The 143,324-nt window shown below is 49.0% G+C and overlaps 1 protein-coding gene across 1 annotated transcript; it reads left to right on the top strand.

Annotated features, from left to right (window-relative positions):
* Positions 1 to 39,461: 39,461 nt before the first annotated feature.
* Positions 39,462 to 116,987, top strand: IGFN1 (immunoglobulin like and fibronectin type III domain containing 1). Its single transcript, XM_078849851.1, has 28 exons — positions 39,462 to 39,697; positions 39,890 to 40,046; positions 41,183 to 41,222; positions 44,097 to 44,219; positions 49,232 to 49,371; positions 49,920 to 50,019; positions 51,754 to 51,801; positions 52,753 to 52,798; positions 53,339 to 53,513; positions 54,098 to 54,211; positions 57,244 to 57,415; positions 58,450 to 58,722; positions 65,840 to 65,964; positions 68,795 to 68,936; positions 70,325 to 70,621; positions 72,773 to 73,072; positions 74,780 to 74,953; positions 75,887 to 76,015; positions 76,500 to 76,802; positions 80,321 to 80,409; positions 81,494 to 81,689; positions 82,405 to 82,704; positions 83,658 to 83,984; positions 97,284 to 97,909; positions 108,123 to 108,727; positions 109,747 to 109,900; positions 111,708 to 111,828; positions 115,691 to 116,987. Exons 1-28 carry the CDS (start codon positions 39,462 to 39,464, stop codon positions 115,948 to 115,950), a joined length of 5,772 nt encoding a protein of 1,923 aa, XP_078705977.1. The 3' UTR covers positions 115,951 to 116,987.
* The last annotated feature ends 26,337 nt before the right edge of the window (positions 116,988 to 143,324 follow it).

Below are 143,324 nucleotides of genomic sequence, written 5' to 3'. Positions count from 1 at the left end.
GTCAGGGTGGAGCTCATCCTGACTCTGCTTACATCTCTAAGGGTATGTCTACACTACGGAATAAGGTTGAATTTATAGAAGTCGGTTTTTTAGAAATCGGTTTTATATATTCGAGTGTGTGTGTCCCCACAGAAAATGCTCTAAGTGCATTAAGTGCATTAACTCGGCGGAGCACTTCCACAGTACCGAGGCTAGAGTCGACTTCCGGAGTGTTGCACTGTGGGTGGCTATCCCACAGTTCCCGCAGTCTCCGCTGCCCATTGGAATTCTGGGTTGAGATCCCAATGCCTGATGGGGCTAAAACATTGTCGCGGGTGGTTCTGGGTACATATCGTCAGGCCCCCGTTCCCTCCCTCCCTCTGTGAAAGCAAGGGCAGACAATCATTTCGCGCCTTTTTTCCTGAGTTACCTGTGCAGACGCCATATCACGGCAAGCATGGAGCCCGCTCAGGTAACCGTCACCCTATGTCTCCTGGGTGCTGGCAGACGCGGTACGGCATTGCTACATAGTAGCAGCAACCCCTTGCCTTGTGGCAGCAGATGGTACAGTACGACTGGTAGCCGTCATCGTCATGTCTGAGGTGCTCCTGGTCGCCTCTGTGAGGTCGATCAGGAGCGCCTGGGCAGACATGGGCGCAGGGACTAAATTTGGAGTGACTTGACCAGGTCATTCTCTTTAGTCCTGCAGTCAGTCCTATTGAACCGTCTTATGGTGAGCGGGCAGGCGATACGGACTGCTAGCAGTCGTACTGTACCATCTTCTGCCGAGCAGCCATGAGATGTGGATGGTATGCAGTCCTTCTGCACCGTCTGCTGCCAGCCAAAGATGTAAAAGATAGATGGAGTGGATCAAAACAAGAAATAGACCAGATTTGTTTTGTACTCATTTGCTTCCCTCCCTCCCCTGTCTAGGGGACTCATTCTTCTAGATCACACTGCAGTCACTCACAGAGAAGGTGCAGCGAGGTAAATCTAGCCATGTATCAATCAGAGGCCAGGCTAACCTTCTTGTTCCAATAAGGACAATAACTTAGGTGCACCATTTCTTATTGGAACCCTCCGTGAAGTCCTGCCTGAAATACTCCTTGATGTAAAGCCACCCCCTTTGTTGATTTTAGCTCCCTGAAGCCAACCCTGTAAGCTGTGTCCTCAGTCGCCCCTCCCGGCGTCAGAGCAACGGCAAACAATCGGGCATCTGAGAGTGCTGTCCAGAGCAGTCACAATGGAGCGCTCTGATGGGGCTAAAACATTGTCGCGGGTGGTTCTGGGTACGTATCGTCAGGCCCCCGTTCCCTCCCTCCCTCCGTGAAAGCAAGGGCAGACAATCATTTCGCGCCTTTTTTCCTGAGTTACCTGTGCAGACGCCATACCACGGCAAGCATGGAGCCCGCTCAGGTAACCGTCACCCTATGTCTCCTGGGTGCTGGCAGACGTGGTACGGTTTTGCTGCACAGTAGCAGCAACCCATTGCCTTCTGGCAGCAGACGGTGCAATACGACTGGTAGTCGTCCTTGTCGTGTCCGAGGTGCTCCTGGCCACGTCGCCTGGGCGCAGGGACTAAATTTGGAGTGACTTGACCAGGTCATTCTCTTTAGTCCTGCAGTCAGTCCTATTGAACCGTCTTATGGTGAGCGGGCAGGCGATACGGACTGCTAGCAGTCGTACTGTACCATCTTCTGCCAGGCAGGCAAGAGATGAGGATTGCTAGTAGTCGTATTGTACCATCTTCTGCCAGGCAGGCAAGAGATGAGGATGGCTAGCAGTCGTACTGTACCATCTTCTGCCGAGCAGCCATGAGATGTGGATGGCATGCAGTCCTTCTGCACCGTCTGCTGCCAGCCAAAGATGTAAAAGATAGATGGAGTGGGTCAAAACAAGAAATAGACCAGATTTGTTTTGTACTCATTTGCCTCCTCCCCTGTCTAGGGGACTCATTCCTCTAGGTCACACTGCAGTCACTCACAGAGAAGGTGCAGCGAGGTAAATCTAGCCATGTACCAATCAGAGGCCAGGCTAACCTCCTTGTTCCAATAAGAACGATAACTTAGGTGCACCATTTCTTATTGGAACCCTCCATGAAGTCCTGCCTGAAATACTCCTTGATGTACAGACACCCCCTTTGTTGATTTTAGCTCCCTGAAGCCAACCCTGTAAGCCGTGTCGTCAGTTGCCCCTCCCTCCGTCAGAGCAACGGCAGACAATTGTTCCGCGCCTTTTTTCTGTGCGGACGCCATACCAAGGCAAGCATGGAGGCCGCTCAGCTCACTTTGGCAATTATGAGCACATTAAACACCACATGCATTATCCAGCAGTATATGCAGCACCAGAACCTGGCAAAGCGATACCGGGCGAGGAGGCGACGTCAGCGCGGTCACGTGAGTGATCAGGACATGGACACAGATTTCTCTGAAAGCATGGGCCCTGCCAATGCATGCATCATGGTGCTAATGGGGCAGGTTCATGCTGTGGAACGCCGATTCTGGGCTCGGGAAACAAGCACAGACTGGTGGGACCGCATAGTGTTGCAGGTCTGGGACGATTCCCAGTGGCTGCGAAACTTTCGCATGCGTAAGGGCACTTTCATGGAACTTTGTGACTTGCTTTCCCCTGCCCTGAGGCGCATGAATACCAAGATGAGAGCAGCCCTCACAGTTGAGAAGCGAGTAGCGATAGCCCTGTGGAAGCTTGCAACGCCAGACAGCTACCGGTCAGTTGGGAATCAATTTGGAGTGGGCAAATCTACTGTGGAGGCTGCTGTGATGCAAGTAGCCCACGCAATCAAAGATCTGCTGATATCAAGGATAGTGACCCTGGGAAATGTGCAGGTCATAGTGGATGGCTTTGCTGCAATGGGATTCCCTAACTGTGGTGGGGCTATAGACGGAACCCATATCCCTATCTTGGCACCGGAGCACCAAGCCGCCGAGTACATAAACCACAAGGGGTACTTTTCAATAGTGCTGCAAGCTCTGGTGGATCACAAGGGACGTTTCACCAACATCAACGTGGGATGGCCGGGAAAGGTGCATGATGCTCGCATCTTCAGGAACTCTGGTCTGTTTCAAAAGCTGCAGGAAGGGACTTTATTCCCAGACCAGAAAATAACTGTTGGGGATGTTGAAATGCCTATATGTATCCTTGGGGACCCAGCCTACCCCTTAATGCCATGGCTCATGAAGCCGTACGCAGGCACCCTGGACAGTAGTCAGGAGCTGTTCAACTACAGGCTGAGCAAGTGCAGAATGGTGGTAGAATGTGCATTTGGACGTTTAAAGGCGCGCTGGCGCAGTTTACTGACTCGCTTAGACCTCAGCGAAACCAATATTCCCACTGTTATTACTGCTTGCTGTGTGCTCCACAATATCTGTGAGAGTAAGGGGGAGACGTTTATGGCGGGGTGGGAGGTTGAGGCAAATTGCCTGGCTGCTGGTTACGCGCAGCCAGACACCAGGGCGGTTAGAAGAGCACAGGAGGGCGCGGTATGCATCAGAGAAGCTTTGAAAACCAGTTTCATGACTGGCCAGGCTACGGTGTGAAAGTTCTGTTTGTTTCTCCTTGATGAAACCTCCCGCCCCTTGGTTCACTCTACTTCCCTGTAAGCTAACCACCCGCCCCTCCTCCCTTCAATCACCGCTTGCAGAGGCAATAAAGTCATTGTTGCTTCACATTCATGCATTCTTTATTCATTCATCACACAAATAGGGGGATGACTACCAAGGTAGCCCAGGAGGGGTGGTGGAGGAGGGAAGGAAAATGCCACACAGCACTTTAAGCACAGCACTTTAAAAGTTTACAACTTTAAAATTTATTGAATGACAGCCTTCTTTTTTTTGGGCAATCCTCTGTGGTGGAGTGGCTGGTTGGCCGGAGGCCCCCCCACCGCGTTCTTGGGCGTCTGGGTGTGGAGGCTACGGAACTTGGGGAGGAGGGCGGTTGGTTACAGAGGGGCAGCAGTGGCAGTCTGTGCTCCAGCTGCCTTTGCTGCAGCTCAACCATACACTGGAGCATACTGGTTTGGTCCTGCAGCAGCCTCAGCATTGAATCCTGCCTCCTCTCATCACGCTGCCGCCACATTTGAGCTTCAGCCCTGTCTTCAGCCCGCCACTTACTCTCTTCAGCCCGCCACTTACTCTCTTCAGCCCGCCACCTCTCCTCCCGGTCATTTTGTGCTTTCCTGCACTCTGACATTATTTGCCTCCACGCATTCGTCTGTGCTCTGTCAGTGTGGGAGGACAGCATGAGCTCGGAGAACATTTCATCGCGAGTGCGTTTTTTTTTCTTTCTAAGCTTCACTAGCCTCTGGGAAGGAGAAGATCCTGTGATCATTGAAACACATGCAGCTGGTGGAGAAAAAAAAAGGGACAGCGGTATTTAAAAAGACACATTTTATAAAACAGTGGCTACACTCTTTCAGGGTAAACCTTGCTGTTAACATTACATACATAGCACATGTGCTTTCATTACAAGGTCGCATTTTGCCTCCTCCCACCGCGTGACTACCCCCTCAACCTTCCCCCCTCCCTGTGGCTAACAGCGGGGAACATTTCTGTTTAGCCACAGGCAAACAGCCCAGCAGGAATGGGCTCCTCTGAGTGTCCCCTGAAGAAAAGCACTCTATTTCAACCAGGTGATCATGCATTATATCTCACTCTCCTGAGGATAACACAGAGAGATAAAGAACGGATGTTGTTTGAATGCCAGCAAACATACACTGCAATGCTTTGTTCTACAATGATTCCCGAGTATGTGTTACTGGCCTGGAGTGGTAAAGTGTCCTACCATGAAGGACGCAATAAGGCTGCCCTCCCCAGAAACCTTTTGCAAAGGCTTTAGGACTACATCTAGGAGAACCGCAAATGCCAGGGCAAAGTAATCCTTTCACATGCTTGCTTTTAAACCATGTATAGTATTTTAAAAGGTACACTCACCAGAGGTCCCTTCTCCGCCTGCTGGGTCTAGGAGGCAGCCTTGGGTGGGTTCGGGGGGTACTGGCTCCAGGTCTAGGGTGAGAAACAGTTCCTGGCTGTCGGGAAAACCGGTTTCTCCGCTTGCTTGCTGTGAGCTATCTACAACCTCCTCCTCATCATCATCTTCTTCGTCCCCAAAACCTGCTTCCGTATTGCCTCCATCTCCATTGAAGGAGTCAAACAACACGGCTGGGGTAGTGGTGGCTGAACCCCCTAAAATGGCATGCAGCTCATCAGAGAAGCGGCATGTTTGGGGCTCTGACCCAGAGCGTCTGTTCGCCACTCTGGTTTTCTGGTAGGCTTGCCTCAGCTCCTTCAGTTTCACGCGGCACTGCTTCGGGTCCCTGTTATGGCCTCTGTCCTTCATGCCCGGGGAGATTTTCACAAAGGTTTTGGCATTTCGAAAACTGGAACGGAGTTCTGATAGTACGGATTCCTCTCCCCAAACAGCGATCAGATCCCGTACCTCCCGTTCGGTCCATGCTGGAGCTCTTTTGCGATTCTGGGACTCCATCATGGTCACCTGTGCTGATGAGCTCTGCATGGTCACCTGCAGCTTGCCACGCTGGCCAAACAGGAAATGAGATTCAAAAGTTCGTGGTTCTTTTCCTGTCTACCTGGCCAGTGCATCTGAGTTGAGAGTGCTGTCCAGAGCGGTCATAATGGAGCACTCTGGGATAGCTCCCGGAGGCCAATACCATCGAATTGTGTCCACAGTACCCCAAATTCGAGCCGGCAACGTCGATTTAAGCGCTAATCCACTTGTCAGGGGTGGAGTAAGGAAATCGATTTTAAGAGCCCTTTAAGTCAAAATAAAGGGCTTCATTGTGTGGACGGGTGCAGGTTTACTTCGATTTAACGCTGCTAAATTCAACCTAAAGTCCTAGTGTAGACCAGGGCTAAGGAAAGAGATTCCACCACCTCCCTAGGTAACGCATTCCAGTGCTTCACCACCCTCCTAGTGAAAAAGCGTTTCCTAATATCCAACCTAAACCTCTCCCACTGCAACTTGAGACCATTGCTCCTTGTTCTGTCATCAGCTACCACTGAGAAGGTGTGCTTCAAAGATCCACCCCCAAAACCACTTATATTTATATCATGATTTTCCCATTTAAAAATAATTTATATGGTATCTAAGAGCAACCCACCAATGCCTTAACTTGTTGTTCGGTACCTTTCTACATTCCAGACCAGTTGGGTGTAGAAGTATATCCCAGCCTGTGCTAGGAAACACCATTCATGTATCTGGGCTTTAACAGGCTTCCTGTTTTCTAAGCCAAAGCTGACTTCAGGTTTACAAAATGTTGTGGGATACTCGACATGGGTGAACAGAATTGTGAAAAGAGCCTAATACATTCCGTTAATACAACTTCCCAATCCTTCTATCTATAATGTATATTATATTAATACCATGTGCATTATACCTACCTAATGTGATGTATACTATGTCTACCATACATGTGTTGGCTAACACTGTAACCTTAATTCAGCCTCCTTGTGCATATGCCTTTTGATACCGTCTTTAATTATATGGGCTTTTCTATGGTGCTTATCACTACAGTACTTCAGTGTGGCACAAATATTAATGAATTTCTCTTCACAACACCCCTCTGAGATATAGAGAGGTTATTAGTCCCATTTTTCAGACGGGGAACAGTGGTATAGGGAGATTAAAGCCAAAATTGTCAAGTGTCCAACTGGAGCTGCACTCAGCCAAATATTTGGGGTTGCTTAGCATTTTTATAGCACATGATATGTTCAGAGTTGCAGCTCTAATTGACTTCAGTTGCAGTTGTGAGCACCCAACCCTTCTACAAATCAGACCCCAGGGGGCATATTTATAAAGACATTTAGATGCCTAAAGACCTTTAATAATCTTTCCCCAGGGTCTCATGTTGGGCATCCAGAAAATGAGGAACACGGTTAGTGACCACCTTTGAAAAGTCTGACTATATGATTTCTCTGGCAGGGATAGAATCTGATTCTCCAGGCCAGCATTCTACTAGGTCAACCATACACCCATCCTTTCTCTCCTTGCAGTTCCGTGCCTCGTTCACTACACATCTCCCAGCTTCTGCAATGAATGAGGCAGGGATCTTATGGACAAAAGCCTCCTTCACTACAGAAACCTGATTCATTCCCAAACCATGGACCATCTGTGCACTGAATGAGGCACGGGTCCTTTGAAGTATGTGATCATTAGAGAGACAAAGTGGGTGAGGTAATATTCTGTATTGGACCAACTTCTGTTGGTGAGAGTGACAAGCTTTCAAGCTTACACTGTGATGTCTTGGGACCAACACGGCTTCAACAACACTGCATACAGTATGTAATCATGTACTTAAAGACTATCTCATAATGCATATGTACAAGGGGGCCCAATTAAGATTGCACAGGCAACCTTAATTCTGGCATTTCCTACCTTCTTCATGCTTGACTTTGTAACCTTAATGTTCTTTTGATGTAGTTTTTATCAATGTAATTTCCTGAGTATAAGCCCCCCCCCAAAAAAACCCAGAAATTCAATCAAGTGGCATCATATTGACACCCACAGGGGTCTTCAGCAGGGTTGGAACCTTTAGATCCACCACACAGCCCTCTCCCACTTGCACGAACTGGGTAACAGCAGAAGTAGGTTGCTTTTGGACCATACGAGTATCATAGGCATGGGACACACGCTTTGCCAGTGGATTTCACAGCTATTTGCCGACAGCAGAGGAATGGTGAGACCCAAGTCTCCTGACTTTAATTCCAGATTCTGGGGGTGGGTGTATGTAGTGGTTACAGACCCTTTTACCCCTGTTCCTCCAGCCTGTCCTCCTCTGCTGTCATCTCTGCTCCTGTCCTCCTCTGCCTCTGACTCCATTTGCCTGTCACCTGTCCCACACTGCTCCTGTCTCTCCCTTCCTCCCCCACCTCATCCGCTGTCCTCTTCTCCTGTTTCCCACTCCTACACACACGACTCCTAGACCTCTTAGTCTAACCTTGTCCTCTCCTCTGCTGCTCATCCCTCTGCATTCCAGTTGTGCTGTTCCTCCTCCACACTGCCTAGGCTCTAGCAGGGCTGGGGAAGTATTCAGGGCATAGGAGAAACTATCTCCTTGGCAAGTGGGATGAGCAGTTGCAGGGAAAATTCTGCTCAGCTCAGGGTGGAGCATGCTCAGTGCTGAAGGAAACTTCAAAGAATTTAGCTGCCAAACTCTGTCTCTACTGAGCATGTGCAAACTGAGATTTTCATAGATGTATTAGTTGGTCAAATTTGGGCAGATTTTCAAGAGATCAGCAGAAGGCACATCCCTGATACCAGGGTCAATTGCCTGTGAAATGTCAAGTCCCTGCTCCAAAGCACAAAGGCTTTAGAACAGTGGTTGGCAGCCTGCGGGCCACATGCAGCTCATCAGGGTAATCTGATTGCGAGCTCAAAGACATTTTGCTAACATTGACCATCCACAGGCATGGCCCCCTGCAGTTCCCAGTAGCCGGGGTTTGCCATTCCCAGCCATTCTTGTTTTTGGAAATGGCTGAACTGTTTCTCTGAAGTTTTCCAGACCAAAAAATCATAGCCTGACGCAGACATCTGGCATAGAAAATTTCAGCCTGAACAGTTTAAATTTGGCACTTATAAGACTCTGAAAATACGGTCCAATAATGGAAAGTACTGGGCCACCTTAACTTTCGACATTGCAACCAACTCTGCCTGGTGTAGCATGTCTTCCCCACAGTGCTCTGCGAACTTGTTAACTTGCAGATTTTATAGCTATGTATTGCTATATGGATATGGAGAACAGCAGCATCATGGCAAATCCCAAAGGAATATAGCCTCCTTGTAGATCGAGCTCTGCCTGGACGGATCTTTAACTAGGTCCAGTTGGATATTCAGTTTATGACCATCACTGGTGATCTTATCATGCCACCGACGCTTTTAGGCAACCTTGTGATCGCTGGCCAGATAGCAACATTTCTTGGAAAACAACTTTCTAATTCATTGATCTTCCATCTTACTGTCATGTCCATACCAAGAAAGCTGCTGGATATAGAGACACCTATATGCAAAATTAGTAACAATACACTACTGAGGCTGAGAACTTACACAGCTAAAATTCAGGAAATACAGAGTTAAGGATGCAGTCTCAGCCTTAACTTTGGTCCCTTGTGCTTACACTTTAAAATGCACTTTCTGTTTAGTTCATTATAAATGACTTGCCAGTCAGCACCATAGGGGATATAGTGTAATCTATAACTTCTTATGCAATATAATATGTTTTATAGACATTGAGTTTGATTTCCATTTAAACTACAGCCCCGCCACACCATTCTGGGGGTATAAATGTAACTTACTCACACTTTCAGGCCCCTGTATACTTCCAGAATGGTGCAAAGGGGCCCTCGTGTAGTTGCAAATCAGGATCAAGAAGTTATAAAATGATGGTACATGTATTCTTCAGACTTGGCTTGATTTTTCAGATTTGCTGAAATCTACAAAATAAGTCAGATTTGAAGGAAATACTCTTGGTAGTTTAAAAACTATGAATGTGTAGAGTTCGCCTGTTGAAACTTGTATTTGTTTATTTTAAGGATGGCTCTGTGTCAGAGCAGCTGAGGGGCCGTGATATGCTTTAGATTCAAGTCATTCTCACTTGTAGGTGCTGAACGTTTCAGAGGGTGACCTAAAGGGCAGGGAGCATGAGGTATTGGATAAAGGGCAAGGCTGGGAATCGGAGAGCGGAGCTCGGTCGTTGTCTCAATGCCTGACATGTCGAGCAATCACAGCTGTGTTTTCCCAAGCAGCCACTGACTTTAAGGGGCTCAGCTTGAGATGAGAGGCAGCCACAATCAGATGTTGGTCCTGATGCTTAGACTGAATTACCGAATTCGCTGCCTCCCCAAGTTCCCCCTCCACTAAGCCTCCAGCTGCCTGTAGCCCAAGTTCTATTGCATTACTCTGCAGTCAGACCTGCTCTTCTGGCTCCTTGCTTCAGCCTCTGAATTTACTAGTCTGCTCTTCTGGATCTGAGGCCCTGCTTTCCAGATTCCCTTCTGGCCTTTGGTAGCTTGTGCAACCACCTGCCTGCCGCTTTCCATTCCCTAGATTGGACTCTCTGCTCCACTTAGGCCTACTGAGCTGCCTCTGTGAGCTCCTGTCTGGGCCTACTCCTGGCTTTCACATCACTTGCAATGCCGAGTTGCTATTTCCTACCCCAGCTTTTTCTCAGGAACACCACCTGCTCCCCCATCTCTACGGCTGAGAGCCCTTCCCTGCATGTGCTACTGCCTGCAGCCCCAGCCTTGTCAGATACTCATGAAAGTGAAGACAGAGGGGATTGCTCATGTGTCTGGTGGTATGTCCTTACACAAGTAGGGCTGGACCACAGGGCTGAACCTATGTAGGGTCCAGGAGGCATCTGCCCAGGTGGCCTCCCATGGGCCAGGTGACTGATGTGGTCTGGTACTCTGACCAAGTCCTGCCCCCACCCACCAGGATCATTTTGGCAGGGGATCTTAGAGTGATGAGGCCACAGAGTCACTACATTTTATTTAATTGCTTATGTAACAGGATCCCAGGGTGCAGCCTGGGACTGTGGGACCACTGTGCCCCCTGAACTCTCTCCAGCCTGGGCTGTCTCTCACAGGTCTTGCTAGTGACCAGCAGCAACCCCTCCAGGTGCTGTTATCACTCAGCACCACCACATGTGGAGACCAGCTGGATTGCATGAATGGTCCCAGAGCCACTCATGAATCACACAGAGAAAGGCACCAGAGCCAAATCCCCCCAGTTCCCAGCCTTGTACCTCAGGAATATACTGTCTAGCACTGCTCAAGATGAGCAATGCAGATTTATTAATTGGTTCAGTTCACCACTTCATCAATGGAAAGTGAACATACACCAGCCTTTGCAAACCTGAGCACATTTGCCACATGCTTCAGGCAAACTCACTGGTAAAGATAAACAGTAAAAGAAGTTTATTTTAAGTGATATTAAGTGATAGGCAAAAAGTCAGAGTTAGTTACCAAAAGAAAGTAAAATATAACCATGCAGTCTAAACTCTCAACCCTATTAGACTGGGCAACACCTAGATTAAGCAGTGTGGTGGAAAATTAACCACGCGTTGTGTTTGGATCAGAACAAAGCATGAGGTCCATTTATTCAAGCATGCGCATACAGGGAGAGTCAGCTGAAGCTGCTCTGAGTAAACAGAAAATATAGGGGTTTATATAGCTGAAAACCACAATTTGTTAAGCACATTTCCTTTAACAGCATTTTCCCTTATTTGACATATAGTGCAAGCTTTAACAGCAGCTTTCCTTATTTGGAATATAGCAAAACAAGTTTTCCTGTTATTGACAGGTTGTTCTTTGCGGTTAACGGGTCTTTCCTAATTTCTAGCTGTTAGGGTTACATTTCTTAAGCTGTGCTGTTGCAATTGCCTTACAATGGAATTTTCCTGACTCTCTTCTCATGCTCTATATACACACTTAGCTTGACCAAAGTTTTAGGCCTACTTGGGAAGTTTAGGCCTCCTTAGGTCCAGTGGATTTTTCCTCCACAGCAGTTTTTCTCACCCCACTGGATATTGCAGTCCATGGTATACAGATCTCACACTTGAAATCTGGGCCAGTCCCCTCAGTTGGAGTTTTCAGAGTATCCTTGTTGCTTGTAGCATAGGAGGGTGAAGCAGAAAGGCCCTGCATGTGTCCACTGTGTCTGTTTTATACCCTCAGTTCATGTGTTTGGAAACACAAGTCCAGGCACGTCTGGTGGTCATTGCTGAGTCTCCAAGCAAGGTTGAGGAATTCCCCTGGTGGGGCCTCATGCAGGTGAGTCATTGCATTGTAGCTCCCTTGCTGGATAATGGCTGTGGATGGGCTGTTTGACACCCTGCCCAGGCATTAGTTACTTTCCTTGCCGTTGCCTCTGGGGAACTAATGTCTGGCTGATTCCCCAACTTACAGTATGTTTTAGTGACAACCATACAACACAATTCTCATAACTTCATATGAATTAATGATATACATATACGGATAGTGAAATAACTCAGCAAAACATAACCTTTCCCCTGATACCTTACAAGGCATGCTTTATATGCAAGGTCACAATCATATACAAATGAGGAATATGCGGGTTACAGGGTGCTCCCCCAAGGTACAGAACGTCACAGTTTATTTCACCACAGAAATGCAGCCACATCTGGGGTAGAACACAGCAGCTGTGTCTCGGGCACTGCACCACAGATTAGGACAGGAAGTGAAGGCTGTGGACCCTGGCAGAGGTAAATGGAGTGGCATTGCCTCAGTCCTTTCCTCTCAGAGCGATCCCAGGGAATGGGGTTGGGCAATTAGTCTTCTGTTTGCTTGCGTAGGGTACTGCAGGGTTCTACTCTTACCCCTACCTGCTCAGTGCGTATCTGAAGGGAGAGAGTGGAATGGTCTGGGCTGAACTTCCATCACCATGTGGAAAACACTCAGCCCTACAGCTCTGTTCCATCTGCCTCAGATGGTGTGGCTTCATGGCTCTCCTGCCGTCTAACCACAATAAAGTCATGGATCAGAGCTGTGGCCTCTTGCAGGTTGTCGGAGACAGGTGATGGGGCAGACAATACCAGCATCTTTGACTTGGGGGTCTGTCCATCTCTTGTTGATAACGTTAATACTCAAAGGGCCCTTTGGGATCCTTGGCTGCTCCTGGGTCCCCAGGTCACAGCAGTGGTTAATATTTTTATTTGCAATTACAGACTCCACCTCAGGAATCCTGCTTTCTTTTACTTCCAGACTGGATTAATCTGACAGGCTTTCCTTGGGGCTACCCCAGAACAGCGCTTGGGAGCTTTGTCTGGTGCAGAATTCAGCTGATTGTTTCATGAGCAAGCGCTTCGTATGAGGAACATATTTTCCTAGTGCCCTGTGGTCTGCTTTGGCTTCCAGTTTGTTGCTAGGACACTTAGATCCATGGAGCCCTGTATTGATAGGGTCCTGGCTTCCTTAGACACAACTTCTCTCTTCATGCTCCAGCCTAGCACTTGAGATCAGCTGAGATAGCTACGTTGACAGCCCCTGGATCTATATGACTGCATGCTGGGGACAGAGCAATGTTAGCGGAGGGCCTTTGACCCTGGCATTCACTTCCCCCATTCGGTCGGTTGGCCTTCATGTCATGTGGCAAGACCGCTGAATTCTGGCCTGGTTCAGGGAGGTTTCTGTTCTCAGTGATAGCTGATGACAGAACAAGGAGTAATGGTCTCAAGTTACAGTGGGGGAGGTTTAGGTTGGATATTAGGAAAAACTTTTTCACTAGGAGGGTGGTGAAACACTGGAATGGGTTATCTAGGGAGGTGGTGGAATCTCCTTCCTTAGATATTTTTAAGGACAGGCGTGACAAAGCCCTGTCTGGGATGATGTAGTTGGGGATCGGTCCTGCTTTGAGCAGGGGTTTGGATTAGATGACCTCCTGAGGTCCCTTCCAACCCTGATATTCTATGATTCTATGATTCTTTGTAAGTTATATTGTCTCATGTTAGCAATGGTCAAGTTGTCCTGTTTTTGTACGTGCACGTTGAGAGATAGGAAAGAGGCCAAAGCTCACCTGCAAAGAGGGACGGTAGATGTTGGTCTTTTTGTTAAATGGCATGCATGTGCTTCGAGCTGTAGAGGAGCACTCCCATTCTTATACTAAGATAAGCACAGAGAGAGCGGAGGAAAGAAGGAAGATGCATAGACAGAGAGAAATAGAAAGATGGCCAAGTTAGGTAGATGCGGTAGAAAGGAAAAGAAAGAAGATGCTGTGTCCAGGGAAATCCCAGTGCAGGATTTAGGGACATGGAAATGAAATAGTTCTGTTGGAAGCTGGGCAGGAACCTAGGACACAGGGCACTCCTGCTCTTGCTGGAGCTCTCACAATCGGATCTTTAATAACCGTCTTGTCCCTTGCTGAAGAATGGCAGCTGTTGTTATTTATTTACATGATCCAGGCTCTTCAGAGTTCTTTATTTTGGCACTTTGGGCTCCTGGCATTTTGGGGAAGCACCCTCACTTCCCCCCCTCCACCCAGTATGAGTCTCTCTCAGTGATTAGGGCACTAGCCTAGGACTTGGGAGACTCGGGTTCAATTCCCTGCTCCATCACAGACTTTCTATGTGACCCTAGGCAAATCACTTAACTTCTCTGTGCCTCAGCTCTCCATCTGCACAATGGGGATCACCAACCTGCCCTGCCTGACAGGTGTTGTGAGGATAAATACATTAAAGACATGAACTGCTTGGGGATCTACTGATAAAAAGCGCTATATAAGCAATAGATACAGAATTATTAATATTCCCTAAGTGATCCCACTTTGCTGCTGCCACCAGTTTGAGCCTGGATTGAAGTTCCTTGCCTGCCCGCTGCTAATGAGAACATCCAGGAGTGGTCTCTCTTTAATGATGCAAAGATATTCCTCCCAACAACCATGCCCAAAACTGTCTCCATGATCCTACAGGCCCTGGGGGAGGGAAGGGCAGTGCCCAAGCTCCTGGGGGAGTTGTTGGATTCAGGACAGGCCCGCAGCTGATAAACCTGACTGGCTGCCCCCACCGTTATGCTGCCCAATTTCCCCTGCACAGCAGGTATCTCTGGGAGAAGGATGCCTTTGTAACACAAATTGGTTAAGTTCCTTTCAAAACAGAAACAGCTGTTGGGGGTGAAAGGAGAGAAGCGAAAGGATATGGAGCACAAAACCAGATATGCCTGAAAACGACACATGACTGGCCAAAGGGGAAGAGGGATTCGCCATTCTCTGTCATGAATGTCAATGAGTTAGAGATGGCCCCAGACTGTCTGGGGACATCCGATACGCCAGTAAAAGAGATTGACAGGCGCCTGCTGGGCTTCATTAATGCCCCAGATGGAAAACAATTTGCTGGCCATCATCTTTGCCTCAAAGTTACAGAACTGAAAACCAGGCTTGTCTCACCCTGCTCTGCTTCGGTCACTGCTGGATTTATACTGCAAGTTCTATTCATCAGCCTGTCCACGTATATATACATCCTCGGCCCCACCATGGCAGCCACCTGTGGCCCGTTTCCCTGTAGATCACATCATAGTTTCTACCCACAGTATTTATCTCACCGTCACATGCATCCGTCCATCCATCCCATCTCACTTGATCTTCCTTCCATGGAGCCATCCAGTCATGCGTCCACCCACCTATCCCTCTGCTGCATCCACCTGCAGCATCTATCAGTCAACCTATTGTATTCCCTCCAGCCTTTTGTCCTGCAACAGCCTATCTGTCTGGCTCAGTGTAACCAAAGGGAGCTTGTGTCTGATGCCTGTGACATCTAAAGGTTTGGTCCAGGTGGAAATGTGTCATGCGGGTCATGTGGTAGTAAGGTGTGTCCATGGAGATGGTCAGAGACAGTCGCATGGGGCTCCAACTTAGTAGCCACCTTTCCCACTTCTTTGTTAGGTAGAAACCTGTGCTGAGTAAAGGTCTGTGAGAGGTGATAGGTCCAATTCATTTTAAACCTCTAGGAGCCTAGGGGCCAGGAGCCTCTGGGTGTCTTTGCTGGTCCCAGTCACACCCCTAGCCTGGTGTGTGGGTGATACTGGATGTACAGGTGCAAGCTGCACAATAATATTTAGGCAGATTTGTAACCAGTCATTGGCCTGGTTTGTATTCCCACTAGGTGTGGTGAGTATTTAGTTTGTAATCGTGGGAGCTGTCCAGGGGTTGCCAACAGACTAGATGGAGCCATGGTTGTCATCCTCTTGTGGGTTTGTAGCACGGTGCTTTGCTTACCCTATAAGTGTGTCTCTGTAACAGACTTGGCCAGTCTTTCTGCCTCCCGGCTGTCTGTGACTGGACATCCCAGAGTGTTTTGCTCACATGCTGCCCTTGGTGTGTGTCCTCTGGCTACGCTCGTGTCATCGGCGGCACTGTAACACCCAAACTCAGACAGCCAGTGATATTATATTAACAACCCCTTGGGATTTTTGCTGTAGGCTTTGTCAGTTGCAGCATGAAGAATGGCATGGTAGGGGCTGAAACGTTTTGTGGCCCATTTGACATTTAAAAGAAAACAAAAAAACAATGTCTTGTTTGCTATCAGTTAACTAAAACTTTGAAACAAAAAGTTTTTTTGACCCAGAAAATGAAACTTTTCACTTTGCAAATGTCAAATGGGGGCATTTTGAGAATTTGGAAATTTTTTTTTTTTTTTTTTTTTGATTGGGAGATTTGTTGTCACCAGCTCTTCCAGTGAACAGTTTCTGTTTTGTCAAAGGGCCAGATCCTGGGCTTGCACTCTCCACAGCTCAAGAAGGGGGGACCCAACAATTGTTTTAAACAGCTCATTCATTCCCCCAGTCCTGGACCATCATAGTGTCAGACTGGTCTCTCAGTACATCGTAGAGCAGCCTTGGGTCTGCTCTAAGTTACACCTAGCTATCCACAGCTATGAGGGGCTGTTCCAGCAGTCAGGGACTGCCAAGGTGTAGAGGTGCTCTGGTCACACCCCCTCAATCCCAGTCCTATGGATCAGAAGGGGACCAGAAGGTGAGAATAAACCAGGAATCTCTCTTACACACACGGGATCCTGAGGGACCTGGGGAAGCCAATTTTCCAGCTTCCTAGAGCATCATGGGGCCTGTGTAAAGTTTGTATCTGCTCTGTTCAACTGAATCTTTTCTGTCTGCCCTGAAGTTCCCTATGAATAAATGATACAGTCTCAAGGGCAACAAAATAAACGAATGCTTGAGACTGTAAAGCAAGAAAATGTGTATGTACCTGCTAAGGCCTGTCCTATGGTACCTTGCAGCTGGGCCACCTGGAAGACCTATAGCCTTCCACTGGTTTAGGTGTGAATGATCTCCGAGAAATGCAGAACTGTCAGGTCTTGTCAGGTAAATAGAGGAGGGACTGGTTTGCAGCTCTCTGCAATTTTTAAGCTTGCATGCGTATTATGCAAATCATGTAATTTAATAAGAATAATAATCCCTTTATGTAGATGCCTTTTTGTGAAGTATCCCAAAGCATTTGCAGAACTTAATGAACTGAACACAGGGTGTAATGCAGCCACCTCCAGGGTGAAATACAGCTGTTCCCTAACTTCCTACCTACACCAAATCTAGAATAGGAAAAGTTAATATTGGAAATTGCAAGGGGATATTTAAGAAAGTGAGGCATAATACATGCCCTGCGGATGGTTAGCACCCCTATCTATGTAAAGAGTAGCATGGAATCTCTGACTACAAATGGTCAGGACCTCTCAGATTTATGTCTTGTCTGAAGGAGGCACCCCAGCAGCTTACAGCTCCTTAACATTGTACAGTATAAGGATTCTGGTTCAGTCCTGACTCTGCATGAAGGGAGCCACCTACTGGGTTGACTTCTCGATGGAGTTGCACCTTGTGCAACGATTTGCTCCTGTGCAAAGGAGCTGTAAAACGCTTCCATTGGACAGGGTGAAGAATTCTGATTTGTTAGCATTTTATATCCACTTTGCACAGCCATGTATGACTCGCAAGGTGCAAAACAGGGGTGAGGCCACTGTGCAGCATTTCCAGGCAAAGAAAGTGAAGATTAAACAATAGTGAGTCATGTAGTGTCACTTCCATAATAACCCACATGGAGAAAAGCCACATTTAACAGTGGAATATCAGAAGAAAGGGAAAGTAAAGAAAAAAGAGAAGGCAGGGGAGGAAATGCAAGAAAAGAGAGGGGGGTAGCATGGTCTAGTGGACTGGGGACTGAACTGGCCAGGAGACCTGGATTCAATTCCAAGCCCTGCCACTGACCTTCCTCTGCCGCCTCTCTCTGCCTCTGTTTCCCCTCCCACCCTTTCTGTCTTGTCTATTTAGACTGTAAGAGTTTGGGGAAGGGACTGTCTCTCACTATGTGTTTATGAAGCACCTCTCTGAGATGCAGAGAGATTAAGGTCAGACTTTTCAAAACAACTCAGCGCCCAGTATTGGGGACGTTTTTTCTAAAGAGCTGAAAACCCGCTTTTGAAAACTGACCCTTACTAAACAGAAAAAAGTATCATCCTTAAGTTATTTTCCAATTTTGCAACTTTTAAGGTCATATTCACTGGTGTGCGCTGGCTGCTTTATGCCACTCTGGAGCAGCACAGAGCAGCCAGAATTTACTGGCTCGCTAAATAGGTGCTTTGCATTACCACAGCAGAGCAAAGAAGGTGGAGTGTACACCTCAGATGTCCTCTGCTTCCTGCCCTCCAAATTCCCCCAGCCTCTTGCACCCCATATTTCTCTGCACACACACATATAGAATCATAGAATCATAGAATATCAGGATTGGAAGGGACCTCAGGAGGTCATCTAGTCCAACCCCCTGCTCAAAGCAGGACCAATCCCCAATTTTTGCCCCAAATCCCTAAATGGCCCCCTCAAGGATTGAACTCACAACCCTGGGTTTAGCAGGCCAATGCTCAAACCACTGAGCTATCCCTCCCCCCTATATACTATAATATACTTTCCCTCTTCCTCCAACCCCTTCTGTTGAGTAGATCTTTGCAAAGACTGACTTTTGAGGAGAAATATTTAGGGTTAATGGTCATTTTTGGCCACACTTTTTCATAACGGAACATTTTTGGTCAACATAGATTGGTGCATAAAAATCAGGAACTCACAAAGAACTGCCCTCTTTCAAAACATGTCTGCCATCTTCCGCTTCTCACTGTAGTTTTCACATGTAAGAGTGATCGAATCCATGCTTTCCGTGCCAGACGCAGCTCAGCTGCAGCTATCGAACTGCGAGTGTCCTTTCCATAATAACTAGAGCTGAGATTAATTTTAGATAACAAACTCAGACTCTGATTAAATTTGGCACTTAAATATTGTAAAAAAAGTTAACTCTTCTCCTTACATGGGCAATGGAAGTTTGCAACCATGGTAGTCAGGTCTGTACTGTCCTCTGGCAATTTCTTCGTGGGTGAATCGTCCTCCTGATCCACCCATAATACCACATCGTTCATGATCACCCTCTGAACCCCTTAAAATGTGCCCTGCAAATTGAATCTTTCTTTTTATAAGACCTCTGATTGGCGTTTGCTGAGTTCAGTCATCTCCAATACTTTTTCGCTGGTTATGCGGTCTGGCCGCGATGTCTTCAGAATTCTTCCATCACAACATAATTCGAAGGATTCTAGTTTCTTTATTATTGGTTGTTTGAATGTCTGTGAGAGTATAATCTGGCCCATACCAATAGGATATATTTGAAATTAGGACATGACAAACATTTGGACAGGTAAGATTTTGCAAGGGCGAAATACAGGCAGAAGAAAAATGTGTCAAATGTCTCAAAATATTGTTACAAATAAAATTCCATGCCAGTGATCATAGAATCATAGAATCATAGAATATCAGGGTTGGAAGGGACCCCAGAAGGTCATCTAGTCCAACCCCCTGCTCAAAGCAGGACCAATTCCCAGTTAAATCATCCCAGCCAGGGCTTTGTCAAGCCTGACCTTAAAAACCTCTAAGGAAGGAGATTCTACCACCTCCCTAGGTAACGCATTCCAGTGTTTCACCACCCTCTTAGTGAAAAAGTTTTTCCTAATATCCAATCTAAACCTCCCCCACTGCAACTTGAGACCATTACTCCTCGTTCTGTCATCTGCTACCATTGAGAACAGTCTAGAGCCATCCTCTTTGGAACCCCCTTTCAGGTAGTTGAAAGCAGCTATCAAATCCCCCCTCATTCTTCTCTTCTGCAGGCTAAACAATCCCAGCTCCCTCAGCCTCTCCTCATAACTCATGTGTTCCAGTCCCCTAATCATTTTTGTTGCCCTTCGCTGGACTCTCTCCAATTTATCCACATCCTTCTTGAAGTGTGGGGCCCAAAACTGGACACAGTACTCCAGATGAGGCCTCACCAATGTCGAATAGAGGGGAACGATCACGTCCCTCGATCTGCTCGCTATGCCCCTACTTATACATCCCAAAATGCCATTGGCCTTCTTGGCAACAAGGGCACACTGCTGACCTGGAGGAGGAGTAATAATACATGTGGCTGGTTCTTACATCAAGGAAGTGTACTGTTTATACAGTGCATTCTTCACTGGCGTCCTTTCAGCAAGACGCACTAGGGTACAGGAGGGGATTGCTATCATGTGAGCTGCAGCGGCTCTGGGTCTGGTGCAACAAGAACTGCAACTGCAGGATGCAACAACTGAAGACACAAGGCAGGCGGGGAGAGCTGCAGTAATGGATGTAATTTTGTGGGGGGATGGGGCAGGAGTACGGGTATTCCTCAACTTTCAACCCGGGATGGACAACAACGTATTTCCCTCCAAATTTCACCCCCTCTTGGAGGGAAGGATGGCAGCAGAGGGGAATCTGGGGCTGTTGCTTTATTGTAACGACACGATTTCTCCCAGCCTCCTCCAGCTCTGCAGGTGGCTGCTGTCTAGAACCTGGAGGTGGCTCAGTTCCAACATGCCTGCTTCCATCTGCGATAGGGTGTTCACCCCACACTTACCCTGAGAGGGTTCAGGCAGACTGAGAAGGGGCTTAATTAACCCAACAGGCCACAGTGGGAAGGAATCAGGTGGCTAAGCAATCCTGGTTGAATGAGGAGGCCCAGCTGAGGAGGAAGGAGTTGGGTTGGGACTATAAAGGCAGGAAATTGGCAGCAGAAAGGGGAAGTCTGCGGTCCCTCTGTGGTAGAAGGGAGGAGTGTTTGGAGGCTACAGGGACAGTAGCCCACAGTTACTCCCTGGGAAGGGGGAGTTACGAGGTTGGCAAACCCAGCTAGTAGGGAGTGCTAGATGGTAGGAGAGGGCTCAGAGACAGGCAGTAAGGTCTAGAAGGGAACAGGCCTTGGCTACCAGCTAGAGAGTCCCCAGAATAGAAGGCAGGCCCTGGTTCCCCTGTGGCACTAGCAGCCAGGGAATGGGAAGCCTGCCTAGGAATGCTGGCGAGGAAAGATTTCCCAGCCTCCGAAGGGGAAGGTACGTATAGTGACCTGGCTGGAGGCTAAGTCACCAAGAGGCAGCAGCAACTCGTGGCGCGAGAGAGGTGCTGCAGAGGCAGAGCGATGGCATGCAACTGCAGGAGGGGCCTTGACATGGAGAGCTATTCCTCAGAGTGACCAGGAGGAGGCGCCATCTGAGTGGAGCACCCCCTCCCATCCTCTCCTCCCCTCCCAGCTCTCTGTGTAAAGGAGGGCATCCTAGTTGGCCACAGAGGAGTCTGAGCTGGTTATAGTGGAGACTGGGCCCTGCCAGGTTGAGATACAAGGGAGAGGAGCTGGGAAGACCAGGCCTTAGAGAGGGGAATGAGGGGACTTGGTCACTGAGGGAAGCTCGGGGGACACAGGCTTGGGAGAGCTTTAGGAAGGACAGCTGAGGGGCAAAAGCCCAGCAGGGAGCCTTGAGGAGGTGAGTTGTGGGTCTAGGCAGGGATGGGGGGGTTGGTGTGAGAAGGAGCATTTTGTGGGGAGAGGCTGGGAGGTTGGAGGGAGTGAAGGGGGGGTGTTGTTTGGTGTGAGGGGTGGGTGGAGTCCTGTGGGTGGTGGAAACAGCTGGTTGCAATTTCTGAACCAGAAAATTTTCCCCTGGAAAAAATGGTTTTGTTGAAAATGATTTTTTCTCCCCACAGGAAAATGTTTTTGGTTAAAAAAACCTGCCAATGGAAAATTTTGAAACAAAACAATTTTAGGAACAGAAAAAATTTAAAATGTCCTTGTTTGCACTCTTCTGTTCTCCACTCTCTGACTTTTCAGATCATCAGCTCTGGGAAAATCACCAAGTGGCAAAAGGAAAATGCAACTGTCACTCTGCGGCTTGTCTGACTTGGCCAAAGTAGAAATTTTGAAAAGCTACAGAGTAAGCAAAGAAAAAAAGGGGGGTGGGGAGAACCCCAATCCTCACCATTATTCATTTTATTGCAGTGAGTGGCACAAATGAAAAAAGGGAGAGCCAAGAGGGGGAAAGAAAACTTCAAAAATTTTTGGAAAAAAAAAAAAAACAATGGAAAATGTTCAGTTTCAAACCCTTGGAAATGGAAACAACCTAAGGTGTAATTTAGTGCAAAAGGCTGTGTAGACACTCTTCTTTTGGTGTAAGTAGGCTTACTGTGGTTTAAGTAGGCTAACTGAAATAAGACGCTCTTAAACCAGAATAAGAGTGGGCAAACAGGTAGAGTTAATAGATGCTTGTGTTTTAAGACCCGAAGAGACCATTCTAATCCGCTAGCCTGAGCTCCTGCATGGCACAGCCCGGAGAATCCCCTCCAGTGATTGCCGCACCAGGCCCGCACCTGGAGCGAGACTGACCAGACCAACGTGTGTTCTGGAACGAGTCATTGTGCAGATTTTTATCCTGTGTATAAGTCTTTGTATGTTATGGGTAAAATAAGTTGTCACTTTTAGGAGAAATGATGATTTAATATCCATAGCTACTCAGGACACCACACAAAAGCAGCAAATTATGTGTTCTAAATGTTTGCAATATGTTTTATTTCACAGCAAAGAGGCAAATCTTGCATCCATACAGCAATGTGTAAATATGCCATACCCTGCCTGGCTAACCAAACACAGACTGATGTGATGATTTCATGACATGTTTTCAGTGGGAAAAGTCACCCACCTTGTCTCTTACAATAGTCTGTTTTATGAGAGACAGTTGGGAAAATCATTGTTTTGCAGCCCAATTAAAAAAAAAATGGTAACTCATGTCTGAAACACCAGGTCATGCTTGTACTGTTACCTGATATACTTGCATTTGAAGAAAAGAAAAACTACAGTAAGCTTAAAGTTTAATACTTAAAAATACATTAAAAGGATTTCAGGAAGTGGCTGTGACTTGGCCCATAAAATATTTGACATTTATAGCACATTGAGTTTTTTATCTTCAGGCCCTTAGCACTTTGATTAAAATTTCTACAGTCCTTTGATTTTCAGAAGAGCTCACCCCTTGATTTCAACTGGGATCGTGCGGTGCTCAGCACCTCTGAAAACCTGACCCGAATTAATCTTACTGTTTCCAAAGCAGACAATTATGCTGCACTTTGCTTAGATTGTTCAAAGGTTTAGTGGAACAAAAGCTTTCAAGGTGATGCTTTGAAGAAGGTTTCAGAGTAACAGCCGTGTTAGTCTGTATTCGCAAAAAGAAAAGGAGTACTTGTGGCACTCACGAAAGCTTATGCTCAAATAAATTGGTTAGTCTCTAAGGTGCCACAAGTACTCCTTTTCTTTTCGCTTTGAAGAAGAAAGATGATCTGCAGAAAATCAGCCCTCCAAACTGACTTTAGAAACGTCAAAGAATTAAGTTAATCTCAGACTTGTCCAGTGTCGTCACTGGTATTTACTGAAATAACGATGAACAGGAGACTGGTGCATCAGGTTCCCATAAAAAAATTGTTTGGACTTATCACAGGCTGTCACCTCCCAAGGGGAGAGGGCAAGAGGGAGATTAGGTCAGTGAGAGGGAGAAAGTGAGAGCACAGAGAGCAGCAGCAAAGGCTCATAGTGATCGAATCTGCTATTTGATATCCGAGTTTAGACTGGAAAGGCAACTCTTGCAAGCAGCAGCTTTCACAGCATCCTGGAGAGGAAGGGAATCAAGGAGACGACAGAACTGTAGGAGGAAGACACATACACAGGTGAGTTCTAAGCACCAAGTGCAGAATGAACTGTGATTCCTTGCATATGGTAGGAACAATTGATCTGAGTCACTCCTGGTTGCCTTGACATTGCACAAAAGATAATTGGTGGTAGGTTCTGCTAACCTCCTCTTCACACCAAGGAAGAAAAGTCATGGACTCCTAAATACCCTTTGTAAAGCCACTAAGTTCAAAAAGGTTTCTAGGATGCAAGTCAGCTGCAATGGGCATGTGGTTGGGAGTGATTCATAACCTACTCAGTTATTTCTGGGGTGGGTGCTGGGGTAACGTTCTGGTTTTATTCCTCTGTTAGGATGCTGATTAAAGATGGACTTTGCTGGGGAAATACAAATTGCAGGAGTGGGACTTAAAATCCCAGTGACTGGATTCTTCTGTCACATTTCTGCTCATAGCAGCTACTGGCTTTGTTTGGGCCAGGCCAAGTTCAGTCAAGGCAGCCCTAGAAAGATGTAGAAAATACCATGCAACCCAAAATGAAGGGAAAGAGAACAAATGGGACTTCACTGTAGATTAACTGGATTCCAGGTGATTTTCTGCAGCATTTGTTTCAGCCATGGACTCTTAACATGGTGGGGTGGGAAGGTTACAATGCAGCCTCTCAGACAAAGATTTTATTGCATATTTTGTTGTTGGGAAAGATCCTTAGCTGGAGTTGTTTTTGATATGCTAAACTGGGGGGTAGGTCAGGGAGGTGTGGTGGTAGTTGAAAAGGTTTCTGTTAGTGCATTGAAAAATATGGGGGAAAAGCACAGTCCTTGAAATCAGGAATTCTGTATTACACCTGGATTTTATGCTGCATTATTTTAATAAAAACAGCAGTGTTTTATTAACCCCATGGGTGCCTGGCAGTAGTGCATGCAGCGTGGCTGGGACCGCCTATTGCCCTGATGCTAATTTTAGCTAGAGTGAGAAGACATCTGACAAAGAGCAAGGACCATATAGGGCCATACAGGACCAGTGGTGCTGAGTGCATTTTCCATGCCCATTAAGGTGCAGGATGGGTTAAAATGTCACTTTCTTTACCATACCTGGGAGAAAGGGAAGGGCGGCTCTGACAGTGAGTCAGGGTTTCATTAATTACATCCTTAAGGAAGGAAAGGGTAAGCATGATCCAATGCTGGCCAGCCAGGAGTGGTCAGGGACTGGGCATTAGTCAAAGTGCAGCAATCACAGGGGTATGAGTGCCAGATTGATAAGCAGCCAGTGCCCCATCTAAATCATGGATGGAGTTGACAAATATCCCCCGTCAGTTGTAGATGAAAACAAATTAGTGTTGAACGAGAGAATTCCAGGGATTCTATACATCATAGAAAGGACAGGGGCTAATTTACAGCATGAGAACTGGGTACTGCTACTCCTTGCAGTCGCTAGGCCTGATTCTAACCTTCTCATGCTGAGCAGCAGCTTAATCAGTTGATGGCAGCTGGACTAATCATGGCACTATGATGAGGTAAGAATCTGGCCCATTGCTGGTGAAAGTGCCAGACTGAGAATCAAATTATCTAACCTTGGTGCCTTCAATTAGGCCCCTAAATCCATATTCAGACGTCTGAATTCCAGACCTAATATTCAGAGGGTCTGAGCATCCTCCACTGAAGTCAATGGGAGCTGCAGGTAGTTGGCATCTCTGCAAATCATCCATAATATTTAGACACCTAAATAAGAGACTGAAGGGGTCTAATTTTAGGCACCCAGCTTTGAAAATGTTGGCCTGAAGTCCTCTGTCCACAAACTGAGTATAGAATGAAGACCCTACAGGGTAAGCGCCCTCAAACCCCACACCCTATACAACGTTCTCAAAAGCATCTGTGTAGATGAAAGTAAAGTTCAGTCTGCATGGCTAGTTCAGTCCTTAGCCTCTGCAATGAGACTACCAACAAGGTCACTAACTTACGCAAAGGACACTTATCCAGCCGGAATGGGATTGAGACCATTGGTTAATGATCACAAGGGAAAATGACTGTCATTACCCAACCATTACTGGATTTGAGCTGGCGACACAGAAGAAACCTATCCTAGTCTTAGTGCCCATAATGTTCTTTAGCCTAGAGTGATATAGTTCTAATATTTGTGTCTCAAAGATATTAGAAATGGAAAAAATACTGAGAAGGACAACAAAAATGATTTATGGTATGGAACAGCTTCCCTATGAGGAGAGAGTAAAAACACTGGGACTATTCAGTTTGGAAAAGAGACAGCTGAGGAGGGAAATATGATTGTGGTCTACAAAATCATGACTGGTGTGGAGAAGGTGAATAGGGAAGTGTTATTTACCCTTTCACATAACACAAGAACCAGGGGTCACCCAATGAAATAAATAGGCATCTGGTTTAAAACAAACAAAAGGAAGTACTTCACACAACACATAAGAATGGCCATAATGGGTCAAACCAAAGGTCTATCTAGCCCAGTATCCTGTCTTCCGACCGTGGCTAATGCCAGGTGCCCCAGAGGGAATGATCAGAACAGGGAATCATCAAGTGATTCATCCCCTGTTGCCCATTCTCAGCTTGAGGCAAACAGAGGCTAAGGACTGATAATAGCCTTATTATGGCTAATAGCCCATCAAAATTCCTTCCCCACTCTGAACTCTAGGGTACAGATGTGGGGACCTGCAGGAAAACCTCCTAAGCTTACTTTTACCAGCTTAGGTTAAAACTTCCCCAAGGTACAAACTATTTTACCTTTTGCCCTTGGACTTTATTGCTGCCACCACCAAGCGTCTAACAAATATATAACTGGGAAAGAGCCCGCTTGGAAATGTCTTCCCCCCCAAAAAAAATCCTCCCCAAACCCTACACCCCCTTTCCTGGGGAAGGCTTGATAAAAATCCTCACCAATTTGCATAGGTGAACATGGACCCAAACCCTTGGATCTTAAGAACAATGAAAAAGCAATCAGGTTCTTAAAAGAAGAATTTTAATTGAAGAAAAAAATAAAAGAATCACCTCTATAAAATCAGGATGGTAAATACCTTACAGGGTAATCAGATTCAAAACAGAGAGAATCCCTCTAGGCAAAACCTTAAGTTACGAAAGGACAAAAACAGGAATATCCATTCCATTCAGCACAGCTTATTTTATCAGCCATTTAAACAAAACAGAATCTAACCCATCTTTAGCTAGCTTACTTACTAAGTTCTAAGACTCCATTCCTGTTCTGTTCCCAGCAAAAGCATCACACAGACAGAGAGAACCCTTTGTTTCTCCCCCCTCTCCAGCTTTGAAAGTATCTTGTCTTCTCATTGCTCATTTTGGTCAGGTACCAGTGAGGTTATCCTAGCTTCTTAACCCTTCACAGGTGAAAGGGTTTTTCCTCTAGCCAGGAGGGATTTAAAGGTGTTTACCCTTCCCTTTATATTTATGACATAGGTCCATCAATGGCTATCTTCCATGAATTTATCTAGCTTTTTTTGAATGCTGTTATAGTCTTGGCCTTCACAACATCCTCAGGCAAGGAGTTCCACAGATTACTGTATTTGTGGGGTTCTAATCATTGTAGTGTCTGGGTAGATTTTGAGGGTGGGATATTGAAAGTGATCTAGGGGATTTGGACACCCAGTTCCTATTCATTGTTTGTCCAAATGTCTTAGGTGGCTTTGTAGATCCCACCCTAAATGTTTTTTTCAGTCCTTCCTGGTGTAACATTGTCTTCTAGCACAGTAATCCAGAGATGAATATGGCCCTGTCTGTCACCAGAGAAGCACAGCCCAAATGCTTGGTCCCACTCAGCCAAGGCAGGGGTCATGAGAGAAGGTCATGCACCTAGCCTCATGTTCAATGGACAGGGCTGTGAGCCAGGCAAAAAAGTGTCAGTTCCTAGCATCTATGCATCACTTCTAGCAACCCTCTCTGGGCAATCCAGGTGCGCTTTTGCAATGTTCTGGAAGGAATCCGGTCTGGCCTTCATCAGACACAGCTGGTGGATTCAAGATGCGCTCTTGAAAGGGAAAAGAGTTAAAGGCTAAATAGAGGATGCAGAAGAATCTCACCTCTAATTAAAATGTTTCATTAAATGTAATCCTGAGATGATGCAGGGGAGGAGATGCTCTCTTGGGGCAGTTGTTTTCCCTTGTCCTCTTTCACTCACTTCTCGCTGTGGTGGGGGCACTTGCTCCTATGGAGAATGCATCCTCTCCTCATTTAAACCCTGACCGCTGCTGAATGCGCCAGACACCACCCTGACATTTTGTGGCATTTCAGTGGCATGCCAGCAGCTCAGCTGCAAGGGTTAACAAGACTGGGCGGGGGCGGGTGGTGGAAAACAAGCTGTGAAATGGAAGAAGGTCAGTCTCTTGGAGGGTTTTGCTGCATCACAGATGGTTTTAAATTATCAGCCCATCTGCAGAAGATGTTGTCTCCATTCCTTCCCCCAAAAGGAAGGCTGGAAATTGACACTTCCTATCAACTGTCTGACTAAATGAAAGAGCCCCCTAGTAGTTCAAGCAGAATCCCTACCATAACTCATAATGGGAGTTTGGAATAAATAACAGCAGCAGGACCCTTTTCAACTGGAATTATACTATTTATGGGAGGCGCATCTACCGGCAAAGTAAAAACCTGTTAGTCTGGATGCTAGGAACCTCTTCGTTCCTCTGGCTCTACCCGTGCTAAATAGAAGTGATTACCTCCACTGGGTAAGGCAGCTGAATTCCAGCAACGGGTAAAAGCCCTTTAGAGAGGAAATATGGGCCGGAGTTAAGGAAAGCTAACTAACTTCCACAGCTTACATGAACAATCATGGTCTGTGGAAGGGGCTTGTGTGGCATCAGACGTTATTAAAGGGCTTTCATGCTAAGGGTAAAAGCAGCAGATGAACATAGAAAAGTAGCGAGGCTGCCAATATCCACTGATACTGAAAGCCAAGAGACTATGACTGGCCAATAAAAAGGTATAGAAAGGGGTCATGGAAGTGGCTGCTGGAACACAGCCTTAATTCCCAAGGGATAAACAGGATAGATTTTCCAGCAGCATATACAGGGCCTGATCCTCTTCTCACATATCCTGGTGTAACTCCACTGTCCTGGATGGAGTTACTCCCAATTTATACCATTGTACGTGCAGAATCAGGTCCATAAAGTCTGAAAACTGGCAGCCTTTAGTTCCACCAACTGGGAAAATAATGTCCTCATTTTCTTCTTTGTCCCCATTTTTTTCCTATATTGGAAGCCAGGGAGACACAAATACTGTCAGCAGACACAGCTAATGCTCATGGCTAAATAGAGGGCATGAGGGAAGAATTATGCTAAGATTTCATGGTCACATTTTCCATTTTAAAATGTCTTTTCAAAATAATTTGGGGAAAGTGCTGATCTCTGGCCCTGGGGGTGGGGTGGGGGAGAACCACCTCTGTTTACCCCAGAAGAGGTGCTGCTGAGGCCCCAGCAGGGCTAATGTCTCTGCCAGGGTGCCTCACCCCTGCCTTGAAGAAAACCCCATCTGGAAGCTGAAGGAAAGGTTGCAGTTCACGTCCCTTTCAGTCTTTGGTCTCTACTGTGTGAGTATCAGCTGAAAGTGGTGGATTTTTGTCATGTGCTCCCTTCCCCACTGTACTAGAGCCGGACTCACCTCACGGCACCTCCTGCGGCTCTGCGGGAATTAGCGTGTCAGCCTCTGGAGCGCCCTCTGCCATCTGGTGATCCACCTTACCACTGGGCCTGGTCCCTCCCAGCACCCAGTGCCTCCGCCCACTGGGGTGCTGCCCCCTGGCAGTAAACCCCAACAATCCCTGCAGGTCTCCCCTCCCTGGGGAACCCCTACCCCCACCCCACCTCACCTCAGCCTTGGCTACTGCCAGTCATCGCTTAGCCCTGCTCCCCAGGGCAGACTGCAGTGTATCAACCACTCATCACCGGCAAGTGGGGTGGGACCTGCTGCCTCTGTCTACCCATGGGCTGCCCCCTTGCAACCCCAATACCTAATAGGCCCTAATCTAGGCCTCACAACCTGGGGGTTTCCAGGCCAGAGCGCCCTTGCTCCCAAGGCCTTTCCCCCTCAGCCCTGCCCCAATCTAGGTATTCCCTTAGGTCCCTGCAGCCAGGCCCTTCCCTCTCTGACCGCAGAGAGACTCTGGCTAAACTTCAGCCTAGCAGCCCCTTCATAGGCCCAGCTGCAGCCTGATTGGGGTGTGGCCCAGCTGCGGCCTTTTCCCCAATCAGCCTAGCTTTTCTTGCCCTCAGCCCTAGCTCCCTCCCAGGGCTGGCTTTTAAGCCCCACAGGGCAGGAGCGGGTAACCTTTACGTATGTCCGGGTGGAGGAGGATCAGCCGTGCCACTCCCGGTTGGACCGCATTTCTTTTTCGCGTTTCCATCTGGCACGAGCCCACGCTGCCGGTGTCCGGCCCGCCCCGTTCTCAGATCACCACTTGGTGACCGTGACAGCCTCTCTCAGTTCGGAGAGGCCAGGGTCGGCCTATTGGCATTTTAACAACAGCTTGCTGGAGGACGTGGGCTTCGTGGCGTCCTTCCAGAAGTTTTGGCTGGCCTGGCGGGGGCAGCGGCGTGCCTTTCCCTCGGTGAGGCAGTGGAGGGATGTGGGGAAGGTGTGCGCATGGCTCTTCTGCCGCCACTACACCTGGGGCACCACGCGGCAGAGGGATGGGGTGATAGGGCAGTTGGAGCGGGAGGTCTTAGAGCTAGAGAGGTGTCTGGCCTCCAGCCCCGAGGATCCACCCCTCCGTGCAGCGTACCGGGAAGAGCTCTGGGCCCTGGAGGACCATCGAGCCCGGGGTGCTTTTGTTCGATCCCGCATCTGTCTCCTTCGGGAGATGGATTGCGGCTCCCGCTTCTTCTATGCCCTGGAAAAAAGGAGAGGGGCCAAAAAGCACGTCACCTGCCTCCTGGCAGAGGACTGTACCCCCCTCACGGATCCGGAGGAGATGCGTGGAAGGGCCAGGGCCTTCTATGACCGACGCTGAAGCCTGCAGAGTGCTCTGGACTGAACTCCCGACGGTCAGTGTGGGCGACCAAGGCCGTCTGGAGCTGCCTGTCTCTCTCGCCGAACTCTCGGAAGCCCTCCGCTGCATCCCCACCAATAAATCTCCGGGCATGGACGGGCTGACCGTGGAGTTCTACCGCGTGTTCTGGGACGTCCTCGGCCTGGACCTTGTTATCGTCTGGGCCGAGTCCTTGCAAAGTAGGGTCCTCCCTTTCTTGTGCAGGTGAGCCATGCTCGCCTTATTGCCGAAGAAGGGGGACCTCCACGACCTACGGAATTGGCGTCCCGTCTTGCTCCTCAGCACGGACTACAAGGTCGTAGCGAAGGCCATCTCGCTGTGGCTGGGGTCCATGCTGGAGGACGTGGTCCATCCTGACAGACCTACACCGTCCTGGGCCAGACTATATATGATAACTTGTATTTGGTCCGGGACCTCTTGGAGCTGGGGTGTAGGGATGGTCTGTCGTTCGCAGTGATGTTGGACAATCTCCCGGAGGACGTCCACGGCAGCTGGGCTCTGCTCGGTCCCCGAGCAGTCCCGCTCCTTGAGGGTGGCGTTAAAGTCCCCACCCAGGACCAGGCACTCACGAAGATCCAAGGAGCCGAGGAAGGTGGATGCCTGCTGATAAAAACGCAGCTGCTCCGGGCCCAATGTTGGGGCATAGACGTTAATGAGGTTGACCACGAGCCCCTCCATGTGGACCCGGAGGTGCAGCAGGTGGCCTGGCACAGCCTCAGTGACCCCCAGCACCTCGGGCTGTAGTCGGGAGAGAACAGGGTCGCCACTCCAGCCGTACGAACTGTGAGATGGCTAAAGTAGACCCTGTCCTCCCACTCCAGCCACCAGCTGTCTTCGGCAGCCGTATCCATATGGGTCTCCTGCAGGAGAACCACAGAGTACCCCCCGCCAAAGGAAGGAGAGCACCTGGCACCTGGCCATCCTACAGCCCTGGGTGTTCAGTGTTGCAAAGATGATAGGTGCCAGGAGGGCTGGGGGGGATCCTCGCCATCAGGGATGCTCTCGGCCTCCAGTGGGCCGCGCAGCAAATCGTGACTTACCCCGAAGGTGAGCAAGGAGTCACGGAAGCCACGGGCCCGGTGGTAAGCCGCAGAGCCTGCTTCCTGGTCCTTTTACCCTCCCCCATGAGGGCCCTCATGGCCCAGAGGATTTGAAGAAAATCCCCCCAACGCTGGACAGCGAGCTGCACCTTATTACGGGAGCCACAGATGTCTTGTAGAAACTCCCACAGCTCTTCTCGCAGCCGATGGGGGGGTGGGGTCACTGGCCCCTGGTTGTCCTCTGGTGGGGCCCCTGGCACAGCCCCGTGGCCCATCGAGACGGACAGGCAAGGGGCAGACCCTTGACATGGCATCTGATGGGCCGGCACCACGTGGCCTGCCTCAGACCCCAGCTCAATGGGGGGCGGCGGAGGGAAGATAGCAGCCCCTAGTGGGTTGGGACAGGGAAACACAAAGGCCGCTCCCTGGGGGTCACCCTCCGGAAAAGGGAAGGAAATGGCCTCAGGGGTGGCAATGGCATCACAGGAGGTGGAGGGGATAGAGACAGGGTCAAGAGTAGGGGCAGGGAGAGGGACAGAGGCGGGATCCTAGCCCCAGTAACCGGGCCGCTGGGAGGTGACTCCCCTTGGTCTGGCTCAGGGGTCTGAGGGACAGGGAGGGGGTCCCCAGTGATGCCGGGCCCAGGCTCAATAGCAGGTACAATAGCCATGGCATCAGGAGGTGGGCAAGTTTCAGTGGGGCCCCCACCCGGGAAGGAAGTCGGTTGCCCCATGCCAACAGGAGATACCCCTGGTAACTCGGGTCCTGGCCGCAAGGCACTGGCCATCGCCTCAACAGGCTCAGCAGCCGTCAGCGGAGCACCACCTGCGACCAGGCAGATCGAAGAGTCCAGGGGACCCTTGGAGGCGGGAGCAGAAGCAGTGGTTATGGGGAGGGGGCATGGGGAAGGGGGGGCCGGGGTGAGGTTGCTCAGGTTGAGGCCTGCTGGCAGAGGGTCATCCTTCCCCTGGGTGACCAGGGTCAGACCCAGGGCCTCGATCTCCTCATAGATGGAGGGGAGATCGCCTTCCACCACCCCGGGGCCCTCCCCGCCAGCACCCGGGGTGATGCTCGCTTCGGAGCTCGCAGGGGTTTCAGATGTTAAGGGGGCAGAGGCCTCCGTGGGGAGGGACCCCGACGGAGGGGTGGTGTTCTCCTCCGGTGCCGCCACGTCTTCCCCAGCTGGCACAGGTGGATGGAACGTGGCCGTGGGCAGGGTGGAAAGCTCGGCATCGGTGCCCCCCCTTCCTGGTTTCCCTCCGCATCGGATGGCAGGAGCAGAGCTCGAGCCTTCCGCTTTCCCCGCTTTCCCTGTACTAGGGTCCAGCCCTCTGTGGCATCGTCTGTGGGCTGAGTAACAGGGGTTGGGTCTGGGGGCAGGGATGATGACTTGGGGACCCGGGAAGGGAATGGTGGGGCAGCACGACGGGGGGCAGATTCGCCCTGGGGCGGGCCCTCTCCCACGCCCAGCGATACTCCCACCGCACCCTCCGATATGGGCCCCGCCAGAGTGCATGCAGCAGAGGCAGGGCTCTCCCGCCTCTCTGGGCACACTGTGGGGAGTACCCCTTGGGCCTGAGCGGGAGCAGTGGTGGACTGAGAAGGAGGGTGGCTCTGGGCACTGGGCAGCCAGGGGTGCTGACGATGATGGGGCTGGTGCCCTGCCGGGGCTCGGGGGTCCCGGGTGCTCCTCCGTGCCGGGCCAAGGGGCAGTCCCTCCGGATGTGCTCCATCGCCCAGCAGAGGTAGCACCGGGCCTCCCCCATGGAATAATGCACCTGGTAATGGGCCACCTGGTAGGGGACCAGGAAAGATCCCTCAAGCGCCTCTCCGTCATGCATCGCCGGCGTCACTTGTATCTTGTATCTGATGAAGTTCAACAAGGACAAGTACAGAGTCCTGCACTTAGGACGGAAGAATCCCATGCACCGCTACAGACTAGGGACCAAATGGCTCGGCAGCAGTTCTGCAGAAAAGGACCTAGGGGTTACAGTGGACGTGAAGCTGGATATGAGTCAGCAGTGTGCCCTTGTTGCCAAGAAGGCCAATGGTATTTTGGGATGTATAAGTAGGGGCATTGCCAGCAGATCGAGGGACGTGATCATTCCCCTCTATTCGACATTGGTGAGGCCTCATCTGGAGTACTGTGTCCAGTTTTGGGCCCCCACACTACAAGAAGGATGTGGAAAAATTGGAAAGAGTCCAGCAGAGGGCAACAAAAATTATTAGGGGACTGGAACACATGACTTATGAGGAGAGGCTGAGGGAACTGGGATTGTTTAGTCTGCAGAAGAGAAGAATGAGGGGGGATTTGATAGCTGCTTTCAACTACCTGAAAAGGGGTTCCAAGGAGGATGGATCTGGACTGTTCTCAGTGGTAGCAAATGACCGAACAAGGAGTAATGGTCTCAAGTTGCAGTGGGGGAGGTTTAGGTTGGATATTAGGAAAAACTTTTTCACTAGGAGGGTGGTGAAACACTGGAGGAGGTGGTGGAATCTCTTTCCTTAGATATTTTTAAGGTCAGGCTTGACAAAGCCCTGGCTGGGATGATGCAGTTGGGGATTGGTCCTGCTTTGAGCAGGGGGTTGGACTAGATGACCTCCTGAGGTCCCTTTCAACCCTGATATTCTATGATTCTATGCACCTGCTGGCGGAACGAGAGGATGTGATGGGGGGAGGGGGGTGGGGTCTTCGCAGCCCAGCGGGAGAGGGCTGATAATGGAGATTGGTTTCCCCAGGGTAGAGAGGGCAGGCAGCAGGACAGCATTAGGGAGGAAAGGAGGAACGGAGGTCAGAACTACACGGGCATCGAGGTCCTCCAGAGGCTCCAGGGGGACGAACACGCCCCCCACCGCCAGGCCCTTCTCCACCGCCTCCTGGGCGGCAGCCTCCGAGGCAAGGAAGAAGATGACCTTGCCATACATTTTGGAGGCTGCCCCGATGGCCGTGGGCCCCACCACCCTCGCCAACGCCCTCACGTAGGTCTCCACGTGGGGCGAGGCGGGCACCAGGAGGCAACGGACGGCGTGCTTCCTGGTCAAGGTGGGGAAGGGGCCCCGGCCGCTAGGGATGGTAACAGCGGTGGTGGCTGGGAGAGATGACGTAGTAGTTGGCGGGGGAGGCCGCTGCCAGCTGGGTGTATGCTCTGGGGGCTGGAGGGGGGGCGCCCGCGGCGCTGGTGGAGGGAACAGCGGGGAGGGACGCTGCGGCCGGTGGTGGGGCTGCGGCAGTGGGGGCAGCCCCTGCCATGGAGGCCCTAGTCTTTTTAGCGGGGCTCTTTCCCTTCTTTTTGCCCCGGCCCTTCCCGCCGGCTGGGGTGGGTCCTCCAGAATCAGAGGGGGCGAGGGATGTGGCAGCCGCGGAGATCACCCCATTGCCTGCTGCTGCCGGCTCCCCAGAGGGGGCGATAGCAGGTGGTTCAGCAATGACGGTTGAAGTAGAGGCAGGGGCGGGCATCGGGAGGGCAGGCAGGGGAGGGGGGCAGGGTCTGCCCCAGGGATCCCACCCGCCATGTCTCCCGCCATGATGAGCTGTGAGGGAGGGGAAGGAGGGGAAAAACACCGGAGAAAGTGGGGGAAAGGGGAAGCAGGTCAACCACTCCTCCCCGCTAGGCTGCGGGCAGGGGAGGAGGGTGCTGAAATGGCGGGGGGGGCAGATAGGGTGGCTATCAAGGACTTGTGGGGGGTCAGTCACCGACAGAAGATGGAAGTCCAGCTCCTCTAGCTGCACTAGGGGAGGGAAGGTTACAATAACATCAAGGGGGTGCAGTGATCAACCAAAATGGGGGGTGGGGGGGGAGAGGGCCAATCAGGGCAAGGGGGCCGCAAAGGAAGGGGAGCAAACAGGCTGGGGATGGGGCAGGGGAACCAAGGGGCTAGGTGTAGGGCTGGGGCGGGACAAACAAACCAAACCGCAGAGGGGAAAGGGCGGGGCAGGCACACAAACTGGGCTCGCAAGGGGCTTAGGCAAAGAAGCTGGGGGGGCAAAGGGCTGTAATCGGAGGGGGGGGGCAGTCCAAAATAAGGGGGGGCACGTGCACCCAGGTGCACTTGCGAAAAAGTCACTGTGTGGTTGGCTGCTGCTGCGGGCCCAAATGGTGGAAACGGGCGCAGCCGGCGAGGCAGGCAGCTGAGTCCCAGAGGCAGGAGCTCGAGGCAGATGGTGAGTGGCCGGGGCGGGGGGGAGGGACACAGATGGACCGGGGGCAGGCTCCACACCACACTCCCCTATGTCCCCCCACACACAGTCAGGACCCCCACCACAAAAGCGCAGTTTGAAAATCGCTCAGTCCTCAGTGGCCCCCTCCACAGTGGTCTCCAGAGTCTCTGTGCGCTCCCCCGGCAGCCGATGGGCCTCTCCGTCCTCTTCCTGCTCCAGGCTCCAGCAGCTCCCAGGACAAACGCAGCAGCAGCAGCTCCAGCAGCCCTGGCGGCCAGGCAGGAAGGATCCCGCACAGGTGGCAGGAGTGGGGTCCTGGCTTCTCCCTCCAGAGGTGGGTGGTGGGTGGGGAGCAGGCCAGCAAGGCCCCCCCTCACTCAACAGCAGTGGCAGCAGCAATCCAGGAAAGGAGAGAGCTCCAGCCAGCTGGGCAGCCCAAGCTGACTGACCTCTCCCTCCTGCAGCGGGATCTTATTGCAAACCCAGGAGGCGGGTGGGCACAAGCCCACCCACTTCTAAAGGCCCCTCCCCCAGCCTAGCAGGAGGGACCACTGGACCCAGGGACCAACTGATTGCGGGGGACAACTAATGAAAAACAGGGATCGGAGTGAAGGTCAGAGGTTCAAAACAAGGGTACCAGATGAGGATACCGAGCAGAGAGCCCCGGACAGCGCCCACTGCTCTTCAAAGCTGTCAAGGGAGCCAGCGGACGCTGCCCAGTGGAACTCTGCCCAGATGCATGAGACGAGGGAGGAACGAAAATAGGCCCCGCAGTCGCAGAGCACCCCCTCATCCAGCATCCTCCTCCTGGTGTTATAGATGGAGACTTTGGCCAGAGCCAGGAGGAGGTTGATGAGGAGGTCTCGCAACTTCTTGGGGCCACGGATAGGGTGTGTGAAAAGGAATAAGTGTGGGGAAAAGTGCAGCCAGAACCTCAACAAGAGGTTCTGGAGGAGCCGGAATAGGGGCTGCAACCTGACACATTCAAGATAGGCGTGCGCCAGGTTCTCCCTCATGCCACAAAAGGGGCAGGCCTCAGGTATAGGGGTGAACCGCGCCAGGTGCATGCCCGTGCTCACGGCGCCATGAAGGAGCCACCAACTGATGTCCCTGGTGGGCCGTGGGACCAAGGTGGAATAAAGGCTGGCCCACCGGGGCTCCTCACCTCTTTAGGTGGAAGATATTCCCGCCATTTGGTGTCGGGGCAGGACACGAGGGTGTGGAGCACAAGCATGTACAGATGGTTTCTAGGCGCAGTTTGAAACCGGATCGGCTGCCGGGTATGCAGCTGGCTTGGAGTGTGGGAGTGGGGAGGCCGGGGGGGCTTGTGGAACAGGGGCCGAAGAAAAATATCTGGAGGGCCAGGGGTAAGGGGTGGGCGCGGAGCACCCTCTCACAGAGCTTACCACAGGAAAATGAGAAAATCAGGTGACAATGCAGCTTTCACCTCCTGGAGTATGCGCCTAGGGGTTGGAAGGGTGGAAAGCCCCATGCGTCGACCGAGCATGCGGGGTGTCACCCAGTCCCTCCCTCATAGTCCAGAAGGTCTCCGACTCTGGTGGTTTCTGCCAGGACCAACCTCCGACACACCAAGGGAGACTCCGCCACCTGCAAACGGAGATCGAGGTTGTGTAGCAGGGGCTCTGAGAGGAGGTCCACCCCCTCCGTGGCCACAAAGGACCTGGTCACCGAAAAAAGCTTCCAGGTCTGGAGAAGGTCCTGGTAGAAGACTGGCAGCTCAGAGAGGTCTTGCAGAAGACCTTTCGGATGGAGAAAAAAGAGCTGCCGGTCATATCAGAGCCCTCAGAGGTGGCGGAGGAAGGCGTGCGCCAACGTGCTCCACGCCAGACTACCTGCACCGTAAAGGAGCCTCTGTAGGGCCTGGAGGCAGAAGACATGGACCAGGCTGCGCAAGCAAACCAGGCCCTGTCCTCCTTTCTCCAGGGGAAGACTCAGGACCGCTGCAGAGACCCAGTGCAGCCCCAGCCAGAAAAACTTCAGAGCCATCCTCTGGAGCCTGGCCAGGATCCTCGGGGCTGGGCTCAGGGTGTTGAGCCGGTGCCAGAGCATGGACAGGACTAGCTGGTTCAGCACCAGTGCCCTCCCTTACAAGGAGAGACACTGGAACAGTCCTGTCCCTCTCCGCAGCCGCTCACCCACCCTGGCCTCCAGATCCTGCCAGTTCTCCAGTGGAGAAGGATGCGTGGTGGATAGATAAACACCAAGATAGAGCAGCGGACCTGCACTCCACCTAATGGTTTGAAGCACGGGTGGGAGGGAGCTCACCTGCCACCCATCCCCAACCACCAGGCCAGAGCTCTTGACCCAGCTGACCTGGGCGGAGGAGGCCACTGAGCAAACGGTCTGGCAGGCCTCCACCCTCACCAGGTCATCCGGGTCCTGGACCACGAGGAGCACATCGTCGGCATATGCCAACAGGACCAGCCGCAGCTCCAGCTCCCGAAGCATCAACCTCATCAACCTCCGGCAGAGGAGATGGAGGAAGGGCTTGATCACCAGAACATACAGCTGGCCCGAGAGGAGGCACCCCTGCCGTACTCCCCACCCGAAGCTGACCGGCTCAGTCAGGGTCCAGTTGAGCACCTGGAGAAAGCCCATGAACTGGGGCCCAAAGCTGAAAGCCCACAGGGTGCCTAGGAGATACCCGTGGTCCACCACCCGGACAATGTTTCGACGTTTACCTATGTCCGGGCGGAGGCCCATTGGTTGTGCCACTCCCAGTTGGACTGCATCTATTTGTCACACTTCCACTTTTCACGGGCCCACTCCTCCAACATCCAGCTGGCCCCTTTTTCAGATCACTGTCTGGCCACTGTGATGGCCTCTCTCTGTGCGGAGAGGCCAGGGCTGGCCTATTTGCATTTTAACAGCAGCTTGCTGGAGGATGTGGGCTTTGTGGCGTCCTTCCGGGAGTTCTGGCTGGCCCAGCGGGGGCAGCAGCGTGCCTTTCCCTCGGCGTGGCGGTGGTGGGATCTGGGGAAGGTGCGTGCCCGGCTCTTCTGCCATGACTACACCCAGGGCACCAGCCAACGGAGGGATGCAGCGATAGTGCAGTTGGAATGGGAGGTCTTAGAGCTGGAGAGGCATCTGGCCACCAGCCCTAAGGATCCATCCCTTTGCAGAGCATGCTGGGAGAAGCTGGAGGAGCTCCGGGCCCTCGACGACCGTTGGGCCCAGGGTGCTTTTGTTTGATCCCGCATCCGCCTCCTTTGGGAGATGGATCGCGGCTCCTGCTTCTTCTACACCCTGGAGAAAAAGAGGGGGACCAAGAAGCACATCACCTGCCTTCTGGCGGAGGACGGCACCCTCCTCACGGATCCAGTGGAGATGTGCGAGAGGGCCCTTCTACGCACACCTTTTCTCCCCGGATCTGACTGATCCTACTGTTCACAGAGTGCTCTGGGATGGACTCCCGACGGTCAGCGCGGGCGACTGGGACTGGCTAGAGCTGCCTCTCTCTCTGGCCGAATTCTTGGAAGCCCTCCGCCGCATGCCCACCAATAAATCTCCGGGCATGGACGGGCTGACTGTGGATTTCTACCACATGTTCTGGGGCATCCTGGCCCAGACCTAGTCACTGTCTGGCCCGAGTCTTTGCAAAGCGGGGTCCTCCCTCTCTCATGAAGGTGAGCCGTGCTTGCCTTATTGCCGAAGAAGGGGGACCTCCGCGACTTACGAAATTGGCGTCCCGTCTTGCTCCTCAGCATGGACTACAAAATCGTAGCAAAGGCCATCTCGCTGTGGCTGGGGTCCATGCTGGAGGACTTGATCCACCCAGACCAGAGCTACACCATCCTGGGCCGTACCATCTTTGATAACCTGTATCTGGTCTGGGATCTCTTGGAGCCTGGGAGTAGGGATGGTCTGTCGTTCTCCCTCCTGTCTCTGGATCAGGAGAAGGCATTAGACAGGGTGGACCATGTGTATCTCCTGGGCACTCTGTGAGCATTAGGCTTCGGATCCCAGTTTGTGGGTTTTCTCCAGGTGCTGTACGCTTCCGCAGAGTGTCTTGTCAGGCTCAACTGGACCCTGACTGAGCCAGTCAGGTTCGGGCAGGGAGTACGGCAGGGGTGTCCCCTCTTGGGCCAGCTGTACGCTCTGGTGATCGAGCCCTTCCTCTGTCTCCTCCGCAGGAGGTTGACGGGGTTGGTGCTTCGAGAGCCGAAGCTGCGGCTGGTCCTCTCGGCATACGCCAACGATGTGCTCCTCGTGGTCCAGGACTCCGACTTGGCATGGCTGGAGGCTTGCCAGACCGTGTACTTGACGGCCTCCTCCTCCTGGGTCAACTGGGTCAAGAGCTCTGGCCTGGTGGTCAGGGACGGGTGGCAGGCGAGCTCCCTCCCACCCACACTTCAGGCCATCCGGTGGACGCGGGTCCACTGCTCTATCTCAGCATTTACCTTTCTGCCACACATCCATCTCCACCAGAGAACTGGGACAGTTTACAGGGCAAGGTGACGGAGCGGCTCTGGAAATGGACAGGACTACTCCGGGGCCTCTCCCTTCGAGGGAGGGCACTGGTACTCAATCAACTAGTCCTGTCCATGCTCTGGTACCAGCTCAACACCCTGGTCCCGGCCCCGGGTTTCCTGGCCAACCTCCGGACATCGATTCTGGAGTTCTTTTGGTCAGGACTGCACTGGGTCCCTGCAGGGGTTCTCCATCTAACCCTGGAGGGAGGGAAGGCAGGGCCTGAAGTGTCTGCACACTCAAGTCCATGTCTTCCACCTCCAGGCCCTGCAGAGGCTCCTTTATGGTGCAGGTAGTCCGGCGTGGAAAGTACTGGCGCACGCCTTCCTGCACCGCTTCTGAGGGCTCCAATACAACCGGCGGCTCCTTTATCTCGATCTGAGAGGTCTTCCACAAGACCTCTCCAGGCTGCCGGTCTTCTACCAGGACCTCCTCCAGACCTGGAAACTGTTATCGGCAACCAGGTCCATGGCGGTCACTGAGGGGGCAGATCTCCTCACGGAGCCCCTGCTACACAACCCCCAGCTCCATGTGCAGGTGGCGGAGTCCACCTCAGTGCACCAGAGGTTGGTCCTGGCAGAAGTCACCAGAGTCAGAGACCTCCTGGATTATGACCGGGGAGACTGGCTGGATCCCCTGACGCTCACTCAGCGTATGGGGCTCTCCAGGCCTTGTACTCCCCAGTGCGTACTTCAGGAGGTGAGGGCCGCTTTGCCGCCTGCTGCTTGGGCTTACCTTGACCGGGTCCTGCACGAGGGCACGCCCCGCCCACCCTCCACTCCAGGCCCTCTGGACCTATTCTTCGGGCCCCAGCCCCATGGACCTAACCGGTCCTCCCGCCCCTTCTCCGTGAGCCGGCTGCATGACTTGCAGCCAGTTCATTTCCAGACCACGCCAAGGAAACATGTATACACGCTCGTGCTCCACACCCTTTACTTCCTCACCCTTGCGTCCAGCTCCGACACAAAGTGGGGGACCTCCTGCCACCTCTAGAGGGTGAGGAGCCCTGGTAGGCCAGCTTATACCCCACCCTGGTCCTGAGGCCCCTGGGGATATCGGCTGGTGGCTCCTTCATGGGGCCATTAGCACGGGTGTGTATTTGGCACAGTTTACCCCTATCCCTGACACCTGCCCCTTCTGCGGCGTGAGGGAGACTGGCGCATGTTTACTTGGAGTGTGCCAAGTTGCAGCCCCTATTCCGGCCCCTCACAAATATCCTGTTACGTTTCTGGCTGCACTTTCCCCCTCATCACCTTCTCTATGCACTCCCTATCCATGGCCCCACAAAGTCACAGGACCTCCTGGTCAACCTCCTCCTGGCCCTGGCTAAAACGGCCATCTATAAAACCAGGGAGAGGAGGTTGGCTGATGGAGACTCCTGTGACTGTGGGGCCTGTTTCCGATCCTCTATCCGTTCATGTATCTGGGCAGAGTTCCTCTGGGCAGCATCCACTGGCTCCCTTGATGCCTTTGAGGAGCAGTGAGCGCTGTCTGGGGTTCTCTGCTCGGTGTCCCTGTCAGGTTCCCTTCTTTTGACCCTTTGACTGAACTCCTGTCCCTGTTTCACTAGTTGTCCCATGGAATCATTTGGTTTCCAGGTCCTGTAGATCCTCCCCTTAGGCTGTATGTGTGTGTGTGGGGGCAGTCCTTACGCAGTGGGCGGGCTCCCGCCCACCCACTTCCCGAAACCCAGTAGGTACACCCACCCACTTGAAACGCAACTGAGATTGACCAAGCTCTTCTAACACAGGCCACCAAAGGGGAACAACATTCAGTTCCTATCAACTGGGACTTAATTTGACCCAACCACCTAGAGATAAATGGCTCCTTACCTATTACCAACTCCCTGAGTGAACCACTCCCCCTGGGGACTTTATTTTAAAGGAAGCAGCACAAAAGAAAAAAAATTAATATTGCTGCCATCCAGAGTTGAATGAATGATGGAACCCCGGCTAGGCTGGCTTGACTATTTGGTTCTCTGTGCATTGTGCTGCCATGAGGAGGTGGCTTTGAGTCCTGCACTGCCCAGGTTTACTTGGGCTGGGAGCCTTGCAGAGGTTCTGTTGCTCCTGAGTGATGTCTTCCTAGCCAGCAGTTGGAGCAGAACTGGCCTACTCAATGTGAGCTCTTTGGCTGGAGAAAGCGTTGCTAACCAGGCACAAAAGGAGTGGGGAGTAAAAGATTGGGAGAGAAAATGGACTGGCCTTCCCCCTTCAAAATAAATCTCAGCCTTTACAACTTAAACCATAACTGGTGCTTTAGGCCTCATGCCTGGTCCCACTGAAATCAATGGGCTTTTTGGCATTGACTCCAGTGGGAGCCAGACCAGACCCTAACTCAGTTTGCTGGAAGCTAAAAGCCCAGAGTGAAGAATGTATTTTTGGTTGTAGAGGTGATGGTGCCCCATAAAGGACAGTGACTGTTCCTGAATTCCCTTTACCTCTTGCCCTCAGTTTATTTTTACAGCTTCAGAATAACACAGAGTGGTGAAGGATGCTTTTGTGAAGGTCCAAGCCCAACCTGGATCTTAAATTTTGTTGTTTCACAGTAAAATGCAAGTGTCCCCATTATTTTTACTAGCCAAATTAAGCTATTCTTCCCAATTAAGTTGTGAGATGCACATGGGGATCATAGAAATGTAGGGCTGGAAGGGACTTTCAAAGGTCATCGTCCATTCCCTTGCACTGAGATAGGACCAAGTAAACCCAGACCATCCCTGGCGACAGGTGTTTGTCTAACTTGTTCTTTAAAACCTCTAATAACGGGGATTTCATAACCTTCCTTCATAATCTGTTCCAGTGCTCAAGTATCCTAGAGTTAGAACGGTTTTCCTAATATCTAACTTGAATCTTCCTTGCTGCAAACCAAGCCAATTACTTCTTGCCCTACACTTGGTGGATATGGAAAACAATTGAACACTGTCCTCTTTGTAACAGTCTTTTATATATTTGAAGACTGTTTTAAGTTTCCCTGTCAACCTTCTCTCCTTTAGACTAAGTGTGCCCAGTTCTTTCAACCTGAGAACACTAGGCAGCATCTGGGGGAAGGAATCAAGGGAATACGGAGATGCAATGGTGGAATGTTATTATTATATGTGTAAATTGGCTTGAATAAATAATCCGGTTTAGTCCTCTAACAGCTTGGTTACTTCAATGATAACATACTGATAGTTTATAAGCAATAATGAAAAGATCAAGGGTAGTGGAGGTGGAATTTGATGCCTGGAGGCAATTCTTTGAGGAATAAGTGGTGGAGGTATGCTAATTAACAAGGCTTTCTCCTCCCGAGTGCTGGGGTCTAGCAGCTGAGGATGGGGCAAACTGATGCAGGCAAAATAAGGAAAAGATTTTAAATAGCTTCTGGGTATTAGGTCTTTCCACACACCCCAGGAGTTATGAACCTCCCCAGGCAATGAAACTGTCTTCTATTTTGCAGGAGAATCCACTAAGCTGTAGCGCTGGCCTCCAGAATGACAATGGAAAGCTGTAGGACAGGTGAGAAAGAACAACAAACCAAGAAACTGTGAATTCGACCTATGATCTTCATCAGAAATGAGCCATTCTTGCCTTCGTGTAGTTTGTGTTTAATATGTGATGTGTCCTCTGTCAGGGAACTATATCTTGTCAGGTCAAATTAAAATCTCTGATCTGAACACCCAGAACTTGAGGAATGTCTAGATCCACACCTGACTGTTGCTGTTCAGATCTCTATTTCTTTTTACGAATTTGTATTACAGCAGTGCTTAGAGGTCCCAACTGCGAGCTGTGCCCCATTGTACGGGGCATCATATATAGACATATTAAGAGACACTTCCTGCCCTGAAGTGTTCACAGTGTAACTTGAATTCATGTTAATTTTTTTTTTCTCCAGTGAAACCCTGCAAGAAATCTGCCATCCCAGGGGTGACCATCAAGCAGTTTGTTGAAGTTATTCCAAAAGGATGTAGCACGCCTGACTTTGAGCGAAAACCCATCACCCTAACATTACAGGAAGGTGAGACTCTCTTAAGAAACAGTTAATCTCACAGAGCCAGATTCTTGATCTCAGCCCTTACCTGCATGAGAAAACTATCGATTTAATTGTCAGTTTTGAAACAGTTAATTCAGTACAATTTTCTTGTGTAGCTAAAGCCTCAGTCACATTGGTATAAGTCTGGAGTAACTCCCTTGATGGCAGTGGAGTTATTATTGCTTTACACCATGTAAGTGAGATCAGAATTTGGCTCATAAGGTATAAACAGAGTCATTTGGACTCTACAGCACGTTGATCTACTTCCACGTGATCAGAGTAAAATGTTTTACAGTAGAAACTTCAGCAACTTGAGCTGATTTATTTTCACTTTCCGCTGAAGCATTTAAAAAGCTCAGTGTTGAGATTAAGCCCCCATTAAAGTGAGGGGTGGCAGGAGGGACGGATACCTCCATTTGTGTGATGCTGGCCCCACTACATCAAGTAGTGTGATTGAGGTTGCAGCAGGGCCGGATTTCCAGTTAGGCACAGTAGGCACATGCCTAGGGTCGCCGATGCTCTAGGGGTTCCTAAAAGTTAAAAATGGGTTAAAAGTTAAAGTTAATCCATACAGCTCTCCTGCTGGCAGCTGGGCTCCTGGCGTGGGTTGGTGGCCACCCAGCGTGTAGGGCTGGAGTCGGGTCAGCATCCGAGTCAGCCTGCCTGGGGAATGCTGTGAGCCACAGCTGGGTGGGGCAGCTGCTGAAGGTGCTGGGAGCATCCCAGCCCCTTCCCAGTCTTGACCGCCATGCTGCCTCTGCCCCATGCCAAGGAGAGAGTGGGAGGGGCGTGGCCGGCGCTGGGCTGCAGGAGGGATGGAAGACACCCGGGGACCGCTCACCATGGGGAAAGGTGCAGTCCTCCCTTACACCTCACCTGGGGTGGGTGGGCTGCACCACGGCTCGGGCTGGGAGCGCTGTGCATGTAGGGTTGCCAGATGTCTGTTTTTTGACCGGAATGCCCAGTTGAAAAGGGACCCTGGTGGCTCCAGTTGGCACTGCCGACTGGGCCATTAAAAGTCCGGTTGGTGGTGCAGCGAGGGCCCAGGCCTGAGGGAAGTGGCTGCCAGGACCCTGCGGCCCTAGGCGTATGGGCAGCCAGGGAGGCTCTGCGTGCTGCCCCTGCCCAAACTGTTGGCTAAACAGCTCCCATTGGCCAGGAACCGAGATCAGTGGGAGCTGTGGGGGTCACCCATGCGCCTAGGGCCGTAAGGACCTGGTGGCCAGTTCCTGGGAGCGGCGGTAAACACCGCTGGAACCCCGCTTCCTGCACCCCAACCCTCTGCCCCAGCCTGGAGTCCCCTTCTGCATCCAAACTCCCTCCTGGAGCCGGCACCCTGCCCCCCCCCCAACACCCTGCCCCAGCCCTGAGCTCTCCCTGTACCCCAAACCCCTGATCCCCGGGCCCCCCCCAGAGCCCACCCACCCCAGCAGGAGCCCTAATCCCCACCTCATCCCAACCCCCTGCCCCAGCCTGGAGTCCCCTCTTGCACCAAACTCCCTCCCGGAGCAACCCCCCTCACACTCCAAATCCCTGCTCCAGCCCTAATCCCCCTCCTGCACCCCAAACCTCTCATCTCCAGCCCCACTCTAGAGCCCACACCCCCAGCCAGAGCCCTCACCCCTTCCCACACTCTGAACCCCTTGGCCTCAGCCCGGAGCCCGCTCCTGCACTGCAAACCCCTCATCCCCATCCCACAGTCCAAACCCCTAGCCGGAGCCCTCACCCCCCCTGCACCCCAACTTCTTGCCCCAGACCGGAGCCCCCTCTTGCACCCTAAACCCCTCATCCCTGGCCCCAGCCCAGAGGCCTCACCCCTTCCCGCACTCCTAACCACTCAGCCCCAGCCGAGAGCCCCCTCCTGCACCCCAAATCCCTCAGCCCAACCCAGAGCCCACACCCGCAGCTGGAGCCCTTTCCCCCCACCCCCTGCCCCAGCCCAGAGCCCTCTCCTGTGCCCTGAACCCCTGATTTGGGGGTTTTAAAGACCTGGCTTCACAAAGCCCTGGCTGGGATGATTTAGTTGGTGTTGGCCCTGCTTTGAGCAGGGGATTGGACTAGATGACCTCCTGAGGTCTCTTCCAACCCTGATATTCTGATTTCTGGCCCCATCCCAGAGCCCATACCCCTAGCTTGAGCCCTCACACCCCTCCTGCACCTGAACCCCTTGCCCCAGTGAAATTGAGTGAGGGTGGGAGAAAGTGAGCAACAGAGGGAGGGGGGATGGAGCAAGTGGGGGTGGGGCCTCGGAGAAGGGGTGGGGCAGGGTGTTTGGTTTTGTGCGATTAGAAAGTTAGCAACCCTATGTACATGGTCTTGTGCCTTCCCAGGGAGGCTGTGTTTATATTTGCTTGTGTTTAATTTTTTACGGAAAACATGAACGTCAGCTGTAGGCAGGGGAATGCTAAACATGTTGTGCTTAGGGGCGCGTCAGGTGTAAGTCCGTCCCTGGGTTGCAGTGTGTGGTATTTACAGGAAGGCCAGTTCATCATCACCAAAGGCCTGATCCAAAGCCCACTGAAATCAGTGGAAAGACTCCCATTGATTTCAATAGACTTTGGATCGGGCCCTAGAGCAGTGTTTCAGATTGTATTTATGGACTCTGCAGAATGTGGCAATGCCTGTGTAAAGTCCCTAACTCTGCAGAATGAATAGATTTCCAGCACCTGCAGGTTTCAGTTTTCTCCTCTCTCTCCATACAAAGAAAAGGAGTACTTGTGGCACCTTAGAGACTAACCAATTTATTTGATCATAAGCTTTCGTGAGCTACAGCTCACTTCATCGGATGCATACTGTGGAAAGTACAGAAGATCTTTTTATACACACAAAGCATGAAAAAATGGGTATTTACCACTACAAAAGGTTTTCTCTCCCCTCACCCCACTCTCCTGCTGGTATTAGCTTATCTAAAGTGATCACGCTCCTTACAATGTGTATGATAATCAAGTTGGGCCATTTCCAGCATAAATCCAGGTTCCCCCCAACCCCCGCCCCACACACACACAAAACCCTTTGAGCAGCGGGTTGACTAGATGACCTCCTGAGGTCCCTTCCAACCCTGATATTCTTCTCAAATAAATTGGTTAATGAGTGGGGTGGGGGGAGAGAAAACCTTTTGTAGTGGTAAACACCCATTTTTTCATGCTTTGTGTGTATAAAAAGATCTTCTACACTTTCCACAGTATGCATCCGATGAAGTGAGCTGTAGCTCATGAAAGCTTATGCTCAAATAAATTGGTTAGATTCTAAGGTGCCACAAGTCCTCCTTTTCTTTTTGCGAATACAGACTAACATGGCTGTTACTCTGAAATCTCTCCATACAATGTCACTTGTCCATGGACTGTTGTGCCTTTTGTAGAGGGATGCAATGCCCCCTAGTGGTACCCCAGATTTTTACCAGGGCCACCTCGCAATAAATGGAGTACTTGTGCCACCTTAGAGACTAACCAATTTATTTGAGCATAAGCTTTCGTGAGCTACAGCTCACTTCATCGGAAAGCTTATGCTCAAATAAATTGGTTAGTCTCTAAGGTGCCACAAGTCCTCCTTTTCTTTTTGCGAATACAGACGAACATGGCTGCTACTCTGAAACCGCGCAATAAATGTGGTCCTTTATTATTATGTTTAGTTGTATTTGCATAATGCCAGAGGCCCCAGGCATGGACTATAGGATCCTGTTGTGCTAGGCGCTGTATGGATGGTCCCTGCCTAAGGCTAGTCAAAAATTTTCTATTGAAACTTTTTTCCAACAGAAAATTGGAGTTTGAACAAAATGAAAACTGTCATCGGGAAGGGTCTGCTTTCTGTGAAAAAAGAAAAGGAGTACTTGTGGCACCTTAGAGACTAACCAATTTATTTGAACATGAGCTTTCGTGAGCAAGTACTCCTTTTCTTTTTGCGAATACAGACTAACACGGCTGTTACTCTGAAACCTTTCTGTGAAAAGTTTCAATTTTTTGTTGGAAAATAATTTTTAGTTTTTGGCCGTTTGGGGCTGAAAACTGGAAAAAAATTGTTTTTCAATAAAAATTCTAACTTTTCTCTGGAAACAAAGACCATTTTCTGACCACCTCTACTGTCCTCACATCTGCTGTGCAAAAGGGACCCTCAGAAAGTAGCATTTAGTGGTCACAGATTTACTGTCTGTGCTTGGGACAATTTACTGCATATGTGTTGGGAAGATTGCAAAAGTAACCAATGTGTCTCTCAAGGTGAAAAGAAGAGGAGGGAGCTGTGTGGAGTCAGCATAAGCCAAATGGACAAGATGCTGAGACAATGCAGGGAATATGGCATAACTGTTTTGCACTGAGGGTACAGCCTGATTGCTCATAAAGGGTTCATGAAAATTTCTCTGTTAAGAGGACATAAATTCCAAATACTGAATAGAGTTTTTATGCTGGATTAGGGATCTCTCTCTTGTTTAAAACTGTCCTTTCCCTTTATATCCACTGATGATTGGAATCACTGGTGCTATTTGCTGATGGTGGTGCGTCTGCCAGACTGGTGGCCAGACATGGCTAAATAGCAGAGCTCTCATCAGTAGCTGTCTCAGTGTGGGCGTACCCAGCATGTTACAAGGTTTCGAACTGAGATCCTTAAAATTCATATGCAACAACCTTAATAGATTATGTACCCAACCCCCCAACACACTTTTCTAACAGAACGTTAAGGTTCTTGTAACATTAACATGTGGGAAAAAATCAAGTTGGGCCTGAAGTGGACCCCCAAATCCACCCCACACCCCCACAAATGTTGGTGTGGTTGAAATCCAGATCTGGATCTGAAGTTTTAGGCTTAAACTCAGTCCTACGAAAAATGCATTTTCTGCCTAGAAATAAAAATTCAGGGAAGAAATCCTATTGGTCAGTGGATGAGTTTGAAAGACACTTTTCAAGTCAGCTTTCTGAAAAGCAGTCAGCTCAACTGTTGCTTAGTCCTATTTTATCCAGGCTCCTTCCTCCTCCCCTAAGTGACTAATTTTTTGCCTCTTTTGAAAGGTAAAAATGCCATCTTCAGGGCTGTGGTTAAGGGTGAACCACCACCCAAGGTGATATGGAGTCGGAGCAAAGAAGAAATGAACAATCCTGACAAATACCAAATGTCTTTCAGTGGCATTACAAACGAGTTCATCCTGAAGGTAAGGGTCAGCTATGGCATATTGGGCCCAGCATAGCAGAGAGAAAGAGATAGGAAGAGAGAAACCCAGCCTGGGATAGCAGGGGGGCTGTGGGTCTGGACATCAACAGAGCTGTGTACGGAACCCAGGACCAGAATAGCAGAAAGTGCTGCAGCTCAGGATTGAAGGGCATCAGCAGATCTCTGTACAAGGAACTCAGGACTGGAACAGGAGGGGGTGTTAGAGGTCAAGACTGGGGTGTATTGGAGGAGCTATGTAGAGTCAAGTTGCAGGAACTTCACCCTGGGCTTTGTAAACTGAATTGTCCCAGAGGAGCACAGTTGTCTAGATGGATCATGGATGGAAGTGAGTATGGGTGGCATTGAATCTGCAATAACACCCAGCACTAAAGCAAACAAAGCTTTTAGGAATGTCCTGGGAACAGAAAGAGGATCGAGGACGATACTTTGCAGCTACTTCATAAGGAGATGAGCAACTGGGAAGAGGGGCAGATTCCTCATTCACCATTGCAGGCTGCTGCCAGCTCATACTATCTTCTTCTTTTTAAGATAAACAAACTCTCTGCAGAAGATACTGATTTGTACCATTGCTCTGCTGTGAATGAGTATGGGGAAGCTGCATGCATTGCTGGCCTCAAGGTTATACAAGGTAGGACTGGCTGGGTCCTGTGTGAAAACCATCTGATTTGACTTTCACAGAGAACAGTCTATGCTGGTGGTTGCTCAGAGCATTGTCCAGGTTTCCTTTCTCTAGGAGAGGGAGTGTTGTACACACAGGAGATTGGACTTCTTCAGTCACTCCTCCTACTTTGGTGACGGATAGAATAACAGACAGACAAAGAAAAGGAGTACTTGTGGCACCTTAGAGACTAACCAATTTATTTGAGCATGAGCTTTCGTGAGCTACAGCTCACTTCCTCAGATGCATATCGTGGAAACTGCAGCAGACTTTATATACACACAGAGAACATGAAACAATACCTCCTCCCACCCCACTGTCCTGCTGGTAATAGCTTATCTAAAGTGATCATCAAGTTGGGCCATTTCCAGCACAAATCCAGGTTTTCTCACCCTCCACCCCCCCACACACAAATTCACTCTCCTGCTGGTAATAGCCCATCCAAAGTGACAACTCTCTACACAATGTGCATGATAATCAAGTTGGGCCATTTCCTGCACAAATCCAGGTTCTCTCACCCCCTCACCCCCCTCCAAAAAACACACACACAAACTCACTATCCTGCTGGTAATAGCTCATCCAAAGTGACCACTCTCCCTACAATGTGCATGATAATCAAGGTGGGCCATTTCCAGCACAAATCCAGGTTTTCTCCCCCCCCCACCCCCATACACACACAAACTCACTCTCCTGCTGGTAATAGCTCATCCAAAGTGACCACTCTAGGAATATTTCCAAAATACCTCTGAACAACATACTAATCCACAGAGGCCTCCCTACCAACACTACAGAAAGAAGGATTCTAGGTGGACTCCTCCTGAAGGTCAAAACAGCAGACTGGACTTCTACATAGAGTGCTTCCGCCGATGTGCACGGGCTGAAATTGTGGAAAAGCAGCATCACTTGCCCCATAACCTCAGCCATGCGGAACGCAATGCCACCCACAGCCTCAGAAACAACTCTGACATCATAATCAAAAAGGCTGACAAAGGAGGTGCTGTTGTCATCATGAATAGGTCGGAATATGAACAAGAGGCTGCTCGGCAGCTCTGTGTGTATATAAAGTCTGCTGCAGTTTCCACGGTATGCATCCGATGAAGTGAGCTGTAGCTCACGAAAGCTCATGCTCAAATAAATTGGTTAGTCTCTAAGGTGCCACAAGTCCTCCTGTTCTTTTTGCGAATACAGACTAACACGGCTGTTACTCTAAGACAGACAAAGGTTGGTCGTGTGGTTTTTGTATTGGCCTGTGACTCAAAAGCTCCAAGTTCAGTGTCTGGCTCTGCTGCAGTCTTGCTGTGTGACCCTGGGCAAGACTTTTAGTCTTCTTGGGCCTCAGTTCCCCATCTGTAAAATGGGGGTGGTAATATTTCCTTTATCAATTTCGATTATAAGCTCTTTGGGGCAGGGACAGCCTCTTCCTATGTGTATGTACAGCTAGCTCAAAGGGGTTCTGATCTTGGTTGGAGCTTCTAGGTGCTGCTATAATACAAATATTTAATAATAACTGGGAGTTATTGGGAATTCATGACACGTGGACACACAAATCCAGGCTAGGATTTCCCTGTGACTTTCACTGATTAGAAATCCGGGGATGGAAGACACTTGTATAAGTATTAAAGCTTGTTAGTATTATTATCACAGTTACCTAATGATTTTTATTTCTTTTCTTTCTTTGCTCTGTCTCCTCTCCCAACTCATCAGTTAGTTTCAAGAAAACAACAAAACCATTCCCCACTGAGCCTCAGGAGGGTAAGTGTGAAGAACAAGAGAGCTATCTGTATTATGTTTTATGAATATCATACGCACTTCAGTTAACCTGTTTGATATTATCCAGCCTGGCTGCAAAAAGGAGAATCAAAGGAGACTATTAGGGGAAACAAACAAGAAATAGAACAATGGCAAAGAAAAGGTACCATCAGAGAGAAACAGTGGGGAAGCTAATAATAAGAGAATGTCCACTTGTCTGACTCCAACTCCGCTAGCAAGGTTTATTTTTCTCAGGCCCACATCTGGGATCAAAGGGGATATTAAACTATTAAAGTCCCTGGCGTAGAAAGGAAGGGGGATTGAGCAGGCAGTAGAGGCTGGAGATGGATCTTTGACAGAGAGAGACAGAGAATACTTCAGGAGCTGTCTGTCTTTCTCAGGAAAAGGGGTGTCTGAGCTGAGTGGAACTTACCCAAAACTTACAAGAAAAGAATAAAGTTTAGGTAAGACACAGTTGTATAGGCCTTTTGTTGTTTTATCCCTTTTCTCTGCTTGTTACGGGTGAATAAATAACGCTTTGTTTCTGAAGAAGCTGTTTTTGAGTCACTTTAATCAGGTGCAGGTCACAAGCCCCAAGAGAAAAATGGTTTATAGGTGCCAAGCCCAGTTAGACCTGTTGTGTTAATGGGTTGCCACCCAGAGATCCAGTCCCAGAGTGGTTGGACCGTGGGAAAAGTGAGAGGAAGACAGGCCTTCACCTAAAGGGTGCGCTAGAGGGACTAAAGGGTATCTAAAAGACAGCTCACCATTTAGCTGCAATAGTGCGTTTTCAGCTAAATTTTCAGAAGTAGCCTAAGATGTCTCAATTTGGACACCTATTAGTGGCCACTTTGCACCATGGTGGCCTTAGTTTTTCTAAAGCTCTTTTTGGTTCTGTGTTACATCCTGTTGGGTGACTCCATTTTCACATCCTGCCATTTCTTTTTCTTACAGACCTGAAGAAAGAGTTGCAGGACTTCAGGAAAATATTAAGGAAGCGGTGAGTGGCCCCGGGGCAAGACCAGTGTCGTAAAAGATACTTGTTTCACCTTTGTGGCAGGGGTGACTATCCACCCTTCACAGATCATCCGGGCAACACTACCTGCTTCTGTTTGTCTGGAGTCACCACGTAGAAGGTGCTCTGCTACTGGCTCTGGGGTGGAGGTCCCAGCGCTCTCCAGTAGGAGGCACCTACAGGGCTGTGCTGCTGATGCTATCTTGTCTCACAAAGTTTGCCTTGTGGAATCTTCTGTCTCTTCTGCTCCTGCATTTTAGCTCACTCTGAACTTATTGGGGAAATGGCTGAAAAAGGTACAGAGACATGTTGCCTGTATCCCAACAGTAACACCTCTGGCCAATTAAGGAGCAGCATCAGTGTGTCTCAGAAAGATTCCCATCCTGTCTAGTCTTCATCTGCTGGTGGATATGACCTCCAGAAAGGGTGGAGATGAAGAATGAAAGAGGGGTAAATTAAGAGGAAAGAGGTGCTCCCCGTTGCCTATCTAAACTCCCAGATTCTCCTCCTTTGACTGTTCCTTAGAACTCCACTACCTGCACAGAAGGAAGTTGACATGGAACAGGTCTGGCAGCTGCTGCTGAATGCCGATAGGAAGGATTATGAGAAAATCTGTTTAAAGTATGGGATTGTTGACTTCCGGGGGATGCTGAGGAAGCTTCAGCAGATGAGGAAGGACAGAGAGGACAAGCAACAACAGGTAAGACAAAGCTTGAAAAACCATTGGATTTCAGTTAGACTTAAGCTCTTCTGGGCCTAAATCACTTTAGAAAATGGGATTTAAGCTCCTAAGTCACTTACATGCTTTTGAACATTTTACCCAAGGACAGCAAAACATTAGCAGCAATACAACAAAGAAGGCTCAATTCCAGCCTGACCTGTGTGTAACTCCTGTAATTTCAGTAGACTTCACTTTGCAAGGTATTGGTGGAATTGGTACTAGGGAGCCCATTTTTTAAAACCTGGGTGCTGAATTTTGTATTTGGGTGCCTGTGCAGCTTGTGCTGATTTACACACTCAAATGTAGAATTAGGTCAACCGATACAGACAACCATATTTGAAAATTGGACCAATAGTGTCTGCTTTGTGTATGAGTGACCAGGGGGCTGCTGGGTACTATCCAGCTTGCCTAAAGCAGCAAAAAGTGGAGGGCTAGTGCTGTTCCTTTTGCTACGCTGATACAGTGGTGGGTAAAGTAGGTTCCACACCATTTTGACAATCTAATGGAAAATCTACCAAAGCCAGCCCTATCATATACCATGTGCTTGTGTCTGTCCTTCACAGTATATCTACAATGTCACAAACCTCAAGCACATCAAGGTCAATAAGGAGGGGAATGCTACATTCCATCTAGAGATGGACCTGAAAAATCCTGAGAGCAGAATTTACCTGTACAAGGTAAGGTGGGAGAAGGAGTGGCGAGATCAAGCCATGCTGAGATTACAACGGTCACTTAGATCTGACTCAGAACATGCCTGATTCACTGTGCAGCAACTGAGTGTGTACGAATTGCTTTATAATGTGTCTCTCAATAGCAACTCCTTTGATTGATTAAGGACCATAATTGAAGTGGGAGTCCCATCCAGTTGTCCTCTGCTGGTAGATGTGGCATGAGACCTGAAGTGCAGAAGATGAAGGGGTTACAATAAAGATGGAATATTCAAGTCCATCAGGGTCCTCCATGGAAATTCAAGAACCCCACAGGCAATAAATTGATCCCTGCAGTCTCAAATCAGCAAATTCAGACTAGTCTCATTCATTTTGATGGGCATTGTGTCCCTGTCTAATTTGTCTTCTATCAAAGAGGACTCTGAAGGAAATTAAAAAATACACCTAGTTACAGAATTTCACAGCCATGGTCAATAGATCATTGGTGGTGCAGGTGATTTATGAACAGCAGGATGATCGCATGGTGCTGAGTCCTCTTCCTCATTTCCTGCTGCTACATTGCATTCAGAAACAGCTAAAACTACATTAAGTATTTTCCTAATATGCCTTTCTTATGTAAGCAGTTTTTATAGCTGTTTTAGAGACATTTATGCAGTGCCAAATGAACTCTCAGTGCATTAAAAACAGCTAATGGGATCTTTGGCTGTATGAGCAAGGAGTGGTGAACAGTAGTAGCGAGGTGGGTTTACCTCTGTATACTGCGCACATTTTTAACAGCGAGTGTGATTAACAATTGCAACAAACTACCAAAGGAAGTGGTGGATTCTTCATTTCTTGAAGTCTTCAGATCAAGACTGTGTGTCTTTTTGGAAGATATGCTTTAGCCAAACACAAGTTACTGGACTCAACACAGCGATAACTGGGGGAAATTCTCTGGCCTATGTTATAGACGAAGTCAGACTAGATGAACTAATGGTCCCTTCTGCCCTTAAACTCTGTGAAGCTATGAAACAAATGGGTGGGGAAGTGGTCCGTGCAGCCACAAGTGGTAGCGGAGATGGTGAGTAAAATCACAGATTGGAAGGCAGTTTGATCGCAAGCTATTCCATCCACATTAGGAGAGCATCTAAGCACCCTGAGCATTTACATCTTCAAAGCTGATGTAAAAAGAGACTAATTAAACCTCAAAACGCCATGTGAATTAGGCAAATAAATGTTTTTTCCTCATTTAAGTAGGGTGACCAGATGTCCTGATTTTATAGGGACAGTCCTGGTTTTTGGGTGTTTTTCTTATATGGGCTCCTATTACCCCCACCTCCCCCCACCCCAGTCCCAATTTTTCACATTTGCTGTCGGGTCACCCTACGTTTAAGAGAGTTCTGTACAGGGCTCATTGTGAAGTCAGTTTTCATAAGCAATGAGCAGCAACTGCCCATTATCAGCAATAATAGGCTATAGGGCCAACAAATATGTTGTTGGACAAAGGTGATCCAGTGGATATAGCGTACTTGGACTTTCCAAAAAAACTTTGACAAGGTGCTTCACCAAATGCTCTTAAGCAAACCAAGCAGTCCTGGGATAAGACAGAAGGTCCTCTCATAGATCAGTAACTGGTTAAAAGTTGGTGGGGAGGGAAGGGTAGGAATAAATGGTCAGTTTTCAGAATGAAGAGAGGTAAATAGCTGAGTCCCCTAGGGATATGTACTGGGACCAGTGCTGTTCAACATATTCATAAATGATCGGGAAAAGGGATAAACAGTGAGATGGCAAAATTTGCAGATGATACAAAATTAGTCAAGATCTTAAGTCCAAAGCTGACTGTAAAGAGTTACAAAGGGATCTCACTAAACTGGATGACTGGGCAACAAAATGGCAGATGAAATTCAGTGTTGATAAATGCAAACTTAAAGTAATACATATTGTAAAACATAATCTGAAGTATACATATAAAATGATGGGGGTCTAAATTAGCAATTACCAGTCAAGAGAGAGATCTTGGAGTCATTTTGGATAATTCTCTGAAAATATCCATTCAATGTGCAGCGGCAGTCAAAAAGCTAACAGAATGTTAGGAACTGTTAGGAAAAGGCTAGATAATAAAACAGTAAACATCATAATGCCACTGTATAAATCCATGGTACACCCACACTTTGAGTACTGTGAGCGGTTCTGCTTACCCCATCTCAAAGAAGATTTATTAGAAATGGAAAAGGTAGAGAGAAGGACAACAAAAATGATTAAGGATGTGGACCAGCTTCCGTATGAGACGAGATTAAAAAGACTGGGACTTTTCAGCTTGGAAAAGAGACAACGACGGGGGATACGATTGAGGTCTATAAAATCATGACTGGTGCGGAGAAAGTGACCAGGGAAGTGTTATTTGCCCCTTCACATAACACAAGAACCAGGGGTCACCCCATGAAATTAATAGGCAGCCAGTTTAAAATAAACAAAAGGAAGTATTTCTTCACACAAGGCACAGCCAACCGGTGGAACTCGTTGCCAAGGGATGTGTGAAAGCCAGAAATATAACTGGATTAAAAAAAGAATTAGATAAGTTCCTGGAAGATAGGTCCATCAGTGGCTATTAGCCAAGATGGTCAGGGATGCAACACCATGCTCTGGATGTCCGTAAGCCTCTGACTGCCAGATGCTGGAAGTGGACAACAGAGGATGGATCACTTGACAATTGCCCTCTTCTGTTCATTCCCTTTGAAACATTAGCCACTTTTGGAAGACAGGATACTGTGCTAGATGAACCATTGCTCTGGCCCAATATGGCCATTCTTATGTTCTCAGCCATCCCTGGTATAACTCATTGACATAAATGGAGTTGTACCAGGGATGAATTTGGCATAATGTGTTTGAAGGGATTTGGACCTCTGGGGTCCCGTATGCTAGAAACCGAGTGTTGCACATTTAACATATTGCACTTAGGAATTCAGGTAGTCTTGGGTTGGTGCTTTAAACCCATTTAATGTCTTTCCATTTAAACAAGTGCATTGCTCTAACTCAGCAAATTGCCTCTTTTCTCCCTTCAGGATGGCCAGCTGATCAATTATGGATTCAACGATGACAAAGTAAAGCACTGTCTGAGGCAGGCAGGGAAAAAGTACAACTTCACCATCAACCACCTGCAGCTGGAAGATGCTGGCGTGTACCAGATCAAAGTGGAAGATGTGGATGTCTTCTCAACTGAGCTAGAAGCTGACTGTAGGGACCTGAGCTTTATAAACATGCACTTTGCCAGGATGTGATAAGAACCCATTGCAGATGGGAAATCTAATCTGGGACTAAATTTCAAACTCAGCAGTGGAAAGCAATAGCCACTGAAGTCTATGCAGGCAAAGGCTCTTACTCTCTAATAATACACTTGTGTCAAAGAGAGAAAGGGTAGGAAAGGTGGTCATGTGGACAGGACACTGGATTAGGTTTTAGGATCAATGGGTTCAATTCTCAGTTCAGCACAGACTTCTTATATGACTTTGGGCTTGACTCTTAATTTATCCTGTGCCTCAGTTCCCCTTCTGTAAAATGGGGATAATAATCCTCTTTGTCAAAGGGATGTTGTGAGGCTAAAAGTCCATGAATGATTGTGAACTGCTCAGACACCACAGTGATAAGGTATAGGTACCTAGTTAAGTAAAAAAAAAAAAATATTCCTGTACCACTCACAAGTAGACTAAGGCGTACATCTCCGGGTAACTGTTCTTTCTGCCAGCGCAAAAGCTTGCTGACTTCAAATTTTCTTTCATCCATCCATCCATCCATCCACATTTAGTCCTAGTGAGTCAAGCAACTCACCCACATTTTCCTAACAATGGCCCTCAATCCTAACTTGGAGAGACCACGTTCCATTATAAGGGAATGGGCGCTACCCCACCCTGGTCATTGGATATAGAAGTAGGCTGTTCCTTTTTTGGTCCTTGTAGGGAAATGAGCCATCCCATCCAAGATTTGCAGAGGGACTGGAAGTGGCAGCTGTCCCACTGTAACTTTCCATAGTGGCCTCCAATAGGAGGGAAACAACATTACTTTGCTTCAAGATATGTTTTTGTATATTTCTTGTATAAAATATAATAGAAGGGAGGGTCATTTTAGGGGGCATGTAACACACTCTTCTCACAGCCTCCCAGAGTGTAGGAGACTTTCCTAGGCTCCAGCATAGCTTTTCTCCCTGAAAGACCTGAGCTGCCTGTCACGGAGAATCTGTTACATGACTAATAGCCCTTGATTTGCCATTGCAGTCATTCCTGTGGGATTCCGACGCTTGCTTAGTGAAGTGCACTGCCATGAGCAAGGAAATGCCATCTTTGAATGCAGCCTATATAGCCCCTGCTATGATGCCATGTGGCTGCATAGAAAACATCCCATTGAGAAGAGTGACAAGTACAAAATCTCCATCTCTCCTGATGGCCTGACCCACCAGCTGGTGATTAAAAACACACAGCTCACTGACAAAGGGACTTACACCCTCGATATAAGAATCTGCTCCTCTAGTGCATGGCTGGAGGTGGAACGTGAGTAACACTCTATTCTTCCCTTAGCTTCAGTTTTGCTTTCTTATGGTGGACCTAACTTTGTCACCAGGTGGCCTGCCGTTAGACATGGATTGCTGTTGGGAGTTGATTGTTAAGCTGGTGGCTCTGGAGTGCTATCTGGGAAAGTAGGAAGCAGGTTAGAAAGTAACTTCAGCCTTCCTCTTCAGTAGGACTATGACAATCAGACAATAACTCCCCTCCTTATGAACACTGACAAAACCTGCAAGCTCTCATTTCCCCTATTGCCATAAGATAGATTCTCCATCAGTTGGAGATTTTAAATCAAGACTGGATCTCTCTTAAAAATACACTCCAACTCCACCACAATATAGGAACTTGATGAAGAAATTACAGGGTGAAAATTTTTGGCCTGTGTTACACAATAGATCAGACAAGATGATCACAAATATCCTTTCTGACCTGAAACTCTACTATTCCTATTCAAGTGCTGCTATTTCTAAAGTAGGGTCCTCTTAATTAGGCTATCCAAATCAACTATCTGTTGTCCTCATTAAGTTGCTGACCTTCAACCCAACTGGGACCAGATGAGGAAAGTTGAACCCCCAGACCTCTGGCCTGTTAACCATATTTACAATTGGTAGTGTACATCCTTATTTAACTTACCTAAGGAACAACTACACTTTAAGTAAATATTAACCTATATATAGGGCTGGAGTCTTTACTCCTTGGGTGGGAAATTTAGAGGGTCAGGGCCCCAAACCTGCAGTTCAACTAGTAGGCCCTGTACTTTGGAGTATGGTGGGGATTGTTAGCCACTGGGTATGTGATCTTTTTGTTGAATTCAGGAGAGGGATGGGTACGAGAGGGATGGGTACAAGGGAGAAGTTGCCTTTGTGTCCATGGTATCCCCTCAGCCTCTCATGACAGGAACTGTGGGGTTGACTGATGACTGATCCTTCCTAATCTGATAGGCTCCATTACCTAGTTAGAGCCAGGCCTCTTCAAGGTTTAAGGCTACCTCAGGATACCTGGATAGTGTTTTCAGCTATTTTACTTAGACCTCCCTCAAAGCAGCTCCTCTTGTTGAGTGATGATGGACAAACCCCTCCAGCAGAGAGCCAGGGGTTAGTCTGCAGGGAAGGCTTCCTGTTAAACTTGCCATAGATACACATTCAGCCAGAAGTGGCCTTTCGCTCCAGCCCCACTACACCTCTAGGCTGGAGCTACTGAGACAGGGCCTCCCTAAAATGGCTTTAGGATCAATCAGGTTTGCTACCAACCCCCAGGTGGCCTAAGATGGCTGCTAGCTATTGCTGGTATCCTCTGGGTGTCTCTTGGCCAACACTGATCTCTGTGAGTCTGTGCTGGCCCACTACCCGTGGCTGCTGGCTGCTGCCAGTCACTGCTGGCTCCATGCAAACTCCTGTAAGAGGACTCTGATTGTCTCCATTTACTGGCTGTCCCACTGGTGTGTTTAGACTCCCCTGTGTAAGTTTCCTGAGGAGGTCTCTGCTCCTCAGCAGAGGAGAGTCGGGAGGGGCATGGAATGTTTGTCTCCAACTGCCATAACGGACTTTCTTGTTTACTTTCAATGGGCCCCTTTCCCTCTCAGCAACAGCTATCTCTGTACTTCTGAAAACCACAGCATCCCCCAGTGGATGAAAAGCTAGATGTGGCTTTGGCTCTGCCCATCCTCAGGCTAAACACTGCTTCACCCCCAAAATAAAATGTTGAGAGACTATCTCTCTCAGGGCCCTTCCACTCTTCCCATGATGCAAACTAACCTGAATCTGATGAGCATCAGGGCACATATGAAAATGGGAGGGAACTGTGATTGTGAGGGTATGGCATTGTTTGAAGGGGAGGATATATGTTTTAAGTTTTGTCAGGGATGCCTATCACATACAAGTTAGGCATCCTTTATATGCATTTAACTAAATGAGTAAATAAGAAAAACTTGGTGGGTAAAATAATTGAAACAAAACTCTGTAAACTACCATTTCATTCTGAAATTTACAAAATGGAGCTGCAAAAGTTGCACTATCTTTCATGTCAGCTTTAAGTCTCTTTTTGGAGTGAGAACAGACCCATTTCTACTTAAAATGTTGGTTTTTGTCTGAGAAACATAAAATTCTGACTGAAACTTCCATTGGAAACATGCAAGATTTTGAGTTTTATATATTCTGGGTGTGAAAATGTCCTCTGTGCAAAAAATTAAATTTCTGTATTGTGAAATGTCCTGGAATTAAATCATAAAAATCGTAGTGCAAAATTGAATACTCTCATTTTCATCCCTTTCATACATTTCTCATTACAGTGGCATGATATTTCATTTGGTGGCTGCAGTGTTATGTGAGATTTTTATTCACTGTTCCTATTGCTTTTGTCTTTTCTTTCCTGTGAATGGCTTCTTCTCCAATCAACGAACAATGTGTCTACAATGCAGCTGCCAGAGGAAAGAGCAGACAAACTGAAGGAGATGGAACAGATAAAACTGGATGGCAGACAGATAAGTCCATGTTACTAGATGAAGAAGGTGCTAAGGAACTTCTACAGGGAGAAGGCCTTGGGAATCAAAACCACCTTAAAAGCACCAGAATGGGCAAAGATGGCCAGTATGGAAGTAACCAAGATGGTAGTCGAGACCTCTATGGCTCCTCAATGGATGTTGATTGGCAACATGGATCTTTGGGACAAGATAGGCTAACTGGAAGGGTGGGGAAGGATGGAAGGATGGGGAAAGGCCAGTTTTCTGGAGCAGGCACAGATGGAGTTTCAGTGGCAAATGGGAATAAATTTGGTTTGGCTAGTAGTGAATGTGGACGTTTAGGAAAGATTCATGGGCAAGACTTGAAGTTAGGTGGAGCTGGTCTTGGTAGTGCAATAGTAGAAGGGGATCTGCATTCTTTTTATGGCGAGGAGTCTATGCTGGGTGGAGCTGGTTCTGGTGGCGGATTAGGGGGAGCAGGAGGGTTGGGTTCTTTAGACGGTAGAGATTCCATGCTTGGTGGTGCTGGTGCTAGGTTAGGAGGCTCAGGAGAATTGGGATCTCTCCATGGCATGGAAGGCGGTGCGAACATTGGTGGTGCTGGGTTAGGAGGAGCAGGGAGTGTAGGATCCCTCTATGGCAAGGATGGTATGCTACTTGGAGCCAGTGTTGGTGCTGGAGACCATCTAGATGGTGCTGGAGACATGGGTGCTCTTGGTGACAGAGATGCCATACTAGGTGCCTCTGATGTTGGTGGTGCTGGCTCAGGTGATGCAGGGGGCACAAGTTCCCTCTTTGGTGAGGATGGCATGCTAGGGGGAGCGGGTGGTTCTGGTGCTGGACTAGGTAGTGCAAGGGGCACGGGTTCTCTCTGTGGTGAGGATGGCATGCTAGGGGGAGCGGGTGCTGGTCTCGCTGATCTCACTGGTCTAGGTGGTGCAGGCTCCCTCTATGGCAAGGATGTTATGCTAGGTGGAGCCAGTGTTGGTGCTGGACTAGACGGTGCTGGAGGCATGGGTGCACTTGGTGGCAGATCTGCTATCCTGGGTGCATTTGATGGTGGAGGTGCTGGCTCAGGTGGTGCAGGGGGCAAGGGCTCCCTCTGTGGTAAGGATGGTATGAAAGGTGGAACCAGTGCTGGATTAACAGGTGCAGGAGGCATACAGTCTTTTTATGATGAGGATGATATGCTTGCTGGGGCTGGCGCTCATGACGCTGGTCTAGGCGATGCGTGTGGTAGGAAGTCTCTCCGTGGTAAGGACGGTATGCTAGGTGCAGTTGGGGCTGTGGCTGGTGGAGATGAGGCTGAGATTGGTGGTACCAGTGCTGGTTTAGGTGGTGCAGGAGGAATGAGGTCTCCCGGTGGTAAGGATCGTGGGCTAGGTGGAGATGGGGCTGGTACTGGTGTTGGTGGTGATGATTTAGGTAGTCCAGGGGCCATCGGGTCTCTCTATGGTAATGACGGTATGCTAGGCGGAGCTGGTGCTGCTGGGGCTGGGGCTGGGAGTGGTTTTGGTGGTGCGGGGGGCGGGGTGTCTCTCTACGGTAAGAATGGAATGATAGGTGGAGCTGGCTCCGGGGCGGATGGTTTTGGTGCTGGTGTAAGTAGCCCAGGGAGGATGGAAACTCTTTCAGGAAAGGATGCTATATCTGGTGGAGCTGATGCTGGATTAGGAAGAGCAGGGGGTCTGACAGGTGCTCTCTGTGGCAAGAATGGTATGCACAGTGCTGGTTTAGGTGACTCAAGGGGTGAGGGCTATCTCTGTGGTAAGGATCCTACACTAGGTGGAGCTGGTACTGGTTTAGATAGTGCAGGAAGGATAGACTCTCTCTATGGTAAGGATCCTATTTTAGGTGGACATGGTGTTGGTGGAGCTGCTGCTGGATCAGCAGGTGCAGGAACCATGGGTTCTCTCTATGGTAAGGATGCCGTGCTAAGCGGAGTCGGTGCTGGATCAGCAGGTGCAGGAGTCATAGGGTCTCTCTCTGGCAAGGATGCCATGCTAAGCGGAGTCGGTGCTGGATCAGCAGGTGCAGGAGACATAGGGTCTCTCTCTGGCAAGGATGCCATGCTAAGCGGAGTTGGGGCTGGATCAGCAGGTGCAGGAACCATGGGTTCTCTCTCTGGCAAGGATGCCATGCTAAGCGGAGTCGGTGCTGGATCAGCAGGTGCAGGAGTCATAGGGTCTCTCTCTGGCAAGGATGCCGTGCTAAGCAGAGTCGGTGCTGGATCAGCAGGTACAGGAACCATGGGTTCTCTCTATGGTAAGGATGCCGTGCTAAGCGGAGTTGGTGCTGGATCAGCAGGTGCAGGAGACATAGGGTCTCTCTCTGGCAAGGATGCCGTGCTAAGCGGAGTCGGGGCTGGATCAGTAGGTGCAGGAACCATGGGTTCTCTCTCTGGCAAGGATGCCGTGCTAAGCGGAGTCGGTGCTGGATCAGCAGGTGCAGGAGACATAGGGTCTCTCTATGGTAAGGATGCCGTGCTAAGCGGAGTCGGTGCTGGATCAGCAGGTGCAGGAGACATAGGGTCTCTCTCTGGCAAGGATGCCATGCTAAGCAGAGTCGGTGCTGGATCAGCAGGTGCAGGAGACATAGGGTCTCTCTCTGGCAAGGATGCCGTGCTAAGCGGAGTCGGTGCTGGATCAGCAGGTGCAGGAGACATAGGGTCTCTCTCTGGCAAGGATGCCATGCTAAGCGGAGTCGGTGCTGGATCAGCAGGTGCAGGAGTCATAGGGTCTCTCTATGGTAAGGATGCCGTGCTAAGCGGAGTCGGTGCTGGATCAGCAGGTGCAGGAGTCATAGGGTCTCTCTCTGGCAAGGATGGTAAGGTAAGTGGAGCAGGGCCTGGTGCTGGTATAAGTGGTCCAGAGGGCATGGAGTCTTTCTTTGACAAGGATGGTATGTCTGGTGGCACCAGGGCTGGTGCTGGAGTAGGTGGGGCAGGTGTGTTGGATTCCATACATAGCGAAGGTTTAGTACTAGGTGGGGCAGGGCCTGGTACTGGTGGTGCATTCATAGGAGCTTGGGGCACGGATTCACTTGACAGCAGAGATTCCATCTTAGATGGAGCAGTTGCCAGTGGTGGTAATGGTGGTTTAGGACACTTGGGTTCCCTTTGTGGCAGGGATCCTGCCCTTGGTGGAGCAGCTGTTGGTGCAGGAGGTAAATTACAGGATGGCTCCATTGATGGCAGAATGCCAGGTGTTCATGGTGAAGGGTCACTGGGTTATGATCAGATGTCAGGCCATCATAGTGGAGTCCAGGCTGATGCCAGAAGAGGACAGATATCAGGCCTTAATGCCAGGGGACTAAGTGCAGAAGAAACCTTGAAAAACACAGACTGGAAAAGAAGAGGAGGTTTTCTCCAAGATGAAGCAAGGGGTATTCACTTTTCATTGATGGCTTTTATGGTGCTATTGCTCTAGTATTTTAGAGAAGAAGGATAATCTTGTGGTTGAGATCTAGGCCTGAGAACTTGGAGGCTTTCTGTTCTACCTGTGACTGTGCCATAAATTTCCTTTGTGATCTTAAGTAAATCACAGGCCCAGATTTTTAAAAGTGGTCACTGATTTTGGGTATCTCCTGTTTTGGGTGCCTAACTTGGATCTGATTTACAGAAGTGCTGACGCTCCCAACTTGTAGCTGAAGTCAATGGGAGCTCCATGCGTTCAACACATCTGGAAGGGGACACTTGAAAATGTTTGTCTGAGCTTCCACATCTTTAAATGGAGATAGTAACTTCACCACTTCCAGGAGGTTGGGCAGAGATTTATAACTGTCTGTTAAAGTGCCTTGAGATCCTTGTGATAGAACCGGTATATATTAATGATAGCCTTTAGAAATATTGTGAGATCTCTCTGGAACCCCCCTCTAAGCCCTTCTAACTCCTTCCTATGAAATAAACAGACTCAAAGCACACAAGGAATAGGCATTATCCAGTTCACAAAAAATTAGTTTCCATATCTTTTCAAGTAAAGTGTCCATATTTCTTCGCCATCTCCCAGTAGTTCAAAACAGATCCTTTTACTTTATTGTTTCTAATGATGTCCAGTGCAAAGATCTCCATTTTTCCACAGCCCTGAGACCCATTCAGTGCCAAATTTTCTGTTATATGAAAATGCACATAAAATCCAACCCAGAAAACTCTTACTCATATTCGTTGGCCTTATCTGACTAACACCACTGAAGTCAATGAGGCTGCTCATGAAAATAAAGACTACTTAACTCAGTGTGGATAAGGTCTATAATGCCAAATATTTCTGGTTTTGTGCTGAGTTTCTTATGGGAATAAGGGATTGGGATACGTGTGCCCACTTAAATACAACACACTTAAAATCAAGCTTGTAGTGTATCTACTTGTCCATTATATTGACTTGACTTGCATGCAGAACGTTGGCAGATCCTCAGTTGACGTATATCAGCACAACCTCAATTAAATCAGTGTCAGTTTACACCATCTGAGGATCTGGCTCAATAGTATTTTGGGATTATTATTGTAGGACTTCTTTTTATAAGAGTGCTGCCTGTTCTTCCCATCTGCACGGGCATTTTTGTGCTCAGATGTTACTCCCCCAGTATGTTCTCTTGTGTAACAAATGGTCAGTGCATTTCCAATGTGGGCTCTTTTCCTCTCTGTATGTTCAGAATCACATTGCCATTTCAACAAAGGGTTGTCTGATGTCAGTGCCCAGAAAGGGAAACCCACTGTGCTGTCTTGCAGCCTCAATAACGATCAGGTGGAGGGAATCTGGTTTAAAGATGAATTCGAGGTAAGGGTGCAATAACTCACTGTTTTCTTGGGACACCAAGGACTTATTTCACTTGCTGGCTACAACTTTCATGCGATATTATGGCAAGGTGTTTCCTTACTCTGCCCCACTTTCATGTGGCTGAGAGACAGGGTCCTGTGCAGTGGTGCCCCAGTTTCCACTGTAAGGGAAGGCAGCAGACTAGTCTCCCTGGCCACTGAGTCTGACCTGTGTGGGATTGCACCCGAGCCTGTTTGGCTCAAGCCTCCCAAGGAGAATTGGGCAGGGTTCCTCCCCAGTCCCACCACAGGGCCATTTGCATTCTCACATCTACACTAGGAGGGTATTGTGAGGTTTTTTTCCCATCTCATTTTCCTTGACATGGGCAGGGAAGGGACAAGCCTCCTTTCTTCTCCCCACTACTGATTATTTAGAGTACATATACATACTAGGTGCATTCAGAAATGCAAAGAAAAACAAGGTGCCTTCTCCAAGGAACTTCAGGTTGAAGATATGATTGTGAGAGGTGTGGACCATCCACAGTGCTCATTGAAATCAATGCTCAGCACCACTTAAGATAAGACAAATTAGATGCAATGTCTCATTACAATGCAGGAGAATGGTTTGGGTTACAAGGTCACTGAGGATGAGATTGCAGTAGTCCAGATGAGAAATGATCCAGGCATGGAACCAGGTTTTAGAAGTAGGGATGGAGAGGAATGGAGACAGCTTAGATATATTAGGACCTGCTCCAAAGCCCACTGAGGTCAATGGAAAGACTCACATTGACTTTAATGGACTTTGGATCAGGCCCTTAGTAGGGAATATATTGGTCCATCAGTGGTTACATGAAGGGTTACCAGTTAAATAATCAAAGAATATCATAGTAATTAAGCAATGGTGACCAAAACATAGGATCTTACCTGGGGATTAATGATGAGCTATGGTGGACACAGCTGAGGAACCCTAGACAGTCACTGATTCCTATGAAATACCCTGTTTTGAGCTGCTTGTTGCTACAGAGGATCTGTGCTACACCCCAGCTTTTAGACTAGAGGTTCTCAAACTGGGGGTCAGGACCGCTCAGGGAGTCGTGAGCTGTCAGCCTCCACCCCAAACCCCGCTTTGCCTCCAGCATTTATAGTGGTGTTAAATATATAAAAAAGTGTTTTTAATTTATAAGAGGGGTCAGACTCAGAGGCTTGCTATGTGAAAGGGGTCACCAGTACAAAAGTTTGAGAACCACTGTTTTAGATCATCTTTTGGAGTAACCCAGTCAGTGTGGCAGACCTCCAAGGAGTCCCACTTGCCCTGCTGCCTCACCGCCTCCTAGATTGGAGCCTCTGGGTTTCAGAACTCCTGTTTCATACCATGAGCTCTCCTCAGCGAGTCCCACTGAAGTGGACTCCTGGTTAGAGTCTTGTACACCCTTCAGGAACTAATGCACCCCAGCAAGTATTTGTAGTGACACCCAAGCAGAGTTTTCAAAACAAAGCAGGATATATTAGTCAACAGGAACACAGCACTGGAAGTCCTTAGGTTAGCATGGAGAAACGAAAGTTAAAGCATAGTCCATTTTAGTCAAGCCAGAGTAATTCGCTAGCCAAGCTGTAGTTAACTCCCTTTTCAGGCTCTGTTGACTTCCTTAGTCAGTCCCCGTAGCTAGCTCCCAGCCACTTCCAGAAATCAATTCTTTACTGCCTTTTGGTCACCTCCCAGTCCTTTGTTTTCCAGGTAGGTCTATGCTGAGTTCAAACCCAGGGGTGAGAGGTGGGGGAAAGCTCCTTCCTCTGGGTGTTGATTGCTAGGTGTCAATGATATGGCCTTTAGGGTTTTCTATGTTCTTCTCAGATTTTCCACTGATAAGGGTTGACCTTAGCCAGTCCTTCTAATGACCCATTCAGTCCACTCAGACAGCTAAGTGGCATACCCCCTCCCACATGTCTCTTTGCCCCAAGAGCAAACTTAATCATTTTTCTCCCACTGAGTAGAAAAGCTATATATGGGGAAAACTGAGGCTTCATAAAAATACTACAGGAAATTCCCACTTTGTCACACCTGGATTTTGTATTCAGTTTCATTTGGCACATCGAGCATTCTTATTTCCCAAGTCCAATTCCCTTTGTCTCCCAATAAAAAAAAAAGCAAGTGTTTCCCTGTATCTTTTGTTAATATTTTGAACTGCATTTGATCATCCAAATAGTTTGAAATTTTGCACTTCCATTGTATTTGGCTGATACGTTTGGTGTGCTACCCAGTTTCCAGAAAAGATTGCAAGCAAGCCAAGAAGACCACAATATTTGCTTTGGCCAGGCAGAAAAATTGTCAGGTTTGTGATATCGGTGGGGGTGTTTTATAGAGATGGTCAACATTTTTCCATTCTATTTTTTTTTTTTGAGGGAAAATGACAGTTCAACTGAAGGGAAATTTTCACCAAAATAAATAAATAAATAAATAAATTTTCATCAAAAATGTTTGCATTTTCAGTTTTCTGAGGAAAAGAAAGTGTTCAACATTTTTAATGGAAAATTATTTTTTTATTAAAAATGTTGACCAAATTTTCTTTTCCTACCCCCCCCCCCCGCCCCCCCAAAAAATGTTGATGAAAAGGGATGTGTGTGAAAATTGAAGTTCAAGAGTAATTTTCCAGTCGGCTCTAGTGTGTTATCTTCTTGGCTGGCCAGTCTTTCTTTTGAATAGCCATATTAATAAACCGGAAAGTCCAATCTGACATTTGTCCTGCCAAAATATTGGATATATTAATAAACCGGAAAGTCCCATCTGACATTTGTCCTGCCAAAATATTGGATAGTTCCTGTAAAGAAAAAATGTCTCCCTGTCCTTTACACAGCAGCTAACAGGCCTGGATGAACTCTCTTCTGAAAAATATGGGCTGGTCCACAAACTGATAGACACAGTAGAAGAGAGTCATGCTGGGAAGTATAAATTTGAAGCTGAAGGTGTCAAAACTGAAGCATCTATTTTTGTTGAAGGCAAGTCTGTTCAAATTGCTTCATTGCCTCGATGTTAAAAAGGCAGCTGGAATGCTCATGTTCCTAATGCAATGTATTAGCCTGCATGTGCTTAAATGTAATGCAGAATTTCTCAAATTGGGGTCCATGGACCCCTGGGGGTCCACAAGGGTACTCCAGGGGGTCCGCAAGTCATGTCCAGGGCTGCCAGCCCTGCTGATCAACTCCTCTCCCTCCCTCACAGTGCCTCCTTCATGCCATGGAACTGGTATTCAGCAGCGTGCAGGAGGCGATGGGAGGGAAGGGGAGGAGCAGGGATGGGGCAAGCTCGGGGGAGGGGATGGAAAGAGGCGGGGAAGAGAAGGGGTAGGGGTGGAGTGGGGTGGGTCCTTGGGGGAAGGGATGGAGTGTGGGCAGAGCCTGGGACTGAGTGGAGGAGTAGGGGGGTCAATGAAAAATTTTAAATCAAAATGGGGGTCATCAGGTTGCTAAAGTCTGAGAACCGCTGATGTAATGCATTCATTATCTTACAAAGCAGTATTTTGGTTAGAAGGCTGGCCTTGTGGTTAAAGAAATGAAGTGGAATGTAAGAGATGTGGGTTTGATTCTTAGCTCTAAAGCCAATTTTTGTGAAGGAGATTGCGCATTTCCTAACTAATTGCAAATTTATAGTGGAGCCTTAATCTTGCAAGAACAAAGTTTATTGCATTTAATATCCCAGATTTTAGTTTGTAAAGAAATGAGGAGGTGGGTGAAAAAAGCAGAAAATATAAAGAAAAACAGGGAAATTAAAAGAAAAAAACAGCTGACAGACAGTGGCTAGGGGTAGATTTAGCCACTGCAAAGTGAACAATTTTATACCTAAAAGACTTCATAAGAATTAAAGAAAATGTCACTCTTAAACAAGCAAATACATCTCTATAATATATGCATCTCTAAGTGTGCTGTATCATTATCTCAAAGGTTTGACCAGCTGATTTAATCAAAAACTGTCTCTTAGTTCACATGCATACTTACTGAATTCCAAATTAATTTATGCATGTTGGATGAAATTCACCTCAGTGCAGGGGCAAGAACAAAGTCTAGGCCTCACTTACATTATATTTTGAGGGCATAAGTGGGGCCTGGTGCTGTTGTTCTGTACAGGGTGAATTACCCTGCAGTGCATGTATGGATACAGAGCATATGGTAAGTATGCAACTAAAACCGAAGATCTAAATCCTGTGAGATCCTGAGCCCCACCTGCCATATGATAAATTCCAGTGATTTTTGTTGGGATTGGGCCCAATAGTACCAGGTTAAATAATGCTGAAAATATTTAGCAGCAGTTAATTCAGAGCAGCTCTGCCCTCAAAATAAGCTTTTTCTCTTTCAATTCTATTTATGAATGGCTGAGTTTTTATGTTTAGATCCTCCAAATGTTGACAAGGCTCTTCTGGAAAAGCTGATGAAGGAGCCTGTGATAGTCAAGGCAGGGCAGAATGCCATGGTTAAAATCCCATTCGAGGGCCGGAAGCCAGTCAGAGCAACGTGGTTAAGGGACGGGGATGAGCTCCTGAATGATGCCAGGATCCATATTGACAAGACAGACAGCTTCACACGGCTTTCCATCTCCAGCACCAACAGGAAGGACTGTGGGGATTACAAAGTGAAGCTGAAGAATGAGAGTGGAACCCTGGAGGCCAGCCTAAAGCTGGAGGTGATAGGTGAGAGTCTCATGATATCAGTCCACCACCTTGGGCACAGAGGGAAGTCCTTGTAAGTTGTTTTTGGTATCTCTCTTCCTGATTCTCCAGAGATAACTAGTTTAGAGTCATGGCACACACAGAAGGAGCTCTTCATTGGTGCTTTTACAGAACACTGATTGTAAGAATATCTGAGTGCTGGCTGGGCTCACTCTTTTCCTTCTCATCCACAATAAACCAAAAGGAGACAAGGTGCTGAGCAACTCCCAGAAGTGTTGAATGCCTGCAGCTCCCATGGATTTTAATGAGACTTGAGCCACTTGGCACCTTCAGGAGCTGCTCAGTGACTTCCAGGCTCAAATGCAAAAGGATCCACATGGTTGTAAATCTACCAGACCTATCCTTGCTCCTTTATTGGCTCACCCCAGCCTGTATCCTGATTTACCTATGTGGGGTCTGAAACCTGAAAACCATGCATTGCAGATTTGCACTGGGTTAGCTTCAACTGGAATTCTCTGCAGCGGTGAAAAAGGGGCAGGATTTGTTCCCAACCGAGCAACAGGTTGATGAGACCAGAAGTGTGGTCTGCTGGGGAAGGACGATGCTACATCACTTGACTTAGCTTTGTCATTCCTAGTAATTAACAGAAGATTAAAGACTTCCAGATGGAGTAGCCAAATAAAGATAATCTCCCTCATTTTCTAAATTAAACAGTTTACTTATGCATCCATCTTTTTGCACTGAAACACAGCCCCTTGAGAGCTGCAGAAATTTAAATATAAAAGTCAAATGAAGAACAAACATTTCTCCAAGAAGAAAAGTACTAATTAAAGATGCAAACTAGCCCAAATGCACCTATTAAAGTCCAAATAATTACACAAGGGTAATAAATCACTAAGATAAATGATCAGTTTCTCTCATATTCCTTCCTCTGTCCTTCTCCTCTGGTTTTGTGATCCTGGTTTGTAGTGATCACTTGGCTCATTATAGAGTAAATTATTCTGCAAAAGCCATTTCCTTCTGAGCTGATGGAGCTCAATATCTGACTTGTACAACCTGCTCTATTGATCACAAAAGCAATTTAATGTTAAAGTTGTCAGGGGAATCTTGCCATTCTATTCACAATAATAATAGGCCCAAGTTAACTTCCCAGCTGTAATATGGTGCTATATGGCATATCTGTGTAAGATGGAGGTGCACAGAAAGTAGAATAGATTCCCAAACAAAGATGGAGAAACCCAAAATTCAGAATCGGGTTCGTTTAGATTTGGATCCCATTTAATCTATACCACCTACATTTAGGGTGGAGGAGAGGATTGTTGACTACCTGGTTCTGGGTTTCATCCATTTGTATTTGATTAAAAAATGGGACTCAACAAGGGGGTGTTTGGCTTTGGTTTGGAAGAGTCTCCGTTGGATTTTGTTTTTTTGCAAACCAAAAGTGGAAATAAATCGGCTCCAGGTCTCATCTTACCTGAGCACCCCAGGTTTGGGGTGAGGTTGGTAAATCGTTCCAGTTTGGAACCATCTGTACTCCTAAAGGAGATGGGAAGTCAATGAGAGTTTCACCCAGGTCTGACTTTGATGCAGTATTCATGGGAATGATCAACTATAGGAGGCGTGGCCAAACCACAGCTCATGAGCCACATGTGGCTCTTTAAAAGTTAACGTGTGCCTCGTGGTGCCCCCCATATCCTCCCTTTCTCGGCCTACCAGACTGAGTGCAGGGGGAGAGCTTGGGGTGGTGGGACTAGCGGCTTCTGCCCTGAGGGAAGGGGGGTCTCGGGGCTTTAGGCCTATGGGGATGCATTGAGGCAAAAGTCCTGTGCATGCCCCAGCAGGCGCCACTCTCCGGGGCAGGTTGTGTGTGTCTTGTGGCTCTAGAATTTCTGAAGATTATCATATGCAGCTTGGAGGGTCAGTAAGTTTGACCATCCTGGAACTATAAATTGGATGAGGCAAGTGTTTTCCTCTTGCCACACTCTCCTAGATCAGTAGATGAATGGATGTTTACTCAAGTAACCTTGCTGGTGTTAATTCTGCTGCTCTACCCTGTAAGTACTATACATACTGAGACTGAGTTGCCTAGTTTGAGTAGCGAAAGATAGTGACCCCTCTGATATCAAGAACAGATGTGGGACCTTTTACTCCCTGTTTTTCTCCTCCTTTCAGACAAGCCACAGAAACCCATCGGACCCATAGAGGTGGTGGATAGTTCCACAACTGGAATAACCATTCGATGGAAGCCCCCAAAGGATGATGGGGGCAGACCAGTGCAGAACTACATCATAGAGAGGCAGCAGGTGGGCAGAAAAACCTGGGTAACGTTGGGAGAAACCAGCAGGGACAACAGCACTTTCACCACCAACAAAGTGGGGCAAGACAAAAGCTATCGCTTCAGGGTGCGAGCAGTGAACGCTGAGGGAAAGAGCAAGGCACTGGAATCAGATGAGGTGATGGCTGCAACCAAAGGTAAGAGGAAGAGCTTTGTGTAAACACATCTTATAGCCATGTGAGACTTCTATTATGAAAGCCGAAATCAAGTGAAACTCACATTTTGGGTTTTGTTACAAATCTGTACTTTTGTCCAGTTTGAACAGAAGGTTTGCAAGCCTGGCTCAACTGTCAAGTGACTGTGAACATGATGTCATATGAATCTGGGGCCAATTTAAGGTTTCAGATGGAGACCATAAGTTTCTTGCAAATTTTGGTGATTCTGAGTGAGATCTGCTTTGAGGTTTTTGGGTACAATCCAACCTAAACCTTGAAGCGACATCCATAGTGGAAACCATGCATGGACTGAATCCAAAGAAAGGGTTCCCACATGTCACTGCAAAGAGAACCTGCTAAGCCTTTATCTTAATTTACTCCATAGGTAAATGAGTCTCCCAAAGGGACATTCATTAGTTGTGTCTTTATTCAGTAGTATCACTTAGAATCATATCAGGGTTGGAAGGGACCTCAGGAGGTCATCTAGTCCAACCCCCTGCTCGAAGCAGGACCAATCCCCAATTTTTGCCCCAGATCCCTAAATGGCTCCCTCAAGGATTGAACTCACAACCCTGGGTTTAGCAGGCCAATGCTCAAACCACTGAGCTATCCCTCCCCCGCCATTTCCTTAAGTACAGAACAGTCATTCTACTCTATAACGTTGCTGGTGGACCCAAATACTAGAGAGAGCTTTTAGCACAAACATGGAAGTACAAGTAGGGAAAACATTTAATTCATTTTGCCTGCCTTCCTCACATCCACCCGTGCTGCCCTCTCTCTGTCCTTCCTTTTTATTCACCCCTTTAATCACAGTTTGTGCCAAGATACTTTTAAAACAATTTTGTTGTATTAATGGCTGGTTGTTTTGCCGTCTGTCATGGGGTGGTCCCCTGAGAGTCTTTTCTAGCCATAGCAGCTGATCCCCATATCTCCCAACATTCTTAACCACCACTGTGGGCACAGCCTGCAATGTTATTTATACAGTGTACAGTCAGTAGTCAGCTTCCCCCGCTTGCTTCTGGGGAAAAGACAGGGTATTAGTAGCACTCAGCCCTGCTTTTCTTCAGGCTCTCTACTCTTCTCCTTAGCACTTCCTTCCTGTCTGCTTATACAGGGCCAGCTGCTGGGGTTACTTCCACCCAATTAGCCCTTCAGTTGTATCTCTACTCAAGAAATTGGCACCGGCCTGTCTTTCAGTCAGGTCCCAATTAATGTACTGATGGGGATTGGAGTGACAGGGTGTTGAGTCAGCTCCTGACTCAGCACACACCTTGTTACGCCCTCCAGTAATGGGTGGAGCGGAGGGAAGTAGAAGCCAATCAAGACTCCTGTTTCCACCCTCAGGAACAATAATATCACAGTGGCCTTCCCTGCCCGTAAGATTGGGCACATGCCTCCCTTTGGAGACTGTCAATGTCATTCTAAGCACTGGCAAGAGGGGCTCATTCATGAAAGACACATAATATCTTGACCCTTAGGAGTCTGGACATGCTCCCCCTCCAGGCTCCCAGCATGTAGCTGTCCTGGAGAGTAGAAGACTGAGTCATAGATCTCCCTTCTACCTTCAAAAGGTGTCTCATCTGAACACACATTTGGGGAGTCCTGGAAGAAACAACCCTTGAGAACCCATTATTGTCATGTGATGGAAAAGAAATACCTGCTAATAACAAAGGGCTAATCTTTTCCTAGCTTTCCCTGGGCCCCCTGCTCCTCCTCAGATTGTCAGTGCCAACAAAGAGTCCATAACACTCTCCTGGGCAGCACCTCCCAAAACAGGCAATTCCAGAATCCTGGGGTATATCGTTGAGAAATGCAAGAAAGGCAGCAACATCTGGACACCTATCTCTGACCTGCCAATAACAGGTAAGCAGCTGAAAGCTTGGAACAGGCTGAAAGACTCTAAAAAGGCAAGAAGACTAGATGGCTCAAGACTTAATGAGATGCTGACTCTTTCGTTTCTAGGTCACTGCTTCAAATATGATTTAGATTGGTAGTGACCAAAAGTTTTTACTGTCTGATGGATGTTGGGTGACTTCTGTGTGGTGACACAAATCAGTGATCTCAGTCCAGGTCCGAGTTGATAGTACAAAAATCACAGTTGGCACCATTGTTGGGTATCTCAGCAGAATGCCCAAATATTGAATAAACCACTGAGGTGGGACTCTCTTCTTACCTCCAGAGGTGGTTCCTTTCCAGGCTGTGAATAAAAATCTGCTGCAGAAGAATGGAGAAATTTGCATTGTTGCTGCCTGGCTATGCCATTCTGTGCATAAACTGAGGGCCAGCAATCTGGCACCTTGCACTTCAGTTGTGGAAGTGCTTTCTTAGCTTATGGAGTTGGGACCTGGGCAAACGGGGGGACATTCCAGGGACAAGGAAGGAAAGGAGATGGAACTGATATCTCTGAAGGCTTCAAAATCATGTTCACCTATAGATGGCAATGATGTTTTCAGATCCACACAAGTTCTTAATATCTCCTGTATTAGAAGGGCTGCCATTGCAAGGAAAGCATTATTTACTCTTTCGCTTACTTCCTCAGTATCTCAAATGGCATTTAATTTGAAAGGGAGGAGGGAGTACAATGGGAGAGACTTGTGCTAATGGTGGGGAAGGACAGGAGAAAAAGGGACAGCATTTCGGTACTCCATATGTGTTCCTCTAGGCAGGAGAGTGGTATACTGTGCAATTCCATGTGGTATAATTAATGTACAGAACTATTGTCCCAATATATCCTACTGAGGGGACTGCAGATATGAGCCTGAGCTCACTGAGGAACCTTATCTTTTCCTTCCACAGACAGGAAGTGGATGGTGACAGATCTGAAGGAGGGACTGCAGTATGAATTCCGCGTGGCTGCTATCAATGCCGCAGGGACAGGCGAGGCCAGTGCACCGTCCGATCCTGTCTTTGCTCGAGATCTCATGAGTAAGTGGGTTGTCCACTTGTCCCATTGGGTGTGGGATGCAGAGAGAGGGATGAATCTGGGGAAGTATGTGAATCCAGGAAGCAAAGTGTATTAAGTATTTTAAAATGTCTGTGTGGGAGAATAAAATACTTGAATAATATTAAAAAATCAGGAATTCACTGCAGGGAGTGGGGTGGTATTCTCAATATGCTGGGGAGGGTGATGTGGTGCTGGCCCCACAACGTGCTGCAGGGGTTGTGGGTGAGTTTCCCCTGTGCTGCATGGAACATAGAGTGGGCTTCCCAGCATGTTGCAGAGGGGCTGGGAGCAGGATTCCCAGTACAATTCAGAGGGATGGGGACAAACTCCCAGTATGCTACAGGGAGCCTGACTGAATGGATACCCAGTGCAAGCGTGTTGGGGATGGATTATCCAGTGCACTGAATGAAGGGTGGGGGCAGGAATCCTAGGACAACGAAGTCTAAATAAACTTTCCCTTCGCAGAGCCTCCTGGTAGAGTGAGGGACCTTAAGGTGACCAATACTGACTACACCAGCATCACTCTGGCATGGATGAAACCCGATTCAATGGAAGGGGGGCCTGCCAAGGGCTACAAGGTGGAGAAGAAATCCTCTGACAGCCTCAAGTGGACCCATTGTAACACTGTCCCCATAGGGTTGACAACCTGTACAGTTAAAGGTCTGCAAGCCAGAGAGATGTACTTCCTCCGCGTGAGGGCCGTCAATGAGGGAGGCCTAGGGGAAGCCATAGCACTGGACACTTGCATCCAAGCCATGCCTCCCATTGGTGAGTCAAATGTGCTGCCCCTGAAAAGATATCATAGTCATACAGGTACAAATCATGGGCTCTTCATCCAAAGGTAGCTTTCACTTTGTTGGAGATTCAAATTGAACCTTGAGCTGGAACAACTCAATCTGTGGATTGTGGGGCACAGGAGCCTGTTATAGATGATTATCTCAGGCTGTAGATGGAGGACACAGATAATTTAGCTCCTATATTCCTTATTGAATCAGGAAAATTGAGGGTTCAGTTTGAGATGACCACAGCTCACATTGGAGGCTCACTGTGATTCCAGCATCTCAAATGTTCTCTCTTTTCAGATACGTAGGATATGTCTACAGGAGAAATTCTACAGCAGCACAGATGCAGAACTACTGCTGCACCACCGTAGTGTAGACCAGTGGTTCTCAAACTAGGGCCCCGCTTGTTCAGGAAAAGCCCCTTGCGGGCCGTGCCGGTTTTTTTACCTGCTGCTTCCGCAGGTTCGGCTGATCGCGGCTCCCACTGGCCGCAGTTCGCCGCTGCAGGCCAATGGGGGCTGCAGGAAGGGCGGCTAGCACATCCCTTGGCCCGCGCCGCTTCCCGCAGCCCCCATTGGCCTGGAGTGGCGAACCGCAGCCACTGCGAGCCGTGATCGGCCGAACCTGCGGACGCAGCAGGTAAACAAACCGGCCCAGCCCACCAGGGACTTTCCCTGAACAAGCGGGGCCCTAGTTTGAGAACCACTGGTGGAGACTACAGTGAGGGAAGGGGTTCTTCCATTGCTGTAGTAAACCAATCTCTCCGAGAGGTGGACAAAAGAATTGTCCCATTGACCTAGCAGTGTCTACACCGGAGCTTAGGTTGGCTTAATTACATTGCACAGGGCGTGACATTTTTCACCTTGTGTTCAGCATTGGTCAAACGTATTACGGAGGTTTTTCACCTTTATCTGAGGCATCAACCATTGGCCACTGCCAAAGCAGGGATATCAAATCAGATGGACCAGTGACTTGATCTCATATGCCAGATCCCATGTTCATTCCAGTTTTTAGCCTGATGCTGGGAAACTTTCAATAAAAGGGTCACATTTTTTGTAACATCCTTGCCAGTCAGCCAGATATAGGTTGCACTTTCAGTTGTCTGTTATTAAGAGGCTGGATCTGCCATACACTCAGAGCCTTTAAAAGAAAAAAACCCAAACAAATGGAGAAGTTTTTATATATTTTTTAATGAGGGAGCGTGATCCGATCCAGGACACTGAGCTGGGAGCCAGAAGACATGGGCTCTTTTTCCATCTGTGCCATTGACCTGCTGTAAATCATTTCAGTTCTTTGTGTCTCTTTCCCCTCCCATCCTTTGTCTGACTTGTCTCTACAGCAAGCTCTTAGGGGCAGGGTCTATGTGTTTGTGCAGCACCTAGCACAATGAAGCCTCGGTCTCAGTTGTACCCGTACAGTATAAAATAATGGCCCAGATAAAAAGGGAGGTGAGGGGTTTCACTCTTGACATAATGGACTAAAGCTCTTCAGAATGATTCTGTGACTCAGCCCAATATCCTAATGCATTGTTGTTGGTTAGGGTGTGGCCCCTGTGCCACACACTAGGAGATAGGGGAAAAGTGGGTCTATACTTGAGTAGCTATTTCTCTCCCTCCTGCTGCAGAGACAGCAATGGGGTTTCACGCTCAGGAGGGTAGCAAACAATATAAACAGTGAATTTCACTCTTTTTCTGTTCATAAATTATCGGCAAACTGGCTTTGATTTTGTATGAACTTGTTTGCTGTTTGAAATTATTCAACAATGGTTTCTGTGAACATGCTTCAGCCCACGGGTCACTCAGAACTTGGTTGCTGTGGCTGTCGCTTTGACTATTCACTGTTTCTAATGCACTATTTGCACTGTGTTCTAGGATATCCAGGTTGCATGATATCGTTTTAGCTGACTGGATGACTCCCAAGCCCGCAAAGAGCTGTCCAGATGAATACTCCTGAAGTCAATGCTCTTGTGAACAGACATAGGAACGAGTGTTCACACCACTTTCCTTTTAACAAGCATTACTGTGAAGAAAAGTTCATTTGCATGATTGTGAAAAGCGAGTCAGAGGGGTCACAGATGCCGTTGAGGAGATTTCATGGTTTCTATTCAAACATTTGTGAATACCTTTTTTGCAGTATTTCCCTCTTAGAATATCATAGAATATCAGGATTCGAAGGGACCTCAGGAGGTTATCTAGTCCAACCCCCTGCTCAAAGCAGGACTAATCCCCAACTAAATCATCCCAGCCAGGGCTTTGTCAAGCCTGACCTTAAAAACTTCTAAGGAAGGAGATTCCACCACCTCCCTAGGTAACACATTCCAGTGTTTCACCACCCTCCTAGTGAAAATTTTTTTCCTAATATCCAACCTAAACCACCCCCACTGCAACTTGAGACCATTACTCCTCGTTCTGTCATCAGCTACCACTGAGAACAGTCTAGATCCATCCTCTTTGGAACCCCCTTTCAGGTAGTTGAAAGCTAGGCTATCAAATCCCCCCTCACTCTTCTCTTTCGCAGACTAAACAATCCCCGTTCCCTCAGCCTCTCCTAATAAGTCATGTGTTCCAGTCCCCTAATCATTTTTGTTGCCCTCTGCTGGACATTTTCCAATTTTTCCACATCCTTCTTGTAGTGTGGGGCCCAAAACTGGACACAGTACTCCAGATGAGGCCTCACCAATGTTGAATAGAGGGGAACGATCACGTCTCTCAATCTGCTGGCAATGCCCCTACTTATACAGCCCAAAATGCCATTGGTCTTCTTGGCAACAAGGGCACACTGTTGACTCATATTCAGCTTCTCGTCCACTGTAACCCCTAGGTCCTCTTCTGCAGAACTGCTGCCGAGCCATTCGGTCCCTAGTGTGTAGCAGTGTATGAGATTCTTCCGTCCTAAGTGCAGGACTCTGCACTTGTCCTTGTTGAACCTCATCAGATTTCTTTTGGCCCAATCCTCCAATTTGTCTAGGGCCCTCTGTATCCTATCCCTACCCTCCAGCGTATCTACCTCTTCTCCCAGTTTAGTGTTGTCTGCAAACTTGCTGAGGGTGCAATCCACACCATCCTCCAGATCATTCATGAAGATATTGAACAAAACCGGCCCGAGGACCGACGCTTGGGGCACTTCACTTGATCCCGGCTGCCAACTGGACATGGAGCCATTGATCGTTACCTGTTGAGCCCAACAATCTAGCCAACTTTCTACCCACCTTACAGTGCATTCATCCAGCCCATACTTCTTTAACTTGCTGACAATATCCTAATCTTAAGTCATCAACACTCTGTAAATACAGAAAGATGATGCTCAGCGAGTGCTCTGGCACTTCTCACTCAGTGAAAAAGCTCCATTGACTTAATACTGCCAGAGATATGTCAGGCAGCCGGCTGGAGGAGAGAACTTTAGCACACTGGACATGCTATTTTGAGTGTATGAGAGTTAAAATCTGTCAGCGACCTTGTAACAAGATGCAGCTTTTAATTGTGTTCACTGTTTTTTGCATTCCAGTTAGTCCCAAGTTCCTAAGAGATGACACTATGAAAAACTTTATGATTATAAAAGCGGGAAGTTGCATCCGAGTGCACACACCCTTTGAAGTAAGCATTGAAGCATGTTTGTAAGGAGTCCTCCATATGATTCCATGTCGTAAAAATAACTACAATAACTGAGGTTCTGTTCTTCATTCTGCTGCAGAATTTTCACATGACCTTGGCCAAGTCATCTAATTGGTTTGCACCTCGTATACATTTCCCATGTGTACAATCAGGATAGTAATGGTTCCCTTCATGGGGGAGGGGAGTTGTGAAGTTCAGATAATTCATTAAGGTGTGTAAAGTAAAGCACTTTAAACTCTTGATGATGGAAGGCACCAAAGAAGTGTAAAATATTAGCACCAACTTCTCAGATTTTGATGTGTCAACTAATCACTCCCCACATCCATCCCTTGCTTTCCTTGTGAGGACTGAAGGTAGGAGAATTGACAATGTCCTGCTGAGCATGTTCATCAAACTAAACAGCAAGAGCAGTGGTGCACCTTGATTGTATCATGTGAAAGGCACAGGTCTGATTCAAAGATCTAGCTTCTTACTCTTGCAGGTTGGCAAAGGCTGGGAGCATTATGGGTGAGATCTGGTGTTTGGTCCCGACTGAAGAGAAGGGGAGAAAACCTTCTGGCTGATCTCAAGGTGGCACTGATAAGCAATACAGGGAGCCACGTCCAGCTCCCCTAGGCTGAAAGAAAGTCACTGCAATGTGACATCAGGAGGGAGGGGGACCGGAAGGAAAAATGGAACAATCATCCAGACAGAAGTCTTCTTCCCTCCAAAAAGCAGCAGATGCTTTTAATAGGGCTACTCTTGCCTATCTGTCAACTACAACTTCTGAGCTAATAAATATTTTCTGACTTAGTTATACTGAAACAGCTTAGGGCAACACATCCTTTGTTGGCCATGGTTCTGGGGCAAAGAAACAAGTTAGAGCTAAAAGAAAAGGAGTACTTGTGGCACCTTAGAGACTAACCAATTTATTTGAGCATGAGCTTTCGTGAGCTGTTACAGCTCACTTCATCGGATGTTAGAGCTAAGGAAACACTTGAGGACAAAGCAAGGAAGCTATAGGTACACAGGATATAAATACAAAAGAAAAGCAGATTGACTTATAACTGGTGTTTATCTTTAATAGGCATCCCCAACTCCAGAGGTGATTTGGCTAAAGGATGGGCTTCCTCTACCCAGCAGGGCCATAGTGAGCACCAGAGATGGCCTCAGCCAACTCTTGATTCCATCAGCTGAGTTTTCTGACAGTGGGCTCTACACCATCATACTCCAAAACGAGTGGGGAAAAAAAGAATCCTTCAGCTTCCAAGTCCAAGTCGCAGGTAACATGCATGGCAGGTTTGGTGGAGAATAAAATCCTAAGGGAGAGGTTCCAGCCCATGACTGAGTAGAGGACTGTGAGTTTTGATGGGGTTAAGCACTGTGGACAAGGAAAGGGCGAGATAATACGGTCTTTCATGAGATGACAGTCCAAAAACCAGGTGGTTTAGTCTAGGGCAGGGCTACAGAATACTGGCATCCATTGATTAAATTACAATCCAAGACCCAGCCAGGTACCACCAACAGAGACACAGCCATATTCTGTGAGAGGACTAGGATAGTACAAGCTATCAGAGGGCCAACTTTTACAGTCCATAATACAGCCAGGTGTCTCAGTCCGTGACAGGGCTCTGTGAATATCAGTTAGCAAATAGAACAAAGTACCTGTGTCCAACCATAAGAACTCTATAGCCTTGTCAACTCCTTCACTTCCAGTTTATAAAAACACAGCTGTATCAGCTATCTAATAGAAGGGAAAGAGAGGTGTCTCTAATACCAGTCCAGTAATGCTGAATTTCCCTAATCCAGATGGGAGGACCTGTATATCTGGAGCAAAGGGATCAGAGTTCATTTCCCACTAATGACCATCAAGTTTAGCTGGCCACAATGCTCAAAATATCTGATCTCCATGAAGTTTATGGGGTTGCAGAGTTGTTATAACATCTTAAACTTACCACTTTCTCTATTCCCTCCATACTATTTGTCTTCACTTTGCAGCTATCCCACAGTCCCCTGGCCCTATTCTTCTGCAAGAGAAAGTCCTTAATACAGTGACAGTGATCTGGGAGCCCTCGCCGACAGAGAAGTGGGAAAGTAACCTGTACTATGTGGTCATGAAACGTGACTCCAACAAAGGCTCATGGCAAGTGGTGGCTGACCTGATCTACAACAACAAGTTTACCATCACCAAACTTATCCCTGGCCGCGGGTATTATTTTAGGGTTGTGGCCAAAAATTATATGGGAACCAGTGATCCATCTGAAACTGTGCAGCCCTGGATCATGCAAAAGGAAAAGGGTAAAAAGGCTTTTTAAAAAATATCTATCAGTGCACCTGTGTTGTTGGGTCTCAGTCAAACTATCCCATTTATAAATCTTGGTCAGTGTGTCCCAGTCCCCATATGTATGCTGTCTGCCCAGATGAGAGCCCATTGACATATCCCCAAGAAATACTGTTGGGCAAGGAAAGATGTCCCCTGCTGGACATGAATGTTTACAGATCAGTGGGAACAGTGAAGCTGGGCTTCTCCATTCCCACCAATATACCGGCTCATATTACTTATATGGGTAAGAGCTTCCAAGAGAATTAATTCCTAGCAAACTCTGAAATTAGGTGAGTTCTACAGAAGCCAAGGGCTATGACCTGAATGGTGAGGACTTGGTAATTTTAAGAAGGAGCCACAGAATCCAATCTGCAGGAGTTGAGGTCCCAACCCCATTTGGGAAGGACCAGGTGACCTGCAGGAGCTAGACTGGTACAGTGTAATCCTCATGACCTGTAGAAGGAGCCATGGCCTTGTCCATATGCCAAAGACCTAGTGATCCCCTCCAGATTCCTGACTGGGACTTCGGAAAACTTAAGAGGAAACTACCTGTAGAGAATACAGCTCAGGCTTTATACTGTGCCTATTGCATTCTAGACGAGGACTTTTGGGTACTGCATGCAGCACAGACTGGATCAACAAAGCTTTTAGTTCTGTCCCCTTTTATTGAGTCTCAATGCTTGGATTAAAGGAACTCCCAGTAACAGTAACTGGGGTCATAATTCGCAGAGAGAGCCAGGGCCTTACACATATGGCCACTGCATGGCAACTCACAGAAGGAGCCATGAACGCTCTCCTGACCTGGGGAGCAATTTTGCAGGGTGGATGCCAAATGCAATTATTAAGTGTTATGGGTGGAGGATGCTTCTGCACCCAGCCTTTAAGTCCCCTGGAGTAGTCGCTTAGTGTGTATTTATGTCTCTTATAGATGAGTTTAAAGTCAGACTACCCAAATACAGGAGGGTGAATCAAAATATGCCTCCAAGATTCCTCCTCCAATTGAAGCCCCATGTAGTGACCACAGCATTTGATTGTCACATGAGCTGTGCAGTGAGTGGCTACCCAAAACCTAAGATCACCTGGTACAAGGATGGCAGGGATCTCTCAGAAGACCACACCTTCTTCAGTACAAATGACTTTGGTGTCTGCTGCCTGGTGATCCCAGGTGTCACGAAGAGAGATGAAGGAGAGTACAAGGTGGAAGCCACCAATGAATTGGGCCATGTGGTCAGCAAAGCCATGCTGATCATAAAAGGTAAAGTGATCTTGGTCAAGTCTCTTAGTCTCCCTGCCTCAGTCTGCATCTGTCAAATTGGAGATAATGCCTCACAGAGTGGTTGTGAGGATAAACACGTTACAGATTGGGAAGAACTCAGATACTGTGGCGATGGGGCCAAATAAGTGCTATAGAAAGGCAAATTTGGAATCTACTGAAGGATGGTCTGTATTCAGATGAGAGACTCCAAGAAAAAACAAGGTGCCACAAGGAGCAGAGTGGTGGGCTCAGCAGGGTGCACACTCACTCTGTGCTGATCCCAATGCCCCAGTGCAGTGCTAGAGGGCCTGTGATGCTGGAGATGCAGCCATCAGATGAGAGAGAAAACCAAGGTCCTGACTGCTCATGGTTATTAGAGATCCCAGAGCACTTATTGGGTCTAGTGCGTGGGTGATGGTAGCAGGCTGTGATATGCCGGAGGTCAGACTAGATGATCTGGTGGTCCCTTCTGACCCTATGGATGGCTCCTGGCACATCATCTTCTGTGTACCACCCATGTGTGTGATGTAAGACAGCATTTCATTGCCACCAGGGCATCTTGCAAATGGCTACCATGGGGCGCTATTTGCCAGTTCAGTACAACTTTATATTGGGTAGTGTTTACCCAGAATGCTTTACAGAGTTCAATTATAAATCTACAAAGACCAAGAGTGACAGAGGGAAATAGAAATTAAGAAACAGAGGCAGAGGAGAGAGGCTTTCAGCTGAGACTGGAAAATAGATGGAGAGTCATAGATTTCAAGGCTAGAAATGGCCATCACGATTATCTAATCTGATCTCTTGCATAACACAGGTCATCACACAGTCACTGATGCTTGTATCGAGCCCATAACTTCTGCCTGGGCTAGAGCATATCTTTTTAGAAAGAGACATACAGTGTTGATCTAATGAGGTAGAATCACAGAGAAGCTCTGCCAGATCACAGAATCATAGACTTTAAGGTCAGAAGGGACCATTATGATCATCTAGTCTGACTTCCTGCACAACACAGGCACGGAATCTCACCCACCAACTCCTGTAACAAACCTCTAACTTATGTCTGAGCTATGAAGTCCTCAAATCATGGTTTAAAGACTTAAAGGTACAGAGAATCCTCCAGCAAGTGACCCGTTCCCCACACTGCAGAGGAAGGCGAAAAACCCCCAGGGCCTCTGCCAATCAGCCCTGGGGGAAAATTCCTTCCCGACCCCAAATATGGCGATCAGCTAAACACTGAGCATGTGGGCAAGACTCACCAGCCAGACACCCAGGAAAGAATTCTCTGTAGTAACTCAGATCCCACCCCATCTAACATCCCATCACAGGCCATTGGGCATATCTACTGCTAGTAGTTGAAGATAAATTAATTGCCAAAATGAGGCTATCCCATCATATCATCTCCTCCATAAACTTATCAAGCTTTGTCTTGAAGCCAGATATGTCTTTTGCCCCCACTGCTTCCCTTGGAAGGCTGTTCCAGAACTTCACTCCTCTGATGGTTAGAAACCTTCATCTAATTTCAAGTCTAAATTTCCTGATGGCCAGTTTATATCCATTTGTTCTTGTGTCCACACTGGTACTGAGCTTAAATAATTCTTTTCCCTCCTCGGTATTTATCCCTCTGATATTTCTAGAGAGCAATCATATCTCCTCTCGGCCTTCTTTTAGTTAGGCTAAACGAGCCAAGCTCATTGAGTCTCCTTTCATAAGACAGGTTTTCCATTCCTCGGATCATCCTAGTCGCCCTTCTCTGTACCTGTTCCAGTTTGAATTCATCCTTCTTAACATGGGAGACCAGAACTGCACACAATATTCCAGATGAGGTCTCACGAGTGCCTTGCATAATGGTACTAACACCTCCTTGTCTCTACTGGAAATACCTCGCCTGATGCATCCCAAGCCCGCATTAGCTTTTTCACGGCCATATCACATTGGCGGCTCATAGTCATCCTGTGATCAACCAATACTCCGAGGTCCTTCTCCTCCTCTGTTACTTCCAAGTAATGCGTCCCCAGTTTATAACAGAAATTCTTGTTATTAATCCCTAAATGCATGACCTTGCACTTTTCATTGTTAAATTTCATCCTATTACTATTACTCCAGTTTACATGGTCATCCAGATCTTCCTGTATGATATCCCGGTCCTTCTCTGCATTGGCAATACCTCCCAGCTTTGTGTCATCTGCAAACTTTATTAGCACATTCCCGCTTTTTGTGCCAAGGTCAGTAATAAAAAGATTAAATAAGATTGGTCCCAAAACCGATCCCTGAGGAACTCCACTGGTAACCTCCTTCCAGCGTGACAGTTCACCTTTCATTGTGACCCGCTGTAGTCTCCCCTTTAACCAGTTCCTTATCCACCTTTCAATTTTCATATTGACCCCCATCTTTTCCAATTTATCTAATAATTTTCCATGTGGAACTGTATCAAATGCCTTACTGAAATCGAGGTAAATTAGATCCACTGTGTTCCCTTTGTCTAAAAAATCTGTTACCTTCTCAAAGAAGGAGATCAGGTTGGTTTGACATGATCTACCTTTTGTAAAGCCATGTTGTATTTTGTCCCAATTACCATTGACGTCAATGTCTTTTGAATTTTTCTCCTTCAAAAATTTTTCCAAGACCTTGCATACTACAGATGTCAAACTAACAGGCCTGTAGTTACCCAGATCGCTTTTGTTACCTTTCTTAAAAATAGGAACTATGTGAGCAATTCTCCAGTCATACGGTACAACCCCTGAGTTTACAGATTCATTAAAAATTCTTGCTAATGGGCTTGCAATTTCATGTGCCAGTTCCTTTAATATTCTTGGATGAAGATTATCTGGGCCCCCCGATTTAGTCCCATTAAACTGTTGGAGTTTGGCTTCTACCTCAGATGTGGTAATATCTACCTCCATATCCTCATTCCCATTTGTCGTCCTACCATTATCCCTAAGCTCCTCATTAGCCGCGTTAAAGACTGAGGCAAAGTATTTGTTTAGATATTGGGCTGTGCCTACATTATCTTTAACCTCCACTCCATCCTCAGTGTTAAGCGGTCCCACTTCTTTCTTTTCTTCTTATTTATATGGCTATAGAATCTTTTACTATTGCTTTTAATTCCCTTTGCAAGGTCCAACTCTACATGGCTTTTGGCCTTTCTCACTTTATCCCTACATGTTCTGACCTCCGTAAGGTAGCTAATCCCTCCCATCTTCCACTTCTTGTATGCTTTCTGCTTTTTCTTAATCACCTCTCTGAGATGCTTGCTCATCCAGCTTGGTCTACAACTCCTGCCTATGATTTTTTCCCCCTTTTCTTGGGATGCAGGCTTCTGATAGTTTCTGCAACTTTGACTTGAAGTAATTCCAGGCCTCCTCCACCTTTAGATCCACAAGTTTTTCAGTCCAATCCACTTCCCTAACTAATTTCCTTAATTTTTTAAGGTTAGCCTTTTTGAAATCAAAAACCCCAGTCACATCTATTTTTGTTTATCCTTCCATTTAGTTTGAACTGAATTAGCTCATGATCGCTTCAACCAAGGTTGTCCCCTATAATCATTTCTTCTATGAGGTCCTCACTGCTCACCAAAACCAAATCTAAAATGGCATCCCCTCTTCTCAGTTCAGCAACTATTTGGTGAAGGAATCCATCAGCTATCATATCCAGGAAAATCTGAGCCCTATTATTGTTACTAGCACTTGTCCTCCAGTCTATATCTGGGAAGTTAGAGGTTTCAGAGTAGCAGCCGTGTCAGTCTGTATTCGCAAAAAGAAAAGGAGTACTTGTGGCACCTTAGAGACTAACCAATTTATTTGAGCATGAGCTTTCGTGACCATGAAAGCTCATGCTCAAATAAATTGGTTAGTCTCTAAGGTGCCACAAGTCCTCCTCCTTTTCTTTTTGGGAAGTTAAAGTCTCCCATGATCATACAATTCCCATTAGTATTTACTTCTTTAAAAACATTAAAGAGGGCTCTATCCATATCCACATCGGATCCCGGCGGCCTATAGCCCACCCCAAGCACTATCCCAGGGGAGGCTCTAGTAGCTTTCTTCCCCAGTGTGATTTTTATCCATTCCATCGCTTCTTATTTCTTTACAGTCTACCTCATCATTGATCTACAATGCTACTCCACCGCCTTTGCCTTTATTTCTGTCTTTCCTAAACAGCACCTCCCCTTCGATACCCGTACTTCAGTCGTGACGACTATTCCACCGCGTTTCTGGTCTCCCTAGAATATCCGGTTTCCCTTCCTGCACCAGTAGCTCTAGTTCCTCCATTTTGTTACCTCGGCTCCTCGCACTGGTGAACAAACATCTTCATTCCTGCTGTTTGGCCTCGCTCACGTTCTGTACCCGATTGGGCACGTCATTCTACCACCAATATTACCTATTAGATTGGTATGTACACTGCCCTTCCACCTTATGTCCATTCTCCTACCCATGGCTGTATCCTTTCTTACTTTGTTTTCTTCCCTCTCAAAGAGAAAAACTGGCGTGGAGATTACCTGGACATCTCCCAACCTTCTCCCCTGAATTCCTAGTTTAAAGCTCTCTTGATCAGTTGTGCCATCCTCCATCCTAGAAGTCTGTTTCCCTCATTACTCAGGTGAAGTCATCCCGAGAGAACAGTCCTCTGTCCATGAATGCTTCCCAGTGGCCATACATCCCAAAGCCCTCCTTATAGCACCACTGCCTGAGTCATCTGTTGAGCATCATAATCTTGTCACACCTTTGTTGCCCTTCTCTAGGAACAGGCAAAATCCCACTGACGATCACCTGAGCCTCGATTTCCTTTAGCGTCTTCCCCAGCCTGGCACAATCTCCCTTGATACGTTGCAGTAAGAATCTAGCGGTATCATATGTTCCCACATGAAGGATAATCAATAGATTCTTTCCCGCTCCCATTAGGATCCTCTTCAGCCTCAAGTCCATATCCTGTATCTTAGCACCCGGCAGACAGCACACCCTTCTGTTCTCTGGATCAGCACTTGTTACAGTCCTGTCTATTCTTCTCAGTAATGAGTCCCCAGTCACGTAGACCTGCCTTTTCCTGGCAATGGTGCAATTCTTCAGTCTATCCCCTGTTCCATCTGGCCGCAAGTCCTCTCGGTTTCTATTGTCCCTTGCAGTCCTCTGCAACCCATCCCGTATCCTCCTGGGGCTCATATTTGGTGTTATCTCCAATGACTCTTGCCCTCTTCCAATAGGACTATCTGCTCTTCTCTTCTTGCTTGGCCTCTCACCTTTAGTGACCACCTGCTGTGCCCCTTCTTCATTTTCCAACTCTGTAAACCTGTTCCTGAGCTCTTTCTCCTTCACTGCCCTGTCTTTTCCTCTGCCTGGTTCTCTTAGTCACATGCTTCCACGGTCCACTTTCCTCACCCAGCAGTATCCCCTCAGAGTTCTTTGGTCCTGCTTCCATCTGCAAATCTGAGCTTTTCCCTTCAGCCTCATGTCTTTGCTCCATCATCCACTCGAACCAACCAGTCTCCCCACCTGCATCTCCAGTCCTCAGAATTTTTCTTCCATCAGCTCTATCAGGCGGCACTTCATGCAGATGAAACTCTTTTCAGGATCATGTACATGCCGCAGCTTCTACATCCAGTCATCTGCATTGTGTCTTCCACTGCTTTGGTCACTACCACCGCTGCCTCTGTATCTGTCATAGCCTTCCCACCTAAGTCCTGTTAGTCCGGGAAACACAAACCAAACCAAAACACCACCACCCACAGCAACAGAAACCCCCAGTGAGCACCAAAACACCACACCACACCACACCAGCCTACCTGTTCCTTTGCCTGGCTCTTAGTCTTCCCCCCAAACTCCCCCATTTCCAGCTCTGTTTGCTGGCTCCTGGGCTGCTGCAGCTGTCTGTGCCGCTGCCTGACTGGCTGGCTGCCTTTATAGGACCCCTAGTCAGAGAAGCCCCGCCCCCTAATCCGGGCTCAGCTTCTGTCCCAGCACACTGCCCCTCCCAGCCTCTATAAATACCAATACAGCTGGCAGAAGCTGCAGGAGAGAAGACTCTTGCACAGCCATAGCGGCTGAAGCAATAGGGAGAAAGCTGGGTCTAGATGGACAAAGAAAATGAGAAGGTGAGTACAGAGGGGGAAGGACATGAGCTAGGCTGGAGTGAGTTCCTCACGGGGATAATTCAGGATCCAGATCAGAAATGAAAGAAAGCCCGTGGAGTTGTTTGAGAATGAGTGTGATGGAGCAGGGATTCTGTATGGGCAAGAAAAGGAAGGCACCAGCATTCAGCACACATTACTCAGTTTCTAACTCAGTGTGCACTCTGGCAGAGCTCTTACTGAAATCAGTGACTAAAGAATGAATGAATGGACCTCTGGATCTGGCCCACTGGGAATAATTACTCATGGTACCATGACATGATTCAACAACTCACAACAGGCATGAAATTAACACTAGTCATTCTTGCAGATTGGAAGAGCCATGCATAAATTTAGGCCAAGTGCCCTGGTCACAGACAGATTAGTCTCTCAAGAGACTCTTCACCTCCAGAAATCCCTAGAGAGACACTTTTGTTTTACTTCTGCAAAGCATATTCAGCATTTCAGCCACAATATTTGTACTCCACAAAATAAAATAAGAAACTTTTGAGTCTAGAGTGATCCTGGGGAAATCATTGGATTTTCTACCTGCTTCTAACACTTATACAGTCTTTAGGTTACTTGCATCAGTCACAGAGAAATCCTGGGCTGGGAAAGCCTTCTAAGTTCCAATCTTGTCTGTATGGACAGACTGACCAATTCCTCTCTGGTGCAACTCCACTGATTTACAGCAGAGATTAAGTTGGCCTGCTGTTACTTTTCACTCAGACACAGGTTTAAAGTAGTAAAGTTGAATGAACAAGATCAAACGTCAAGGGAGCCCTTGAGCATACCCTACCTGTATTCCCAGAACATAGTTTGGTTCTCACAGGAAAATTATAGAACTGAAGAACTGGAGATGAGAAGATCAATTAGGTGACAACTAGGCAATGCCCCTAGGGGCTAGTGCATGGGTGTTCTCTACAGCATATTCTCCAGTTAATTATAATTGCCCCAAGTAGCTCTCCCACCACTTCCATTAGGAGACCATGCCACAGCCTAACACAGCTCACTCATATTCAGCCTAAATGTTCCCTTTGTTGATTTCATCCCGTTACTTCTACTTACATGCCTTTGTGACACCCTAAGTAATGCCTCTTCCTCTTTGGGTATGTCTACACTGTGCTAGCTTTGAGGGAGCTAGCTCACTAAAAATAGCAGTGAAGTCAGGGTGGCACTCGGAGAAGCACAGGCTGGCTGCCCAAATACAGACCTGTCCCAGAGCCTGGGTCTGTACGTGAGCAGCTAGCCTGTACCAGCAGTCAGGCTGTTGCAACTACCCTGCTATTTTCAGCAAGCTAGCTTGATCACAGTTGAGAGGTACCAGAAAGAAGGCTGGAGAAGATCAAAGCCATCTCGGGTATGCCTACGTGTGATGCAGTCACACCTCCTGCTTGCAGTGTAGACATACACTGAGGAGCTTGTACCTTCTAATCATCATGTTTCCCCTTAGTCATAGTTTAGCCAATCTATATGTATTGGGTTAAATTAATGCCTGGTGCAATTCAAAACATCTCAGCGAGATTACACCAGGGAAGAATTGGGCTCATTTGATAATGTAATCTTTCCTCATAAATCACTCCTTCCAGCCCCTTAACGCTTTCAGTTGCTCTTCTCTGTATGCCTTCCAAACTGCCTCCATTCTAATATTGAAGACCCTCATGTTATCTCTCTCTCTCTCCTAGATCCCTCCTTCTAATGTGACCTGCCTGAGGAGGCTCTGCACAGCCATCCGAATTACAAAGCTTTTATGTAGAACTGACACAGTACCAAAAAGCTACAAATCTAGTTTGATAACTAGCTGACAGTCTCAGGTTGTCTCTTGTTTTCTGATCCGTTGGATGTATCTTGAGCATTGTGCTGCATGTGTGTGGGAGAAAACAAAAGCTTTTAGAACAGCAAAATCTTTTCAGAATGGATGTATGATTCTGTACAACAGCCCTCCAAAGGGGAGAAAGATGGCCTTCCAAAGCAAGGAGAAACATAAAGGACGCAGAAGGTGAATGTGGAGGGAGAACTGTAGGTAGGCAGAGTTGGCCAAGAGTGAAATTTTCATGGACACCACAGGCATGAGACATCATCCTGCAATGCCAAGAGGCCACTTCCACTTACTGATGAACCAGGGCTGAGAAATCTCTTGGAAGCAGAAACTTTGCTGGGAAGCTCTTTGAAGCCGACCTGCTTGGATCTGGATTTCTGATCTCTTGTCTCACATGGTTTGGCATTGTTCTGTTCCCTTTGTTTTAAAACCTCTGAAGAACTGGGGATGCATCCGATGAAGTAAGCTATAGCTCACGAAAGCTTTTGCTCAAATAAATTTGTTCATCTCTAAGGTGCCACGATTACTCCTTTCCTTTTTGCGTATACAGACTAACACGGCTGCTGCTCTGAAACCTGAGATTTTAATGTAATCCTTTGTCTCCTGGCAAACATCTAAGATGTAGATAGATATATTTTTTTTAGCCTGGTGTGTAACAAGCTACACCAGGCTTCCAAAAGTCCCCATTCAGCTAACAGCAATTCTGCATTTATCTTATTGTCTATGGAAGTTAAGTGTATTATGCTCTTTACCCTCCAGGCTGAAAACAGTATCTGTCTACATAAAAACAAAACAGCCACAAAGTTGGCAGTTTCTACAGGCAAATAATAGCAGGGGGTGCTGTACGTCAGCATTAAGGTGCACTGGCAGAGGTAAGTGAGAGACCAAGACACGAGTAGCAACGATCAGGGTACATGGGTAGAGCCATGCTGCACTTCTCAGCACTATGCTCCTGTCCTCAGTGCTACTAACCAGGATGTAGTATATTTAATCCAACAAATTAATGTTGAAAATATAATTGCTCCCTGGCTCCCACCATCTCTACACTACCTTTGATACAGTGCAGTTAGATGGTTAAAACCTTGCATAAGAATCCACTTGAGTCCATTGAGTCTGCACTGGTTGAATGGTTTGATCATTGAATGGAGGCTGAAGGACTGAGAGCAACAGTTTCTGATAAAAGCCCAGAGAGAGCATCATAGACTCTGCTAAAGCTGTTGCTCGGTGACAGATTCATAGGAAACAGGGCCGAGCCAAGAATCGGAAACTGGTGGCCATTGGATCCTCAGCCAGCCAAATGCTTGCATGGGGCTCATGTTATTGAAGTGTTTCCCCTCCTGTTAGGGCTTTCCTTGTGCTAACGGTGTACAGAAATGGCAACGGTGGGTCAAAGTGAAATTAAATAATAAAAACCACATTGCATAAGCGGGATTCTCTCTTCAAAATAAAAATAGCAGCTGGCTCCTGAACGTTGATTTCACATACTCTGCAACCACTTTTGTGTGTATGAATAATTCTCTCATACCTGCTGGGATTCCTGCCAAACTTTGATGGAACAACAAATCCATCTAGGTTTCTATAAGGTTGCCTATAACTGTAGTATCTGAGCACCTATGAGGCATTGGGAGAATGATGGATTGGAAAGTCTAATTTACATATGCTTATACAAATTAGATACAGAGAAAATATAAGGTATACATACCCTCATGCTTCTCAGCATAAACCAGCCACCAACTGATGCAGTCAGGAAGAAATGTCCCCTAGAGGCATGTTATTCCATACTTCTCCACTATGGGAATTCTTGTATCTTTCTTTGAAGTGGCTGGTACTAGCCACTGTCAGAGACAAAATATTGGATTAGGAGGGCCTCATATTTGATCCAGTCTGCCAATCCCTAAATTCCTGTATTTGTCCTTCTCACAGACAGAGAACTGAGAGATCAATAGAATGGTCTCCAAATTGCCTTCATGGTTTCTTCTTTGCCGGGGGAAGGACAGTCTGCTTGAGCTTGGTGCTTGTCTACCAATGTGTGCAGGCATAGAACAAAGACCTCAGTTAAGCAGCCACAGAGCTTAAGCAACAGCACTTGTAAAAGTACTGATGGTTGAGGTATCCTGGTAAAATAAGGGTGGCTTAGAGGAATCATAGAATATTAGGATTGGAAGGGACCTCAGAAGGTTATCTAGTCCAACCCCCTGCTCAAAGCAGGACCAATCCCCAACTGCATCATCCCAGCCAGGGCTTTGTCAAGCTGGGCCTTAAAGACCTCTAAGGACGGAGATTCCACCATCTCCCTAGGTAACGCATTCCCATGCTTCACCAACCTCCTAGTGAAAAAGTTTTTCCTAATATCCTAATAAGCAGAACCTGTGAGATTCTAGCAGGTCTGACCTCAAACAAAGTAGAAAAAAAAACAGATTGCAGTTGTTAGACTGCATGAAAAAGATTAGACTGGAAATGTCTTTTAGCTCCATTAGCATTGAATCAGAACATGCATTTAAATGTCCTAATGTAAACACCAATGAAGTTCCCCTTCTCTCTTCAGGCATAATCCTCACAGCTGTTACCTAGCGACCAGAGAGAGAAAGGTCTCTCCTCCCTCACACAACCTTTAATGTAATTAACCACACAGCATCCCTGTGAGGGAGGGCAGTGCTATTATCCCCATTGTACAGATGGGCAACTGAGGCACAGAGAAGCTAAGTGACTTGCTCATCGTCACACAGGAAGTCTGTGGCAGAACAGGGACTTGAACCCAGGTCTCCAGCTAGTGTCCTAATCACTGGGCCATCCTTCCTCTTTGGGACTGAGGTTCCCAAATTACCCTCTGTCCTATGAAAACCTCAAACTTTTAGGGGATATGTTTGGTCCATTTGTACAAGGGCCTGGATCTATGTATTAAATACAGCAGGGTCCACATGCACATTCTTTATAGAGTAATCATTGGCCCGTGCCTCGTCCAGCATGAGCAGCACCTTCAATTCTTCATTTCTTACATGAACAGACCAGATGGGAGGAAAGCTTGAGCACGACCCTTTCCAGACCAGTGAACTGTAAAACAGGCTTAGTTACGAGACAAGCTTTAACATGCTCCTGAAGGAATACTGAACTGCATAATGCTAATACCCTGCACTTACATAGCACTGTTCATCTGACTTGGACTTCAGAACATTTTGGAAAGGTGGGTATTATTCTCATCTCCATTTCACAGAGGATGAAACTGAGATACGACTGGCCCAAATTCACACACGGAGTCAGTAGCACAGATAGGACAAGAACCCAGGAATCTTGACTTTGGGACCCTTTAATCTGTTTCTTGGAACCACAATGTAATGCTCAGAAGAAATAATAATAATAAACACACTATTTCTGTCATTATCCAGTCGGAGTCTATAGAACTGGGATAAGATACGACTGAGATTTCTTAATGAAAGAGTCTGAGAGCTGCATTATAAAGGTCTAATTAAAAGGCTAAGTAATATTGCAGGTTAACTAAGGCAACTTTTGAAGATGATCTGTGAAGGGGAAAAATTGGCCTTGAGCCCATTTTCTGTTGCTTTATGGTGCACAAAGAAGGCCTGAAAGGGGTGGGTTCTTATTTCCTGTTCATTTTTAGATAAGAAATTCACATGCTGTCCAGGCTTGAAAGCTCTATGACTGGAAAAAAAAAAAAAAGCATACCTGGTAATAAGATGAGAAAAAAGAGAGAAAGTTGAGCTGTTAAGAAAAGAGAGGATTTTTAATCAGACTGTTTAAAACTTTTTGGTTATTTGTGTTATTTAACTTCCTACTTGCATTCAATGACCAATTAACATTTTGGATAAAGGAAGCCTTTGATAAAATCATCTCTATCTCCCTTCAATTAAAGTGTTAAGAGCTCATAATGAGCATCCTTCAGATCAAAACCAGATTTGAATTACCTGAGGGCTTGTCTACATGAAAAAGTTTTGCCAGTTTAATTAAGGTGTGATTTAAAAGGATTAGTTAAACTGGTTCAAATCCCTCACCGGCTGCTCTTATTTTGGTCTAAGAGCAGCTTATTTTGGTTTAGTTTGTTGCTTGGGAAGAGATTTAAATTAAACTGAAAAGTCAAAACTAATTTAAATTAAAATGGTAAAACTTCTCCATGCACACAAGGCCTAATATTTCTAAGCTAAAATAACAAATTGGGAAAATATAAAACAAACAAAAGATTCATAGATACTAAGGTCAGAAGGGATCATTATGATCATCTACTCCGACCATCTAGTAGTATCCATGCTGCAGTATGCAGATCCGAGTCCAGCCAACCATATCCCAGACTTCCTAGTGCCGTCCTGAAATGCACCCACTCTAGCCCTTGGTTCATGGCACGGTGTGGGAAAACTTGACTGTTCACCAAACTAGACTGTCCAGAGGACACAGATCCTTGGCCCATAGGATTATGGGATACTTTTGGTTAACTGCCACGGCACAAGTCCAGTAGGTTTGCATCTACACAGCAAAGCAATAAATAAGCCTTGAACCTTGGGGTCTAGCTTGAGTTCAGCCCCTCTACCTCCCACGGGGTCCTGGAACCCTGGGCCCAAGCCTCAGGTTAGCGTGATTTGTGTGTAGACCGGTAGGGGCGAAAGAAGGGTTCGACTGGGGCCCGAGTTCAAACCCCAGCTGACATGCAGTGTAGACACACCCTTTGAGTGCCAAGTTAAGCCCCCACGGCTGTCACAGCAGGCTAGGGAAAACCTGGATTTGTGCTGGAAATGGCCCATATTAATGATCACTTTAGATAAGCTATTACCAGCAGGAGAGTGAGTCTGTGTGTGTATGGGGGTGGGGGTGAGAAAACCTGGATTTGTGCTGGAAATGGCCCACCTGATGATCACTTTAGATAAGCTATTACCAGCAGGACAGTGGGGTGGGAGGAGGTATTGTTTCATATTCTCTGTGTATATATAAAGTCTGCTGCAGTTTCCACTTATGCATCCGATGAAGTGAGCTGTAGCTCAGGAAAGCTCATGCTCAAATAAATTGGTTCGTCTCTAAGGTGCCACAAGGCCTCCTTTTCTTTTTGCGAATACAGACTGACACGGCTGTTACTCTGAAACCTGCAGGCTAGGGGGGTCAGCTTTGCCCTGCCTTGGACTCCGCGCTGCAACCCAACCAGCCCTCGCCCATCTCGCTCCTCCTGGGTGGTTTTTGAAGCGGCCCGTCCGCTTTGCCGACCGGGCCCGCCCTCCTGCAGCCTGCACCTTCCCTGCTTGCCGCACGCCAGCCCCTTCCCCGTGGGGCCCTGGGCCGGGCTCAGTTTACCTGCCCGCCCAGCTCCGCTCCTGGGCTTTCCGCTTTCCTCATTGGTTCAGGGCTCTCCCTTGGACCCAATCGCAACCCCTTTGCCCTGCCCTAGTTTTCTGCCCGCTCTTCGGCGGAGGAGGTGAAAAGTTTGGCTTTCGGCCTCAACTTTTCGGGCGGCGCCGCGAAGCCCGCAAGCGGACCGGGGAATTTGTCGCCACAGCGGGAGGCAATGCCCCGACTGCCTCGGCCGCGTTAGCTGCGCTTGGGGCGGGCGGCGGTCGCCGTAGCCGGAGGCCCCCGCGCACTTCGCCTTCGCGGGCGCTGCGCTGCTTCGGAAACTTGCTCGCTTTTGCATTCGTCGCCCGCCTCGCCCCCGCTGGGCGGACTGCCCCCGCGGCGCGCCCGGTCCCGCCCGCCCCTCCGCCCGCGGGCAGCATGGCGGTCAAGCGGCGCAGAGGCGGCCGAGGGCGGGCTGAGAACGGCGCGGGCGCTCCGGGCTGGACGGAGGAGCGGGCGGCCGCGGGTCCCGGTCCCGGGGAAGCCTGGGCTTGGGGGTGCCGAGCCGCGCTGGCGCTGCTGCTGCTGGGGGTGGCCGCCGCCGGGGTGGCCCTGCTGGGCTGGCTGCTGGTGCACCAGCTGGGGGCCCTGGAGCAGCTGCGGGAGGCGCTGGGGAAGCTGCGGGGCCGCCTGGCCGAGCTGGAGGCGCTGCGGGAGCAGGAGCAGGGGACGAGAGAGCAGGTAGCGGGGTGCTGGGGGGTGGGCCAGGGTCCGCGGCTCCGGCAAGGGGGGGGCGACCCTCAGGTCTTGGGGGGTGGGGTGGGGTGAGTGATTTGGGAGCAGGGGGCTGTTGTCTTTACATGCATTGTATTCGAGTGTCTCGGGGTGGGGGCGGCTGTTGAGGGGTCTCCAGTTCTCGCATGCATGGGCTGTTGTTGGAGAGCTGCAGCTGCCTGCCCCGGTGGGGGCTGCTATTGAGTGGGGGCAGCACAGAGAGCAGAGAACCGTCTCGCTGCCTGGGGGGGGGGGGGCGTCCCATGCAACACCACAAGACATTTTTCCAGGCTCTGCGGATCCACTGACTCCCAGCTGGGCAGGGGGGTTCCATGGAGGTCGCTCTCCCCAGCTCTAGTTTGTATTCTTCACCTCTGAGCCCCTTGTGTGCCCTCCTGGCTCTCTGGGGCTGTTCTAAATCCATGTCCTCTTCCAGCTCTGCACCCTGGATATCCTGCCTACGCCCCATGGTCAGAGAAATGGGGAACCGCTGCTCTAGAGGCTCTCCCAGCTGTGTGCAGGGTAAGGGAGGGAGGCTTGTGAAAGAAAGTACAGCTGTTGTTTTTGGTCCAAAATCAAGGAGGTACTTGAGAATGATAATGAACACGACACAGGTAGCATCCCCAAACAACCCCCACACTTCCCCCAGAAATTCACAGCTGTGGTTTCTCAAATCGTAGCTATCCATGGATTAGTGGGGCAGGAATGCATAGTGTGTGAGCTGAGACATTAGGGTGGCTTCTTCTCTTGCCCTGCCTGCAGCAGGGCACAATGGGTTAATAGAACTGATTTCCATATTAGGGTGGAAATGATCTCAGTCTGTGGATCAAGATCCTGGGTGAGTGAACTTAGTGGCATGAACAAAGGAACTCTGGCCTGGTTGTCAGTCTCTTTGTTACAAGTGGTAGGCTGGACTGCCAAGTCCAGGATGAGATGCAGTGGGGAGTAGGGCTGGAATGGTACTGGGTTATGGGGAGCTGGCATTACGGTATGGAGGAAGCTTCTCGGCATGTGGCTGCACTGTTACTGGTTTTATCCAATTCTTGCTGGCATTGAAATTCATCTGTGGCTGTGTGGTAATGACACGCTAAAGGAGTTTGCCTCTTGGAGCAGAACCTCGACCCATCTGGGACACATTCTTCTCCTGGTTCTCCCTCAGGGGCAGCGCAGCTCCCCACAGTCCCTTGTTCTGGGCTCTGTCGTTGTGGTCCAGCCCTACGTTCCTTCTGAAGTTACTGAGACCGTCGCGTGTTTGAGGGCAGCAGAATCTATTGCTGTTTCTTATCACGTGCTTGCGCTGCATGTAAGGATGGGTGGTGTCTACATGACATAAGCTTTAGACCCATTTGCTATATGCACCAGAAATTATTCCAAGTGCAGTGACCTAGGTCAGTGGCTCTCAACCAGGGGGGAGAGTACCTCTGGGGGTACTCAGTTTTCCAGGGGCACATCAACTCCTCTAGAGATTTGCCTAGTTTTACAACAGGCTACGTAAAAAGCACTAGCGAAGTCAGTACAGACTAAAATGTCCTAGACACTGACGTGTTTATAGTGCACTGTACACTGAAATGTAAATACTCTTTATCCCAATTGATTTAGGTTATAATTATATGATAAAAATGAGGACGTCAGCAATTATTCATAACAGTGTGCTGTGACACTTGCATTTTTACATCTGATGTAAGTTTTTAAGTGAGGTGAAACTTGGGGGGTACACAAGACAAGTCAGACTCTTAATAGGGGTACAAAGATCTGGAAAGGTTGAGAGCCACTGTCCTTGGTATTCATCTGGGGTGAATGCAGAGGTCTTTAAAATAGCCTCTAAAGAGGGCTTAGGTGGTACCTAGGTATAGTGTCTGTCTGTCCGTCCGTCCCCCAGCACAGGGAATGAGTTTCATTCTTGGTAGGGAGGCATTGACAGAGCAGTGGTCTGATGGAATAAAACCGGTCCTCTGCCCTGCTTTTGAAAGTGTCCAATGCCTTATGCTTTAGAGGACAGTGCTGGAGAAACCTGTGACTTACTTTGTTGGTAGTGTTGGTGTAGAAGCGAACTTTGTTGGCTACAAAATGAAGACCCAAATCCTCTCTCAACTTCCTGCTTGGATGTAGGCTACTGCTTTTTGCGAATACAGACTAACACGGCTGTTACTCTGAAACCTGCTTTATAGTGGTTACAAGTATAACGTACTGGTAGACTTTGCCATTTTGACTACTTATTCTAGGAGTGATGTCTTGTCTCTTTAAAACCTCACTTTATGTAATGGGAAGGACTCCGTTAGCGACTCAAGAACAGTCCCTGCAACTCCCTGGCCCCCAGCTATGAAGACTTTACAGGTTGCTGGCTCATATATAAAGCAGGTTATTTTCTTAATGCTGCACTGTGAGTCCCATAGGCCTATTCCCCCTTCCCCCAATTGTACACCTTTTAAAAACCCAGTATTTAGGGTTTGGTAGCACAAGGGGTGAGGTGGAATTAATTCCTTATCCATATTTTTCTTTTTAACCCTGCAGTATATTTACAGTTGGTGGGAACTGGCGGGCTAGAGGGTCCAGGGCAGGGAAGGAAGAGCTATCCGCTGCTCAGTAAAGATTCCCCTTGCTAAGCTGTGAGCAGAGTTGCTGAGTGATGGGGGGCCGCGGGTTGTCCGTGCTAGTCCTCCTCTGTCAGAAGGTTGTTATGGCCTGGCCCACGGTTGCTGCGGGGAGGAAAATGGGAATGGAGACGAGGGAATGACATGCTGACTGATATTGTTTCCTTGTGCTACCAGCCCTCCCCCCATCAGTTTGCCTCTCACTGTCTCTCCTTGGGGCAGAGACCATTTTTTGTTTGCACAGTGCCTAGTAGGATGGGGGGTCCCTGTCCATGACTGGGACTCCCAGACACTGCAGTGGTACAGCTAATATCTAACAATAGAGGAGGCAACAGATCCACCTTTTCCTCTCCTCCAAAATGGAAGCGTGTGTCTGGTGCTAGCTGCCATGTTGGGGCTGTCATTGTGCCAGACCCTCTTCCCCCCCCCCCATGTGTGATTAGACTCATGTGCATGCATGCACCCTGCTTGTGAGAAAATTCCCCTCTGGGCCGTCGTTCACTGCTGTCTGTCCAAGACGCTGCATGTGCTGGAAGGAGGGATGCAGCCCTCGGGAGCTGTGGCATGTTGTTTTCGAACAAGTGGCAGGCACCTGAATGTGAACCCGCTCTCATTAGCTCTGTGGCTGCTTGTGTGCCTGACGAATCCACAGCAGCGTGCAGGTCTAATCCCTGCGGAGTGACTCTGCGTTACTAGGGGTCTGTGCCTGTGTGGGGCCGTGGGCAGCGCTCTCCCTCACTGATGGGCCATGTGGCTAGAATTTGCAGAAATTTAACTATAAATATCACCGTGGGAGCTGCTGGGTGCGGCGCTTTTGAAAAGCCCAGCACTGGGTGTGCTGACCAGCAGCTGCGGGGACTCTTCAGTGACTGTTATCTTGCATTTATAGGTCTCCCTTAATCCAAAGTGAACTACCTGCCTCTCACACTGCCAGAATGCAGTGCCGCCTGCGTAGAGGGTAGCCGTTGACTAGTGTACAGCCAACCACACAGCTGAGATGGTGGGAGGAATATTATCCAGTGACCAGTGGGGCAAACTCCTGCTCTCAGGCAGGGCTTTGGTCTCCACTCAAAGCCCAGTGCGCAGTAAACTACTAAGAACGGTATTTATCCATCTTGAGTGGTCAGAGTTGACCCTGCTGGGATGTGAACCTATCGCTCCAGAAGTGAAGATATTTCACAGCTGAATCCGAGACTTCCGAGCCATCCCTCCTGGCTCGAGAAGGCAGTGGGGTATGCTGGCCACAGACTCCAAATCATAGCATTGGGACAACAGAATGTAACCTCTTCCCCTTCTTCCTAAACTTGCGTGGGTAAGCCCCGCTCACGCCTGGGAGGAGAGAAGTATGTTTTCCACCTCCTGCCATGTAGTGGCTCTTGGTTACTAGTAATATCCATCTGCTTGTTCAGTTTCACCAAAACTCTGGAACGTAAAGCAATCCAGCAGTGACCGCATAGGTTTATTTGCGGATCCAGCCAATGCCTACCCAGAATTAAAATGAATACACTTGGCACGTAATCAGTTCCAAAGTGGTCCATCGTTTTAAGTAAGCACCTACAATTCTCCATTTACATTCACTTTTCCTGGTATCCTACCCCTGTAGCGCAGCTCAGCGTGCTTCTGAGCTGTTGCCATAGCCTATTATACCTGTTTTACAGATGGGGAAACTGCTAGAACAGTGACAGGTCTCAGAGTAACAGCCGTGTCAGTCTGTATTCGCAAAAAGAAAAGGAGGACTTGTGGCACCTTAGAGACTAACCAATTTATTTGAGCATGAGCTTTCGTGAGCTACAGCTCACTTCATCAGATCGGATGCATCCGATGAAGTGAGCTGTAGCTCACAAAAGCTCATGCTCTAATAAATTGGTTAGTCTCAAAGGTGCCACAAGTCCTCCTTTTCTTTTTGCTAGAACAATGTGGTCACAAGTGGTCACTGATTTTTGGTGCCCAACTTGAGACCCCTGGGATCTGATTTTCCCCCCGCCCCCGCCCCAGCCAAAATCAGTGGCCTCTTGTCACTCAGGCCAGTCACTACCCCAAGGCTAGATGGAGTGGTAGAGCTGGGATTAAAACCCTCAACCCTGACTTGTGCTCTCCCTAGTTAGAGACTCTTCTGTATGGTGGTGGTTTGACCCCTCTCTGTGACTGGAGAGGAACTTTCCAGCCAGCTGCACTAAGTTCTCTGGTCTGGACGCTGAAAGCATTTGCCTTCAGCTGTTTAAATTTGTTGAGGCCTTTCTTTAAGGGCTAGTGCAGGTGCTCAGAGGAATTTCCTGTCACTTTATAAGCGTTCCTGTTTGTTTAGAAACACGCATTGCACAAAAGTGTCCTAAATCCACTCCAGATGTGCAACTTCTGCTGCCGTTCCCTCACATCAGCCTACGTTCCATCCCTGCCCGCTTATCCCTGTCACAGTAGCATGGTGGGGGAACATACAAGCCAAGTGACTTCTGACCATGCGGCTTTCGCTTGCTCTCTGGTTCTTTCTGTCGATTCAGTCTTTTGTCCCTGTCATAAATAAAGGGAAGGGTAACCACCTTTCTGTATACAGTGCTATAAAATCCCTCCTGGCCAGAGGCAAAACCCTTTCACCTGTAAAGGGTTAAGAAGCTAAGATAACCTTGCTGGCACCTGACCAAAATGACCAATGAGGGGACAAGACACTTTCAAATCTCAAGGGGGGAGACACAGGGTTTGTCTGTCTGTGTGATGCTTTTGCCGGGAACAGATCAGGAATGCGGCCTTACAACTCCTGTTAAGTTAGTAAGTAATCTAGCTATACATGCGTTAGATTTCCTTTTGTTTAAATGACTGGTAAATAAGCTGTGCTGGATGGAATGTAGATTCCTGTTTTTGTGTCTTTTTGTAACTTAAGGTTTTGCCGAGTTGGATTCTCTCTGTTTTGAATCTGATTCCCTGTAAGGTATTTCCCATCCTGATTTTACAGAGGTGATTCTTTTAGTTTTTCTTCTATTAAAATTCTTCTTTTAAGAACCTGATTGCTTTTTCATTATTCTTAAGATCCAAGGGTTTGGGTCTGTGGTCACCTATGCAAATTGGTGAGGATTTTTATCAAGCCTTCCCCAGGAAATGGGGTGTAGGGCTTGGGGGCATATTTTGGAGGGCAGACATCTCCAAGGGGGCTCTTTCCCTGTTCTTTAACACGCTTGGTGGTGGCAGCATAGGGTTCAAGGACAAGGCAAAGTTTGTACCTTGAGGAAATATTTAACCTAAGCTGGTAAGAATAAGCTTAGGGGTCTTTCATGCAGTCCCCACATCTGTATCCTAGAGTTCAGAGTGGAGAAGGAACCTTGACAGTCCCAGCACGGTTACTCACTTCCTTTGCTAGTTAAATACTTAATCATAGAATATCAAGGTTGGAAGGGACCTCAGGAGGTCATCTAGTTCAACCCCCTGCTCAAAGCAGGACCAGTCCCCAATTAATAAGGCAGCTTGACTTGCTGTGGGTAAGGTTTGGATAATAACTCTTATACATTGATCCTGGTTAGCAGATAACTCTTTGGTCGCTGACTGAATGCTGCTCCAGCAGCCCCCTTTTCAATTCCTTTCTGGGGGGGCTCAATACTAAGGAGAAGTGGGCCAGCTGTCGGGAACTGTTAATCTCAAGCCTGTTGTCTGGTCACTGGCACTCTGCAGTGTTACCAGAAGCAGTTTGATTGTCAGTGTTACAATGGGATGAGAGATCTCTCTGACCCAAAGACAGCTTGACAGAAAGGACTAGCCAGTTTGGTAATGGGATACAGGGGTGGCAGGTTTGTAGAAATTCTGGTGGTGCCCAGAGCCCGCTCCTGCCCAAGGCTCTGGGAGGGAGTTTGGGCGGGGGGAGGAGGTCTGGGGTGCAGGCCCTAGGCTGGGGTAGGGGATAGGTGTGCAGGCTCTGGGCAGGAGTTTGGGTGCAGAAGGGGTGAGAGGTTGGGCTCTGGGAGGGAGTTTGGGTGGGGGAGGGGGTCTGGGGGGCAGGCTCTGGGCTGGGGGTGGGCGTGCAGGCTTTGAGAGGGAGGTTGGGGACGGGAGGGGATGCGGAGGAAGGGGGTGCAGGCTCGGGAAGGGATTTTGGGGGTGGGAGGGGGCTGTGGGAAAGGGGTGGGGATGCAGGTTCTGGGAGGGATTTTGGGGGTTTGGCACTTAGGCTCCTAGGCAGGGTGGGCTAAGGGGCCTCCACGCTCTGCTACCCCCAGGTACTGCCCCCGCAGCTTCCCATTGATGGCAGGGGTGCTTGGGGCGGGAGCAGCGCTTGTAGACCCAGACCCACCCCGCCCAGGGGCCGGCAGCCGAGTGGAGCGAGCAGGCAGGAAGCTGCTCAGCTCCCGCTGCCGGTGGTGGGTGGGGGCTGTTTTAAATCGCCTGGGGGACACGTTGGGGGGGAGCGGAAGGCGGGGCCGAGGGAGAGACCCGGTCTCAAACATTGCTCGAGCTGGGCCCCGGGCCAGGAGTATTCCTGGTTCTCAGACACCACGGGCCCATAGAACTCCCCGCCCATGATGGGATACAGAACCTTCCAGTCTCAATCAGTAGTGACCGGAAGTGATTGCCAGCTCTCAGCTTTCACATATGTGGGAGGGGCCCAGTCCAGGACCTGCTGGGCAGATCTGCCCAATGGAATCCAGCAAGGCCTTGGGAGACCACCATGATGTTACCAATGTAGACTCCCTAAACTGGCCTCCTTGCTGACAATTTCTGCATAGAGGCTGAAAACTCAAGAGACCCCAACAGGGGGTCCCTGCAGGGGAGGACTGAGATGTATTAGTGGGGGGAAAATGCACTTCCACTGCTTAACGAAAGGACTCTGTTCTCCAGGCCTGTACTTGCCCCTGTGCTCCATGCCAGTCACTGAAGTCTTCATTTCCCAGCTTAACAAGCAAGGACGCTTCTTTTTGGGGGGTACTCACCCAAACAAGATGGAGATGCTATGCAGCTGACAGCACTTTATCTGTAGCCAAAGTCAGCCCACTGAAAGCTGGAGTTCCCCTGGTTCTGGTGCTCCTGGGTGTTGGTCATGATAGTTTAGGTTTTGGGTTTGTTGTTGTTGTTTTTTTTTTTTTTTTAATTGATGTCCCTTCAATTTCCACCATTAACTTGTGGCAGGAGCTGCGGGAAACACACACGAGAATAGCCTCTGCTTCTGTTTCAAGGTTCTCGTGTGCAAGCAAAGAGCAGCAAGCATCCTGGGGGCCGGCTAACCCCAACAGAAACTGCTTCTCGGGGGGGCTTTTTAAAAATCTGTTGGTTTTGGTTTGGGGGAACTTAGTTTTGCAGCCTGACAGTGGTGCTTTTCATGAGCATTCAGCCCTGCCAGATGGGAATGTAGATGTCTGTGCTAAGGTGTGACCATTCTATTTTAGGAAAAAATGGAGTCCATTAGAGCCAACAATTGTCTATAGAGCCATAGCTTGGTCTAGTGAGTGATGACAGGCTGCTAAAATCTTTTGCAGCTCTTTTCTGGGATTTGCCCAGTGTAATCCTAAATTGAATGTTGTGTAGTGGTCCCAGCAGCTACAGCCTCCTGACTGAGCAGCCCCTTGCTTCTTATTTGCATCTTTTTTGAAGCCTGTTGTATGTTGCTTGTTTCAGTATCAATGCCAGAGAGCGAGAGTGGCACAGGTTGTGAATTAACACCTCCCAAGATGCAGGGCTGGGTAGCCTTGCTGGCTGTAGGGTGTTCTTACTATGGCTAGATACACTGAAATCTGGCTTGATATTTAGTTGATTTGTCTGTAGTTTTGTGAAAATGTCTTCACAATTAAAAAAAAGAAAACAAAAAAAAATCCTTTTTTAAATGTCAGTAAATATTCCGTGCTTGTTGGGAACCAAACATGCCCTCGGGGAGAGCCTGAAAGGACATGGCCTGTAAAAGCAAAACCGGCTCTGTTTGTTTTGTTATCCAAGTGGAGGGAACCAGGGGCAGCACTGGATTTTTACAATGCGTCGCTTCCAATGATCATTCTAAGGGGCTGTTAATGCAGAGGTGAAGGAACTTGCTTACAAACAAGCTTTAAACTGATGGCTCCATTGAGCACTTGCTTTGCAGAGACCCCTCCAGATCCCTGGCCATGACTCTGGAACGACTGTAGAAGAGGGCCCCAGAGAACCCTTCCCAGGGTGGACATTGGTCTAATGCATGTTGTGATGGGATGTTTGAGCCAAAACTTCAAGAGCAGCACATTCATTTTGTAATGAAGCAAGTTCATGGAGGTTAAGTCATTAATGGCTATTAGCCAGGATGGGTCAGGAATGCTGTCCCTAGCCTCTGTATGTCAGAGGTGGAGATGGATGGCAGGAGAGAGATCACTTGATCGTTACCTGTTAGGCTCACTCCCTCTGGGGCACCTGGCATTGGCCACTGTCGGTAGGCAGGATACTGGGCTGGATGGACCTTTGGTCTGACCCAGTCTGGCCATTCTTATGTTCTTACCCAGCTTGAGACACCAGGGTCTGATTTTTCAGAGGTGCTGAGCACCCCCAGTTCTGTCAGGAAGTCAGTGGGGTGTGAGATTTGGCTTTCAAAAGGTGTCACCACTCTCTTGAAATCGTTGGCTGCCAGAGTTAGTGTGTGCTCAGTGGATCCCCATGCTGTGCAGACAGGATTAATAAAGCTCCCAGAAGTGGCCCTTACTGCATCTTGGTGCTTTGATGTCTAGACATACATACGCTTCCATATCCTCATTGCAAGCAATATAAAATTTTTAAGGAGCTCCCAGTAACCAGGGACATGCCCATTGCAGTTGAGATGGGCAGCCAAAGTTGCTCTTGAAATTTCTGGTTCTCAGTGAAGCTTGCCCTGCTGGTTTTGCCAGTGGTTCAGGCACTAGCCTGGGACTTGGATGACCTGGTTCAATTCTCTGCTTTGCCACCATCTTCTTGTTTGATCTTGGACACGTCCCAGGGCCTGCTCGGCAAAGGTACGTAGATGCCTATAGGGGCAGATAGGCCCCTCGTGGGATTCACAAAAGCTCCTGAAGCCGGCGAGGTACCTGGCTGGAGTTTGTAAACCCCACAAGGGGTGTCTCTACACCTTTAGGTACTAATACCGGTGCAGATCTGCTCTTAGTCTCTGTATCTCAGCTCCCCGCTGTGCCACACCTGGCCCCACCCCAGGCGTGTGAGACAGCAAATCCACTCCAGATTGTGAGGTGCTCAGATACTGTGCTGTTGGAAGACCCACACAAGTGCTGCGATTAACCCGTACTACCCTTGTAGTTAGGACCAGGCTAGTCCTGGGCCAAATGCTTCACGTTCTGGTTGACCTCTCTTGGCCTAGGTCTTAGAGAGGCTGTTTGTGAGCAGCTGCTGTGACTGGAGGAGGGCAGTGGCAGCAGACTCGTGGTGCCTGCTATTACTCCTCCTCTTCCTCTCAGGACTTGGCTACTGTTGGGGGGTGGGGGTCTCCTCTCCTCCTGGCCCTGCTCTCGCCTTCAACTCATGCTTCCCACTGAGGAGGATGTGGCAGGCTTTACCCCATGCTTTCCCTATTGGTGGCCATTTCCAGGTGTCCCAGGCATGGCCTCGTCTCTCTGGCTGTCCCCAGGTCCCAGAACACCCTCCTCACACTGTGTTTCTTTCCTTCCAAGCTGTCTAACACGGCGGAGCTGGAGCGGCGACTCTCTGACCTGGAGCTGGCCCAGATGCTGTCTAGGCAGAAACTGGAGCGAGCCTCTGCCGCTGCTGAGCGCATCGGGGCCTCTGACCCCATCGGCAAGCTTGCCGCCTTCCAGGTGGAAGTGAAGCAGGCCATCAGTGAGCTGAGAGGAGAGCTCCCCTCCGGGACCGAGCTGGCTGCACTGCAGAGCCAGCTGGAGCAGCTGAGAACCACCGAGCTGGAGATGCTGAGGCAAGAGGTGGCCGGGCTCTTGGCGTCGGGTTCCAGGCTGGAGCAGAGCGTGGCCTCGTTGACCAGCTCCTTCAGGAGCCTGGAAGAGAACGCTCAGAGCCTGCAAGCCATGCAGCAGGAAGTGGAGTACGCTAAGGTGGCCGGCGAGAGATTGGAGAACAGCATGGGCTCCCTGTCAGCCCAGACCTTCATCCTGGAGGGAAGCCTCAACCGCACCACACTGCTGGCACACGGCCTGCAGCTGCAGCTGGAGCAGAACAGCAAGGCTCTGGCTGGGCTACAGGAAGGGGTAGCAAATCAGAGAGGGAGCGACGGCTCTGAGCCTCGGCAGCTGGAGAAGCTCCGGTATGATGGCCCCTCGAGGCTGATGTTTGTTACGTGTATTGCGGTAGCGCTGAGAGGCCAGGGCCCCATTGTGCTAAGTGCAGTACAAATGGTTCCTGCCGCAGAGCGTGGGATTTGACCACGTCTAGCCAAGCGGAGCCCTCGTTACAGAGAGCAGAGCAGCGTGCCATGTCTGGAGGGTTTAACACCAAAGCGGGGTATAGTTATTGTGGGGATGTGGCTAAAATCGAGGGGATGCAGTTCAGAGCAGGAGCGTTTGCCCTGAATACAAGGGAGGCCTTCCCTATAGTGAGACCTGCCTGGAGAAGCATTTGCTCCATCGCTTGGGACACATGCAAATAAACTGGGCAAAGCCTGTGTGGATACAGGGCAGCGGGCAGCTGTGGTAGGAAGCTCTGGTAGCCCATTGCCCGTCTCCAGTGTCTGTGGCCTAGAGTCCTGGTGGCGAGGGGTGTTGCTTTGGGCTGGGCTGCATAGCAGTGTTTCCCTACAGGACTCCTCTCTGTCCTCCCGTAGTAGTGGCTCCCTGCTCCCCGCCAGCTAGTGGCGAGGGGAAGTCCATGCTGCGAGTGAAGGTCTGATGGCTGCATGGGTAGGCATACCCACCCAAGCTTTAATCTAGCTGGCCTGGGTAACAGTAGTGTAGATGGGGTGGTGCAGGCTAGCAGCCGTGGGTGAGCATGGGTAACGGTAGTGAAGATCCAGTGACACAGGCTTCGGCACAGCCTAGCAACCAGACTACAAGCTACAGGGGCTCTGGGTACGTCCTCTGTCTGCTAGCCCACTCTGAAGCCTGTGCAGCTGAATGAAGAGCTGGAGTGAAATGTAGCCTTCTTCAGAGGTCATTAGGAAGCAGTCTGCCCTCTCCTCTGGCTTTGTGGCATCCCCTCTCTGCATTCGCTGCAGGCTTGTATCTCAGACTGCCGCTCAGCATGCAAGTGCCCAGTGGCACGTGAGAGCCAGTGTTTGCAGCTCCATGGGGACCCGCAGGTCTTGACTCTGCTCTCTGGGCCTTCCAGGGTGCAGATCCAGCAGCTGCAGATGGAGAGATCAGCCATGCAGGAGCGGGTGAACGAGGCGCTGCACAGCATTGCTGACCAGAGGAGAGAGCTGCAGGGCAGGATCTCAGAGCTGGAAACTGCTATTCATGCTCTTCAGGGCCATGTGACTCAGGTGAGGACTCAGGGCCAGCATGCTGTGGTTACTCCCGTGTGGCCTAGGGAGAGGAAGTAAGCAATATAGTAGCACCTCAGAGGTACGAGCACCACGGGAAGGGAGGTTGTTCTTTCAAAGGTTTACAACTGAACACTGACTTCATACAGCTTTGAAACTTTACTGTGCAGCAGAAAAACGCTGCTTTTAACCATCAATGAAACAAGCACAGAAAGTTTCCTTACTTTGTCACATCTTTTTTTTAACTTTCCCTTTAGTAGTTTACGTTTAATACAGTACTGTGCTGTACAGCATTTGCTTCTTTTGGTCTCTGCTGTCTGACTGTGCACTTGTGGTTCCAAATGAGGGGTGTGGCTGACCGGGCGGTTCGTAACTCAGATGCTCTACTGGCCTGTTAGAGCCCGGGGGAGATGCTGGCCGGGCGTCGGAGGAGTTCAGAAATGAGATACAAAGCGGGCTAAGGGGGTGGAGGAATGAGAGTGATTCGCTTTACATGACGAAGGGTGAGGGGAAACAGAGCTACCCATGAGAACAGGCCAGGCCTGGCTATTGATCTCAGAAGGGCTGGAGGATGTGGGGGGACACGCACACAGGTGCTGGCTCTCTCCAGGCCTGGGGGGTGCTCAATCCCCCACTCTGCCCCCTGCTCCCAAGTCCCCATCCCTGCCCCATCTCTTCTTTGCCTCTTCCCTCCCAGTTCCATCCCCTCCACTGAGCATGCCTCATCCCTGCCCCTGCCCCTCCCCCTTTCTCCCAGAGCCTCCTGCACACTGCGAAACAGCTGAATGTGGCGGGCAGTCGGCACTGGGCAGGAGGGGGAGGAGTTGATTGGCAGGGCTGGCAGGAGGTGCTGGGGAGGAGGAAGGGGGAGCTGCCTGCTGGCGGGTGCAGAGCACCCGCTAATTCTTTTCCGTGGGTGCTCCAGGGCTGGAGCACCCACGGAGTCCGCACGTATGTGGGGGACAGACATGGAATTGCAGATTTTAAAAACAAATGCAACTGGCATGCTGGGATCACTCTGAAATGCTGTCACGTCAAGCAGCGTAGGGCAGTCTGCATCCACAGAGGTGGGTCTTGAAGGTACGTGTCCTGCAAAACGCACAAGTGAGAGCTTCTGCATCACAGCTCCGCATTGGGCTCTGGGCCCTGGAGGGTTATCAGCTTGTAGCGAGCTGGCTGGGCTCATGGAATGTGACGTTATTTTGGTAGCAGAATCCCTCGGATTTACTTCCCAGCAGAATTTCTCAGCTGTTGGGTCGGGGGGAGCGTTACAGCTCAGTACCTGGATGTCCTTTGGGAAGAGGGTTTTGCAGTACGGTTGGTCACGTGAGGTTCTGGGTTGGGCCTAAACCCACCAAAGCAAATTCCTGCAGGAAGGAGGAATGCTGGAACTGGGCTTTAGGAGCCCTAAGAGTGCAGATGTGGGCAGTGCTGCTCCCTGCGGTGCAGGAGGATGTGCAGGTCTCCGAACCAAAAGCAGAGGATTTCAGTCTCCAGTGCCTCTTGCCTCCATTGATCAATCTCTCCCCACGTGCTTGCACGCAGACCTTTGCTACAGAGCCCTTCACCTGGCAGTAGCTGGCACCTTCCTGGAACCTGTGGAGAGTGGAACTCTCTGCAAGCGGGGAATCTCTGTGTGTGTGGTTGCCTATGTGTGTGACAGCCTCTTGCAGGGTGGGGTAGCTCCCAGCCCCACAGGGAGGCCACGGCATGTGGCCATGACTCTCACCACGCGCTGCTTTCTGAGGAAGCCTGTGCCTGGAGCAAAGAGTCTGTCCCATGCCCTGGATTTCCTCTCTTTCTTCAGGTGGAGCTGGGCATGGTCAGTCTGAACACACAGCTCTCCACTGCCGTGGAGCAGCAGCTGCAGGGTCTAAAGCTTGGGATGGCCAATCTGGAGAGCAGCCTGGGCACCAGCTTGCAGCAATGTAAGAGCAAAATCCCTTCCTGGACCATGGGGGTGGGGTGGGGGAGACCCACAGACTGAACAACTGGTTGTGGTGTTAGGAGCCACCCCTGCCGTGTGTTCTGCTTGCTCATCAGATGGGCACATGCATGCACCCCCCTGCATGCTTCTTGGGAGCCAGAGATAGAAGCCAATTGGGTCTCTTCTCTTCCAGTGCTTGGTGGCTCAACCTTGTGCAGACTTCAGTGGCTCAAGTGATTGGCGTAGTTTTGCCCTGGGGGGAGGGGAAGCGAGTCCACAGACTATTGAGCGCACTGTTATTGCGGCAGTCGTGTTGTCCGTGAGCTTTGATGCCAGCCCAGCGGGCCCCTCTGGCTGTCCCTGCACAGGCTCCCTTTAACCGCAAGCTCTTCTCCCCACCCCCTGCCCTCAAAACACCCATTTGGAGTGATTTCTGACTAGCGGAGGAGACGCTGAGAGCTGTCGAAGCTCACGCTGGGGTCCCGGTTCCTGCTCCCACCATTGTCTGTCTAACAGGGCGTTTGTGGAGCAGGTCCCCATTTCACGTGTCCATTGTTACCAGATTTGATCATTACTCTGCGGTACGCTCATTTATGAGGGTTACTCTTCGCGGGGGGGTGTTAGGGTCTGTACTTCTATCCACGTACTGCTTGTGTCACTTGTGTTCTCCTACGGAGCTCTGCTTCTCCCTGCTGCCAGTTGTTCCCCCCCACCACCCCGCACCCCCCAGTGGAGCTGTCCTGCAGGACCTCGGTTCCCCTGGGCTGGGTTCTTTCCAGCCCCAGAATCAGACGAACATACACACATTAACCGAGCGCGTCTGAGAGGGCCGGGTTAATCAGCACTCCCAAGCTGACCCCTTCTATGTCCCTGGACTCAGCAGGCCGGGTCAAGCAGCACTTCCAAGCTGCCACCTTCATATACCCCAGGTTCAGCACGTCCCTATCCCTATTTCCACGTTACAATTGCTCTGGTCGTAACCCGCTGGATGAGCAAACCCCACAGGGTTTTTGGGCACTGCAGGGAGCGTTGCTGCAGAGCGAATGGGGAAGCCAAAAAATACCCACGTTGGGGAGAGAGAGAAGCAAGCAGCTTAATCATGAAAGTTATTTATTGCCAGGTAATAACCATACAAGGGGAGCCAAACAAACCACTTATAATCAAATTTAAGTTCAATTTAATATTATAAAAGTCAGGTTTAGAAAACTATAACTGATCCCACAAATCGGGCTTAGAAGGCTACACCTAGAGAGAGAGAGAGAGCTGGGTTCTCACTACTCCGTGAAGCTTGAATCGATTGGGGGTCCAGGTGGTGGTGGCAGCTGAGGGTCTGGAGTGCTGGAGAATTCCATTCTGTATGCGAAAGGAGATGCCTCCCTGTCCCATCTTTGATGCAAATGAGGCTAGGGGAGTTTCCTTAATCCTGTCACCTGTGTCCCAGAGGTTTAGGTATGTCTCCCACCGCCTTTTAATTGCTTTTTGTAAGTCTGTCTGTCTTCTGAATGGCTTCAGTTCAAGCAGACGCGGGGGGGGGGGGGGGGGGAGAGGTCTTTAGTGAGTCAGACAGGCTGGGTACTGCATCCTGATCCCCCAGGAACACAGAGCTGATCGGTAACACCATCAGTGTCTTTGAGTGTGAGGAAGGACTGTGGGCTGGCTGCTGCTGTTGCTTCAGCCCTCGGCAGGGTGCCAGGCACAACTCAACGTGGTGGCTGCGAGTGACAGTAGGAAGCATAGTAGACCTCTCACCCAACGTGGGGTGAAAGGCCTCTGTATGGGACTGGCATGAAGGTAACAAAGTAACTGGAAACCTAGTGTGTCTCTGCGCAGAGGCTTTGGAGACCAGAGAGCAGCCTGGCCTGGTGCAAGTCCATGGTCGGTGGAGTCACACCTGGGATGCATCCATCCCTAGGACTGTTTCCTTTGGGAAGGAGAATTGATGACAGAGGTACATAAATAATAATTGAGCTACAAGGTCCATCGGCCTCCTGGTTACCCAGTAGCATAATAAAAGAACAAGGGGACTCCCCAGTGAATTACAGAAGCAGCGCACATTAAAATAGCTAACAGGAAATTTTCATGGAGTGTGTAACTGACCCTTGGAACCCACTGCTGCAGGACAGCAGGGGCTGAATGCACTTCCCCCAAAGGATTAGACGCTGGCACCGATAGAGCTGCAGTTAGACAACTGGGATAAACATGTTTCAGGCTATGAGCCAATGAGCAGCTGTGGTGAGCAACACATGGCCAAGCCTGCAGAGACAGTGTGCTTGGGTGTGGCAGGATGGGCAAGAGTCTCTGAACCATCTGAGACAGGTGACATTCCATATTCTTAATCCAAATTTGCAGCTAAATTTTTGTATCCAGTGATATCCACAGGGGGGCGCTGTGGGACTGCAAGTGCCTGAAGCTCTGTGCATGGGAAGGCAGCACGGGGGGGGGGTTTCTTTACAAAATCAAATCTGATCTCAGTCCCTGGAAATCCCGATGAGGGGAGGAAGAGTGAGTCCTTAGGGGGCTTCTCCAGATCCCTGGTGGGGGTAAGGGGTTTTCAGTGGAGGGGAAGTGCCCCACTTTACCACAGAGCCTCTGGAAACTGCCATGCAGGTGTTTTTTCCTCTTCGCTCCCAAAGGGAGGCATGTCAGGGTGAGCAGAACGAGGTCTCTGCCCTCCTGAGGCAGGCTCTCCCCCGAGCCCAGGGCTTCCTCGCCCTACAGGGTCCTTTCACCTGAGGAGAGCTGGACATGGCTCCCTGCAGAGCTGCCATCTGCCTGCCTTCCTGCCCCCCTCAGGGCTGAATGTTCCTCTCCCAGGCACCCAGCCAGGGACTGAGATGAGACCCTGACCGCAGGCTCACTGGGACTCCCCGTCACACTAGAGCAGTGGGGAGTGGCTGTGATGCCTATGGCTAGGGCTCTGGGTTTGGCTCCATCCAGAGCTTGCGACTCCAGACCCCCCAGTTAGAGCTGATTTGAATTGCTTTGGGTTCCTTACACCTCTCCCTGGTTTGGTTCTTTGGGATTCCATCCCCTGTCCTATCCCCTCTCCCCTCGGGGTGTAGTTCCCTGGTGCTGTGGTTCCCATTCCCCGTGGAACACTAGTCGGTGAGAACGTGTCATGTGTCACTGTGTGTTAATTAGGAGCCCCTCTACTTGTCACAGCACTGATGGTTTTCCTGGAGGAGTGGGTGTTCATCTCTAGTGATGGCATGTTCCTTTCCCTGTGGTGTGCCAAGCATTCCCTTGATCTTGTGTTGTGATACCAGATCTCTGCTCAGGGCTGTCCCCTTCCAGCCCCTTGGGGTGCTTCTCCAGGCTAAATGACTCCTGTCTCTGCAGTCTCATGGTAGATCTCTGCCAGCTGGCTCTTCACCCTCCAGGCTCGCTGAGACTCTCTGGAGGGCACCAAAATTGAGTATGATCTGTGCAGTGACCATTTCCTGTCCCTGTAAATACGGGGCATCCCCCCGAGGGTGGAGCGCACTGTGCTTTGCAATGCTTATGCCCCGTACCAGAGAGCATGATACAGTCCTGCTGCCCTAAAGTTTCTCTCCCCGCTGCAGGGGAATGCCATTGACTAATGTGGATTCCTTTCATGGAGGCCTGGTGGGAATTTAAAGCTACGGGACTGTGTATCTCCGATACACCTTCCTCCAGGACATAGTTCAGCTGTGATGGTGTAAATAGCTTGGTCCCTGAGCTTCCTAACTCTGGCTCTGCAGTTATGGGTTGCCTCTCATGGTGATGGAGGATATACAGAAATGGAGCCTGCAATGGGACAGTGGGAAGACTGGCTTGATGCCCTCAACAGAAGGGGAAGGAAACTAATCTCTTGCTTCCCTTCTCTCCCCCGCCCTCACCAGGTCTCTCAGGAGAAGTACAGACCCGCTGTGAGACTGAGAGCAGCTGTGTGTGGCCGCGTGTCCGCGAGGTCAGCTTCCCGCACCGTGTCCCGACCCAGCCCGTGATTATGCTGGGGCTGGTGGGGCTGAGCGCTCATGGCTCCGTGGGCATCTCGGTGAGAGCTGTGGACGTCACAGACTCTGGCTTCAAAATACACATTGCCAACATGGGCAACCAGAGCCTGTCCAGCGCGAGGGTGTCTTGGATGCTGTGTGCCTAGACGGAAACTGTTATGCAGCCCTTGGAGCAAGCAGCTGGGGCTTTGGGAGCAGGGGTTACTGAGCTGGTGGCATCTGCTTTACTTGGACACAACCGTGGTTTGCTTTGGTTTTCTTTACAGTAATTACACCTTACAGGGATGATAGGTGTAGATGGGATTCCAATTAATAGCCCCTCTCTTGGGAGCTGTGTACCCCCATGGGATGGCAGGCTGAACAGCCCCAGGCCTTGCTGAAGGCTCCTGGAAAGTGCAACTGACAAGATCCGTCTTAAACTTTCAGACGTAAGCACCTAAACTGAGCCACCAGCCGTGTGCACATGGGCAACTCTGTGTGTGTGTGTGTGCGTATATAGCCACTCTGCAGCCACAGATGTGCGGCTTGCTCTCACAAAACGCTGCACCACAAGGCTGATTGTGGGGGACGTTTAGCGCCGGAGTCTGTAAAGTTGGCCTGTAAACATCTTTATTTAGGGATTTTTTTGGTTTTATTATTTTCAGTAGCAACTGTTGGAATGTTCTCCTGCTGCCCACGTAGGATTCTACCCAGTGCTTTGCATGCCAGAAGTGTTAAAACTTATGCAGGGATGATGCTAATGGCTGGATGCAGCCAAACCACTGAAGATGTGGGACTACCTCTTTGTGTGCGTGTTTCCAGTTGAAATTTCCTGGCTGAGCCAGTTGCTTCTGGCACGGTGTGAGCTTGCCTGTATGGCAGAGGATATTGCAAGTCAGGGCTGCTCGTTCCTCACAGGGCTATGGCTTCTTCTACTCTGAGCCTTACCCTGGAACAGATGGACAGTCATGCTAAGCTTTCTTGTAGCATTGCAAGGTGGACTAAGCCTTCTCTGGACCTCTGATCTCCCCCAAGTGAAACACCAGTGCATTCAGACTGCTTCAGGTGTGCTTGCTTTTCTGTCTAATTCTGCGGAAGGGAAGCAGCTTTATTTTAATGTATACAACTCTCTCGGGCGGCTTTGCAGGCTACTAATGGCTTGTCCAGCCTGCTGACCTATGCACAATACACCTGCTTCTCTCTTCTCCTTCCTTCCCCTGCCCATCCCTGGAAGACGCACTGGAGCTCTCAACACAGCAGGCTCCAGGGTGGGAGAGGGGTCTACAAAGCAGGTTATGGGTCCACCATGAGACACCTTGCAAAGATGGGAGGTGTGTGCAATTCCACCCCCATAGTCCCAGTTTGGAGGTTTTGTGTCCTGTGGTGGTGGGTACAGAAGGACTCTTGGCTGGTGCTACATATGTACCCCATGGAGATTTGTGGGTCTCAAATTGGCAGGGTTGGGGTTGAGCATAATGCCTTCTGTGGCTGAAGGTCAGAACACAGAGGCTTCTTCTTGTCAGAAAGAAAATGGGGGAGTGTTTCCCCAGATTGCCAGCTGATGTGGGAGTGGGGGTTTGGAGTGACTTTGAGTGGGTGCTCGGATAGCTCCACTCTAGAGTCACAGAGGAGACAATCTGCCTAAATTGTCCTCTTCTCCTCCACACGTTCACTCTGCGCTGACTGAAAGGAGGAAGGACAGCCTTGTTAAAGCACAGAACTAGAATGTTGGAAATCCATGTTCAGTTCCTTGCTCTGCCACACGTTGGCAGGTGGCTTTCCCTCTGCGCCTGGACTGTGTAAAGTACCAAGCGATGCCCGCTGTCTGCAGAAAACCGTAGAGATTTTTTTTCTCCCCCTAAAAAAGCAAGTTCTACAAACTGAAACACTGTGATTTGGAAATGGTGCTGCCCTGCCTCATGGGAGCTGTGGTTCAGATGTCTGTTCCCATTCTCCTCTATAGACTGCGTGGACTGTGTTTCCCAGAATGCTCTCTGGTAAATTACAGTTTTGTATGGGGAGCGGAGCCTATAAAAGAGAGGGAATATGAAGCTGCATTTACCAGTCAAAATATTTTGGGGTTTGGGTCTATTTTTGGTGGGGAAAAATGAAAACTCTGTGTGTGTGTGTAAACACACCTATGTTTCCAACAACCATCTCTAGCGCCAGTTATTGTTTCTAAGCTCACTGGGTGCTATCCGCTCGGACACACGGCAGATGCCTTCCCAAAATGCCTGAGGGGGCCCTCGGGGATCCAGAACGTTCCAGCGTTTTCTCATCACCTGAACTGGGCTGACAAGACTGCTGCTGCCCCTGGCTCGCCAGGACGCTGGGTGCAGAAAATCAGGTGGTGCACTGCGAGCTCGAGATGGGAGTCGTATGATGTGTAGGGATGGCAAAATGGATCTTCAGCCTGTCGGAGGGCAGAGAAAGGTGCCAAAGCAGCCTGTTCCGCTCTGAGCGAGTGGGGGACATCCAGAACTGTGAGGACAGGCTACAGGACACAACTGAGACTCTGGGAGTCTGAGCCCCATGAAACTAAGTGTGTCTCTTGAGCGGTGCCTGCTGCTTCTTCACACCCCTGCTGATCATGCGTGTATTCAGCCCCCCTCAGCAGAAGGTGTGTTGACCGTGCCTGAGGACCCCAAGGGGAGAGGTGGGATTCTGTGCAAACTATCTAATGCCTCCAGAGTCAGACAGGAAACGATGGGTTTTTCCCCCAGTTGCTACCATGTACCTAAAGCAGCTCCAGCCTTTCCCCTGTCCAGGGGGAAGCTACCGCTCTCTGGCTGTCCACAGCCGAAGGAGGTGCTGTTATTCGTTCATGCCTGAGCGGTAGGAATTGTGTCTGTGACTCAGCCCCATGGAGGCCTCGAGGTTTCTGGGCCGTGTGCTTCAGCCTCTGGCAAGGAGCTGGCTGCCAGTTCAGGAGGCCGCAAGTGCTGAATTGCCAAAGCTGTTTTAGAAACCAAGCAAAGGGCACAAACCAAAACCTGCCCTGGGTGGATCTCCGTTGGCAGTGCAATATTTGGCCTCGTCCCTAGCGTGCCTTGCTCTAAACTGGTTTTCTGCTCAGGTGTGGGCTCGCATGGCTTCATGCGAAATGGAAGTGCTTTCCCTGAAATGGCAGAGTGCAAAGTAAGACATCTTCCAATTTCAAGGCCCCATTGGCTGCCCTGTGGGATGGAGGGGAAAAAACCATGGTGGGTCAGAACAGGGAGTGCTGTATGCAAACCATCGATCCTTCCCTGAGCCCCTCTCCTGCTCTTGGGAGCCTCTGGGACCACGGCCACCCTTCTTGGCATACTGCCCATCCTGCCATAGGGTTCCCCTGCCTGAGGGTGAAGTACTTGAGTCTGTAACAAAACAGCTCTCCCATTCAGCAGACATGGAGTTTCCTGTTTCTGGGGAACGTGGAATCTGGCCTAACGTTAATTCTGACTAGCTGGACATTGTCCACGTATGTAGCCAGGCTCTGATCAGACCCCTTGCTCCTCTCGTGCTGTCAAGGCCAGCAAAGCCCTTTGCTGAAGCTTTTCTGCAGGTACCGAATAAAAAGTAGGAAAGCCAAGAGTGGGGTAAGTCTGGGGTAGCTTTAAAACCCTGCTCTCCTAGGCCCCCAAGAAACTAAACGGTTGGTGGTTCTTGTGCCAGGCTGGGTGTGGAGACACTCTCTGGTGTTTGGATTGTGACCCATTTCCATGTAGCCTGGGTCAGTAAAAACTAGTATAGGGGTTCTGCTTGCACCCATACAAGCCAGCTTTAAACTGATGCCAGTGCCTACGCCCCCACAGTCTTCCACCAGTTTAACCCTAATTAATCAGTGTATTCAAGTCCTGTGCCATGGGAGCTGCTGCTGCTGCGTGTACATCAGATTCCTCTTTTTCTGAGCCAGTTTTTAGCTTGTGCTTGCCATTGGCTTTCTCTCCACTTACGTGGCTGCAAACGGGGCCTGAGACAGGTTTAGGGCTGGAGGCAGCCAGCCAAACATCTTACAGTTGCCCAGCCAAGTGAAGGGCTAGGCTGCTTAGTGTGGGCCTGATTCTGATCTCGTTCTGCTTGTATGCCAGGAACTCTGTTGTCCTTAGTGAGGGTGCTCCTGATTTAAAGGGGGGTGAGAGGAGAATTGACACATGCCTAGGTTCTCATCGTGGCAGGATTGCTGGAAGGGCCTAGTACCTATATGTTTCTGTATTGAGTCAGGCCTTATACAGAAGCAGGCTGTACATGGCTGTCTTACTGAGTGCGGAAATGGGTTGCTGTCCTACTGCTGTGTACCCATGGCGCAAAGCTGAGCTCAGCGTTGATAACCCCACCAATTGTTGGGCCAGCAAACTGCTTCTCTTCTCAAATAACTGCCTGCATGCTGCGTCGCCCTTCCAGCCCTGCACGGATTCAAAATTTGTATCCGCCTCCAACCTGCAAAAATGATCCGTGGATACCTGCATCTGCGGCTATAAAGCGGATATTTTCAGGGCTTTAGATACCACATTTGGATCCTCATCCATCCGCGATGGGCAAAAAGGGTCCTTGGATATCTGCGGATGTAAAGTGGATAGCCACCGATTTGCAGGGCTCTAGTCACTTTCAACTTACATTGCTCCATCTGCCCCAAAAGGCTGCCAGTCCCGATCCCTGCCGGGTAACAGTGCTAACCTGCTTCTTCACTCCCACTGCAAACTCGATCCCTTCCCACCATGTGTAATTCAGGTAGCAGGTGAACTTTTAGCTTTTCAGAATAAGCCCTGCTGGATTCAGAAATGCAAGAACACCACCACTTCTTCCAAGGAGGAGACACCTCCACAAATCAACCTTCCAGCTGTTCCTCTCATCTGGAAAGGATTTGCACATGGTCCTTGGCTGGCTCAGTGATGTTTGCTAGGTGGATAGAGCTGTGCAAGCAATTCCCGTGCCACAAATGTTAAGTACTGTAGCATTTCTGTAATCTGTGCCCACATGTGAACAGGCCGTGTGCCTGCTTTTCAGTGGATCTGGGGGTGAGATCTGTTGTCAGGCCATCATCCCCTTTAAAATAAGGGGTGACTAGGCACTGTGCTATAGAGAAGGGAAGCTAGATGACAGCTGTCAAGTGGAACTAACAAAGGGCATCTCGTGCTGGGTTTTTATTGATTTGCAGCCATGCGACATTGAAGCACACCCTAATCTGCGATGGCTCACCTAGCTCTTGGGCCAAGTGACTGATGATTTGTTTGTGCAATGGTGGTGGACTCTAGGGACTAGTTTTCTTCTCACTGCGAGGAATGAGGGAAGGGACTGTAGATCATGCGGGGGAGCCTCAGCTGGGGTTACGACCCCTCCTTCAGCTGGGCATAGCTGGCGAAGCTGGTGTTGCTCACAGTCTCCTGAGCCCTCTTCCAGACAACAGGGTGATGGGTGCATTATCAACATCTGAAAACAGGAGCAAAAGCCCTTGTTACTTATCCCAGGGTTGCCTGTATGAGGAATTCACAGTCAGGTAGCCGCTTCCTGGACATGAGCTATGCCAGTTCTGGCAGCCCCAGACTCTGGTCACTTCCAGGGAGAAGAGCGGATGGTGCTGAGCTGATAAACAAGCAGCCAGCTAAAGCCTGACCTGCCGCTCAAGCAGGAAAGTGGGAGAAGTAGCAATACAGATTAGCGTCCCTGTGTCCCTCCACCCCCATAGCTGGTTAGAGTGCTGACAGGCCCTAGCTTTCTGCTGGTGGAAGCTGGAAGTGTGATGTGTCTCCCTGAGCCTGCTGGGTTGGGAGTTAGATGCTATTAGTTTTCAAAGCGGCAACCCAGCACCTGCTGTCCCCTGAGGAAACCCAAACTCACCCCACTCCAGTCCCTGCTAGCCGTATGCACGTCCCATACACCGAGGATTAGTGTTGCCTCTTGGTGGATCTGGGGTAATGTCTTTCTCTGCTGGACATGGCAGGGGAAGGTTGTGTTGTAAATGAATAAATCTCAACGAGCACCTTGCCCAGTGTACGGGCGGCTCCGAGCATGGGTCTCAATGTCTTGGAGAGAACAGCAGCTCTGCTGGAAGACCCCAGACATAGTCCCGTTCCAAGCAAAGCCTTGCCATGTCCCAGGAGTCCTTAATGGAAGGTGTGAATTCTAGGAACAGAGCCAAGTGCCTGGTTGGCTTATAGCGTGTAACTGCCTCTGCCTGTTTAATAAGGAATGTGAATTTCAAGAACATAGAGATGAGGGGCCTGGTGGCATCCAAAACCATGCGGCTGGAATTGCCAGGGACACCAGCAGTCCAGAGCTGGGGACTTAGAGTTCCCTTCTTTGCAGTGAAGGACCCCAATCCTGCCTATCCCTCGCCTCCCATACATTGTCGTCTTCAAAAATTTCCACTCCTTCCAACCTACTGCCCATGGAGATCAGCACCCCACGGTGCCAGGGGCTGTACATACAGCTGGGGAGAGCCTCTCCCTGCTCTGAAGATCTAACCCAAAGGGTGGGATGGGAGGCAGGCACAGAGAGGCAGTGATTTTCCCACAGGTCACCCAGGAGCAGAGCTGGAACTAAAAGCCACATCTTGTGAGGCCCAGTCCATTGCTGGGAGCCAATCTGGAGGGTGTTTCTGACTGGAGGGGGCTGTAGGCCTTCAGAGTGAGAGATGCTTGTATCTTTTCCCCTGGGCTCTGAGCATCTACAGCTTTCCAGCCTTCCTCTGCCAAGTCCTCTCTCTGCACCCACTGTGAGCTGCTCCTTAGAGATGAACTGGAGGAATAGCCAGGTCACCTCCCCCACTGGACTGCTGGGTTCTCTGGGGCATCATGGAGTCCTGGCTCACCCCTATTCCTAGGGTCTGTGCACCAGCCTAGGACACCCTCCATCCATCCTTTCAGTTAACAGAAGGAAGCGGTGAGACCACACTGGTGCCCCACATGGGAGCGCAGGCTGCTCTGTGGACAGATCCACGTATCTCCTCTTACCCTCTCCTCTGCCTCCCTGCTGAATCACAGCCTCTGTGGGAGATGGGCAGAGGGCCCAGAACCATGTCGCCAAAATGCCCTGAGTTCGAGAGTTCCGGGTAAGTGGGAGCGAGATGCAGACTAGGCCTGTGTTGAACCAAAGTCAAAGCCAAACCCACCAGTTTTGGCAAACATTGGTAGTTTGGTTTCAGAGTAACAGCCGTGTTAGTCTGTATTCGCAAAAAGAAAAGGAGTACTTGTGGCACCTTAGAGACTAACCAATTTATTAGAGCATAAGCTTTCGTGAGCTACAGCTCACTTCCTCAGATGCATATCGTGGAAACTGCAGCAGGCTTTATATATACACAGAGAATATGAAACAATACCTCCTCCCACCCCACTGTCCTGCTGGTAATAGCTTATCTAAAGTGATCATCAGGTGGTAGTTTGGGTTTTGCAGTCTCCCCTCCAACCCCTTATGCTCTTCCTGGCTCTGTCCCTCACTCCACAGAGATGCCTTCGTTCCATCCCTTGTGCTACAGATGCTCCCTCTGTTGCCCTCTCCAGGCATTTACCTGCCAAAATTCCTGCGCTCCCTGGCATGACTGATCCCTTCATCATCCTGCTCTGGGAGCTGGCAGGATTCGCCCTTCTAAGGGGCTCCCTAGGGGCACCTGGCTACTGGGCTCACTGCAAAACAGTGTGCCCCCTTGCTAGGCTGATCTGGCCACCCGTCCGAGAACCTGCTGCCACTTCATTCCAGCCTGCCTGGGCGTTGTGATCAGCGGCCTTTGTTCCTGCCGTCGGCATGGCCATGGGGCCAAAGGTAGCAGTGAAGCCTAATTTACAGGCAGCTCAGAACGCAGGTGGGGCAGAACAAAACGTGTTGGCACAGATGGGGCGATGTTCAGAGAGCTGCTTTCACACGGCTTATCTAGCGATGCCTGGAAGCTGCAGCAACTCACTAGCTTAATAACATCAGCACGGGACGAAGCTGCCTTTAATGTAGGGACACACGTTTGTGGGCAGGGAGCTTTTCTATTAATTCTGCAGCAAACCAAGCAAATCACAGAGCTGGGCCCCTGGGTTCAGAAATGGGGAGGGGCGTGGAAGAGGCAGTGCTTGGGTTCCTGTGCCAGGGCACCTGAGAGAGAAGGGTGGGGTGTTACCCCTCCAGGAATGCCGGCAGAGAATGCGACACACAAGGCAGACCCCAGGGAATCTCCACTGTGATGAAGGTACAGGACAGCCTGAGGTGGATTCCGCAGCACCTTCCAGGCACCACAAAAACCCCATTCTGACAAATGTCCAATGTATTCCTAGACCTATTGCGTGGCCATCTTCAGGCAAGATGGAAACAAGGCGGCGCTGATAGTACTGATTGCAAAACTCCATGCACAAGGCAAGCTCAGCATGCCAGCCTGAACTGATCAAACCACCACGTGCAGACACAACGCAGGCTCAGCTCTGCTGAACGTGGGGAGCAACTCAAAAAGCAATGGCACTCACTGACTCTAGCTACCAAGGGAGCTCAGCTCTGGCTAATGGGCCAGGTGCCCCTCTGCTGATTGCTCACACCCGAGAGGTTGTGCAAAGCAGGAACAGCGATGGCCTCTCTTGGAAAAGTCCTTCCCGTCCCCTGTACTCAGCCGGAAGAGATCAGGGAAGGGGTTGCCTCCTGCTGTCCTAGGGGGAGACTGAGTTGGCCAGGTCTGTGTTGAGACCCCCAAGAAGTTGCTTGCATTTCCTGTGCAATGGAGGCAGGATGGTGCCCCAGATGGCTGTTCCAGTAGAGTGGTTGCAGATGGTCAGACTCTTCTGAATGCAGGGGAGAGTTGGTAGGAGCCTGGGGCACTTTGGACCAGCAGGAGTGGCCCACCACCTGTCAAGCCATATCCCACCATGTGAGCTGCTCAGGGACCAGGGGGGGTTGGTTATCTTAGCTGCCATGCTGGTGGCTAGCCATGGGAGTCCTTCAGAAGGGTCAGACAGCGGGGTGCGTTCCCTTTAGCCAGAGCTTCTGTGGCCTTGAAATTTCACCTGTTACTTCCCAGTGTTCAGAAAATAGCCCAGTAACATGGCTTTGGCCACCTTGAAGTATACCCCCTGCCTCTCATGAAGTGCTGTGTAGGGTAAGCCAGTGCTCTATCCCACAGCAGAGCTGGGTTTAATTCCCACGGGTGGACTCCCACCACCCCTTCTCTCTGGCCTTACAACTCTGGCTAATGCACTGCAGGGAACTCTGGGAAAGGGAAGCTAATAGACCTTTTTCTTTGCTCATTTCTGTGATTCAGCTGCAAGTCCCAGGATATAAGGTAAGGAGTGTACATGGGACTAACCCTCCCATCCTACCCAGGCCTTCAGCAGTGAAGGGAACTGGTTGAAGAAAATTCAACAGTTTTGTGTTCCCTTAACTTGTTCCTAACGCTGAACCCCAGTTGAGTTCTTCCGTCATCAGCAGAACCAGTCATTCCCAACACTCACTAAACACTTAAGGTCAGGTTTAGATGAGTCTTTTCACATATCCAAGGCTACAATTCATCTCTCTTATTTTGGAGGATTTTGCTGTGTATGATGGGCTGACACTCTCGTAAAGGGTTCTGGGTAAGGAAGCCCTCTATAAAACTCCCTGGCTTTCAACTGGTTATCAGAGTTGCTGAAGAAAGGATCATTGAGGAAAGTTTTCAGAGTAGCAGCCGTGTTAGTCTGTATCTGCAAAAAGAAAAGGAGTACTTGTGGCACCTTAGAGACGAACAAATTTATTTGAGCATAAGCTTTTGTGAGCTACAACTCACTTGAAACACGAGCTCCACAATCTTGGTTTAGAGATGGGAACGATCACATGGGTTCTCTGGTGTGTTCTCTGGGTCAGGGATTCCCAGATGTGTCCATAGCCTAACCTACAACTTAGTGAATGGTTTGGACCCTTCCTCTCCCTTACCAATCAGTCTCCCTCCTGATCGCATGGACCCTCTCTCTTCCCACCTACAGTCCCATATGGTCCCTCGAGCCAGGGCAGCAGTTGCTGACCTGGATAAGTGAAGCTTGGAGAGGATTTAATGTATCTGAAGGGTCTTTGATGCAATGAAAGCAGCTGGAGGTGAGGCGGAGACAGCACTGGGGGACTAGCCAGCTCTCCGCAGATCACCAGCAAGGGTTCCATGGACCGGTTAGGGAACGACTGCCCTAGGGGCCAGTGCAAGAAGGTTTCCTACCACACGTTCTCCTACCAGCACATCGTGTGCGAGTCTGTTCCTTGCTCTGTAGATCTTGCTGCTCCAACAGGAAACGTTTCCTGTGCTCGGTGTCATTCCAGCTAGACAGACCTTGCTCCATCCACCTTCTCTGGACCATCTGAAACCATTCCTCTCCCTCGTTGGCAAGGGCTGGCCCTAAAAGTCTGGGTGCTCCAAGAGACACTGTTATCGTGCCATAGACTATCAGGGCTGGAAGGGACCTCAGGAGGTCATCTAGTCCAATCCCCTGCTCAAAGCAGGACCAGTCCCCAACTTTTGCCCCAGATCCCTAAATGGCCCCTTCAAGGATGGAACTCACAACCCTGGGTTTAGCAGGCCAAGGCTCAAACCACTGAGCTACCCCTCCCCCTGTTGGGTCAGGGGGAGAGGGGTTCTCACAGGAAGAGAAAACTAGGGTCTGATTGCACTTCATGGGAGAGCTGCCAATACAAGTCTCACCTGCGCTTGTGCATTGGAAAGCCAAGCCATTGCACTGACCTGTCAGTGTGGGGGAGCTGGGGCTCTGTCCCGGGGCCTTGTACACACCGTTATAGAAGCACGGCCAGTGTGTGACGTGAGTAGAGACTTTCTGCGGGTGGTCTGTGCCGGTATATGTACAGTGGGCTGTATTCAGTGTTGATTCATGTCCAGCTGACACCGGAGAGGAGCCAGGTACAGCTTTCTGATTCTGGGCCTGAGCGCTGCTCTGACTTGTGCCACTAACTCTGGTCCCTCGGGGTATGTCTACACTGCATGGCCGGTGAGGGAGGAGGGTCTCCAAGCCCAAATGCCTACACTGCAATTTTTTAGCTTCCCGACCACTGACCTGGACTCTGAGACTTGGTGCCGTGGGTTTTTTATTGCAGGGTAGGTTCACCTTAAGGGACTGTCCGCCAGCTGGTGGTAGCTGGAGCACATTCTACTTCGGCAGTTGCCCCTCTCTGTCCCTTCCTGCCCCCATCGTGTCTCAGTCACGAGGCGCTGGGGTGGGAGAGTGGCACAGGAACCAGAGCAGGATGAAGGGAGCGGAGCAGGGCCGAGAATCTGCCCCCGTGTGTTTTAAGAGCTCCGGGAACTTTGCTTGCAGGGAGATTTTATTTTTCTCTGTACTGCGTGTTTCACAGTCACTCTGCATGCGGGTGATCCGGCTCATGGAAAACCAAAGCCTCTTGAGGCTGAGACCTTCTATTTCTCCACCAAACGCTGTGGCATGAGCAGTGGCAGGGCGTGCTCCCCCACACTGCTCTAACTCCGAAGGCAGCTCTCAAGCTGGAAGAGAAGTGGAGCCCTTAAGTCCGTTTATATTTTGGCCTCTGCTGAGACTGTTCATGAGATGGCCGATTAGTGCCGACAGCAGTGGGATGTGGGTGCTTGTCCACAAGGAACTAGATTGAAACCCACCAAAATCACTTGCCATCAGAAAATGACTTCTGATTAGCAGTGAGCTGGGCTGATTCAGACCCAGTGACCTGGAGGGGAAAGGCTTTAGAGCACATCCTCAAGCTCTCAGCCTCACGCTGTCCTATAAATGGAGAAGGAGACAACTGAAGCAGGTCCATACAGGTTTCACAGGCTCATTTTGTAATAGATAATCCCCAAACCTAGTAATGAATGCATTGTCTAAAGCCTGCTAACAATACACTGTTTCTGCTGCAAAGATCCTGCCCTCTAGAAATCCAGACTGATGTTGGATACTGGCTAGCCCCTACTTACTTATGGTATGACTCTTAAAAGTATTTAGGTGCCTAACTCCTGTTAATTTCAATGGAGAGTGAGATGCCAAAATACCTTTTAACAATCTTGCACTAAGTGCCTACCGGCAAAGTCAGTGGGAATTTTGCCATTGATAGTGGAGTGAGGACTGGCCAGGTACTCCCAGGGCCAGGTACTCACCAAGGGCCTGATCGATGGGACTCTTTGCATTGACTTCAAGGGACTTTGGGTCCAGCCCATAATTAAGCTGGTGAATACGTCGTTAGTGGCGGCATTGTAAGATCCAGTCATGAACTTACCCAGCATCGTGAAGAGAACGTACGGTCTTCATAGAGGTCCAAAACCACCTGCTGCTTCTACTCAGGCTAGTGGAAAATTCCCATTGGCCGTCAGTAGGCGTAGTATGCATGGCTCTTATGGGACCTCCAGCTGCTAAGTGGTGACGTAAATACCCAGCCAGATCTGATTCCATCCAATAGAGGGCAGTGGGCCGCACAGTAGCCAGCATATTGCACTGCTCTGGGGTGTTTCTTCTGGGCGTGTAGGTGTGTCTGTGGTAGGTTCCGGGGTAATGCCGGGATAGAGCTCCAGTGGTGCAGGTTACAAGTAATGGATCTAAGTCCTGTTGTGATCACTGGGCCTAACAACTTACCCTCAATTGCGTTGTGCTTTTTTTTTTTTTCCATGGTTTTTCATTTAAGTTAATAAAATGTCACAAAACCTATACTGTTGCTCGGGAAAGGGTATAAAAAGGAGACACACAAAACCCTAACTTAGTCTAAACAAAAGGGGGGCTTGCTCGTATGGCTTAAGGACTGTGTTGAAATCATGCATGGTAAAACCAGAAAATGTGCAACTGAAAATTCATGAACCAAAATTCCTGTCTCGGATATTAGGCCTAATTAGTGGATAAAATAATGAGGGGATGGACTATTCCACCCAGTGCTCCCTTTAAGGACCCCAAAAGGAAGAGGCTTGAGGAGGAGAATATGGAAGAACAGAAGGAGGCTTTTGGAGCAAGCTTCACCTTCATGGCTGCCACCCCCCACTGTCTCCTGAGACTCCAGACCTCCTTTGTCCTAATCCTGACCAGACCGGGCCAGAGAGACGGACCTAGGTGGCATCGCCACTCCTTCCAGCTCCAGCTGAATTCCAGCCACCACCTAAGATGAAACGGGATCTGACTCTAGCAGCAGCAGCTCCATCCCATCCCATCTCAACCAACCTCTTTCTTTCTCCAAAATGGACAGTTATTGCCGTCTAAGAGACTGTCACCCCAGGGATTTTCCCTCTTAAAAACTCTCAAGCTGTTCAGATGAGAGCCTTACTTAATACTTTACATTTCAAATGCTCTAACTGTTTCTTTTCTGTATCTTTAATAAAAGGTAAGAGGATTTTTGATGGTCTGTTTGCCATGGTACTAAGCAGCGTGTGGTCTCTGTATACAAAACCCTGCACTTTGTTTAACACTGTTTAATGTTAACACCTTTGGTCCATCTAAATACAACAGTCCCCAGGCACCAAGTGAAAATTGCCACAGGGAGAGTTCTAAGAGGAGTGACTCCCCTTTGTGGAAGAGGTGAGTCGTTGTGAGGCCCTTTCCACTCCCGAGACTACATGGTTCCAGGTTGCACCCAGGTGTGGGGTGACTAGGCGTGTACCTGTACGAGCTGTCCCCAGTATCCAACTGACCCACATGATCTGGAGCCCTGGCATGCATCAGGTGTCATCACGTAAGCACCTACACTCTTGTGAGTCAAGCTGTGCACCACCCCTTATTAGGTTAGTGCTCCATAACTCACACCCTCGTTGCATCACTTTGCCAAGTTGTGTCATATGGGGGTGTCAAGGTTCCTTCCCCACTCTGAACTCTAGGGTACAGATGTGGGGACCTGCATGAAAATCTCCTAAGCTTACTTTTACCAGCTTAGGTTAAAACTTCCCCAAGGTACAAACTATTTTACCCTTTGCCCTTGGACTTTCACTGCCACCACCAAACGTTTAATCGGTTATTGGGAAAGAGTTGTTTGGAAACGTCTTTCCCCCCAAAATCCTCACCAAAACCTTGCACCCCCCTTCCTGGGGAAGGTTTGATAAAAATCCTCACCAATTTGCATAGGTGACCATAGTCCCAAACCCTTGGATCTTAAGAACAATGAAAAAGCATTCCGTTTCTTAAAAGAAGAATTTTAATTAAAGAAAAAGTAAAAAGAATCACCTCTGTAAAATCAGGATGGTGAATACCTTACAGGGTAATCAGATTCAAAACATAGAGAATCCCTCTAGGCAAAACCTTAAGTTACAAAAAGACACAAAAACAGGAATATCCATTCCATTCAGCACAGCTTATTTTATCAGCCATTTAAAGAAAACATAATCTAACACCTCTCTAGCTAGATTACTTACTAAGTTCTAAGACTCCATTCCTGTTCTGTCCCTGGCAAAAGCATCACACAGACAGAGAGAGAGGCTTTGTTTCTCCCCCCTCCAGCTTTGCAAGTATCTTGTCTCTTCATTGCTCATTTTGGTCAGATGCCAGCGAGGTTATCCTAGCTTCTTAACCCTTTACAGGTGAAAGGGCTTTTCCTCTGGCCAGGAGGGATTTAAAGGTGTTTACCCTTCGCTTTATATTTATGACTGGGGGTATACGTTGCTAAACCATTATGTAACATCTCCCCCGAGATTCCCCCTCCCTCTCTGCATGGCTGAAAGTAGGCCGGGATTTCCTAAAGCCACACCATCCAATTCGGTCCTGGCATAAGTGACTCCAATAGCATTGTGCCTGCTTATGCCCAGGCTGTATTTGGCTTTTGCGGTCTACCTGCCTTCTGACGTGCAGGGACAAATATTTTCAGTGGGACTTCTGTGAAATGTTCCCTATCATGCCACACGTGCACTGGGATCTTCTTAACGTCAAGCCACGGTGACGCAGGAGGTCCAATGGAATTGGCAGCGTTCTGTGACACGCACCTGAGCTTCTGCCTCCTGCCTCTTTGGGCTCCCCGGGCTTGGCACTTACAAGCAAACTGTAGTTACTAGTCACTTACAACCCGGGAAGGAGAACAGGTAAATGGGATAAGTGGGTGTTGATATTGTGTCTCTGGTACATACAAAGACAGGGGCTGGCATGAAGGATTGCAAGCTAAAAGTTAGATCTGGTCAGAAAACATCCCCTGCCCCTGGAAAATTTCCATTTTGGGGGGCAAAAAATTAAAACTTGAGAACTTTTGACTGAAATTTTCATTTTGGAAACACTGCCGGGGTGCTTCATGAGAGCTGTAGTTAAAGTTCCTTGTGCTCCCATTCTTCTTCATAGGCTGGGGTCCCTGCGTGAACTACATATCCCACGATAGAGCTCCCCTCTACTGAGAAGCGATGGTGCATCATAGCAGATGTAGTCTGGCTGGGGAAGTCCCTCTGTACAGGAGAATGGGAATGCAAGGACTCCAAACTTCAACTCCCATGAGGCACTAGGGCCAGTTTTGGGTGTTCCTCCCCCCCCCCCCCCCCCCGAAAGATGAAATGTTCTGTGGAAAGTAGACCCTTTCCTTGAAAAACTTCATATAGTGAAAAACTCAGTTGTCTGTCAAAACAGATAGAAAAATTTTGCTAGTAAAAGTATATAACAGAATACCGAAAAGAGAAAATTAGTAATACTCAACACGTCACTTATCCATAGAACTCAAATGACTTTACAGAGGTAGATAAGATCTCTTCTTTCCAGATGGGGAAAACTGAGGAACTAAAGTCAAGTGATTTGCCCAAGATTACACAGCTAGTCCACTTCAAAGCTTGGAAAAGAACCCACCCGTCCCAACCCTCTATCCTATCCACTGAACCATGTTAAATGAATAGCACCCACCACACATGTGAATGCCAAGCAGGGTGCCAAGCAGGCATTCACAGAATCATAAAAATGCCGGGCTGGAAGAGACCTTGAGGGGTCATATAGTCCAGCCACCTGTTCTGAGGCAGGACCAATTAAACCTAGACCATCCCTGACACGTATTTGTCCAAACAGGTCTTAAAAGCCCCCAGTGATGGGGATTCTGCAACCTGTCTTGGAAAGCCTATTGCGGACCTCAACAGCCCTTAGAGTTACAAAGTTTTCCCTAATATCTAACCTAAATTTCCCTTGTTACAGAATAAGCCCATTATTTCTTGTCCTACCTTCAGCGGACACAGAGAACAATTAATCCCTGTCCTCCGTATAAGACCCCGGAATGCTTATCAGGTCCTCCCACAGCTGCCTTTTCTTATTAAACATGCCCATGTTTTTAACCTTTTCTCACAGGTCAGGTTTTTGGAACCTTTTTTCAATGTTGCTGATCTCCCCCTGGACTCTCTCCAGTTTGCCCACATCTTTCCAAAAGTGTGGCACCCAAAAGTGGACTCGGTACTCCAGCTGAGGCCTCCCCAGTGCTGAGTAGAGCAGGACAGTTACCTCCTGTGTCTTACACTGACACTGCTGTTAGGGCATACTCAGACAAATTAAGCTGAATTAACTAAAGGCGTGACGTTAAAGTGCATTAAACACCTGTGCGGAGGCTCTCCTTCAGAAGTAAAGCAGCTGTAGGTTGCTGTAGCTTAGTCCCCTTTGAGCGACTGTCATTTCTTTGTTTTCCATTCAGTTTATTCTAACCAAGGAACTTCACCTCCATGCTCTTCATTGTCTGTCTCTAGCGTTGCAGCCTGATAAATATTATAACAGAGTTACTGTTCTCGGAGGGAGGGGATATGGCACATCCACTCTCAGCCCCTAAAGTGTGTGGCTCCTCCCAGACAGTCGCTTTCCTTGGGAAGAGAGGGAAACTGCACCTGCAGCAGGAGGGGACCTGCCCCCATCCCCTCTTCCAGTAGCAAAGAGATGTGCTGTTGTTGACTGAGTGTACACCTGTGTCATTATCCTGGGGACTCCCCTCTCTCTCTCTCTGGCAGGTGTTTCCAACAGCCCAAGGGAGAAGATGGATTTTCTCTGAAATAAAGAAGAGGAAGGAGAATATTCAAGAGGCTGTGCACAGCGGCCAGGAGCCTGGAGAAAAGGTGAGATGATCTAGAGGTGATAGTAAATGATGGAGATTATGATGTAGCGCAGCACAGAATGAAACCCGGCATGATGGCTGGAATGTCAGTGGAATCCCTGATGGATTGATGAGGCTGGACGAAAGAGGTGGAGTTGTGTTGTGTGTCAAAAATATTAGTATGTGACCTCATGGTCTGTTGATCGATAGGTTAACACAAGCAGGAGGAATCCTTGGAATAATAACCCCCATCTTTGGGGGTGGGGGGTGGGTTTTGAGACCAGCTTGGATAAACACGTGTCAGGGATGGTCCAGGTTTACTTGGTCTTGCCTCAGTGCAATGTGCTGGACTAGATGACCCCACAAGGTCTCTTCTAGCCTTTCATGTCTATGGTTCTGAGAATGCCTGCTTGGTGTTCACATGTACAGTGGGAGTTATTTCTTGAACACGGTTCAGTCGCTGGAGTGGGGAGTTGGGATCCAGGCCTGGCGAGTGCTGTTCCAAGCTTCGAAGAAGACTCACTGTGTAATTTTGGACAAGTCATTTGCCTTCAGTGCCTCAGTTTTCCTTATCCGGAAAGAGGAGATAGTTGTCTTATCCACCTTTATAAACCAATTGGAGATCTATGGATACAAAGTGATATATGTGAGTACTATTACTGATTTTCTCTTCTCAGTGTTCTCTTACATACTTTTACTAGTAAAATGTTTCTAGTTTCACAGAAGCTTCATTGATACTAATACATTCCCATGAAAAGTCTTGGTTTTGTCCAATCTGCAATTTCTGATGGAAAATGCCCAGCCAGTTCTGTTTGGTATTCCTGCCGGAGAGCATCTAAACCTGCAGCGTCTCATGCTCTAGATGCTCAGAGCCCAGAGGAAAAGACACAAGCATCTCTCGCTCTGAAGGCCTACAGCCCCCTCCAGTCAGAAACACCCTCCAGCTTGGCTGTCAGGACCCTCATTAACCCAGCAATGGACTGGGCCTCACAAGATGTGGCTTTTAGTTCCAGCTCTGCTCCTCGGTGACCTGGGGAAAAATCACTGCCTCTCTGTGCCTGTCTCCCATCCCACCCTTTGGGTTAGATCTTCAGAGCAGGGAGTGGCTCTCCCCAGCTGTATGTACAGCCCCTGGCACCGTGGGGTGCTGATCTCCATAGAATCATAGAATATCAGGGTTGGAAGGGACCTCAGGAGGTCATCTAGTCCAACCCCCTGCTCAAAGCAGGACTGATCCCCAATTAAATCATCCCAGCCAGGGCTTTGTCAAGCCTGACCTTAAAAATATCTAAGGAAGGAGATTCCACCACCTCCCTAGGTAACGCATTTCAGTATTTCACCACCCTCCTAGTGAAAAAGTTTTTCCTAACATCCAACCTAAATCTCCCCCACTGCAACTTGAGACCATTACTCCTTGTTCTGTCATCTACTACCACTGAGAACAGTCTAGATCCATCCTCTTTGGAACCCCCTTTCCAGTAGTTGAAAGCAGCTATCAAATCCCCCCTCATTCTTCTCTTCCGTAGACTAAACAATCCCAGTTCCCTCAGCCTCTCCTCATAAGTCATGTGTTCCAGTTCCCTAATCATTTTTGTTGCCCTCTGCTGGACTCTTCACAATTTTTCCACATCCTTCTTGTAGTGTGGGGCCCAAAACTGGACACAGTACTCCAGATGAGGCCTCACCAGTGTCGAATAGAGGGGAACAATCACATCCCTCAATCTGCTGGCAATGCCCCTACATATACATCCCAAAATGCCATTGGCCTTCTTGGCAACAAGGGCACACTGTTGACTCATATCCAGCTTCTCGTCCACTGTAACCCCTAGGTCCTTTTCTGCAGAAACCTGATGAGGTTCAACAAGGACAAGTGCAGAGTCCTGCACTTAGGACGGAAGAATCCAATGCACCGCTACAGACTAGGGACCGAATGGCTCGGCAGCAGTTCGAGACACCAGGGCATGAGACACCAGGGCATGGTTACGGATACATGTTTTTTTGGTCCAGGCAACCTGAAAACCCAGCTCTGTCTGGTCTGAGTGGGGAGGAGGTAATTCAGATAGGGCTTGGGGAGTTAAGAACTCCTTGGTAACTCAGTTCATGCCCCTGCAGGCAGCCATTGCTGAGCATAAGGAGCAAGGGGAGCAGGGCCATGCATGACAGTCAGGTTGACAGTCATGCATGGCCATGCATGACAGTCAGCATCTGTAGGTCAGAGCCGGGAGCAGGGGGGCGCAGAGTCCTCAGTCCGGGGGATGAGGTCCCAGGGCAGTGGAGAGGCAGAACGCCCTTTGCCTACCGCTAGCAATTCTGCTGCTGCACTGAACTTTGTCACCGTCTTGTGCTGTGGTAAAAACCAGCCCTGCTCCAGCAGCCCGTCTCCTCAGGCTCGCTCATGGCTCAGCCGGCCCAGCAAAGTGCCGTGCGGGACTCATAGATTCATAGATATTTAGGTCAGAAGGGACCATTATGATCATCTAGTCTGACCTCCTGCACAACGCAGGCCACAGAATCTCACCCACCCACTCCTGCGAAAAACCTCTCACCTATGTCTGAGCTATTGAAGTCCTCAAATCGTGGTTTAAAGACTTCAAGGAGCAGAGAATCCTCCAGCAAGTGACCCGTGACCCATGCTACAGGGGAAGGGGAAAAACCTCCAGGGTCTCTTCCAATCTGCCCTGGAGGAAAATTCCTTCCCGACCCCAAATATGGCGATCAGCTGAACCCTGAGCATATGGGCAAGATTCACCAGCCAGATACTACAGAAATTCTTTCCTGGGTAACTCAGATCCCACCTCATCTAATATCCCATCACAGGCCATTGGGCCTATTTACCATGAATATTTAATTACCAAAACCATGTTATCCCATCGTACCATCTCCTTCATAAACTTATCGAGTTTAATCTTAAAGCCAGATAGATATTTTGCCCCCACTGCTTCCCTTGGAAGGCTATTCCAAAACTTCAGTCCTCTGATGGTTAGAAACCTTCGTCTAATTTCAAGTCTAAACTTCCTGGTAGCCAGTTTATATCCATTTGTTCTTGTGTCCACATTGGTACTGAGCTTAAATAATTCCTCTCCCTCTCTGGTATTATTCCTCTGATATATTTATAGAGAGCAATCATATCTCCCCTCAGCCTTCTTTTAGTTAGGCTAAACAAGCCAAGTTCCTTGAGTCTCTTTTCATAGGACAGGTTTTCCATTCCTCGGATCATCCTAGTAGCCCTTCTCTGTACCTGTTCCAGTTTGAATTCATCCTTCTTAAACATGGGAGACCAGAACTGCACACAGTATTCCAGGTGAAATCTCACCAGTGCCTTATATAACGGTACTAAAACCTCCTTATCCCTACTGGAAATACCTCTCCTGATGCATCCCAAGACCACATTAGCTTTTTTCACAGCCATATCACATTGGCAGCTCATAGTCATCCTATGATCAACCAATACTCCAAGGTCCTTCTCCTCCTCTGTTACTTCTAATTGATGCGTCCCCAGCTTATAACTAAAATTCTTGTTATTAATCCCTAAATGCATGACCTTACACTTCTCACCATTAAAGGTCATCCTATTACTGTTACTCCAGTTTACAAGGTCATCCAGATCCTCCTATACGGTATCCCAGTCCTTCTCTAAATTGGCAATACCTCCCAGCTTTGTATCATCCGCAAACTTTATTAGCACACTCCCACTTCTTGTGCCGAGGTCAGTAATAAAAAGATTAAATAAGATTGGTCCCAAAACCGATCCTTGAGGAACTCCACTGGTGACCTCCCTCCAGCCTGACAGTTCACCTTTCAGTAGGACCCATTGTAGTCTCCCCTTTAACCAATTCCTTATCCACCTTTCAATTTTCCTATTGATTCCATCTTACGCAATTTAACTAATAATTCCCAATGTGGCACGGTATCAAATGCCTTACTGAAATCTAGGTAAATTAGATCCACTGCGTTTCCTTTGTCTAAAAAATCTGTTACTTTCTCAAAGAAGGAGATCAGGTTGGTTTGGCACGATCTACCTTTTGTAAAACCATGTTGTATTTTGTCCCATTTACCATTGACTTCAATGTCCTTAACTACTTTCTCCTTCAAAATTTTTTCCAAGACTTTGCATACTACAGATGTCAAACTAACAGGCCTATAGTTACCCGGATCACTTTTTTTCCCTTTCTTAAAAATAGGAACTATGTGAGCAATTCTCCAATCATACGGTACAAACCCTGATTTTACAGATTCATTAAAAATTCTTGCTAATGGGCTTGCAATTTCATGTGCCAGTTCCTTTAATATTCTTGGATGAAGATTATCTGGGCCCCCCGATTTAGTCCCATTAAGCTGTCTGAGTTTCGCTTCTACCTCAGATATGGTAATATCTACCTCCATATCCTCATTCCCATTTGTCGTCCTACCATTATCTCTAAGCTCCTCATTAGCCTTATTAAAGACTGAGGCAAAGTATTTGTTTAGATATTGGGCCATGCCTAGATTATCCTTGACCTCCACTCCACCCTCAGTGTTTAGCGGTCCCACTTCTTTCTTTTCTTCTTATTTATACGGCTATAGAACCTTTTACTGTTGGTTTTAATTCCCTTTGCAAGGTCCAACTCTACTTGACTTTTAGCCTGTCTCACTTTATCCCTACATGTTCTGACCTCAATAAGGTAGCTTTTCTTGCTGATCCCTCCCTTCTTCCACTCCCTGTAGGCTTTCTGCTTTTTCTTAATCACCTCTCTGAGATGGTTGCTCATCTGCCTGCTCCCTGCCCAGCAATTAATTCTGTCCCCCAACCTCCAAATCAATCCTGTCCTCTCATCAGTTCTGTCATCTCCCCCACTCCTGGCTTCATCTCTGTTCCTCTGGGTGTTCTTCGTCCCCTCTCTCAGGTCCCTCAGGCTGCAATGGGGCCCTTTCCCAGGCAGGGTGGTGTTGGGGTCATAGGACGGAGGAACTGCCCTAAACTGCTGAATGCTTTCTGCTCTCCCTCTCCTGTGAGAACGGCGTCAGTCCCTGGGGATGGGGTGGGAAGGAGGTGGGAGTCTTGCCTGCGCCCTGCAGGAGCCCCGATTGGCTGCTCTGCCCCAGGCGGTGGGACAGTGGGGGAAGTGGCCCATGAGAGGGGTTTCCCCAGGCAGGGATGGAATTCACAGAGGGCTGGAGTTTCTCATGTCATCACGGGATGGGCCACAGCCCGGCTGAGATCCCGTCACTCACAAAGAAATGGTGCCTCTTGCCAGCACTGAGCTGGGTTTAGGCAGGACCTGGCCTCTGAGAGGCTTGAAGTCTCTGTCCCAGTGGCAATAAACACCTGTCGCGCTTGTAGCCAGTTGGCTAATTGCAGCCAGCAGAGCGCCATAAACTATGGAAAATATTAACATTCACTTTTTTCTCAGGCTTACAGAGAGACTGCTGGCATAAAATTGATATTTCTAAGGTGCAAATTTGGCTCCAAATTTGAGTTTTGTAAAAACTAACCCAAGCTTTGCAAAACCTCAGAGCCACAGGAAGATCTCTGGGCTGTTATAGCTTGTAAATACCAATGGCAGATGGAGGAGCTGGCCTTGTGACTAGCCCGGGACTCAGGTCACCTCGGTTCAATTCCCTGCTCTGCCACAGACTTTCTGTGTGACCTTGGCCAAGTCACTTAATCTTTCCGGGCCTCACCTCCCCAGCTGCAAAATGGGGATCAGAACATTCCTCTCTGCCTTGTCTGGAGTGTGAGCTCCTTGGGGCAAGGACTTGGTGTCTGTACCGAATCTAGCACACTGGGCCCTGCTCTAGGCATGCCATGCAGCACCCGTCTCACTCACCCGACCAGGCTGCAGGGCCTGAGCAGGGTTTATCCTGCGGTGACTCCTCCCAGACACGATAGCACCAGCTTGGAGGGCAGAGGACCTGGCTCTGCTCTGCTCTCAATGGCCCCGCTAGGGATTGGAGTTGCCAGGGAAAGGAGGATGCGGCAGCTGGCTCCCTCAGGGTCTTGCTGACAGGAGGGCGAAAGGGAAGGGGCCGGGGTGGTGGACACTCTTCCCTCTAAGCTGTGCACGTGTGCGCACGTACACAGACCCTAAATCCCACACACACGGCGAAACACCGCGCACACACAAATTTGCACAGAAACATTTTTTTGCGCACACGGCCTGTCAAAAATTAGAGGGAACAGTGGTGGTGGGAGATTCAAGGGGGCTCATTGGAAGCAGGAGCAATGTTGGGGAGGCTGCCCCAGACACTCCCAGTGCCCCCCCCCCGAAGCCTTCTCCTCCTCAGTGCCATAGAAGGGGCCATTCTAATGTTATGTGCTTCAGTGCTGTGGCATGTAATTAGGAGTCAAAATCCCACCCTGCTGGGCCGCACTTGGCTGCGAGGCCATCCAGCCAGCTCCTTCTGCAGGTCCACATGCCACGGCAGCATCGCGTGGGTCCGATTGCTGGGGAGGAAAGGGCCTTTTGTGAAACATTACATGTGGTCAGGGGCTGATGCTGGAAATCTGGTGGACGGCTAGATTTCCGGTCAGCTGTTCTTTCCCGGGAAGATACCTGAAAGCGAGCTCCGTAGGCATTGTCAATTCAGGAGCGCTCGACAAGTTCCAACAGAGAGGTCTGCAGCATTCTGGGAGCAGTATCAGGCGAGCGAGCCCTTTGATTGTAATCAGCGGGTTGGCAAGAGTCCCAGAAACTCGGAACAAAAATGCTTTGAACAGGCCAGATGCACAAGGTGTGTCACCCTTAGTCTGCGAGGTGTGGAGCGGTGACTCATGGCATTATCATGTTCTGCTCCGGTATGTGAAAGCATCCATCAGTGCTAGGCACCTCGTTGGAAGCTGGCCAGCAGCTGCTTTTGCCCGCCACACTTCCATCGCTCACATCTTAAGCTCCTGTGATGCCTTAGAGAATCGTGTGCTCCACCCCAGGACAGCAGATGGGCATTTTGCTTAATGACAGTTGCAGATGCATGGATTTGCACCCTGCTTGTTGATAAGACACCGCAGCAGGTCTGGGGTTGAGTCTCCACACCTTCAGCATTGTCTCCCCTGTGTCACGGTGCAGATGGTGCCTCTAATGCCGGCCAGACCTGCCATTGTCACTGAGCTGCAAGGACGCTCCTTTGTTTACGGTGATTTTGATGGCCTTGGTTCTTTGCAGTAAGATTCTTAAAAACCGCACTCTTTGGTTTGGTTGGCGGATGCTCCACCGGTGTAGGTTATCCCAGATGAGGGATAATTAACTTTGTCGTGCAGTGGACAAGCGAGTGAGTAGGGACTAAAGTGAGAAGAAAAGTGGGTGAAATACTCGTAGCTACACCTGAAGTGCTCTTTGTGTGAACGTTGCCGTGTTTTCTCGCTGTTTTGATAGTGATCCTGGCGTCACGAAAGTGTGAAATTTGTGGCACTTTTGCAGTCAAATTAAGGGCAACCATATTTCTTAAAGTAAAAACAGGGTGGCTGGGGCTCTCCCAAGCCATGCCCTCTCCGCCCCCGCTGGGCTTGCCAGAGCTGGCCTCCCTGTGCTGCCCACGGCTGGGGCTGACCACCCGCCCGTGGCTGGGGCTGACCACCTGAGCTCCGCGCCGCCTGGGGGGGGTCAGCTCTGTAAGCAGCGCTGCCTTCAGCTGACTACCCCCCTCCCCCGCTCTGCCTTGCAGCTGGAACAAATGCCCAGTTTTGGCAAAAATGGACGGATGGCCCGGACAGAGCTGAAAGAGGGGACTGTCCCAGCCAAAACGGGACGTATGGTCACCCTAGTCAAATGACTGTTTTCACAAAATGTTTCAGGGAGGTGTGAAAAAGGGCAGAACGAAATGGTGACCAAGTCCCCTCTGTGTTTTCCTCACATCTCTGTACAAAGCCCATCAACCTTATGTGTGACCCCAGCCAGCACTTCAAGTTAGCCCTCCGGCCATGCAAAGCCAGATCACTGACCCTCTGTGTCAGTGAGGTCCAGTAAGGAGAAGCCTCAGGATGAAGCATGTAAAGTCTCTGCATTATAAGGATCTCTGTACAGAAATGCAGAGGAGCTTGTTCCTCCTGAAGCGTGTCTGAGCCCTGCACCTGTACTCAGCGGTACCTGTGCCTACACCGATCCTAATTAGTGCCTCGGCCTGCTTCTGCATCTGAATTTGTCTGTTTCACACTCCCTGTCCTACAGATGCACCTGTTTGTTAGGGCTGGAAAATTGGGCTTTTGACCGAACAAAAATGGTTGCAGGGAGTATCTGGTTCCCCAAGAATGTTTATATTTTTGGTTGGAAAACTGACAAACTCAAAGCTAAAAAATTTGAGGGGGAAATGGGTTTTGGTAGTTTTGGGTTGAAATTTTCTATTTTTTAATGTCAACACCCCCCCCCCGCCCCCGTAAATTTCCCCCACTCCTAAATTTTCTGACCTGCTCTGCTTCTTATGCATGTGCAAGCAGAGTCAGGATGAGCTCTACCCTGACGCCTGGTGGCAAATTGTGGCAGGTTGTGGAAAAGAACTTCAGGGGCTGGTCTCATTTGCATAGGCACACCCCCCTGCCTAGATGATCACTTTGGCTGCTGTAGGAGCCCCAGTTTCTCTGTTATTGGGGCAGGAAGAATAAACTGTTAGTATCCTGATTGTGTGAATCAAGGACAGTGGAACTGTACTTGGCCTTTTGTTATGATGGAGGGACTCACCATCAACTAAGCAGCACTCGCTAGGCAAGGGTCATAGTTCCAAAATGCAGTGAATTGAGAGAGGTTGGGGATAGGTGTTAATATTTGGTGGTATGGGCTCCCTGGTGAGGGCTCTAAATGTATCTTCTCTCTCCATTGTGGAATATCAGAGCTAGTTTTGATTCTATTAGGAGTCTAGTTATAGGCTGCTGAGCTGAATTCACTTTGGGTCAATGATGCACCAGCACTGAGGCTCCCCTATTACAAGCTGAAATCACTAAAGAGCTAAAATTACTAAAAGCTGAAATCACTAAGTGCTGTGTTGGGGAGGGGGGCTGACGCTATATTGCAGAGCAGCTCATGGGATGGCTGGTGGAGCAGAACAGTTTGTGGGACAGCTGGAGTGGCTCACAGGATGGCTGGTGGAGCAGAGCGGAGTGGAGCCCCATGCAGAGGCAAGGCAGTTGGCTTTGGACCACATAAGGTGCCCCTTAACCCCCCCCCATTTCCACCCAGGCTGGGAGGTAAAACTGTAGATAAACTTTTGAACTCTGGGGCTGCCCTGACCAAGGACAGAGACTTTTGGGTCGTTGGACTTTTGGGACTTTGGGTGACTTTTGGGTTGCTGGACTCAAGAACCAAAGGGAAAGGACATGGCCCAATTTGCTTGGGGTGGGTTTTTGCTCATGGGTTGTGTTATGAATCCTGTTGGTGGTGTTTCCCCAACATAATGCCACATTGTTTCTCTCTGTTATTAAAAGGCTTTTGCTACACTCAGACTCTGTGCTTGCAAGAGGGGAAGTATTGCTTCTTAGAGGCGCCCAGGGGGGTGGTATATATTTGTCTCAGGTCACTGGGTGGGGGCTCGAGCTGCTTTTGCATTGCGTTATTGGAACGGAACCCCTAGATACCGAACCTGGCCCTTCTTGCTGCTGACTCTGATGGGCAGAAGGGTTACACATGTATTATACATGTATCCGGTACCTGCATTTGATTTTCTTAGTGAGAAGCTGTAGGCCATCTTCATGTTGGAGTGGAAGTGATGCCCAGGTCCTCAAAGGGCTAACTCCCATTGAAATCAATGGGAATTAGGCACCTACAGACGGTTGAGGATCCGGGCCAGGGTCCCGTGCATTTTCCTGTTGAGTGCATGGAATGAAGAGCAGAAGTAGGACCAGTTCTGACTCTGGAGGGGTCTCCCTTGGGGAGGGCTCCCCATTGTGCTTCAGTGGCAGGACTAGAACAGGGTCTAGAGGCCCTAACCGAGCACAGAGCCTTATTGTGCTATGCACTATCCATACACATGGTGGGAGGCATTCCCTGCCCCCCAAAACTTTCAGGCTAAGTGGACAAAGGGAGGGTTATCCTTTGACAGAAGGGGAACGGAGTCAGAGAGAGATTGACTTGCCAAGGGTCACACAGGGTGTCTGTGGAAGGTCCAGGATCTGAACCCAGCTCCCCTGAGCTCTGTGTAGTGCGTCACCCCCACACACGTCCTCTGAACAGACACCACGTCTGAAATCGTCTCTTGCCCCATAGGGTACGTCTGTGCTGCGCTGTCAACCCAGGCAGCTCAAACTCTGGATTGAGCCCAAACCCCGCTCCTGTCCGTGCAGAAATCAGTCTGACTTGGGCCAGGAACTCCTCTGGACTTGTGCCCATGGACTCTGCTGTGGGGGTGGGTCAGAGCCTGAGTCCTGCTGAGACTTGGATCTGCAGCTTGAGCTGCAAAATGACAGGGCTTGCAACAAAGTCAGAAGTTCAGCATAGCGCAATACGGACGCGTTGGCACGGCTGAGAGACCTGGGTCCAGCAATTGAAACCCGGGTTTACACTGCAGCGTGGCCACTGTAGCAGACCTGGATTTACCCTGCAGCGTAGAGAAGCCACCTATCCCCTAGGCTGTTGGTGCTGGATGCTGATCCAGTTCATACTAGGGAGAAGAAAAAACCTCAAAGCAAAGAAGGGCGGGAGCAGGCTGCATGGGGAAGGGCCCAGTGATCAATTGCCGGGGAGGAGGGCGGTCACGCAGG

Source organism: Lepidochelys kempii, chromosome 21 (genome assembly GCF_965140285.1).
Source record: "Lepidochelys kempii isolate rLepKem1 chromosome 21, rLepKem1.hap1, whole genome shotgun sequence".
In the NCBI taxonomy this organism is placed as follows: domain Eukaryota; kingdom Metazoa; phylum Chordata; order Testudines; family Cheloniidae; genus Lepidochelys; species Lepidochelys kempii.
Note: the sequence above shows the minus strand (reverse complement) of the source record. Positions and strands in the feature narration are given on the sequence as shown.

Coding starts and splice junctions, on each gene's coding strand:
- IGFN1 (XM_078849851.1), top strand. CDS start 39,462: ATGGACTACAAAATCGTAGCAAAGGCCATCTCGCTGTGGCTGGGGTCC. Junction 53,514..54,097: donor GAGAGGACAAGCAACAACAG/GTAAGACAAAGC, acceptor TGTCCTTCACAG/TATATCTACAATGTCACAAA. Junction 111,829..115,690: donor GGGCACCAGCTTGCAGCAAT/GTAAGAGCAAAA, acceptor CGCCCTCACCAG/GTCTCTCAGGAGAAGTACAG.